Source organism: Callospermophilus lateralis, chromosome 11, assembly GCF_048772815.1.
Source record: "Callospermophilus lateralis isolate mCalLat2 chromosome 11, mCalLat2.hap1, whole genome shotgun sequence".
NCBI lineage: Eukaryota > Metazoa > Chordata > Mammalia > Rodentia > Sciuridae > Callospermophilus > Callospermophilus lateralis.
In genome coordinates, this window is record NC_135315.1 from 52303169 (window position 1) to 52431789 (window position 128621).

At 44.7% G+C, this 128621-nt stretch overlaps 1 protein-coding gene across 1 annotated transcript; it reads right to left on the reverse strand.

Annotated features, from left to right (window-relative positions):
- Nucleotides 1-16478: 16478 nt before the first annotated feature.
- Nucleotides 16479-89826, reverse strand: Pik3r5 (phosphoinositide-3-kinase regulatory subunit 5). The gene is made up of 19 exons (XM_076869860.1): nt 89748-89826; nt 42060-42175; nt 40019-40119; nt 39426-39494; nt 38548-38686; nt 26520-26589; nt 23552-23726; nt 22811-22964; nt 21980-22063; nt 21006-21726; nt 20730-20892; nt 20283-20408; nt 19743-19871; nt 19445-19538; nt 19232-19308; nt 18848-18941; nt 18687-18769; nt 17962-18074; nt 16479-17828 (listed from the first exon to the last, which is right to left on the reverse strand). Exons 2-19 carry the CDS (start codon nt 42160-42162, stop codon nt 17687-17689), a joined length of 2637 nt encoding a protein of 878 aa, XP_076725975.1. The 5' UTR covers nt 42163-42175; nt 89748-89826; the 3' UTR covers nt 16479-17686.
- Nucleotides 89827-128621: the final 38795 nt, after the last annotated feature.

Genomic DNA, 128621 nt, shown 5'->3' on the forward strand with positions numbered 1-128621 from the left:
CCTTAGTGTGACTTTCAAGACTCTTCTTGATGTAGTTTCTCCTTAACCTCCAATCTTGTGTTTTAGCCCCTGGCTTCAGCTCCTCCCAGAAGTACTGAAGTTTTCGACAATCCAGGCTGTGGGATTTTCTTCCCAACCCAACTCTTCTCCTGGCTCACCCTTGCCATCCTTCCCCATAGGAGAAGAGGATAAAGAAGTCAAAGGAGAAAGTGTTCAAAGGAGAGAATGGATCAAAGATTAGTGCTAGGCGAGGACAGTTGTGGGTAGCACATCAGCTCTAAGATGACATGTCAGTTTATCACATCGTTTCTCTGTTTTCTTTTTGTCATATTTTGAATTCAAGCATTATTTGGGGGGAGTCTCCAACACATTTATAGAACTTTGAAAAAGCCACAAACTCTTTGTCCTCATCCTATTTGGCCTAATGGCTTTGGAGAGAGACAGATTGATGGAAGCAAGATTTGAGTGCCTGGATTCAGCTATGCCTGAAACCCTGACACCTTATCTATCCGTGAAATGTTCAACTATGGACCCAATAAATTCATAATCTTTTTATTTTTTTATTTTGGGGAGATAACTGTAAATTGAACTGTAAATTAAGCCCAGGGGGTACTTAACCACTGAGTCATATTCCCAGCCCTTTTTATTTTAAGACAGGTTCTCCCTAAGTTGCTTAGGGCTCCATTCAGTTGCTGGTCTCTAACTTGTCCTCCTGCCTCAGCCTCCTAAGCCACTGGGATTATAGGCATGTGCCACCATGCCCAGCGCTTTTTATTTTTCTTTTTTATTGTTCCTAATCTTTTTTTGGATTAGGCCTCTTTGAGTGGCGTTTGTCTCTTGTAACCAAAGGTGCTCTGGGGCTATGAAATCCCTGATTTTTTTTTTCCTGCAAGGTCCTTACTAGGTTCTGTTGAGACTCTTCATTTTGCAGAGAAAACGATTTGAAAAATCATTTTCTCATGATTCTGCCTCCCGCTTATAACACTGTCTTTTCTGTTCCTGATTTTTTTTTTCCTGCAAGGTCCTTACTAGGTTCTGTTGAGACTCTTCATTTTGCAGAGAAAACGATTTGAAAAATCATTTTCTCATGATTCTGCCTCCCGCTTATAACACTGTCTTTTCTGTTCCTCTGGCTGGAATCACATTCCATCTCGCAGCTCTGTATTAGAGTTCTTGGGTCATATGCCTGCCTGTCCCTTGTCCCTCCCCATCCTGTCCCCTCCCCACATTAACTGTTTGGGAGAGCAGTGACCAGGTCTTACTCATTATTCTGTCCATCACAGGAGAAGAGAAAGAGAATGCATGGCTCATTAAATAAAGCAAACAGATGAATGAATGAATGTGGGAACGAACCAACCAAGGACGTGATCGAGGATCAAGAACTCAGCCCCTGCAGGCTGGAGACTTGGCCGCAGCCACACGGTGTGGCCGCCACGGGCAGCCCCCTGCGCTTATCAGCTTTGGCCTAACTGAATCGGAAATCACACGCTGAGGCTGGCTTCTTGTGGCTGCGCTGAGCTTCTTATCAAACGGTGGCTGACTCTGCAACTGCTTTGGGTGTGGTCGCCACGGGGGTGACAGCTGGTGACTGTAGACAGTCCCAGAGTTGTCCCTTGCAAAGAGGATCCGAGGCACCTTCATGGCTGAGGTCACACACTCGTGGTGGCCGGCCAGGAACAAGAGTCAGAGTGACATGCCCACTTTTAACCAACCCCGTGACTTTTCTTCTCTCCATTCTCTTTCCTTAGAGTTGGTTTTATCTGGGTTTTCCAGGCTGTGCGGTTACCAGGTTCCCTGTGTTTGTGCCTGTCTCCCGACAACCTCACCCCCAGGCCAACAAGGCCAAGACCAGGACTCGGCAATGATGGAGACAATGAAGCCTCCCTGCGTTTATTGCTCTAGATCCCAGATTACCTGGTCCACTCATGGAAACGAAGCCATCCTGGGGTGATCAATGCCCAAGATATGGAAGCAGGTGGGCTCATCATTATCACCACGCCTCTGCCTCCATCTGCACCCTCCTCACCAGGGAAGGGTCCCCCACTCCTGATGGCCCCACTGCACACAGCTGCTACACTTCTCAGGGTCCCCTGTCCTATGAGAAGCAAATACTTCTGTTCGGTCCTTATTCCTCTTTCCAGGAGAACTGTTCCTTCTAGGCAAAAACCAACAACGAAACACCCTCTAAGTCCTTTTCCTATCCATTTCAAAGCACTCAGGAGCTTTGAATAAAAATGAAGTCCTCTTGCAATTGTGAGCAACGCCCCCGTGGAAGAACAGATACTGGCGCCTGGCATTGTTGATCAGGGTGGAGTCTGGTGAGAATTATTTGCTTTGGACAGGGAAACTCAGGATCACTGTACCCTTGCTTTCAGTTCTGCCTCCTGTGGGATGTGTCTCTGGGACCATTTAGCCCTCACACCTGATTCTTCGTCTCAGTTTTCTAAGAAATCCACTTACACGAAACACTAAGAAGCAATGTAAAATTCCCTGAGGGTTGCATCTGGAGATGCAGGGAGAGTATATTGCATAACCATCAGCAAACTATTCAGAAATCCTCTGCGGATATTTCTTTTGTCCAGACACCCCTCCTCCATGCCACGGCATTAGGTAGCCTGGGATAGGGTAGGGGTTTTTATTTCTTCCTTTCGCTCTTCTCCAGGTGACTCCGCTCACTAGTTCCTGATTCCTCTCTCCTAGATTCCCCCCGACCCCAGACATATCCTGGTCCTCTTTGAAACGTTCTCAGGGGCTGGGGTTGTGGCTCAGTGGTAGAGCACTCGCCTAGCATGTGTGAAGCACCAGGTTTGATCCTTAGCCCCGTATAAAAAATAAATAAATGAAATAAAGTTATTGTGTCCATCTACAACTAAAAATTTTTTTTAAAAAAAGGCATTCAGAGCACTCTCTTTCCATTCTGTTCTCACCTTTTAGTTTTGCTACCCCAACTGATGAACCACCATTCAAAGCCCAGATGGCCCTCTGGTTGGTAGGACCCATTCTTAGAAAATGGTGAGAAGTCAATGAACCCGAAAACCATTCTAGAAACAACATTTTACTTCTGTTAAACAATAGGTACAGTTATGGAGGTGGAGATACTAGAGTTGAAAGACTCATATCCCTGGTGGAGGTGGGATTAGAACCCAGCTCCATCCAGGTCACTTGCCCCCCCCCCCCCAGCAGGCTGAGCCCGTCAGAATTCCAAATCTTTCCACCTCACTCCAGGAAGTCAAGGCAGTGGTACAGTAAAGACCCACCTGCTTCTCAGGCAATCCCCTCCAGTCCTCACACCCACCACCCGGGGAAGCAGGTGGAAGCAATGTCAAAATTCAAACCAGTGGTTTCCAAAGTGAGGTCCCTGGAGCTGCAGAATCAGCGTCACCTGGGAATCTGTTAGTGACTAGTACTGTCAGCTGGGGCCATGGAAATGGAGAAACAGGACAGTTTGGGAATTTTCTATCCTTCACTTCTGGTAGTATAATTCTGCAGGATGTGTGTGTGTGCGCAGAATTGGGACAAATTAAGGTGATAAGTTTATAGGAAGTAGGTTTATGCTTCATATCCAGCCACTCAGCTTTTCCATCATTCTTTTTTTAAGGGGGGTTTGGGGGGGAAGCTGAGAGGGGACGCAATTTGATTTTAAGCACCATTAATGTCCTCTTTAAAAAGTTTTGATATCTAAAATAATTATTTAAGTAATTCATAAATATGTGTTTATGGTAAAAATACTCAAACATTATAGGAGTATTCAGAGTGGAAAGAGAAATCCCTTTCTCTCTCTCTCTCTCTCTCTCTCTCTCTCTCTCTCTCTCTCACACACACACACACACACACACACACACATACACACATACACACACACTTCTGACTAACAAAATCTTAAAGGAGATGAAGGGGACCTATGTAAATGACAAGTTTGCCTTCTTTGTGCTTGGAAAGAAGGGACTGGGGCAGCTGGAGACTCACTTTCTCACCCTGACTTGGGTGTTCTCTGTGCCTCAGTTTCTCCATCACGTACACACGCACATGCCCTACCCAAAGATGGTGGTGGCACCCTCCCACTGCCCCACTGGCTGAAGAGCGGGGGATCCTGTGAAATTTATTCTGGTCTCTAGGATGTATCTACAAGAAGTCCAAGCCAGGTGAAAGTCACCCCGCTTTCTATTATTCCTATCTACTCACATTAGGGAAATCAAGAGGTTCTAGAAATTAAATACGTCCCTTTGTAATCTAGAGCATGTTACATTTTGGGAAACTGCATTTTGGTGCTTTCCCTAGTGCCTGTCCTCGGTAGGACTTCTTCTCCCCAAATCCCACAGTCTCTTTCAGTGAAGAGAGGTGGACACAGTCTGGGAGCCGTTTCCTACCCCCTGGACCATATTCTGATACAGGGGGGTTCCAGGGCGCATATTTTTTACATGGAGCAACAGAAGTATAAAACTCTTTTATGAATTACATAAAAATATTATAAAAATAGAAAAAAAAAGAGAGTCCCCCTTTCCCCCCCTCCCCAATTTCTTTTCTGTCCCCCTCAACACAAACTACTCTTCATAGCTCAGGGTCATTGACACCACGAGTTTGTACCCTACGGATTGTTCTTTGACTGGCTTTGTGTTTCTGGGAGATTATTTTATATCAGTACCTAAGGACCAAGCACATTCTTTTATTAAATTTACGTGAACATATTTTTGGGGACCAGTAACCTATGCACGTGGTTCAGAGTGACACAGAAAATCAGACCACTCCCTCTTTGAAAGCAGCCCATCATGTTGGTGAGGGAAACCTGTAACCCTCTCCCTCCCCAGATTTTAGCAGGTACAACTGTCTCCCAGCTCCTTGGCACCCTTCTTCCCTTGGGTGCAGAGAACTTGGGGTTGCTGTGAAAGATGCCCGGTCTCCTTTGACTTCCTTGTTCTCACGACATCCTTGAGTGGGAGACCCAGGGGACCCTCTTTCCCTGCCCCTCCCCCCACCCTTCATCTTTAATTGAGTTTCCCGCCACCTCACCCCACTGGTTTTTCTGGAGATGCTGAGCTGGGAAGCAGGCCTGAGAGCTTTCCAGGATGTGGAGGAGGTGCCGGGACCTTCTAGATGTGTATAAAATACATTATTCCTGTTTCCTTCTGGCAAAGGGATTCATACCAGGAAGAGAGCGGGACCAAGAAAGTTGGGGCTGGCCAGTGAGAAAACTCAGAGTCTAACCCCTTTTACCTGTGCAAATGGCCTAGTCTCTGCATATCTACACTGTGGTGCATGCCACATGAAAACACGCACATGCACACACGCACACCCTAGAAAGACAGGTGATCCGGCTGGGCTCTCCTCCTAGCCTCTAGCTGTGTGACTCCCCGCTCCTGGACCTCAGTTTCTTCACCTGTAACCCGAGGGGTTGGAAAGCACATTTCCAAAGCTTCCTAAAGCTTCTCAGTCCCCAGAGGATCCTGAGTTCTGGCCTTAGAGGCTCCAGGCTCCAGTTTTACCCGAAGAACGCCTCCCTGGTGATGGGAAGTCCCTTCCCTTGGAGGTGCAGGGGTGGGGTTGGGGAGGGGGCTGTTCTGCTTCTGAGGTCCTGGGGGACCACATTAGACCGGCTTTCCCGCCTTGAGCTATATTCAGGCTTCCTTTGGACAGCCCAGGCTTGCCTGGATCCTGGCCAAGCCACAGCTGCCCTCTCCTCCCTCCACCCCCACCCTGCCCACTTCTGCAGAGGAAGTGAGGAGTGTCGCTTCCTTTATGAAAAGTCAAAACTCCTTCTGAAGTCCTCTATAAGGAAGCCATCCTTCTCAGACATCGTGCGAACTTGGCTTTTCTGGACCTCAGTTTACCCACCACTCACCAGTCCTGAGAGTGGTTTGTGGGGGGGGGCATATAGCTTAGTGGTTAAGGGCAGGCGTTTTGGAATGCACTGTGTGGGCTTGAGTTCTGTCTTCTCCTTTTTACTGTCTGTGATCTTGGGTAAGTTACTCAACTTCTTTGCTGCTCAGTTTTGTGAGAAATAGAATGGTGGTTCATCTTCAGAATATAGTACTCAGCCTTCATTGGATCAAATTGTAGCCATTTTACTTTTTTTTTTTTTTTTTTTTTTTTGTGGTGGGAGGATGTATTGGGAATTGAACTCAGGGATACTCAACCACAGAGCCACATCCCCAGCCCTATTTTGTATTTTTATTTAGAGATAGGGTCTCACTGAGTTGCTTAGCGTCTCAACTTTTCTGAAGCTGGCTTTGAACTCACAATCCTCCTGTTTTGGCCTCCCAAACTGCTGGAATTGCAGGCATGCACTGCCGTGCCTGGCTTTCCCTCCCTAATTTTAAAATGAGCCAATTGCAGAGATTGTACCCCTGAGTCCTCCAATCAAAGCAATGGGCAGTGCTACCTTTGGGATAAAAACAGGTGGACTGCCAGCCCAGGCGCGCTGGCTAGGTTCTGTAGCATGCTCTTCTGGGAGAAGTGAAAGTTTGCCTTGACCACCTACTTTGGAGCATGCGTTTGATTTCTTGGCATTTTGGTTTTTCTAACAGCTCCCCTATTTAATAGTGCTGACCTCTGTAGGAGGGAGTCTGGGAGGCACAAGCCCATTAACATAAGCATGGCGATAATAAGCCTGGAAAAACCCTTGCTCCTGGCTCTGGGTGGACATTCTCTGGCAAGTCCCTGTCCAGGGTCCAGTAACTGAAAGGTTGGACCTTCCGGCTCTAAATTTCTGGAGATCCTGCAGGAGGTGCACACACATGGCGGCTATGTCCACAGCTACTTTACACAGGACACACACTCAGAGGTGCAGAGGCTCAGAGGCGCTGATCTGAGCCAAGACGCAAGTGTACCTGCAAAGGGGACAGAGGGAAATAATGAACATATGGGGCCACAGTCAGCCACCTGCTTGCTTTCCCCCAGAATGAAGCAGAAGGCACCTTATTCCAGGGACAGCAGCAGCGTCCTTTACCCCAACCTTTCAGGGAGGATTGGGGGAAAAGAGGGATTCAGAAAGATGGGGAAAGTGGGGGAAGTCTCTTCTCCCCCAGGGAAGAAGACCACCTCCCAGTGCTGGAGTGGGTGGTGACTGTGACAATAGGGGAGGGGAATCTGAAGCCCCCCCTCCCCAGCTGCTCCAGGCAGGCTGGGTCCAGACGCATCTCCTGTGTGTGACTGCAGGGACTGGAACCTTCTTTTCAGCCTGACTTGAAGCAGATGGAGGGGGCTGTCGGCTTTCCTGCCCCAGGGGCTGCGGAGGGCACTTTACCTGGGAGGCAGCAGGGACCCTAACTTGGATCTCTGCGGGAGATCCCAGGATGGTGATAGACCACTGCCTTGGGGCCCCTGCAGGAAGCACCAAGCAGCCAGAGGACAAACAAGTGGAGGAGCCATTGTTTTTAGAGAAGCCTCCTTTTCAGGAAGGTCCCTGCTCAGCTGGCCAAGGCCCTTTGACTTTCTGCTTCCAGGGATCTCCTGGGGCCAAGCCGTTTCCTGGATAACAGTCTAGAAAGCGCCATCCCCATTTACATAACTTCCTCTCCTAAAACCTACCGTCCCCTAAAAATAGACACTGCATCCCCTTCGCAGGTGAGGAAATGAAGCTTGGAGATGTGTGAGGTGGCCTGGGTTGCACAAAGCGGTGGCAGTTTCTGCTCCTGCCAGGCCTCCCTACCATCAGAGGGCTGGGGTGAGAGAGCACCTCTACTGGCCAAGGGAGCAGAGGGAGTGGAAGGCCGCAGGGATCCCTCCAGGTGCAGGAGGGAATCACGGAGGTGGAGTAGGGGAGGGGGAGGGACAACTCCCCTTTGACAGCCCCGGCCCCCCCGAGAACACTCAGCGCACAGCTGGATTTTGCTCCCATCACTAAAGCCCACCCAACCTTGTAGGAAGCAGAAACCTGGCAATGGGAGACTTCCCCATGTCCCCAAATCAGAGGATAAATGCCCCTGCTAGGGATGGCAAGGCTAGAAGGTTGTGGCCCTGGGACAGGAATAACTGCATGGAGCGGCGCGAGGTGAGAGTCTTCAAGGTCATTGCCAGTTCTCCGTAGTCCGTGGGTGAAGCAGCTATGTGGAGGAGGTCTAGCTTGGAAAACAAGGTGGGGAGGTCAGAGCACAATCCTCCTTCACCTGCCCACAGCAGGACACAACTAGGACTCCTGTCACAGACGCCCAAGGCCCCTGACCCTTTTCTTCAGTACTCAATGACTCAGGTTGACAAGAGTCATGGACTGGATGAGACATCTGGCTCCGACTCCCTTTAATCTGTGACACTTTGGTTCATGGATTGGTCATAGATCATGGTGACTATTCAGAGTGGGCGTCAGACCTACAGGTACCCATCTACAGGTTAGCCAGTGATTTATGTTGAAGCCTGGCCTAAGGAATCTGTCTTCCTAGTCGGGGTGATAATAACCAAAGTGTTGCTTCTCTGCCTTCGGCATCCATCAGAATTATCCGGGGGACTTTTAAACTATATGGGCACTCAGCCTCCATTTCCCAGAAATTTTGATTAATTTGGGTTGGGGTGCAGACATTGGTATTTTACAAACGATTCTTAAATAATCTTAATGTGCAGGGGCTGGGGTTGTGGCTCAGCGGTAGAACACTCACCTAGCACGTGCGAGGCCCTGGGTTCGATCCTCAGCACCACATGAAAATAAATAAATAAAGAGATTGTTACAACTAAATAAATATTTAAAAAAAATCTTAATGTGCAGTCATGTTTGGGAGCCACTAATGAAGCCAATCATTCTATTTTTTTTTTTTTTTACTTCATTATGTGTAACATAACAACAAAGTCTTTGATAATTCCAATACCTGGATCATTCCAATATCTTGTTTGGGGCCTTATGTTGATAATCTTTTTCTTTGAAAATATGCTACATTTCATTTGCATATTGAATGATTTTGAATTGCATTCTGGATGTTATGGTTTGGATGTGAGGTGTCCTCCAGTCCTGCTTGTGTGTGAGATAATTCAAAGTTTAGAGGAGAAATGATTGGGTTATGAGAGCCTTAACCCAATCAGTGAATTAACCTCCCAGATGGGATTAACTAAGTGGTAACTGAAGGCTAATAGGATGTGGCTGGAGGAGATGTGTCTTTGGGGTATATATTTTTTATCTGGGAGTGGAGTCTATCTCTGCTCTCTGATCGTCATGTGAACTGCTTCCCTCCACCATATCCTTCTGCCATGATATTCAGCCCCATCTCAAGCTGCACTATTCTATTTGTCTCATACCTTTTTTTGTGTGTGATTCTGTTCTTCTTTTACCATCTTCTTTTTGATAAATAATATTTTAGCATATTACTTTATTCCTTTATTGATTTTAACTTTTCACACACAAAATTTTGTCTTGACTTTTATAATGAGGCTTTTTCTACATCCTCACTCCAACATGCCCCAAAAAGATAATTAATTTTTTATTATTAAACTATCCTTATTTACCTGGGATAAATCTTATTGGGTTTTGATGTATATATATCCTGTTTACATATAGTTGCTGGATATGCCAACTTTTTTCCACATTTTTTTATTGGTGTATTATAGTTGTACACAACGATGGGATTTGTTGTTACGTATTCATAACATGCACACAATATAACAATGTAATTTGGCCAATTTCACTCTCCACTGGTATGTTAAAGATGTTGTTCGTTTTGTTTGCTTTTGGTTTTTTATTTGTTTTTTTTTAAGTTATTAAAGACTTTTGGATCTAAGTTTATGAGGGAACTTGATTCATAACCCAGAAACAAACTTATTGTGTTTTAATATGAAGGTTATGTTGGACTCAAAATGGAGTTGGAAAGAATACCATTTGCTGTTCTCTGAAAGATGTTATATGAGATTGGAGTCATTTTTTTCCTCTAAGTGTTTGAAAGAATTTACTGGAGAATCCATTTGGCCTGTGGTTATCTTTGTGAGTTTTTTTTTTTTAATTAAAAAAATAATAATGGCTTGACTTCGGGTTTCCATTCCTGCTTGTGACAGGTGAATAGTCAGCCATGAGCAGGTGCGTAGGGGAGGACAAGGAAGGGCAGTAACTTGCAGGGAGGACATCAGACATACACATCAAAGAGAGCCCATAAGTCACAGGATTGACTGGGGATGAAAAAAAAAATTTATCAAAGCAGATCAGCATCCAGGAAATGGGAACTGGTATGTCAGACCTCCCCCAACCATAGTTGCAACCACTTAAGGAAACTATCAGCACAAGACCATGTTGCAACTATCTCTTGTGACCAGGTCATCCCGACATCCCAACCCCCGCCTCACCCCATGACCAGGTCATCACTGAAACCATGTCATAGCCATCCTTTGTGACCAGGTCATCATGACCCTCGCAAAGAAAACTTGCCGAGGGCTAGCTAAGCCAAGGGTAATAGGCCACTTAAGGGGGTATGAGAAATCAAGGCAAGAACACAGAGACTCAAACCCAGGCTTCAAAAGGGACTTAGGAACCCAGACTCTGTAAGATTGACGCCATTCTCTCCAGAGATGGTCCACCCAGTGCCTATGCTGTATGTCCTTGTCCTCATTATTGCTAAAAAAAAAAAAAAAAAAACCCAAAAAACAAAAAAACAAAACCTCCTGCTGTCTTTGTAGCTGGCTGGAAATCCTTCCTGCCAGATCTCAAGAACTGGTTGCTGCAGACCCCTGGGGTCACTTCAGCTCAGTGGGAACAGCTTTATAGCACCCCTGAGGAGCTTGGTAGCTCTCATTTTCCCATCTTAACATTGTGGGAAAAAAAAGTTGATCAACTGAAAGTTGACAACTCTTCATTTTTTTTTAGGGCAGGGGGCGGGATACAGGGGATTGAACTCAAGGGCACTCAACCATCGAGTCACATCCCCAGCCCTATTTTATATTTTATTTAGAGACAGGGTCTCACTGAGTTGCGCAGCACATCACGGTTGGCTGAGGCTGGCTTTGAACTCCTGATCCTCCTGCCTCAGCCTCCTAAACCACTGGGATTACAGGCTGTCACAGGCATGGTGACAACTCTTCTTAAATTCAACAAAAAACTGAGGTCACAGGACAAACATTTGCTTCAAAAATTAAATACAAGCCGGGTGTGGTGGCACATTGAGGACCCGGCACATTTGTGAGCTTTACCTCTAGGGCCCTCCCAGGTTCTTCTAGTGAAGAACAGAAAAAATTCCCTTATGCTTCCAGCATTAGGAAGGGGAAGCAGCCATTTTGAAATATGGTGAGAGCATTCTCTACCTCTTCACAAAGCCTGCCCCTGTGAGAAACTTCTACCAGAGCCTAACTGACCTGGGGGAAGGGAAGTACTCAGATCCACTCCACTCTAGCCTTTTTGTAGGGTAATATCAACACTATCTTCCCTAATTGTCCTGTTTGTCCCAAGGGGAAGAAGCAGCAGAGGCATGGCCCCATCAAAGATGGAAACCTAATCACAGGACTATAGAACACTTCATCCACACTTACTACCACATGAGTGGGGCTCTTGTACAACAGGAGCCAAAAAACACAGCGTACAGAAGAAATTTTAACCCCTGACACCTATAGACACAGCAAACAGCAAACACAGCCTAACTCCTAGAGAGATTGACATAAAATCTGATGCTAAAGACCTATTTCCTTTTAATCAGTACATCACGTTGGCTTTCAACAACAACAAGAAAACCCACAAGGCATACTCAAAGACAGAAAAACAAAGCAAAATAAAACAAAAAAGTCTGAAGGGACAAAACGAGTATCAGAACCAGACTCAGAAATGGCAGGGTTCTTGGAATTATCTGACTGGGAACCTAAAACAATGAAATTAATTTGCGAAGGGCTTTCGTGGAAAAAGTGGGCAAGATGCAAAAACCATATGCAATAATATAAGCAGAGGTGGAAACTCCAAAAAGAATGCACAGGAAATGCTAGCAATCAAAAACGTGGTAACAGGGGGCTGGGGCTGAGGCTCAGTGGTAGAGCGCTTGCCTAGCACGTGTGAGGCACTGGATTCGATCCTCAGCACCACATAAAATAAATAAATAAATAAAATAAAGTTATATGTCCATCTACAACTACAAACATATGTTTTAAGAAAAACCATGGTAACAGAAATGAAGAACACCTTTGAAGGGCTAATCGGTTTGTACAACACCATGTAAAGAATCAGTGACCTTGAAGAAATGTCAATAAAAACTTCCCAGACTAAAATGCAAAAAGAAAAACAGAATGAAGCAGAATGGAGACAGTGTGATTCCCCCCAACCCACTCCCCACCAAAAGGGCAAATGCAATCCCCAGATCTAACTCATAGCCTGTCGGCCATTAAAATTATATTAGGAGATTCCCCCCCCCCTATTTTACAACCCTTAACTGTTACCCATTAAAAAGTATGATATAGTTTCTTGACTGTGCCCTCACTCTCACCAACAATCATATCAACCTCAAAAACCCCAGGTGCAGCTCTAAAATCAGGATGCCTTTGCCTTCACATCACCACTGAGGATAAACTAGAAAGGCGATGGAATTATCGGGAGATTACCACAAAAAGCTAAAGAAAAATTTCCCAAGCCCTAAACCTGTTCCTCGCGTGATTTGTGTTTTCTTTTGCTTCTGATCCCACTATGTGATCTTCTAGCAGCTGCAGCAATTCATCCTTATCCCAGGACAAAGATACTTATACAGATGTGGTGTCAGCAGGAGAGATGGACCGTTTGGCTCCAGACCCACTAGATGACCCCTCCCTCCGCGTGGAAGTGCTCACACCTCAACAAAAACCAAAACCACCTTTGAGTTGTACCTAAAGCCAGTTAAAATTCTTAAACCCCAGCCTACTCCTAAAACCCTTCCACCTGAATCAAAACTAGGTCTTTTCGTTGTGCACGGAGCCAGCCTGATCTCTCTCTCACTGTTCTCTCCCCTCTCCTTGAGGTTAACTTGCCCAATTAAAACTCCGACTGTGTGTTCCTGTCCCCTGACCTGGTTTTCATTTCTGTTGTCACGGGGCAGAAGTTGCCAGCTCCTGCATCAGAATGTCCAAGAAACTGTGAGATAATTACAAAAAGTATTTAAAAGAGAAGAAATATTTAAAATGATAATAACTAAGAATACCCCCCAATTATTGACGGATCCCCAAACCATTGAACCAGAAATCTTGGAGAACACCAAGTGGGATAAATAACAAAACAACACAGAGAAACAATAGCTGGGTGATGGTGCTGTTTTCCTAAAGTCCCAAGAAGGCTGAGAGGGAGGAGGAGTCCTTGAGCCCAGGAGTTCAAAGCCAGCCTGGACAATAGTAAGAACCCATCTCATGGGAGAGAAACAAAAAAAAAAATTCTATGTAGGCATATATCATATTGTCACTGTAGAAAATTAAAGACAAAGAGAAAACCCTGAAATAAAGCAAAGGGGGAAATGTCTTATTTATAGAGAAAAAAGGATAAGAATTACTCAGAATTTTCATTTCTTCTGTCAGATTGGAAAATTGTATTTTGATCCCTTTCTCCATTTTATACAATTGTCTAATTTAATTGTGTAATTGTTTGTTAAATTCTCTTCTCCTCTCTCTCTCTCTCTCTCTCTCTCTCTCTCTCTCTCTCTCTTTTCTAGTTCTGGGGACTGAACCTAGGTCCTTGATCACGCTCAGCAAGTTTACTGAGCTATAGGACACTCTGAACCTTTTTTCTCTTTAATATCTATAAGATTTGTAGAGATGTTGTCTTTTTTATTCATCATATTGGTAGTCTTTTTCTCTCTCTCTCTCATCAGTCTCTCTGGGTTTTATCAATTAGCATGTTAATTTCCTAATTCAATTATTTCTGCTGTTATACTTCTTTTCAGTTTCTTTAACATTGATCCACTTTTCGGGCACAGTGGCGCACATCTCTAATCCAAGTGGCTCTGGAGGCTGAGGTAGGAGGGTCATGAGTTCAAAGCCAGCCTCAGCAACAGTGAGATGCTAAGCAACTCAGTGAGACTCTGTCTCTAAATAAAAATAAATAAATAAATATTGATTCACTGTTCTTTTCCTAACTTTCTGAGATGTAAATAATTGATTTGTAGCCTTTACTATTCAATAAGATATACTGCTATGGCAATAAATTTCCTTCTAAGCATTGCATGAGCAGTTCATTAATCTCAATATCATATCTTCATTATCAACCTGTTCAAAATATTTTCTAGTTTCTCTTTTTCTTGTTTGACCCATAAATTATTTAGAAATATAGTGCTAAGGTATTTGGGATTTTTTTGGTAATACTTTTATTATCGGTAGTTTGATTTCAGTGTAGTCATAATGTAATCTGTTTGATTTTAATCATTGGAAATTTGACATTCTACTTGTACTTGAAAACAATGCGACTTCTATCGTCCGGCACAGAGTTCTATCTATTTCAATGTGGTCAGATTTGTTGTGTTGTCAGATCTTCTGTATCTCTGTTAATATTTTTGTCTATTTGTTTTATCAGCTATAAAAGTTGTTTTATTTTTGTCTATTTGTTTTATCAGTTATAAAAGTTCTTCACAATGGTTGTGAAGACTTTTAATATAGTCAATTTTTGCCTTATATAGTTTAAAGTTATGTTATTGGGTGGGTGCATACAAATTTATAATTCTGAAATCTTTTTGCTAGACTGACTTCTTGATCTTTTTTCCCTTTTTTTTTTAGGTGGGGGGGTGTATCATGGATTGAGCCACTGAACCATATCCCCAGCCCATTTTATTCATTTTTTATTTAGAGACAGGGTCTTGCTAAGTTGTTCAGGGCCTTGCTAAGTTGCTGAGTCTGGCTTTGAACTTGTGATACTCCTGCCCCAGAGTCCTGAGCTGCTTAGATTGCAGGTGTGCACCACCATGCCCAGCTGACTTCTTGATCTTTATGCAGTGCCCCTCTTAACCTTTTTTTTTTTTAATGCTTCTTGCCTTAGGTATTTGTATGATATTAGTGTAACAATACTAGCTCTATCGGTCAGATTTTCAAGGTGTTATCCTGTCTGTTCTTTTGCTTTCAACCTTCCTGTGATTTTATATTTAAAGGCTACCTCTTGAGGGCAGTGTGTAATTTAAAAAGCAACTTTAAGACACTTTTGGGTTTAGAATTCTAGGTTGGCAGTTGTTTTCATCACTTTAGATGTTAATTCATTGTCATCTGGCTTCCATTGTTTCTGTTGAGAAAGGACCCCTTAGATTAGTGGTTGATACTTTATTCCTCTCTGGAAGTTTCTAAGATTTTCTCATTATTTTTTCCTTCCCCTTAGTTCAACAATGAAGAGCCTATGTGTGTTTGTGTTTCAAAAACTAAACTGTAGACTTCCTTGGGATTTTAGGATTTTCCCATTAATATCCTTCCCGTCTCAAGATCCAATCCAGGGTTCGATACTGCATTGGTTTTAAGATTTACACAGTTCCCTTGGATTTACTATTTTCTCAGCCTTTCTTTATTTTTCATGACACTGACATAGACCATCCTGTGGAATATCCCACCATCAAGGTTTGTCTGATATTTTTCTCGACTCAACTGAGATTATGCGGCTTGAAAAAGAATATCAGAGAAGTGCCCTTCTCATGTGATTTCATTTGGTCTTTTGTGAGATTTAATGAGCTTATCAAATCTGTGGGTTGATAAGCTTCATCAACTTTGGCCTCTTAAATACTGACAAAAGCGATGTGGCCCCAGACTTTGGAGCATCACATGTCTCTGCCTGCCCCTCTTGGTCTGGTGTGCTGATCCAAAGTGCCTGAGAGAACCAGAGAGCAGATCTGTACCCCAACTGCAGCTTGGAACCAAGTCACCCTAAACCCAATGCTCATGGTTTGAATCCACTGAATTGGAGGTGTGCTTCATTATGGTAATAGCCAACTGATGCAGACCGGAAGCATCTCACAGATCCTTCTCTCTCCATCCCAAGTAGTTGATTTGGGAATCTGGTGCTTACCTATCTTTCCCAAGTCATAAGTGTCCTCCACTATTCTAACACCTCCTCTTCTTTCCCTCCCCGTGGTCCAAGTCTAAAAGCATACCCAGATCTGGAGGGCCACTATTGAACTCTCTTGTTTCTCTCAATTAGTTGCATGGTGAGTCCATGGGTACCATCCATCAGCAAGGATCACCTTAGGCCCAGTCACTCCCTGAGGTTTGAGAGACAGGGAGCATCTGGATAGATGGGCTTATATTTCCCAAGTGAAGTGGCATAGGAAATGTTGAGCCTTTAGATATAGCAATTTTATTTGTTTTGTGCAGGTTTTTGTTGTTGTTGTTGTTTTGTGTGTCAAGGTGTATGATGAGGCCTAAATAGAACGGTGCCGGGGAAATTGTAACACAGATGTATTTTTTTTTTTACACAGTGAAAAAATTACAAAAAGATAATCAAAGCAATTCTCCAAGAATCTTACTTCTACGTATGAAATGATTTAGGTAAACTGTCTTAACTAGCAGTGAACTGTCATGTAGCAAAATAACAGTAGGTCGTTAAATATGAAACAAATTGAGTTTTATTTAACAATAATATTAAACACCATACATTAGTTCTTGACCTTGTCATTTTGCTGATTGCCTATGTATGAGTCTCAGGTCCCCCCCGAGTCAGGCTGTAAGCACATGATGCCAGTCTTCCATCTTCTACTCCTCTGAGATCTTGCCCACATTTCTAGTGAACTTGTGAGGATGCACAAAATGTGTATCAGTCCATGGAGCATGATGGAGTGGTGGTGGGGGGGAGCACTGGGATTACCTGATAGAGAAGGGGGTGAAGGGTACAGCACCTGAGAAGCCCTCCTCTGAAGCTGACAAAGGCAATTCCTTCTTTGGAAGGTACAACGGCTCACTCCTTACTCCCTCTCTGGGGCGGTAAGGAGTTCTGCCTCATCATGAACGGGGATGGATTGAATAAGGAGCATCCCAGAGGCAGCGTGAGCATGCCATGACCAAGGACAGGGGAATCAGCATTGAGATGGGAAGTCTCCAGTCCTTGCTGAGCACCTACCACAGCGAGGCACTGGGCTAGGTGGTTTGTGGACAACTCTTTTTTTTTTCTTTTCTTTTCTTTTCAAACCCTTTCCAGAAGTTTAATTTCCCCTCTCATTTGGTGCTAAGGAAATGAAACTCAAAAGAAGTTATTCACTTCCTTTGGTCCTTTAGCTAGAAGGTAACCGAACCACTACTCAATTTAAGCTTGTCTTGTCTCCCCAGGATCTCACATCCAGAAAGGGGTTCAAGAGAGCATCTGTCCTAGGTCCTGGAAGCAAACAGGTCAAATAGTAGTGCTGTTTTTCAGAGAGTCTGAGAAAAAAGTATGTGTGAATGTGCACATGTTTCTGGGGTGAGGGGTGAGGAGACAGGATTGAAGGTCAAGTCCAGAAAAGTCTCATCTATATTTCTCCCACCTGTGCTCCAGAGTAGAGAGGACTGGACTCCAGACACAGTACTCCCCACGTCTTTGACAAAGCAAGGATGGGCCCAGCCAAGGGTGAGGAGAGGAGCCCTAAATAGAGGCTCCTCTGGAGTGCTAGAGTATCAGATAACCCGTTGGAAGTCCACTCACCCATCCCTCTCCCTCTGCTGTGAGGAATCTGAGAAGCTAGGTGCCCAGGCTCCTTCCTGAGGCCCCAGAGACCTTCTACCACCACACCCTAGGCCCACTGCAGGTCCCTGGCACAGGACCACTCAGTTCTCTACAGGAGTAACTTCCGGGAAGAGGAGTCCATAGGGGTCGCCTCGGCTTTCTGTTCAGCCTGGTGCCACGGTCACGCTAGGGCAGAGCTCCGCTGAAAGTCATGATGGGCAGGCAGAGGAGGGAGCAGAGGTCGGGTGTGGGCTGGGCCAGCAGGTCAGGGGATTTCTGGGGCGGTAGGCCTCTCTTCTCTGGCTTGTAGCATGGTGACACCTCACACCTGGGGGGCAGGGCAGGGGTAAGTGCGGGTTGAGATCTCTCCAGGTCTTTCCAGGCCTCCTGGGTAGAAGAGAAACCAATCCCCTCTCTGGGACCCCGTTTTACTACCGCTGAACTTCTCCACCATTTCCTACCTGACCACACTCTGCAGGATCTTTCTCTCATCCTGGTCTAGACACACGGCAAAAGGGCAGCCATTGGAGCCAATGATCTGTACCTTGTCCACTTTAATCTGCGATGTGCTAATCTGGAAGGGAAGCAAGGGTCAGACCCTGGAGCCTTGGCCACCCAACACTGTCAGACCTCAGTAGTTCCTTCCCCCAGAATTGCCCATCAGGCCTGGAGGAGTAATGGACAGGAGTTGGGGTGGAAGTTCTCCAGAGCCAATGGTCAGGTTGCAGGGGGCGGGGCGGGGTGGTGGTCCTGAGGCCTCCATCAGCCCCTGCCTCCACTCTGGCCTCTTTCCTGAGTCTGGAAGAAGTGCTCTCTGGGGAGATGGCACTGCTCTCTATACTGTGAGAGCCCCAGTGTCCCCGGAACAGGGTACACTCTGCCCTGGACTCAGGGATCCCCGTACCACACAACCTTTCCACATACACATCCTCTGGCAGGGCACCCTTCTCTCCCAGACACCCATGACACTGCATACCTCTGCATACCCCAAGCCAAAGCTCTCACTTGCCTCTCCTTTCCCATCTACAGGCCCTGCCAGGGACACTCCTTCTTTCTCTCTCTCACTTACAGGTGTACATGTGTACATTCTCTCTCTCTCTCTCACACACACACACACACACACACACACACACACACCCCAATACGCAGGAACTCGGGCACACTGGAGGGAGAAGGAAGCTCTTACCTGGTTAAAACCCTTCTTGGATTTGGGGTTCTGCCTTTTCACCACTTCTGTTAGGGTTAGCGTCAGCGCCTCCATACTGGAGTCTGAAGGTCAAGGGTGGCTGAGGTCAGGCTCAAAATCCCTCCCTGCCATGCCACCCCCACCCCACCCACCGCACTCACCTAGCTCCTCCTGCTTCTGGCAGGCCTTGTTGAGGTTGACAGAGGTGCAGACCTTCTCCACGTTGCTCCAGCGGCTTCTTCCACTGATGGCTCCCTGGAAATGCAGCACAGCCAGACCCTCTCAGCCCACAGACCCCTGTGCCTGCTGCCTTGGGAGGCTCTAGAGGCCACCCGAGAGAGCTGTCTGCTCTCTCCTCTGGCCATCTTTTCTCAGCACCCAAGGGAGCTTGCTTCAGGAGTCTAAAGGTCAAGGGTGGCTCAGGTCAGGCTCAAAATCCTTCCCTGCCATGTCACCCCACCCGACCCAGCAACCAATAAGTCCTGCTCCGGGACCAAGCTCTGGTGGAGGATCAGCAGCAGATCCCCGGAGGGCATCGGTCTTACCTTGCTGTAAACAATCTGTAGTGTTAGAGGGACGGCCTCCCGGTCGCCATCGATGCCCAGCCGCTTGCTGCCAGGACCTGTGCCACACACAGTCTTCAAGGTCTCTTCTCCCAAGGCCCCGCCCCCACTGGGCCCCGCCTCCCAGGAGGCGGCCTCATTTTAGCCCCGCCCCCCTCCCCGCCTGCCTCCACACTGGGCTCCTGCAGTTCACACCTGAAGCCTTGATAGCTCGCGTGGTGGCAGAGTGACCAAGTTCCAGGGAGTGGATAAAGATCTCCGTCGTCTTCTCCCCAGTGTCGAAGGTCAGCTTGGAGTGGGCAGGAGCACAGGCATTAGTGTGGGCCTCTGCGCGGGGAGGTCCCACCCGGCTCCTCCAGTCTAGCTGATGGCAGCGGGTGGGAGTGGGTGGGGGCCTATAGGCCCAGCACGACATAGCCTGGGACTTGGCAATGCGGACCCTGGCTGCCAGGGAGTGTGGGTAAGGAGATGGAATGGGCAGGGCAGACCTTACCTCCGTCTGATAGACCTGCAGCAGTACCGGCCGGGCAGCGAAGCGGCAGTAGTAGAGCAGCATGTCAGCCAGGATGGGCAGCTGGGCAGGGGAGCCCTCCAGGGGCCGGGACTCAGCCTTCAGGGAGTGCTGTGGCCAGGGGAGGGGGAGCCAAGCCAGAGGCACAAAGAGACAGAAAGAGAGGTAGTGGGAGGAAGAGAGGAAAAGACACACACAGGCAGAGAGAGGAGAGATTCAGAGGCAGACGGAACCGGGGTCGGGGGGTGGCGGGTGGGAGAGAGAGGGTGAGAGAGAAGCTGGAGGGGCTGGCTGGGGAGCACCATGCAGCCTCACACCCTCCTCATCTGACACATAGGCCTCCAGGAAGGCCCCTGACCAACCAGGACAAGCCAGGAGTTGAGGAAGAAAGCTTCCTACTCTTTTTAAAGTAAGCCCCAGTTCTTCCTGGAAGCCTAAAGCAAACCCACAGCCTTCTAACTGAGGCTCAGTGACAATAGCCAGCAGGTTCCAACCCCAACCCCAACCCCAAGGGCCACTTACCTGGCACAGGACTTCAGGTGGCAGGTGCATGAGGCCCAGCACATTGCGCTCATACCAGGGGTCAAGCATGCCAAGGTAGTGGGAGATGTCATTTGTACTGTCCTCCCATGGGGGTGTGCCCAGCTCCTGAGGCAAGGGACAAGAGTCATTCCCAGCTACCCAGGAGGCCTGTCCATCTTTGCTGCAGGGGCCCCTGAACCACACCTGCAGCCCCCAGCTAAGATTTTCCTTGCTCTTGGAGAAGTATGACAACTTTTGGTCTTTGTCATACGGCAAAATGATGTACCCAAGTGCAGGCAGGAACCTGGGAGTGCCGGTCAGGCAGAAGGTAGAGCCCTGGAAACGCAACTGATTGCTTAGGCTGACTCCCAATCAGCTCCCTTTAGGGACCTGGAACCTGCTCACATCCACTTTCCCATCCTACTTGGCAGGGGACTGGGGACATACTGGTGGGTTTGGCTGCCTCGGGGAGTCTGTGGGGGGTGGAGACATCTGGCTCGGAGGGGCTGGGCAGGCACCCGAGCCAGTTGCATGGCTTCGCTTCACAGGCACGTAGAAGAACTGCAGCTTGAACAGCCGTGTGAGGAGCGGGCGATTGTTCTCCAACCTCCTGGTGAAAAGAAGATAGTGAGAAGTGAGTCCTCGGTCGCTCTTGGATACTCAACTTCTGGTTTCCACTAGAATAACACAGAGCAGAGCCATGTGCCCCATGATGGGTCTTACCGGAGGTTACTATATGCCCGAGCCACTTTCCCTGAAACCCTGTCGGAGCCAAAGACCACAACCCGAAGTGTGGACGCCTTGGGGTCCTCATCCCCACTCAGGAAGGGGCGGCGGCGCTGGTGGCATGGGGCAGGGGCCAGGAGCCAGCTGGGCAGCTGGGTGCTGAGCTTGGGCTGGGGCAGGGATCGTGAGCGCTGTGCCCGGGAGGGGGGCAGTGTTGGGCTGTCCAGTGGGCTGCAGAGGCTCCCCGCCCTTCGCAGGGGCAGGGCTGTGTCCGAGCCACTCTCTAGGCCCCGAGAGTTCCTCCGCAGTACCAGCTGGCTGGTGCTCTTGATGATTTTATAGATTTTGTTGAACTTTTGCCCAGGCCTGCGGTGGCTCCTGCATTCCTGGCTACCAAGCCTCTTGGGCCACTCGGAGGAGCTCTCCTCACTGTCCTCCACATAGCCACTGTCCATGCCATCGGAGAGGCCTGAGACAAAGGAGGTCAGCAGATGGCGGGAGAGCTCTGGCCCTGAGGCCTGAGAGGAGGCAAGAGATAGGGTGGAGTCATGGGACACCAAAGAGTTCGTGGAGAGCAGTGAGTCCCTCTCAGCACAGTGTCCATCCGTTTCCAAGTCCTCCTCCTCCTCCTCCTCCTCTTCTTCCTCTTCTTCGTCATCCCCTAGGATCCCTGGTTGCAGCAACTCCTGTTCCTTGAGTAGGATTTCCTGTAGGATATCTACAGGGAAGAAAGGGCAGTGTCTGGGTGGGTGGTCTTAGAATCACTTCTGAGGGAAAGGCTCTGGCAGGTTTAGGGAGAAGCAGGAAGGGGCGGGGGCTGGGCCAGCCTAGGACTCAGTGCTACCCCCTGCTCTGCTTAGGGACTTTGAGGGTCCATGGGAAGAGGGAGAAGGCAGCAGTACAGACCCAGGACCACAAAGAGCTCATACAGTGTGGTGGGCAGGTGTCCCAGGGTCCAGCCAGATCCTTACCAAAGCTATCCTGGTTCCAGCTGTAGGTATAGCACCTGGCGACAGGGATGGGGATGGTGTGGAGCTTCCCGGGTTTTGCGGTGTCTGTAAGAGGAGTGAGGGCAGGAGAAGAGGACTGAGAAGGGGTCTTGGAGAATATCCAGCCCAGACCCTTTGACTTAGAGAAAAGACCAGAGTTGGGGTAGGACTGGCACAGAGCCATACACCTGGACAGAGTAAGGCCAAGTTAGAGCCAGCATGCCTGGCTCCCAGCCAGAGGGCTCTTCTTTGAAGTACACTGTATAAAGCCATGCACTTGATTAGTTGGGTGGATATGGCCACCTCACAGTCCCTGAGCCTCCTTTTACCATGTCCCAATGGGAAAAGAATAGAACCATCTTCAAAGGTTTGTATGAGAAATATTGTCATGGAAACTGCTAAGTGTTCCCTCAAATCTGTGCTCCCTTATTGGAAGAATTGTAGAGAGGGCATTTCCCAGGCTCCTTGGGGGCACAGTGTGGCCATGTTACACAGGTGGGTAAAGGGGTACATGTGGAAGTGATGCATGCAGCTTCTACAATACCGTCAACAAAACAACCAAGCCCCAGGACCCCAGCAGGCACCATCTTTTCTTTTTCCTACAAGCTGCCAACATGATAGATAGCAAGCCAACCCTGCACCTGCAGACAGATCCGTGCCCTAAGGGATGGTGGAGCAATAAAAAACTGACAAACCTGGATCCCTGAATGGTTGGGTAGAGCAGAGCCATCAGCCCATTGACCTACACCCCCCTGGGAGCTAGAACAGGTGATAGGGGAAGATAACAAAGCCCCCCTGAACCCAGAACCTCACCCAAGACGTCAGAAAAGCCAGCTTTCTCTCCCACAGCCTGGAGCTTCGTCCTGAGCCACTTCCGAGCCTCGGTTGCATTCCCAGCTTCAGATGCCTGCTCCTGTGCCTCAGCAACCTCTGTGAAGATGTCCTCAAGCTCTGCCAGGGTCTTGGACTGAAAGTCCAGGAGAGATGAGGTTTGCTCCTGTCCAGTCGCCGGGATATCTGCTTTTTTTTTTTTTTTTTTTTTTTTCTCTGTTCCTAGGGTCTTGACCAAGGCAGCCACCACCAGTCTGCACTCTGGTCTGACTTCCCACGTCTACTATGGCTGGCCAGGGAGCTGGGCCTCCCCCCGCCTCCTCTCTACTCTCAGGAAATGGTCAGGAGAGAGAGGCCCAGAGGCAGGATACTGCAGAGCAGGAAGGACTTTAGACTGCTCACTGTACCCAGAGAGGAGAAGGGGCTATCCAGGATGGCACAGCTGCCTGATCACAGAGCCAGAACTAAAAGCCTGGTCTCAGTCAAAAGCCCATTCCCATTCCTGGTGCCTTCTTCTGAGGCACCAGGCATCAGCACCCAGCCCCATTACCCAGGATGCCACCTAACTCTGGCCAGGATCTAGCCATTGTCTTGCAGTGTCACTCAGAGTAAGGGAGGCCAGGGTATACCAGAAGTCTGCAGCCGAGATGGAACAGAGAGGGAGCTGTGCCTCTCACGGGAAGTGCCAGAAGTCACCAGAGCCCCAGGGTCCCAGGCCCATACCTGCAGCCTGCAGTGCAGGCCAGGGAGGTCACAGTGGGCACCAAAGATGGCCTGGAAGGCATGCAGGAGCAGGGTGGTGTAGGTGCTGTGGGGTGAGTGTGCGGGTGCACTCAACTTGTCAGCCACGGCAAGGAACTCAGCCTGCACCTCCACTGGGTTCAGCAACAGCACAGTGCTGGAGACACGGAGGACGAGATGTGAGATCTGGGGTGTGCCACAGGCCAAGGCACAGCCACACACCTTGCCCTGCAGAGCTCGGAGCTCAGCTCTGCAGAGGCCTGGGCCTCCTCACAGTCCAGGATGGCTTGAGCAAGCAATAGCAGGAGGCCAGGAGAGAGTCCTGGAGGGCTCAAGGGTCCCATTTCCAAGAGGAAGGCTTGTGGTCTACTTTAGAGTATCTTTCAACTGGAGCTTTCAAAGACTTTCCAAACTGAACTTAATTTTTTAAAATGAATCTTATCTTTTTATATAAACATTTCCCCCCATGGGACATATAGGTGGATGCACATTATTCAAAAGAAGATGGTAGTTTTGGAGCCCATTGACCATTTTTGAGGGGGAGAGGGGAGTAAGGCAGCCACATGATTTCTGGCTGAGGCAGGTAGGGCCTGAAATTCCTCATGGAGTGGGGCAGCATCTGCCCATAGGAAGGGATGCCAGTGAGGGCTTCATCTGATTCCTTCTCTCATGGGGCATGTTTTCAAATTAGCCCAAAGCCATCATGCAGGCTCACATTGGGCTAAGGGGTGGGTATTGGCTCAGCCACCTCCACCTCCCTTCCCACTGGAAATCTGGGTTCCCTCTTGGTGCTAGTGTTTAAATTTCTTTATTATGGAGACTTTTAAACATACCCGAATGTTAGGGAGACTCATCAGATACTGATGGTCAACATGTGGCCTTCTCATTTCCCCCGTGCCAAGCCCTCCATGACTGCATGACCTTAGAGCAAATTTGAACCATGGTAATAGTCATATAATATAATCATAAGCTTCTTCTTATCCTCACAATTCCAAGTTATTAAAACTCAGAGCAAAGAAAAACTATGTAAGTAGGGTTCCCTGCAGGCTTTGTGGATGTCTGTCCCAGAGCTGAGTCCCAGGGTCAGGGCAGAGAAACAGAACAGAGTCCCCATCAACTAGACAGAAAGTTTTTGATTTCCCCATTTTTCAGAAAAAAGGAGGCAGGCTCTCATAAGTGGCATCTCCCTTGCTGAGTGCTTGATTTTTTCCTATGCACTCCCCGCCCCCACCACCACCCCGCCATGGGCATGTGCTAAGCCTCACTATGTGAAGGGCAAGACTGAGATCCTGCATTATTTCATTGTTCAAGAACTTTTCATCATTCTCAGTTTATAATTAACGAAGTGAGACCATCTTCCAACCCTAAGCTCTTCCCACTAACCTCTCTGTTCCCTTATCTGAAAAACACCTTTCTCACAGGATTAACATGAGATTAAATGGATTAACACATGTGAAGGTAGTGCTCAAAGCCCAGTAAGTACCTTAAAGGTATAGGAGATTATTCACCAGCCCACCTGCCTGTAGTCCACCCCACCCCCGCCATTATCTACAGTTTTGTTTACCTATAGTCAATCATGCTCTGAAAATATCAAATGAAAAATTCCAGGAGTAAGGGATTCATAAATTTTAAATTGCATACCATTCTGAGTAACATGTTGAAATCTTGAACAGTCCAGCTGCAGCCCACCTGGGACATAAATCATTCCTTTGTCCAGCACAGCATATACTATCTGCTCATTAGTCACTCAGTCGCTGTCTCAGTGATCACTTAGATTGTCATGGTGTCATGTGCTTGTGCTTAAGGAACCCTTATTTTACTTGATATTGGCCACAAAGCACAAGATTAGTGAGGCTGAAAATTCTGATATGCAAAACCCACCACAAAATGTTTCCTTTAAGTGAAAAGGTGAAAGTTCTCAGCACATATAGAGTTCAGTAACTATCTGCAGTTTCAAGCATTCATTGCATGCCTTAGAACGTATCGCTGGCAGATAAGAGGGGGCTACTCTAAGACATTTTTATGTCCTTTCTGTCTCAACATCTACCATAGACTTTTTTATTTGCTTGTTTTTACCCAGAAGTGTTTCAACCACCTCAAGAAGCATTTGCTCAATGTGAAGTGAACCCCTAGGTTGTTGGGTGGGAGGGATGGGGCGGCTAAAATGTCTGAGTTGGTGGAGGTCAGGGTCCCTGGGTTTGCAGCATGTCAAAGTGAGATGACGATGAGACAGAACCCACATAACTTTGAGATCTCCAGGGATCCTCAGAACGGGTACCTCCATTCTGATGCTTTTCAAACTGCAGGCCAGAACCCAAGAGTGGGTTAATGAAATGGGTTTGGGGTGTCACAACAGAACTTGTTATTTAAATAAAATCATGCCGAATAGGACAGAGCTCATCCTAGATAACGGGGGTAAGTTTCAGTTCATGAAAAATGTTTCAGCTCTCTCTCTGTGTGCCAGTCTATCATAGAAGAATGTATTTTTTAAATTGTATATCCTGGTCGAAAGAGTTTGGAAAACAACTGTTTTAGTAACAGGAGAAAGACACGGCAGAAAGAGCAAAGACCTTTGAGTAAGACTGAGGCTCAAATCCTGGTCACACACTCACTAGTTATATGACCTTGGGGAAGTTGTTTGGCTTCTCTGACTTCCAGTTTCCTCTCCTGAGAAGTAGGGATGCAAGAGGTAATGTGCACCCAATACCTGGCATGACGGATGCAGACCCCTTTCAAGAGTCTGCAAGAAGACCCTCTTCCCAGAAAAATGAAGTTATATACAAAACATCACCAGCATTCAGAGGGTTCTTGGTCCCCTTGAAGCCTGTTAACTGGTGACTAGGGTGGGAAAAGGTGCAATGTTGGAGAGGATGCCAGATGCCAGGGTAGAGAGGATGGGGAAAGGGAGGGAGGTCCTCTTCTGGTTTGCCCCTGCCCCAAGAAAACTCACACGGTGGAGCTTCGTTGACTCCTGATGGACAGACCCTGCTCGGACCGTACCAGTCTCTGGTAGGAGATTCCTGTGGGCCAAGAACAAAGAAAAAAGAGTTCATGGGCTGATCTCTTCCTTTAGCAATCATGTCCTCATGCCTTGCAACAAGCCAGGCACTGGTCAGTCAGGTCAGAAGTGCCTGTGGATGAGGCTCAGGAAACCCTGGGTCAGAGAGCTGCTATTTGGACCTTCCATGTGCCTGGCGTTTACCTCTGTGATTTTGGTCATTCTTCACAAGTGACTCCCTTATCCCACCTTTGTGACCTCAGCCTCCACCCCCCCCAAATCCATCCTGAGCCTCACCCATTTTGGGGGGCTTTCCACCCTGGTTGCCCCTCCATCCAAAGGGCTGCCCAGTCCCCTCTCAGCCAGTCTGCCCAGGCCCTGTCCCCAGGCAGGGGGCAGCCTGACAGAGGAAGAAAAGGATCCAGGGCTGGAACCCTGGTCGGAAGCTTGAATTCTATCCTGACTCTTCCATATGACGTTGGACAGGTCATTTTACCTGGGGGTCTCAGTTCCTCATGTGAGGGGGAGCTTAGATGGGTGGCCTCTGAGGCCCTAAACAGTCTATGCTTCCTAAGCCCCATCTGGAATCCACAAAAGTCTAGAACATTAGAGATTGTGAAGCAGAGTATCCTGAGAGGGAGAGCCTGGGCACAGAAGGCGGTGGAGTCACACACTATCTAGGTGTTCCTGGGTCCCCGGCACCAACCACCACAACCCACGGTCCTGGTGGGTGTGCGTCCCAGGCATCCCTCGGTCCCCCGGCTCAGCCTCAGTTCCAGCCAGGCAGCAACCGTCCAACATCCACACCTCTGCCTGGCTTCCTGCACCCCATGGGCAGCTGCTGCCTTGCCTAATGCTACTTTCTCTGAAGTCTGAGCCCCGCTCTCCTCCCAGCTTACATCCCTTCCTCTCCAGCCTCTTCCACCTCTCCCTCTCCTGAGACTTCAAACCCCCCTGGGAAGAAACCAACCAAACATTTTTTCCTGCCATGTGACTCAGTTGGACAGTATCTCTTTATTCAGTTCTGTGTCACCCGTGACGAGCTTCAACAACCCACTCTCCCACAGACCAAGGGAAACAGAGGCCGGGCTGGGGCTGTGGGGAGCAGGCTACCCTCTTATCAGAGGTTGGAGGTGGTCACAGGGAAGTCCCTGTGGGGAGCAGGCCACCTGGGTCTGGGGTTGAACTATGACGCCAGAGGGACATGTCCTCTGATACGCAAGCCAAGATCAGGGCTATAGAGACAGCTATAAACAGAAAGTCCATGATTTTTGATTAGTAAATGGCAGAAAATTGCCAAATCATGTTCTTCTACCTTGGGACTGAATGGCCTTGAGTGTCAGTCATTTAGATGATGTTGAATTGATGTAATTGGCACATGAGTCGAAGTTGATGTTCTATCTGTGCTGCTAAATCCCTGAGATCATGCTGTCACTCTCAGGATTTGGGACACCATCTGGTGGCTGCTCACATACATTACAGGAAAAAGCTCCGCTTGAACCTCCCCCGCCCCCACTAGAATACAGTGGAGACAAATGGATATCCCCCAGTCTCCCTGACTGCAAAACACACACACAAGATAAACCTCCTAACTTTGTTTCTCTTTTCTTTTACCATTTCTTTTTTTACCATTTTTTTTTCTTTTTCTTTTTTTCCAGTGCTAAGGATGGAACCCAGGGCCCAGGCCATGCTAGGTAAGCTCTCTACACTGAGCTCCATCCTCAGCCCTGTTTATTTACTTATTTTTAACACAAAGCCCACATCCCACTGACCTCTCACCTCCACCCCCAACTCTGCCTCTGTCGACCCAGGACATACAGTTGGTCACACTCTGGGGAGCAGCAGGCTGTGAAGTCACTCTCCTTCCACATCAGGTTTCCTTCAAAATGCTTCCGACCCCACTTGCCCTCCCAGAGCTTACCGGGATTACCCCTGTCCCCCAATACAACCGCTCAGTCTTAACCATCACTCTTCCTGGGATTCTGTCTATGAAGTGTCTACGGATTCTGTTCCTCTGTAGCTCCGTCATGAGAAATGTCCTTTAACCTCTTACATTCCTATCCCCACGTATCTTGGGACATCTTCCTAGCCTTATTTTAGGACGACAGTACAGTTAGAGCTGGGGTTGCTCCCTATTCCTTGCATGGACTCCCCGTAACGGCGTCTGGGTTTTTTTGGTTCATTCTTGGGGGGCTATGTGAAAGGGCACCTGCAGCACACCCTGACCCAGAGGAAGCCGTTTTCAGAGCTGGTTGGCCTGGCGAATACCCAAGACCTCAGCCGTCGCCAAGTGGAGCATACAATCATCAGACAAAACCCCCAACCCCACCCTGACCACCCCATCAAGTCCCCTCTCTTGGCCTCTCTTGGTAATGGTCTCAATGCGCATCATGGGGTGTGGAGTTTTGGGGGATGATTGGAGGAGCTGGAGTCAGACTGGGAACAAATTAGAACATCCTGTAATGGGAAGGAAGGCTTTGATCCCATTGACTTTTTTTTTTTTTTTTTTTTTGCAAACTGACTCTCTGAACTGGGTTTAGAAATTGTACTCCAACTCCCTATTTGTTGGGGAACGTTGTGAGGTTAGAAATGTCTCCCAACATCCTGCAAGCCAGATGGACCTTGCTTTCCATTTTGTTCCCTGGTGGCACCAGAAAGATCATCACTGCTAAGGCAGGTGGCAGTACCAGTACTAAGATCACCTTTAACCCCACACCCCATTCCCTCAACAGGAAGCTTGACCCATCCCTCAGGCTATCACTTGAATCATAAGAGTCCCCCAAAGCCCATTTGTTAACGCTTGCTCCAAGGTGGTGTTATTTATTGGGAAGTGATGGAAATTTTGGGAAGTAGGGCCTCCTGGACAGTAGTCCTTAGGTCATTGAGGGCTGCCCTCATGAGGTGCCACCTCACCACATGCCCAAAGCAATGGGGACCCACTTGATCATGGGCTGGCACTTTCCAGACTGTGAACCCAGATAAACCTTTTCTCTTTATAAATTAATTTTCTTGGCTACTTTGTTATAGTGATGGACATGGCCGATATCTTGTTATGGTGATGGAAAACTGAAAGACACATTTGGTCTCCTTAGCAGATGGGACCAAGTTTCTGAGGTTGCTCCTTAGACCCCAACTGCAGAGGTTGAACAGCCAAAAAACAAACAAACAAACAAAAAAAACCCAAAAAAACACGGCCTGGGTGGTGCTTATTTTCAGGTTCCTGCCATTAGGAAGCGGAGTGGAGCCAGCCCTTATGGACAGAAAATGGGTACTCACAGGGTGCCAGGTGGTCATGGTGAAGTTCCACCTCCTTGCCCAGGCATTCAGGACCCTTCACAGTTGAACCACATTTGCCCACTGAGGCTTCCGCCTCTTCTTAAGGTGGCAAATAGATGGCTCTCTACACAGGACAGCAGACTGTGAAGACCAAGGACATAGAAAAGGCACCGCTTCTGCCCTCAAACAAATACTAGCATAAGGTCAACCACACACCAGCGCACCTCACAGAGGCTGCTGGGAGTACCTGGCACAGGTGAGGCAGGCAGCAACAACAATTTGACTCAAGTCTCCTCTCACCAGGCCCAAAAGCAAGATTTCACAAAGTCCATGCACTAATGTCAAGCAGAGCCCAGCCTAACTGTGTTGCAATCCCAAAAGATGGTGTCGTTGAGTCCTCCAGTTTCTGTAATTAATGTCAGCTCATGGCTGACGGCTGAAAAGCCTGATCTATAGCAGACACTCCCAGCAACGAGGTTTCTCTTATACTTTCTCCCAATGGGGGTCCCATGAGTAACACCTTCTTGCTCCCCATCTTGAGATCCTGGATTCTAGAGGGGCTAGAGAAACCTGAGACTGGTGGCCACATAGCCTCAGCAGGCCCTGGGCAGGAAGAAACAGCACAGACTTCAAACAAAGCCAGGGGGAGGACATGGCCAGGAAGACCTGGGATCCCTGCCAGATGGGAGTCCGGGAGCAGAGAAGTGGAGGATGGGAAGAGATGCGGTTAGGAAAGGCAAGAGGAAAATACTAAGGGGAAGGAAACTGGTGCGCAGATCTCCGTGCTGCCAGAGTGGGTTTCAATTCTTGGAACCAACAGGACAATGATAACAAAAGACACATGCTGGTGTGAAGCCACAGAAATGCCTGTGGGGTGAGTTCCTCCAGCTTTGCAGAGCCTCAGGCCTGGGGGTAAGTGAGGCAAGACCTGTCATGACACCCCTCTCACCACCCTACCAAGAGTCACACCAATGGGCCCAATTTGGGTTTTCCGTACCACTTTTATAAGTAAATCTTAGGCAGCAGAAACTTCTAATCATCTATGAAATATCCATTTTTCTTTCTCACTAATGAGACACCAGGCTATGAAGTCACACTTCTCAACCACCCTTGCAGAAGATGTTGGCTGGATTCATTTTGGCAACCTCTCTCCCTTCCTCCTTTCTGTGAACTACAATGTGGATATGATGGCCAGAGCACCAGCAGCCATCTTATACCATGAAATGTTCTTGAGGATAATGCCTCCAACTAAGGATGGTAGAACAGAAAGGTGAGAGAAGGCCAGTCTAGGGTGTTTGTAGGGTCACTTACCAATGCTGGACTACCTTCTTCCAGATTTTTTTTGTTTCCTTTTGTAGTCGGGAAAAATAAATCGTTATGAATTTAAGCCACTGTTATTTGGGGCTTTCTGTTATATGCAGCCAGTTTAGTCTTAATTGATCACAACCTGGGTTTTCTTGGGACACCTGCCCTCTGCCCTTTTCCCTAAATCTCCCCCACCCACTAGTCAATGATGTTTGAAATTCATTCTTTCAAATGAACTAAACCCTTTATCCTATCGTCAGAGACCAAAAAAGAACAAAAATCAAATGTCTTAATGAGTAATATCTTAAGAGAATCTTATTACCATAGAAGACTATCTAGAATTCACCCGCTACCATTTGTTAGGCAAAACTGAATGAGCTGAGGTTGAGGTTTCTTCTACTTTGACAGGAAGTCAAAGGGCAGGAAAGCATTGGTGGTATCCAAAAGGGGAAAAAATAAAAGATATTCCCCAGAAAGGAAAGTTACACAAAAAGACAGCTGGAACAGCCCAGGGTCTTTGGTTCACACAGTCAGTCACCTGTTCTCTGCCTGCAGGTAGAGAGCATTATGCAAACAGGAGAATAGGTTATGGTTTCTGGAACCAAAGAGTCATCTAGGAGCTACATGACTGGGTACCAGCTAACTCAATGGCCCAGGCTTCTGCTTCATCATCTGAAAAATGGGTATCGATAGTCACTACCCAATAGGAGTTCTTTTTTTAGAACTTTATATTTACTTATTTATTTGCTTATTTATTTCTTAATGTGGTGCTGAGGATGGAACCCAATGCCTCACACGAGCTAAGCAAGCACTCTACCACTGAGCCACCACCCTAGCCCCCAACAGGCCTTTTAAGAGTACGTGCAACGGATGGTCGGCCGTGGTTAGCACACCATCAGCACACAGTCAGTGAAAGGATCTCATCTTTCACGTAGTTGTCATCAACATTGACTTAAGTTTTGCTTTTGACAGGGAAGCTCAGCAAGCCTATATAACTTGCCCAAGACCAACAACTAGTAAGTGACAAAGCACAGGTCTTTGTCATACCGAGATCCATATTCCTTCTCTTGCACCGGATATTTACATTTTGGACAAAGGGATGCTGAATCCTCTGAGTTTTCTTGTGTGTGAAATGGGACAATACGACTTTCTCTGTGTCTCTGACGTTGCAGGGCTGTGGTCTGGGACAGCGTTCCTTGAGGTTTTGTGTGCTTCGAAGACTGCTGAGTGACTTGCACGTAAGATGCCCACGGGTGCCACTCAGCATTACAGATCAATTCTTTGCAGGAGAGTATGTGGTCTGCACTGTCGTGTGGGTGTCGGGTAAATATTTAACAAACATGTGGGCTGAGCTCCAGAGGGCTGTGGGGTGGCAGGACCCAGGGGCGCTGACGTGAGGTTTCCTGCCACCCCCAGCAGACAGGCTGAAGGTGACCCCATTGGGGGTGGAGTCAGGAAGAAGGGGGAGGCCCCCAGCCTTGATAACCAGCCCGCTTCCTCTGCCACCCAGCCACAATCTCCATGGCAACCGGGACACTAAGGCTCCATGGGGTGGAGGGCCCAGCTCCCCAGGCCCCTTGTCACCTTCTCCCTGCCAACCTTGCCAGGACCCATCTCTTGAACTACCACCACCACCTTCTGACCACAGCAATGTGACATCAGTGTAGGCAGCATTAATCTTTACAAATGGCTCACTTGACAGATGAGGAAACTGAGGGTTATATAAGTTAAATGTCTCTCTGAAAGCCCTACAGATAGTGAGTAGCAGACCCAGGATCTGAAACCTTGGTCCGGTACCAAGCACAGGTAACAACTAAATTATCTGGCCTTTCTCCAAAGCCTCAGGTTCCTGGCCTCCATTCTTGCCTTCTGCCAATTCCTCCTGTTGAGAGCCACAGCTGAAGGGGCCCCAGCAAACTTCCAGCTGCCAGCTGATGATTGGCTCACAGCGGCCCTAGCAAACTTCTAGCTACCAACTGATTGGCTCCTCTGCGGTGATGCTCATTGGGCTCCCACCCCCCTTTCAGACCATGGAGCTGCTCATTGGGGAACTTTTTTTGGCTCCGCCCACACGACCCAGCCAATCAGCCTCAAGAGCAGGAGGAGTCGGGGAGCTTGAGAGGCTTCTGGGAAGCCAGTGGTGGCAGTTGGGCTCTGAGGGAATTCCTGAAGAGCTCATGTGGTATGGCGTGTGTTCTAAAAATAAAGTTCGTTTCTGCTTGACAAGTGGCTCGTGAATTGTGCCCAGCCAGACTGTGGCATCCTCCTATTACCTCCCTCAGCTGGGATTGCTGGGGAAAGAGGGAGGACTCAGGCACGAGTATCACCAAAAATCATACTGAAGGATTTTTCTAATAAACATACCTTCGGTTCAGGCAGAGGAAGGTCATTTTATTTAACCTACTGTTTGCTATTGATTAGGGCTCACGTTCTTTAAAACTGGAGATGAACTTGTAGAAGTGAGATCAGTAGCAAGTGATTGTTGTTGGGTAGAAAACAGAACCCAAGAAGTGCTGGTTTTCATTCCTCTTTACCATAGCAGCTAATTTTAGCACCCAAAGCTCCAATCTTACTCTAGTTTATATGAGACACTTGTATCAGTTTTTCATATCTTTCTTTAAACCATCTCTTGATGGTTCCCTCAGCAATGAGCTAACTTCATCTCTAACACAGGCTCACAATATATTTGTATGTGTGTTTTTTTTTTTTTTTTTGGCTTTAAGTATTTATGTATTATTTATTGCAATGATGAAACCTGAAAAGAGGGCATTTGAGTTGTGAATCTGATATTGTTAAGTGATGATTGCTCAGCCCTTCAATGTTATTTTCTATACTTTTTGTTATCCTTGAATAATCCATAAAAATATTACCATACTTGTGTAGGTTTGGTTCATATTTACAAAATTCTCATGAAAAAGCCTTTTATCATGCAATGTTTCCATCAGTTTATGCTTGTGTTGATTTGTATATCTAATTCATTTTATCATTTACATTTTTTAAATTTTATTTTATTGGTTTTTTTTAGTTAAACATGACAGTAGAATCCATTTTGACAAAATTATGCAAGCATGGGATATATCTTATTCTAATCAGGATCCCATTCTTGTGGGTGGGCACAATGGTGGGGTTTACTTAGGTGATTTCATATGTGTACATAGAAACATTATGTTAGATTTATTCTACTATCTTTCCTATTTCTATCCCCACTTCCTTTCATTCCCCTTTGTCTAATCTACTAAACTTCGCTTCTTCCCCTCCCCCACATATCAGTTTAGTTTCCATTTGGATTTTTGGAATTGGCTCTTTCACTTAGCATAATATTCTCCAGATCCATCCATTTACTGGCAAATGTCATAAAGTTATTCTTCTTTATGGCTGAGTAATATTCCATTGTGTGTATATACCACAATTTATTTACACATTCATCTGCTGATGGGCATCTAGGTTGCTTCCATAACTTAGCTATTGTGAACTGTGCTGCTATGAACACTGATGTGGCTGATCACTATAGTATGCTAATTTTAAACTTTTTGGATATATGCTGAGGAGCAGGATAACTGGAATAACTTGGTCAAATGGTGGTTCCATTTGTATGTGTTTTGTTGTTATTTTGGCTTGTTTGTTTGTTTATTTATTTATTTATTGGTACCAGGCACTTGACCAGTGAGCCACATCCCCAGCCCTCTTTTATATTTTAGAGACAGAGTCTCACTGAGTTGCTTAGTTGCCTTGCTTTTGCTGAGACTGGTTTTGAACTCTCAATCCTCCTGCTTCAGCCTCCTAGGCTTCTAGGATTACAGGCATGTGCCACTGCACCTGGCCATTTGTATGTGTTTTTTAACTGTTTGAAAATTATTCTCTGGTATGAGGTAGAGTAAATGGTTTCCTATTTCAGTTCTGCTTTCCCTGGATGAAGAGAAATTTCTAGTATTTCTAGGACAGCTTGACCTGAGTTTCCCTTTCTAGGCATCTGCCTTCTCCCTGGTCACCAGAATATCTGAAGTTTCATGTGATCCCAGGGGAAATGTCCCTCAGCACCTTGAGTGATGGTTCTCAGGGTCCTCCCTGCTCCAAGGCAAAAGACCCTCCTTCTCTTTCCATCTCCATCTCCAGTGTCTGCTCTGCAGTGGCTTTTGTGCCTCAGGCGTAGCATCCCCTCAGCACAGGGTCTGAGCCTTACCCCCACCCACCCCTCCTCCCCACATCTGCTTGCTGGGTTGCCCAGAACAGAGCTCCAGCCCGGCTGCCCACAAAAAATACCTCAAGGTATAGCACGCATTCCACAGAGGGGAGCCAGCTGGTATTATCTGAAATTGGGAAGCGGTCTCCCCACAGGTGACACCTCTCCCTCACCCCAACATCTCTATTGCCCATTTCAAAATAAGAAAGAGTCATAGATCTTTGGTATCAGCCAAAGACCCTGCCAAGGCATATACATTTTGAATTCTTTCTCTCCAAATTACAGAAGGGAAGAAACACTTGGCTTCCTGGTAAGAGAACTCCAGTCACTAGCAAGAGGCCCAAAGAGGTCCAGATCTGTTTGTTTTGAGGAGAAGTGGGAGGAGACAATGAAAGAGAGAGACTTTCAAGTGGTTTGTTGATTTAGGGTATCTCAGAAAGTTATGTTGGCAGACTATTTATAATTTGCCTGAGTGCCTCTCCAAGGCCTCTTTGAGGCCGTTCCGATTTCTTATAACATATACAAGTATCTACAATGAAGTGAGGCCCATCTTATGGGTAGATTTTGGGGTTGGCCAACCCTAGCTGGTATCTGCTCTGCTCAATTGTGACAGTCAGCTGACTGGTTGTGGGGAGATAGACCAATGAGGTTTGGGGGAAAAGAGAGACCAGCTGATTGGTTGGGAGAGAGATCAGCTGATTGGTTGGGAGGCAGACAGATCAGCTGATTGGTTGGGAGGCAGACAGATCAGCTGACTGGTTGGGAGGCACACAGATCAGCTGATTGGCCAGGGTAAGACAGACCAGCCGATTGATTGGAAAAAGAAGTCATGAACCCTTCCAAAAGAATTTATGAAAAAAACTTCAGTTTTGAGCTTTTTAGGGTCCATGAGTTGGGGGATAAGACTTGATACTTCAATCCTGAGTGTGTTTAATGCAATTAAATGCTGCCAGGGCTAAATGCTCTGATCAATTGTGGAAGTCAGCTGACTGGGATTTATTTTTATGTGGTTCTGAGGATCGAACCCAGTGCCTCACATGTGCTAGACAAGCACTCTGCCACTAAGCCACAACCTCAGTCCTCTTTATCACTTTTGCGTTGGGGATGTGTTTGATAACTCTTCTCCAGTCCAGGGTGATGTAATTTATTTTCTTCTACTGCTTTCCTGACTTTGTTTTCCACACTTAAACCTTTCATCTATCTGCAAGTTGTTTTATTTGAGATGGGAATCCATTTGGGTATTTTTTGGTGTGTCTTTTTTTTTTTTTTTGAGATTAATTATCCTGATACCACTTATTAAATGTCTGAACTCTTTCATCACTGATTGGCAGATGCTGTTTTGTCATATAATAAATTTTTAATATTATGTTTCTAGATATTATATTTTGTTCCATTAATCAATCTATTCTTGTACCAATAGGTGCTAATTTAATTACCATAGCTCTATACTACTTTCAAAGACCTAGTAAGGGAAATATCTCATTTTTTTAAATATATATATTTTTAGTTGTAGATGGATACAATACCTTTATTTTATGTGCTGCTGAGGATCAAACCCAGTGCCTCACATGTGCTAGGCAAGCACACTACCATTGAGCCACATTTTTATTCTCTTTTTAAAAAAATATTTATTTTTTAGTTGCAGTTGGACACAATACCCTTATTTTATTTATTTATTTTATGCAGTGCTGAGGATCAAACCCAGGGTCTTGGGCATGCTAGGCAAGTGCTCCACCACTGAGCTACAACCCCAGCCCCCATTTTTATTCTCTTTTAAAAGAATATATATATATATATATATATATATATATATATATATATATATAGTAACTTATATATATATATATATATATATATAGTAACTTATATATATATATATAGTAATATATATATATATATATATATATATATATATATATATATAGTAACTGCATGGTAACTGCACAAATAAATGCTATTTCTTTCAAATAGACTTAATATGTTAAATTTTAAAAAGATCTGGTTGGGTATTTTGATTAGAATTGCATTTATTTTTCTAACACTTGTTATTAAAATATTGATTCAACCCAGCAATATGTCTTTTCAATTATTTATCTTCAGTATAGTTTGTTTTATCTATGTAGCTTACTCATATTTGTTATTTCTTTCATGTTTTTAATTGTTATTCTGTTTTTCTCTCATTATGTATCCTTGTCTGTTGATATCAGTATATGGGAAAACACTTAAGCTACCCGTTTTCTAGTTCTGACAATTATTCATTCTGGTGATTCTCTTAGACTCCTCTTGTTTGAACTCTAAATCATTAAAATGTTATCTTCTCTTGATGAGGAAATATCTTTATTTCTGTCTTTTTTGCATAGGCAAAATAACTATAAGCAAAAAGAGAGACAACTGAGTTTAAAGGAAGTGCCTCTGGTACTGAACCTTGGGCTGTTGCCATATTTAAAATACTTCCATGGAAATAGTTTCCATATAATGAGAGGTTTTGAATATCTGGACTGCATGTTGAATTCTACCAAATGTTTCAGAGACATCTGTTGAGATGTTATGCGACTCTGTTCCTTGGAATATCACTGTGATGAATTATAATATAGGGCTACCCTATCATATTTGATTATGTTTTCTCTTGCTCTATCATAGTTTTCTTAGACTTCATTTGTATGTCTATAATAGTATTTTCGATTTCTGAAGAATCCATCCTTTTCAGACTCCATATGTAAAAACCTGGACAGTACCAAGTCCTCATCCACACTTGCATAGTGACCATCAGCCTGTCCTTTCCCATCACCAACCGTCCTCCCCTGTTAACTGTTAATCCACACTGTTAACCCACGTATGCCAATTTGCTCCTGGGGTAAAGAGAACAAGTCAGGATCTCTAGTCAATATTCTGGGGGCTTCTCTGGCTGACCTGAGCAAACCTGGAGATCCCTTTGCTACCTGGAGCAGAGGCACAGGTGAAGTGCTGGGGTCTTCTTGTCCTGAACACTTGCTCCAGCTTCCCCTAAAGATTTCTCCTTGGGTTTCCTTCCACACTTACTGCTTTAGCTTGTGCAGACTCAGGCACCTGATGTTGTGTTTACCATGAAGGTTTTGACCAGGGCATGGGCAGAGGTGAGCTGAAGATTAAAAGGTGAGGAGGGTCATAACCAAAGAACATTTCAGAAGAGCTAGAAGCTTCCTGACCACAGAGGCCCTGCTCCTTGTGCTCAACACTCACCTGGGGCCTTGAGTTCAGCATCGATGAAGGTAAGCAGCTCCTGGCAGATGCTGCAGTAAGGAACAGGCCAGGTCAGGAACCGGTGGTAGGTCCGGGCTGCCTTCAGAAGGAGATCTGAGTCTGGTGGGAAGTGTGGTGTCTAGGACAGAGAAGGGGCAGCAAGAGAGATTCAGGTGAGAAACAAAACTCACTGATATTCCGGGACAGCTTCTTCTCCCTTTCTGGAATGTTCTACAAAAGATGATCAGAAAAAGATTAGGAAGAACGAGAAATGAGTTTCAGGGAGTGAGTCACAGATGGGCAAGATGGCACCCGGGGCCTGGTTTTGACCAGACACAGTTTACCCAAACTTGAGAGAGCCTCTCTGCAAAGTTCTCACCTCAAGGTCATTTTACCCTGTGCATGGTTGCCACTTATTTGGGAGAAGGCTCTTCCAGCCTGTAGTTAAACATCCTCACTACAGGCAAGTGTTTATGCTTTGGGTAGAACGAATCCATGTACACGGTCATTTCGGTCACCAGATCATGAGAGATGATCACACTGGGTGAAAGTGACCACTGGGGTCAAAATTGAGGTGAGCACAAAATCTCTCCATGGAATCTCTCTTGTGGTTGATGAATACACTGTCACAGCAGCTCCTCTTTGGAAGCCCAGAGATGCCAGGTACAATGGCAGCCACGAGGAATTACCAGAGGCCCCTCAAGATGGTAGCTCTCAAGACATCAGAGGGTCAAAAACGATCTCAAGATAAAAAACCTAGAGTCTCCTCTCTCTGTTGATCCTCAGAGGAGGGAGCACAGTGTCCCTGACAGAAGTTACTCGTAGTTCTCCTCCCCTCTCCCCTCCTCCCTCTCCTGCTTGGGCCCATGTGAACTTACACAGAGGACAGTGGAATAGAAGAGTAGAGCCAGTGGGGTGAGGAGGTCATAGGTACCCTTCTCTTGGACCTGTGGAGAGGATGGAGAGGTCAAATGCAGCATTCTCATGGCCCATTCTGGAACTCAGAGGGGATGGAGGCACAGTAAACTCGCCCAACTCTCTCTTCTGTGCTGGATGAAATTTAGACTTTTCCTTCTCTTTACTCTGGATAGATGATGCACCTGCCACAACTCCTATTCAATCCCTTCTACCAAACTCTCCCCTGTTCCTACAGGAGTGTTGGTCCTCTTTATTTAGGTTTATAAGTCAAGCACTTCAGAAGCCGTTTAGTGCTTACACTGGCTTGCTTAGGATCACAGTATAAAAAGCACCAGGTAATGGTAATGCCAGAAAGGTAATCTTAGATGTCTTGATAAACGAAGACTTTCTTTTTATAGAGGGAGCCAACTGAAGAAAAATCATGTTTTCCAAACTCAATCATTCACTAAAAAAAAAAAAAAAAAAAATTAAAAAAAAGAGAATTCTTTAAAAAAGAGCCAGAATACTCCTTTGGGATTCACAGGTGTTCTGGAAGTCTAGGGAATACCCTCACCTCTCGGGTTTTCTGCAGGATCTGCTCCAGGAGGATGAGGAAGTGGCCCGGGTCCCTGCTGACCAGCTCCTGTAGGCTCCAGCAATTCAGACACAGCCCCGCTAGAAAGGGAGTAAAAAGAGGCAAGTGATCAGCTCAGGTCTCTTCTGGCCACCCTCACTCAGGAGCTATAGAGAGGCAGGATCTATACTGGGACATTCTGCTCTTGGGGATGGCACTGAAACATTCCTTTCTAAAATAAGATAGCCTTAGTGAGCACGCTGAACCAATGTGCTCCCCTACCCCATTGAGACATGATGACCCATTTCCTATTCCTGCACAAGAGGCTCAAGAGCACAGATTGGAGACATGGGCTGGGATCCCCTTAGAGGCCAATGGACTTGAGGTCACTCTGCCCCTGCACCTCTGGGGAGCACTGGTGCTCCCATCTCCCCTGCTTTCCTGCAATGTGTGCTGGTGCCTATGAGACCCAAGGAAGTTAGATCAGAGCTAAGAAACTGTGGAATAAATAGAGTAGCAGCAGCCAGCTCCACCCTAAGACCCAAGAAGGTATCTGTGACAATCATGGAGTTTCCCTGAACTGCCTGGTAATGGAACCCAGGAAGGGGAAGCTAAATTCATTTATAGCTCAAAAGCTATAATGAGCACTTTGTTGCTATAACTTCCTCAGACTTTCTTAGTTTGTCTCTGTTTCCCTGAAGTCAACAAGGGTAAACCCCTAAAAATGAAAAGGTGTGGTCACATGAATTAAGAGAGGTTATATGTCAGGGGTTGGGGAAAAGGAGATTAGGAAGGGTGGATGTGAATTGACAGTATATTTCATGGAATTTAAACTCCATGTCTCCTTATGTGCATGGACTCCTTCCAAAGGCCAGGAGATCCCTAAACACAGGTTTTTGTAGAACTTTCCAAAGTCAGATCTTTTCACATTCTTTGACTTAACAATGCTCCTCAACTCTGCAAGCTTAGGCCTCATCAAAACTTGGGTAGTAGGCAAGAAGGGAAATTTTTATTTTATTGACCACCTACTATGTGCCAATATATTGCTACTTTGCCTTTGCATATATTGTCTCCTTTGAATGTTCCAAGCTCCCTTCAGAAATGTGAGTCCTGTTATCATCATTCCCATTTTACAGACAAGATAAGTGGAGTCCTGAAAGGATAGGTAGCTTGCACAAGGATGTACAGCCAATTAAAGACAGTTTTAATGCAGATTTGTCTAATTCTGAAGGCCAGGGATAGCTCCATGGAGGTGACATTTGAGTTGAGACCTGCATGAGAAGGAGCCAGCTACGTCTGAGGGAAGAATTCCAGGCAGCAGGTGCAAAGGTCCTGAAGTGGGAAGAAACCAGGTATGTTTAAGAACCAGCAGGCATCTAACTCATAGAGTAGGTAGAGAGGCAAGCAGACACAGAGGTGAAAAAAATCTTCACTAGAATAAGGAATTCTTATAACTAGGCACCAGCCGCAGAGACACACGTGCCCCAGCCTGCAGATTCCCCAGTTCTCAGTCCTGAGAATCAGGGAGCATAGAGGCTCCTAATCCTTGAAGCTCTGCTGAGTTTCTCCCTGGTTCTGCAGGCTGGAGGAGGGTAGGGCTATGGAAGGAACTAGAAACAAGTGAGCAGGAGAATCTGGGGGAGAACTGCCTGTGAAGAATTCCTGGCTGCTCTTTTGGAATCAGTAGCTGGGGTGTTTCTAAGCGATTCCAAACCTGTGCTTCTAGCACATGCTGAGGAAGCGAGATAGCCACCTGCGTAGGATGAGGAAGCATCAAGGGAGAGAGGAGACACAGCTGCGTGCTGTGGATTTGTGCTTGATCAGGCTCCTGCCCAGGTGAAGTCTAGGGATTTGCTCAAGTCACACACACAGGATCTGAACAGAATCCGAGGCAGCTCAGTGGAAGAGCGCTTGCCCAGCCCAGGTGAGGCTCTGAGCGTGAACCAGAATCTGCCAGCTTCCATGCTTGGCCCAGGGCCCAACACCGCCTCTGAGGCCCCCTTGGGTCCTCAGAACACCTCCCCAGCTCCCTCAGCCCTACCTGACCAGGAAGTGGTGCTGCGGCCCAGGCTGAGTCCATGCAGGCAGCGCTCCAGGGCATGCTGGATGCGGTCCTCCGTGCACGTCGTGGCCCCTGGCTGCATCCTGAGTCATTGCCTGTGTGGGGAAACAGATGCCAGGTCAGCCTGTTGAGCCCCCCTCTCAGAGAATACGAGGCTGGTCCCTGAGTCCAGCAGGGCAGCACCCGGCCCAGGAGGGCACTCCAAGTCCAGTGCGATCAGCCCACTGTAGCTCGGGTACTGTGGGCACAGCTCTAGAGGCCTTAGTGCGGCCTCCAGGGTAGAAACAGTGCCATCAAAACTTGGGTAGTAGGCAAGAAGGGAAAATTTTATTTTATTGACCACCTACTATGTGCCAATACGATGCAACTTTGCCTTTGCATATATTATCTCCTTTGAAGGTCCCAAGCTGCTTTCAGAAATGTGTGAGTCCTGTTCTCATCATTCCCATTTTAACAGACAAGATAAGTGGAGTCCTGAAAGGATCGGCCACATCTGAGCAGCAGGAGCAGCCACCCTGTGACTGAACAGCACAGAGGCATAGGAAGTGAAGGGCCAAGTACCCAGGGAATGCCCGCACCATGGCCAGATCCTAGAGGTCGGGGGTGCAGACTCTAGGGCAGGAAGATCTCAACAAGAAAATCCAAATCGCTTGGGGGGAGATTTTCTGAATTTCCAGGCCTGAATCCTCCCAGGCCTACAGGGATGGGGGTGGTCATAGGATCTCCTTCCACATGTGGGGTGTCAGGGCGGGGAGTGTCCTCACACAAACCTCCATTCCCATCCTGCCAACCTCGGCATGGGTCACGGACACTGGGTCCTCTCTGCTCTCACCCTGTGTTTAAACATTTTTTCTTTCCTTTCTCTGAGGCTTCGCGATGTCACCCCAAAGTCCTTGCCTAGTCCACCTTCCCTATTCTCCTGGGAATACTTTGGTAGAAGGCAGCAGAGGAGGGGACTTCAGGGGCTTTAGTATCGTATGGGGAACGCAGGGCCTCCAGCAGGGTCAGCCCAGCGTCTCGGATTCGGGTGGGGGTTCCCCAAATCCCTCAGAGGACATGGCATGCATTTTGACACCGTGATTAATTTGGGCTCTGGTATCCGACAGGCCTGGACTCCAATCTGGACCCTGATGTTGGCTGGTCGTGAGATTTGGGGCAAATTCTTTAACGCTTTCCAAACCTCAGTTTGCTTATCTATCAAATGGGGATGATGATGATGATGATGATGGTGCCAATCTCTCGGGGCTGTTGGGAAACTAAATGTCACCGTGGATGTCATAAGTTCCCACTGCATCAGGCTCTCATGCTATAGTTCTTTGCAGGGGTTGTCCCAGTGCCTGGGAATTTCATTGCATTCAGCTCTTTGGGGTAGATTTTGTCACTGGCCGGTCAGGCCAGTTCGTGGGGAAGCAGAGGAAGTGGCAGGCCTGTTCTGTGGATCTGGGGACTGACCAGGAAACCAGAAGAGGAAGCTTAGAGCCCAGAGCTGAGCCATGCAAATGACATGCAAAGAGATGCAAGCTCCTAATTCAGGTCTCGCTGCAGGACCGCAGCGTTCCCATCATGGAGTCACCTCGTAGGCAAATCTTTCTACTTCTCTAGCCCTGGTGGGAACCACATGCCCAGGAAACAAATAAGCCCTATTGTGAGGTGTCGAGCATCACTTCCTTGATGTCCCCAGGGGGCTATGCATTATGAAATGTGGATGGTACAGGGATGGACACATAGAGCCATTCTGTCATTGATTTCTTGACCAACTACTATATGCCAGGGATACAGCAGTGAATAGAGAGGCCTAGACATTCTGTTTTGACATAGACATTCACAGTTAAACAAAGCAAGAGGAGACCCCATAGCACAGTGAAACAGGCTCTGAAGAAAAGATAATTCTGGAAGGAGGCCAGAGGAGAAGGCCACTACTGGTTCTTGTGGGTCTCGGAAGAGGGACACATTTGCTTCTGGGGAAAATGAGATGAAGAGTATTCCAGAAAGAGGAGATAGCATATGTCAAGATCTGGGTGCAGGGATCAGCGTGCCAAGGACCTAGACCCAGGAGCAAAGAGGCTGGGGTGCTGGGGCTGGCCTCTGACACAGCCTGAACCTCCAGGTCTCTGAAATTTCAAGTCCCTGAACTTCCAGGTGCTATACCTCTGCTGACAGCCAGAGTGGGAAGGGGTTCCTTCAAGGCCAAGGTATCAGCTGGACTTCTGTCTTCCCAAATTGTGGCTGAGATCCCACTCCAAGGACATAGGTGCTACCTGCCCAACATTCCAAAGTCCTCAGAGGCACAGTGGACTGCGGAGATGGGGGCCGTAATCACCCTAGTGGGCTTGAAGGGGGGTGTTAGTCCAGAATCAACAAAGAGACACCTGCATCCTGTCATTATGAGATTAGGAAGATTAAAAACAGTGTTGTCCACCACCTTGTAAGACCCTCCTTTATCCCCCCAGAGCCAAGAGCCAGGGAGTGGGGACTTTAAGAGAATCCCTTACACAGATTGGGCTGCCCGCCACCCGAGGGCATGGCTCTTCAGATCAATACCTACTTAGCAAATTTGCTCACCAGCTCCTATGCTACCTGGAGAATGGGCAACTTGTATATCCACTGTAGGGCAAGTCAAAGATGTGAATTCTTCATCATGGTGCAGGAGTGAGTACCAGGGGCAAAAAAGGTGCGTTTGAACAGTCAGAGGCTGAAGCTGGATCCCCTTTGTGGGGTGCTGGTGGGGCAAAAGGAACAGATGAGCAATTAGTAGCATAGAGAAGTTAAACAACTTGCTTGAGGTCACACAAACAGGAGGTGGACAAAGCCAAGACCCAAACCCAGGGAGTCTGGGTTCTTCCAGTACATGGTAACGCTGTGTTGCAACCATCACGGTCCATGGTCCCTCAGCGCAGTCAGATACAGTTATTAGAAAAACAAAAGCAATTCCCAAATTGTCCCAAGACAGCCTCAGGCCCTTTTGCACCCCAACTCAATGACCATGAGTTTGCTTTAAGAGGTTTAGAATCGCAGGATGCAGTGGTGCTCACCTGTAATCCCAGTTACCCTGCAGGCTGGGGTAGGAGGATCACAAGTTCAAGGCCAGCCTCAGCAATTTTAGCAAGGCCCTAAGCAATTTAGTGAGACCCTGTCTCAAAATAAAAACTAAAAATAAAAAGGACTGGGAATAGAGCTCAGGGGTCAAGTGCCACTGGGTTCCACCACCAGTATCCCCCCTCCCCTCCTCCAAAAAAGAAAAAGAGGTTTAGAATCTGCCAGGCGTGGCGGCACAAGCCTGTAATCTCAACTACACAGGAGGCTGAAGCAGGAGGATGGCAAGTTCAAGGCCAGCCGGTGCAAGTTAGCAATACCCATCTCAAAATAGAAAGGGCTACAGAGTAGCTCAGTGGTAGGGCATCCCTGGGTTCAAGCCTCAGTAAAATAAAATAAAATAATAAAAAATAATTAAAATGCAGACTCTCAGTTGCTGGGATCAGGAAACCCACAGTGTCTGTCTGTACCAGCTGCTGAACTCAGCTCCTGAGAGAGACCCAGAGCTCACAAGTATAAGCCAGAGAGCAAACACCCAGCAGACCGTGGTGGCATGAAGGGGCCTGGTGTCTCTATCCTGGAGCATGGGGCTGAACTGTGGGAGCTGGGTGTCAAGTCATCCTCCACCCAGCCCCTCACGTGATGGACATGCTACGAGGCAGGCATGAGTCACCTGTGTGTCCTACATTGTCATGATGCAAATGTGAGACACATCTGCATACTTCTGCCACACCCCTGTCCTTAAGGGCGCCAGAACACACTGTCCTAGAGCTGCTGCTAGCACCAGTCCTAGAGGACAACAGCTACCCCACCCCCCGACCCCGGGGCCCTCTCTGACACCTGCTGGCCCAGCCTCCCTCCTGTCCCACGTAATGGGGAAAAAAAATCAAGGCCTCCTCCGTAGAAGGGTACTCCCCGGGCGTCTTGGAGCCATCAAGAGCTTGACCAAAGCGCGCAGGGGTCAGGACTTGCTGGGGCTCTGAGCTTGGGGAGCCCAGTTGAGGGACCTCTCGGCTGAGCTGTGGCCTGGCCCTTGGCACACTCATTTCCTCCTGGTGAGTCAGTCGGTCATCACTCCTTCCTTGTGACCGGTCCCCTCTGGCTTTGGAGAGGAAGTGACAAGGGAGGACTGACGGTGGGATCCCCCTCTCTTCAGGATGAAGCCTCTTTTCTAAAGTTTTGACAAGCAAGGCCTGGCCTGGCCCTGGCATCCCACTCCCACCCCCACCCACCTCTTTAAGAGGAGCCCCCCTTCTCCCATTGTGAAATTCCAGCTGCTGCCGGGAATGGCCCCCCCCCCCACCACCTCCAGGGGCAGTGTTGAGACATTTAACAACGGGGCCTGCCCCACCTTCAAGTTCCTCTTCTGAGCCAGCACAAAGAGTCCTCCTTACTGGGGACCCTGAATAGGGCAGATAGACTTGGCATTGAGGGTGGGTTTGTGGGGGTCCCAGTGGACACAGGGGAGGCAGCTCTGCTTCTCCCGCCCCTTCACGTGTTGACACAACTCCAGGAGGTAGGCCCAAGGCTGGTCAGAGGGGGTGGGCTCTGGGTCTACTTCCTGTGGCAGCCCCCATGAGGCAAAGAGGAGAGCTTCTCTTTTTTTGGGGGGTGGGGTGTCTTCTCAAAGTGCTAAAGAGGAGAAATTGGGTCGTCGACATCTCATAGGGAAGGAGGAATTCCTGGCTAGTACCTCCCACTGCTTTCCTGGTATTCTGGAACATTCCAGGTTCATGTTTTATAGCTCTGGTCCCACAGGGAGCAGGGGACCAAAACGGATATATCTATAGATGAAAAAATTAATGATATCGTGAATGATGTATGTGATCACATTGGAAGAGACAGGGAAGAAAATGACTAACCTAAGTAACCTCAGTGTGGTTAGGGTTTGGAGATGCGGTGATCCCCAAAGCGCCTGTTCATGCAGGAATAGTCAGGGGGAAAATGATTAGATTGTGAGAGCTAAAAATAATGGGTCCTAGTTTGAAAGGACACCTACAGGTCCTGGCTGGGTCCCTGGGGACATACCCTGGAGGGGTGCATCTTCCTGTGGCCCCTTTCTCTTCTCTTCGGACTAGACCTCTGAGCCCCATGAACCAAAATAAATCTCCTCCTCCTCTAAGTTGTTCTCGTCATTATTTTGGTCCCAGTGGCACAAAAACTGACTAAATCAGGTTTACATATGTTGACTGAGTGAAGACAAAAAGAACTACAGACAAGAATTATTTCCTGACAGTCAAAGCTATACGTCTGGGTATCCTCAAAGAAGCGCACTCCGGCCTGTGTCCCCTGCTTTCCCCTGCCACCTGCCTCCTATCGTTACAAAATCTCTTTAGTCTCTGCTGTGTCCTTCCTGGGTTGGAAGTCAGAATCATTTCTACTCGGGTCGCAGAGGAGACTCCACCTGAAGCAGAGAAGTCGTGTGTTGGAGAGGGATCGGAAGGGGTGCACGAGGAGGGACCCCGCACCAAAGCAGCTGGTGTTGCTTGGGCTGCCTGTCTTGGCGCATTTGTGTCTGTCACCATGTTGGTATCACTTAAAAGGACAGGAAAGGCAAAGAGTGTACCTGAGGTTTGCAAGAGCTCGGGGTAAAGCACAAGTTAATATATGGGAAGTTGTTAGAATAATGTGTGGCACGTTGTAAGCATTCAATAAATTTGATAAATATTAACATGATCAGGGAATTTTCTTAACATAAATTTATTTCTGCTGCCCAGCTCCAGGTGTCTTTTGGATTGGGTTAAGAAATAAAATACTCCTTGGATGATTCTAGTACACAGATTAGACCTGCAAGGTAATATTTTCTGTTTGCTATAGTTTGAATGCTCTTGAGGGCATGTATACCTGTGCATGTGTGTGGTGCTTGGGATTGAACACAGGGCCTTGCACATGCTAATCAAGTACTTTACCACTGTGTTATATCCTCAGGCCCTATAATTTGGAATCTTGACCATTCCCCAAAGGCCCATGTACCAAAGGCTTGTCTCCCAGCTTGTGGTACTATGGGGAGGTTGTAGAGCACAGGTGTGTCTGTGTGCATGTAAAATAGTGTCAGTCAGTATGCTGTTACTGTGATAAAATACCTGAGATAAACTATTTATAAGGAAGAAAGGTTTGTCTTGGCTTACAGTTCTGGAGTTTTCAATCCATGGTTGAATGGGTCTTTGCTTTTGGGTCTGTGGCAAAGCAGTTCATCATGGAGAGAATACATGATACTGTCTACCTCATGGCAATCAGAAAGCAAAGAGAGGGTCCCAATATCTCCTTCAAACACAGTCTCCCAATGACCTAACTTCCTCCCACTGGACTCCACTTCCTGAGGTTTCCACAAAAAAATTTAAAAGCTAAAGATGTGTTGGGAAAAAGGTTTCCACTTACAATAGTATCAAGAGGAATAAAATTTAAAAATAAACCTTAAAAATATGCAAGATTTTTATGAAGAAAACTTTTGAGAGACACAAAAGAAAGCAAAAGCAATTGGAAATGCATATCCTGTCATCACATAGGAAGATCTAATATCATAGAGAATTAGTTCAAAAACAGTAAAGATCAAAATATAAAAACCTAAAACCATAAAGCTCTTGGATATGGGAGAGAACTTCATCACATTGAATTTGTCAATGATGTTGTGAATACGACAGCAAAAGCACATGCAGAAAAGAAAAAATGGACAAATTGGACATCAGAATCTGAAACTCTGTGCTTTAAAGGTTTTAATCAACAGAGTGAAAGGCAAGCTACAGACTGGAACAAAATATTGGCAAATCATTTATCTGATAAACATCCATAATATATAAAGAACTTCTACAACTCAACAACAAAATCAAAGACAAAGAAAAAAACAAAACAAAACTTGATTCCAAAATGGGCAAAGGACTTAGATATTTCTCCAGAGAAGATATACAAGTGGCCAATATGCCCACGAAAAGATGCTTTTCATCACTAATCATCAAGGAAATACAAATCAAAACTATAATTAGATACTGTCTTACACCCACTAAAATGGCTATTATTAAAACACAGAAAGTAAAGTGTCAGGATGTGGAGATATTATAAATCTTGTGCCCTGCTATTGGCACTTTGAAATAGTGTAGCGGGTATAGAAAACAGTAGTTCCTTAAAAAAATGAAAAATAGAATCAGTATATGACCCAACAATTCCATTTCTGGATATATATACCCTCAAAGAACTTAACAGGTAGTTACACTTCTCTGTTCATAGAAGCATTCTTTACGATAGCCAAAATATAAACAACCCAAGTTTGCATCCGAGCTTACTGATCAACAAAATGTGGTATATACCTATAATGCAATATTGTTCAGCCTTTAAAAGGAAAAAGAAATTCTGACATGTGCTATAACATGGATGAACCTTAAGCAATTTATGCTAAATTAAATAAGCCAGTCCAATAGATAAATGTCAGATTCCATTTATATGAGCTCCCTAGAGTTGCCAAATTCATAGAGACAGCAAGTAGATCGGTGGCTGCCAGGGGCTGAGGGGAAGAGAAAATTGGGAGGTTTTTTTTTTTTAGTGGGCCCAGGGTTTTAATTTTGCATGATGAAGAGTTTTGGAGAGTGGGTTGCACTACAATGTGAATGTACTTAACTCTACTTAACAGTACACTTAAAAGTAGTTCAGGGGCTAGGGGTATAGCTCAGTTGGTAGAGGGCTTGCCTCACATGCACTAAGGCCCTGGGTTCAATCCCCAGCACCACCAAAAACAAAAGGTGGTTCAGTTAGTAAATTTTATAGTATGTTTATTTAAAAGAGTTTTAAAAAAGTAAATAATTGGTATATTTGTGATATTACATAAAAGTATCAATTCTCTATAGGAAGGAAAAAAGGTGGGAAGAAAAGAAGGCAGGCAGGCTGGCTATTTCTTTTTCTTCTTTCTTTCTTTATTTTTTAGTTGTACACAATACCTTTATTTTTATGAAGTGCTGAGGATCGAACCCAGAGCCTCCCACGTGGTAGGAGAGTGCTCTACTGCTGAGCCACAATCCCAGCCCCCAGGCTGGCTCTTTCTGAGTGGCTCTTCTATGTCAGGTACTATGCTGGGCATTTTCACTTGATTACCCAGTTTAATTATCATAATCACCCCGAGGCATGATCATAGTTGTCCCCTATTCCTGCTGTTGAGGGAAGATACATTACTAACTTGTCCAAATTCCTGTGGTCCTAATTCCTATGGCCTAAGCTGGAAGAGCATCTAAAGATGGCCTGACTCCCAAAGTCCATAGCCTTTCCTACACGCTATTTATAGGAAATCATTTCTGTCCTTCTCCAGACACTCAAAGGGCTGACTCTGCTGTTTCGTCTGTGTGCTACAATTTGAAGCTTTCAGGAAGATGTCTTGCACGAAAATGGCCTGAATTTCCATTGCTAGTGATTCATTCTCCATGGGTTTGCGCTGCTCACTTCCCCTGTCCTGGTTTGCTTTTTTTAAGATATAAGATTCTTGGAGAGACATTTAGTCACCAGATGAATCTATTACAGCAGGAACAATGAATAGCCACTGGTCAATGGGTGGGCTCCAGGACCAGGAGGGGGAGGAGATGTGAACGGGTGGGTGGTGATGGTGTGGGCTCGGTGAGTTCTAGGGTTGTTCCGAATGAGTGACATCATGTGGTTCAAGCCCTGAGCGCTGTATGTGGCCCCGGGCCGGTACTGTGTGTGTTAGTGTGTTTCTTCTTTCCCTCCTGTGGCCACAGCCCATTGTTCTTGGCCTTGACCACAACTTTGGTCTCCCTGGGCCTTCCTGCTGTTGGCACTTTGAAATAGTGTCGCAGGTATAGAAAACAGTAGTTCCTTAAAAAATAAAAAATAGAATCAGTATATGACCCAGCAATTCCATTTCTGGATATATATATATATATACCCTCAAAGAACTGAACAGGTAGTTGTACTTCTCTGTTCATAGAAACATGAACCCTGGGCCCTTCATTGGAAAAGAAGGAGAGTCGAGAAGTGGGCAAAGACTTGTCCCTGCTCCCTCGCGGGTCTCCCTTTCTGTACCCCTCCTCTTCATCCCCTCCCTCCCCACACTCCAGAGCCCTGTGACTTCCAGATACTTTACCATCAGAATAATTTGGGGTCTGATCCGCTATCTCTTCCCTTATTCAGCTTTTCTCCAACCTAGAGTGATCAACCATTCCCCTCATTCATCTGACAGCAATAACTGCTCTCCAACTTTGACAAATCCATCTTCTTTAGTCTCCATTTTTCACTCTCTTTAAACTCTTGCCCAATTATATTAGAAAAAAATCTCCCACCTTCTTCTCCATTCCATTCATGAACAGGGCTTATTTGTGTAAGCAAAACCACCCTAACAAGAAAAGAAACCATCCAGACTCGTGAACAAAACTGAAATCAGATACTCCTCATGATACCAGGCCAGGTGTGTTTTTTTACAACTTTTTAATGAAGCAGACACTGATTTCAAGAGTCCCAGTCAGCCCGGTCTAGAACTTTCCGAAACTCTTCAGGAAGATCATTTACTATGACATTAGGGCATCAAGCACGGATGCCATCTCTCCCAGGATTCTCTCTAAATATGTTCTATATGTGGGGAGAGAGGAAAAATAAACATTTGTGTTGATATGAAAAAGGTACACAGGTGCACATGATCCAAATTGAAAAACCAACACTGGGAGCCAAGTGTGGTGGCACCTGCCTGCAATCCCAGCAACTCGGAAGGCTGAGGCAGGAGGATCGCAAGTTCCAGGCCAGCCTCAGAACCCGTCACAAAATTAAAAAAATAAAATAAAGGCTGGGGATGTAGCTCAGTGACCTTAGGTTCAATTCCCAGTATCCTCAAAATAATAAAGAAAAAATAATAATAATAAAATAAAGGAAGAACGAAAAAGAAAACTAACATTGACAGGCCAGAATCAAAGAGCGACATTATGTCTGAATCAGGTGGAAATGGACTGAGGAAGACCCAGGCTTCCATTCAGGACAGACTCTATAGAAGTTGGGCTGGGTAAAGTTTGGCCCCCCAAGTGGGCGTCTACACTTATTGAATAGTTGATCTGCTTTTGTTCTTCTTTAGTAAAGACTGATGGGTTCTACCTGCTGAGATGAAAAACTCTGGGGAAAGGACAATTTGGGAGGTGAAAACATTAGTTCTGTTTCATCTACATTGCACCCCCTCTGACCCCAGTGGGGATGTCAGGGCGACAGCTCTCCATTTGGGGATTCCTAGGATATGGTGGTCAGTGAGATGATGAGTCAGCCCCAGGGCATGCCATGTTCAGAGGTGGCACATGGAGAATCAACCAAAGGGCACGGAGAAGATGAGGCTTGTGAAACAGGAGGAGAGTGTGAGGTCACAGAACTCAAAGCAAGAATGATTCAAGGAGGGAGTGTGTGGGGTGCCCATGCAAGATCTCCAACACCAGGCGGAGAAGTGGCCACTGGATCAGGTGACATGGGGGACCAGAGGATCCGATGGCGTAGGCTGAGGGCCATTGCAAGGGGCAATTCCTTTGGGAGTTTTGCTTGAGCAGGGGGTCAGGGGGTTGGGCTTTATGAGTCGCCCCAGTATCCTTCTGTTAAAGTCATTTTTGTTTTTCTTTACCTCGTTCAAGTTCATTTCTGGAAATCAGGACCAAAAGAACTGTAAGCTGTTTCCAGTTCTTTTTTACATCTTAAAAAATAAAAAAACAAAACTACCTTGTGTGGTTACATGGCCAAGTATCGGCATGATACTTTGAATTCCAAGAGGCGACATTTTATATAATTTTTTTCTATAAATATTTTTACAATAATACACATTCTATAGCTTATTTTTTTTAATCACACAAGTATTATGTTAATTATAGAAAAATTAGAAAATGATTCTGGGAAATTGGACTAGGTATACTCTTCCCTATTCTTTCTTTAGAGTACAACTACAAACCCTGGACATTGTATATAAAAACAGACCCAAGAGGCTCTGAGAGGTAGAGAAAGCAGACAAGCTAGGACCTTGGGAATAAGGAAGGTTCTCTTTCTACCTCATATATTCCAAATTGGAGGGGAAAAGCTAGCAACCTGGACAAACCAATGGATACAGAGAGAAAAATCTGACTCCCTGTAACTAAAGAATGAGGAAGGGGGCAGCAGAACAAGAGAGAGAACTTTCAAACAATCACTGCTGTGTTCCAGCCAAATTCCCCAGAGAAGACTGTGGTGTCAGTAAAGGTCCAGAGGAAAACTAGACTTCCGCTCCGCCAGCCTGTGATGAGGCTCCCCAAGTTCCCGTTGTGGGTAACTGTCTAAGAGCCAAGTAGGGGTCAAGCCTTTTGTCCCCACTGGTGGTAATGTGCCCCCTCCCACCCTATGGTGTCAATAGACACCAGATCTGGACTTCCAGTGAGGAGCCTGGAATTCCACCCCCCAGACAGTAGTTGCCCTTCCCCGGTGAGCTGGTATCATCAGATGAAGCCTGATGGACATTCAGGACTTTCACTACTGCCCAGACATAATGAGATCACCCACTCTCACCACAACCATGGTTGTATTGGAACAGTAATGGCGCACTCCTAACCCTTCTAGCTGGAGAGGTATCAGTGGGGACCTAACAGGAAGTTGAAACTCCCACTCCACCCAGTCGTAAGGAGGATCCCGCCCCAATGTCAGTGGAAGTTGAACATGGAACTGGAACTTGTACCCCCACCTGGCAGGAATGAGGCAATACCCTCCACTTCCCCTGTCTAAGAAGCATTAGAGGAAACCAGGTAAAGAAAGCGTAAGGTTTAAGTAAGATTCAGATCCTCATAATTCTCACAATACCCCAAATGCCCACGTTCCCATTAAAAATAACATGTCCCATCAAGAACAAGGATGCTCTCAGTCTGAATGAAGACACTCTATAGATGCCAACACCCAGATGACAGATGTTGACGTTTTTAAAGCAGCTGTCTAAAAAAAAAACTGCAAGGAGCAATTATAAAACTCTCTGAGCACAAAGGAAAAAACAAGAAAATCTCAGCCAAGAAGGAAATTATACAACTGAGAAATAAAATAACTGAAGTGAAAATGTAATGGAGGTCAAGAGCAGAAGGTAGAGGGCAGAGGGGAAAAAAATCAATGAACTTGAATGTTCTCTAATCTGAACAATAGAGAAAATAGACTGAAGAAAAACAGAGCTTCAGGTACCTGTAGGACTATGACAGAAAAGGTCTAATAGCCACGTCATTGGAGTTCTAGTAGGAAAAGAGAAAGAGGGCAGGACTGGAAATGCACTCAAAGAAATAATTGGTGAAAACCTGGTAAAACTGGCAAAATACATACACCAACAGATGTAAGAAGCTGTGTGAACTACAAATAAAAAATGCAGGTGAAACACTCACCAAGACATCTTAGATATACTTAGGAAAGTTAAAGGCAAAGAGAAAAAAAAACTGAAAAAGCAGCAAGAGAGAGACGACACCATACCATAGAAGAGAAACCCTCTGAACACAAGTCGGATTTTCATCAGAAATCACAAAGGCTAAAAGGAAGTAGGATAACATTATAACATTTTTCAAGCGTTGAAAGAAAGAAAAAAAAAACAAAAACAAAAAAACACCCGTCAACCCAGAAGCCCAGAACCAGCAAAAATATCCTTTGGGAATGAAAGAGAAATCAAGACATTTCCAGATAAAGGAGATCTAAGATAATGTGTTATCAACACACCTACCCTAAGAGAACAGCTAAGGGAGATTCTCTAAACAGAATTGGGATGATCTTAGAAAAAGAAAGCTTGGCACTTGAGGAAGAATACAGGTAGGTCAAAAATCTAGATAACATTTGAGTCTTCTAAATGATGGTGGATGGTTAAATAAAACAATTTGACGCTGTCTGATGTGGTTCTAAATGTATGCAGAGTACAGACAATTATATTATAAATGGGGGAGAGTACGGGGAAATAGAGGAGAGTAAGGTTTTTATATTTCACTAGAACTAACATCAATAGACTGTCTTAAGTCATGTGTGTACATGGTAATACCTAGAGGAACTGCTCCAAAACTATACAGAGAAGAAATATAGCAAAATGTTATAGATAAAATAAAAATAAATTTTTAAAAAGTCCAGGTAATACATAGGCAGAAAAAGAAAACAGAAACAAACAGGGACTAAAAACCTAGAAAGCCAATAATCAAATAGCGGACTTGAGCCCCAGCCTATCGATAATGACGCATGTCAAAGTGTTGGAGATATTAATTAAATGACAGAGATTGGTAGTGAATGACGAAACATGAGCCAACCTTGTGCTGACAAGAAAATCACTTCAAATGTCATGATACAGGTGAGTTGGAAGCAAAAGGAAGGGAAAATGGATCCTGCAAACACTGGTCAAAATAAAGCAGGCATGACTATGTCGCAAATGCAGTAGACTTCCGAGTAAAGAAAACTACCAGAAACAGAGATGGGCACTATAGAATAAAACAAAAGGGTCAATTCCCCAAAGACAGAGCTATCTCAAATGCATTCACACCACCCACAGCAGCAAAATATGTAAAGGAAAAACTGACCATACGGTCAGCCACAGGGGTGCAGGCTTGTAACTCCAGCTACTCAGGAGGCTGAGGGAGGAGGATCAGGAGTTCAAAACAGTCTGGGCAAGTTAGCAGGACCCTGTCTCAAATTGAAATTTTTAAAAAGGAGGAAAGGGACTAGGAGTGTAGCTCAGTGATAAAGGATTTGCCTAGCATGCATGAGGCCCTGGATTCCATCCCTAGTACCAAGACAAAAGGAGAGGAAGGGGAGGGGGGTGGACCTGAGAGTATGAAAAGGAGAAATAAACAAATCCTTGATTCATATTTGGAGACATCAACAATCCTCTGTCAACAATTGATTAGAAGAACTATAAAGAAAATGAACATTGATGCAACTCGCCACCCAACAACAGCAGAGTACACATTCTTTCCAAGTGCTCCAAGATAGACCATCTCCTGGGCCTTAAAATGGTAGGATAATTGAAATCATACAGAGTGCATTTTATGACCACCATGCGATCCAATTAGAAATCAATAACAGAAAGATAGAAAAGTTTCCAAGTATTTGGAAACTAAACTCACATGTAAATAATCCACGGGTCACAGAGGAAATCTCCAGGGAAACCCAAAAATTCATTGAAGGAATGATAATACAATGTATTAAAATTTGTGGGATACAGCAGTTACACTCCTGGGAATTATCACAGAAAAATAAAAACTTATGTCCACACAAAAACCACACAAATTGGAAAGTATCCAGATGTCTTTCAATGGGTGACAGATTCAACAAACAATGACAAAATTATAGAAACGGAGAGGATATTGGTTGCCATGGATTAAGGAGATGATAAGGGCAAAAGGGAAGTGGGTGTGGCTATAAAAGGGCAATATGAGGGATCCTCATTGTGACAGAAATTCTGTATCTGCCTATATCAAGGTCAAGGTCAACATCTTGGTTGTGATGTACTACAGCTTGTCAAGATGCTACCGTTGAAGTAAATGGGGTAACGAGTTCATGAGACCTCTACTCTTTCTTACGGCTACATATGAACCTGTGACTCTCTCAAAATTTTTAAAATCAAATTAAAAAACAAAAATTAGGACTGGGGGTGTCGCTCAGTGGTAGAGAACTTGCCTACTTGCCTGTAAATTACACGGTGCACACTTGTCATCCCAGTGGCTCAGGAGGCTGAGGCAGGAGGATCGCAAGTTCAAAGCCAGGCTCAGCAACTTAGAGAGGCATTTAGCAACTCAGGGAGACCCTGTCTCTAAGTAAAAATACTTTTTTAAAAGAGCTGGGGATATAGCTCAGTGGTTAAGCACCCTTGGGTTCAATCCCCAGTACCAAAAAAAAAAAAAAAAAAATCATACAAATCACACTTAAATATATTTATCTTATTAAAAAGGCCACATTCAAGAGTCTGTCTGGAAGGAGTATTTTCCCCACCAGAGGGGAAGGAGTAATTGGCATTGGACGAGGTCTCTGTCCATAAATAACTATAAGACTGGTCAAACTTGTGAAGTGACTGTTTAAGGACATTGGCCAGCAGGCAGCACAGGAATCCTACCTCTGAGGGAAGGGAAATACACAAGGAGAGTGTGCCTCTTGACTTCCCTGATTTTCTGTTTCAAGTTATTTCCCAGAGCATGGAGCACAGGGACAGAACCCAAGTTCAGTACAAAGGTCTTTCTGAGCTGAGGAGATAGAAACCAGAGTTCCAAGCTCCTGCAATGGCTAGAATCTGTGGGTCCAGGAACTAGAAAATATGAAAAGAAGAGTTCCAGAAATCTGCAGAGGGGGTTCTCTGGAGACTTCAGCTGAATCCTAAACTGCATGTACAGGACAAGACCTTATGAAGACTGGGAAAACCTGCTCCTGGGAAATCTTGAGTTAAAACAGAGATTCTAGAAATTGCATGGCATCGGGAGCCATTGGATTTCCAATCCGTCAGAGTTCAGGAACATCGCTGGATACCTCAGGCATTTAACTGAGACTCTAGAGCAACTCCAGCTCTTGAGTAAGGGCAACTCTGCACACATCCTAAGTAAGCTTTAAGAAATACCTAAAGGGATCACAGATTCCACCTATAAATTAACTACCCGCCAGAGTAGAAAATTAACATTCTTTAATGGAGAACAATAAAATCCAGACTCTCACCAACATGGCGACCACGATGCCCAGAATGTGATTTAAAAAATGAATAGACAGATGAAGATGAGAAATGTAACTCATTTCTCAGAAAACAATTCAATAGAAATAAACCCAAGAATGGAAGATGTATTGGAATTAGGAGACAAAGACTTAAAACAGCTATTACAGATAAAAAGATTTTGAGGAAAACATACATCATGAGTTCATGAGAAATCTCAGAAGAGAATCAGGAAGAATGAGAATCTTTTAAAAGGAAGTCTAGAACGGAGATCATATGGGAAAAGAAAAATTCATTGGATGGATCAAACAAAGATTGTGTATTGCAAAAATAAGATTAGTGAACTTAATATACAGCCACTCAAAGATTAAAAACTAAAAAGATATATTAAAATATATGAATGGAGCCTAAAATGACTTCTGGGCACAACCAAAAAGCCCAATGGGTATGTGATTGGTATCTCAAAGAGGGGACAAAGGGAATTCAACACCCGTTTATAAAAACTCCAGTAAGATAGAAATACAAGAGAACTTCCTAAAAGTTCAATAAAGGTCATCTATGAAAAAAACTATAGTTAACATCATACTGAAAGGTGAAAAGTGAGTACTTTTCCTCTAGTATCAGGAACAACATCTTCTCTCATCATTTCTATTTGACATTATACTAGAGATCATAGCCTTTGGATTGAGGCAATGAAAAAATTAAAACCCCACAAATTAGAAAGTTGATTCTCAGATGAAATGACTATATACACAGAATATCCTGAAAAGTCTATTAAATCTATTAAAAACGATCATAAGTAAGTTTATCAAGTTACAGGAAGCAAAGTCAATATAAAAAGTTCCATTGTATTTCCAAATATTAGTGATTACCAATTAGAAAATGAAACTTTAAAAATATATCATTCACAATAGCATCCCCCAAATTAACTTCTTGTGAATAAATTTAAGAAAAAAAAAAAAAACAAGCAAAACTTCTACATTTAAATCTACAAGCCAGGCTGGTGGTTCATACCTGTAATCTTAGCAATTCTGGAAGCTGAGGCAGGAGGATCACAAGTTTCAGGCCAGCCTTGGCCACTTAGCAAGACCCTCAGCAACTTAGTAAGATCCTGCCTCAAAATAAAAAATAAAAGGGGCGGGGGATGTAGCTGAGTGGTAGAATACCCCTAGCTTCAATAACTAGTTCTGAAAACAAACAATAAAATCTACAAAGCATTGGAAAGATAAATCAAATAAAAAATGGCAAGAGATACAATGTTCATGGGTCAGAAGACTCAATATTCTATTTCCCCCAATTGATCTACAGATTGAATGTGATCCCAGTCAATATCTCAAGAGATAAAGAAGGAAGGAAGGGAGGGAGGGAGGGAGGGAGGGAGGAGCTGATTCTAAGATGTACATGGAAATGCCAAATATTTAGAACAGTTAACCATTTTAGAAAAGAAGGACAAAGTTGGATGATTTTGTGCTACTTCACTCCAAGATTTGCTCTAAATCTACATTAATGAAGACAATATGGTATTAGCAATATAAAGACAAATAGATCCACATATCAGCCCAAAAGTTCAGAAAGGATGAAAACCAAAAACAAACCACTATTGACTTGGCTCACTGATTTTCAACAAAGACACCAAGGCAATCTAAACAGGAAAGGAAAATCTTTTATCAAATGGTATTGGAACAACTGGACATCCATCTGGAAGATATTGAACTTAACCCATGTACCACACCATACAAATTGTCAATTTGACATGGATTAGAGTTCTGGATGTTAAAAAGCTAAAACTAAGGCTGGGGATATAGCTCAGGAGGTAGAGTACTTGCCTCGAAAGCACAAGGCCCTGGGTTCGATCCCCAGCACCACACACACACACACACACACACACACACACACACAATGAAGTTCCTAGAAGAAACACAAGAAAATATCCTCATGCTCTTGCACAAGGCAAACATTTCTTAGGACACAAAAAGGATGAAACATAAAAAGGAAAAAGAACTCATGAATTGGGCTTCATCAAAATTTAAACTTCGGCTCCTTAAAAGACACCATAAAGGGAATAAAAAAGCAAACCACAAGGTAGGATACCACATTCACAATGCATACATGGGACAAGTGATCTCTATCCCAGCACTAACAGACATTTCATCAAAGAGATGAAATGGCCAATGAACACATGAAAATAGGCTAATTCTCATTTGTCATTAGAAAAATGCAGATTTAAAACCATGAGATGTCCCATCACTAAAGTGTATCAAATTTAAAAGATGGACAATTCCAAGTTCATAAGGATAATGGAGCCACTGTATATTACTGGTGGAATCATGAAATGGGACAGCATTGAAAATCGGTTTCACAAAATTGAACAACCACCTACTGCTTCAACCCAATAACTCCACTCCTTTACCCACCAACCCCCCCAAAAAGAAACCATATGCTGAGGAAATAATGTTCACAGCAGCTTCATAATAGCCTCATTAAAGAACCAACCTGATTCATGAATAGAACAATTAAAAGTATTAGATATATTTATATAATGGATTACTACTTAAGATAAAACCAAAAACATGGCGTATGAATAAAGAGGAATATAAAAAGATTGCTGGATGCAGTGGTGCAGGCCTGTGATCCCAGCAGCTTGGGAGGCTAAGGGAGGAGGATTGAAAGTTCAAGGCCAATCTCAGCAATTTAGTGAGGCCCCAAGCAATTTAGTGAAACCTTATCTCAAAATAAAAAAAAAAAAAATTGAAAAAAAGGGCTGGGGATGTGGCTCAGTGGTTAAGGCCCCTGGATTCAATCCCTGGTACAAAAAAAAAAAAAAAAAAAAAAAAAAACAATAAAAAAGGACATTCTCTGGTTCCATTTACAATAAGCTCCAGAATGCATAGCCTGCTAAACTAATCTACAGTGAAATAGACCAATGTGGTGATCACTTCTGGACAGTACAGAGAGAAATACCAAGAAATGGGCATGAGGGAACTTCTAGGGATGATAGAATATTCTGTATGTTTGTAGGAGTATGAGTTACATAGGTGTGTGTTTTTTTCATATCTCATCAAACTGTATAATTGTGTACTTCATCAGATATAAATCATTCCTCAATAAAAAAAAAAAATGTTTTCCAAAGAGTCTTTTTACAGTATACATAGGTGCATAGAAAAAAAAACTTGGAAGTTTTTCTTAGCCTGACCATTTATCTTCATGTTTTTCCATTTTCAAACACACACACACACACACACACACACACACACACACACACATATCTTCCTTCCTTACTTTATGGCCCCCCTCCCTTTTTTTTTTTTCCTTTTTGCAGGGTTGGGGATCAAACCCAGAACCTCATGCATGCTAAACAAGTGCTCTGCCACTGAGCTATATTCTCCAGCCCACTTCTGATCCTTTTTAAAGTCTGTGTATAAGCATACATACTTGTATGGGTGTTTTTTTTATGTCATTAGGATCACAACAAACACACTCTTCAATTGTTTCTAAAAAAGCATGTACGATTACACTCAGCCCTCTGCGGGTTCCACATCCACAGGATTCCACCAACCAGGGATCAAAACTATTCAGAAAAAAAAGAAAAAGAAAAGAGCCTCTGGGGCTGGGGATGTAGCACAATGGCAGTAGCCTTTGCTTAGTATGCTCAAGGTCCTGGGTTCAATCCTCAGCTTTGCTAAAGAAAACAAAAAAACAAAAAGAAAAATATCGCATCTGTACTGAACACTACCGATCTTTTTCCTTGTCATTATTCTCTAAACAATAAAGTATCACTTCTGTTTACATAGCATTTACATGGTAGGAGATATTATTAGTAATCTGGAGATGACTTAAATATATGGGGAGAAGGTGGGGGTTGTGGCTCAGGGGTAGAGCACTTGCCTAGCATGTGTGAAGCACTGGGTTCAATCCCCAGCACCACATAAAAATAAAACAAATAAAAATAAAGGTATTGTGTCCATCTACAACTAAAGAAATATTTTTTTAAAAAAAAATGTATGTGGGTTATATGCAAATACTGTGCCATTTTATATAAGGAATTTAAGCATCTGGGATTTGGACCATAGGAGAATCCTGGAAACATCCCCCAGAGACACCCAGGGAGGATTGAAATCACTCCCCCTGACCCTCTTAAACCTTCCAGTGTTTTTTCATTGTCTTAGGACAAAGTTCAGCCCCTAACCCAGCTTGCAGGACCTGGCGAGGTCCAGGCCTTCTTCCCTGACCAACGTCACACCCTCCCTTTCCATAATGGACTTCTTCCTTTGCCAGAAACAATGCCCGCCACCTTCCCCTGCTTCTGACTTGGACCCCAGGATGCATTCTTCCACCTTCTGATTACAGGTTGCTTCTTCAGGGAAGGCCTCTGACCCCCCCGGCTGGGCCGGGTGTCCACTCACGCTCTCCCAGGACCCGTAGCCCCTCGCCTTCCCCAGTGCCTGCACTGTGACTGCCCACTTCCTCTGCTGGGCTTCCAGCTCTGATGACAGGGCCCCACTATCATGCTTAGAATCTCCCCCTGGAGCCTGGCATGGGGCATGGGCAGAGTGTCCCTGGAGAGCCTCATGAGTATGCCAACCAAAGCCCCACCCAAATATGTGCCCAGGATGCTCTGACCACATGAGCAATAGGGGGCATTCCTTGGGCCTCGAGGGGAAATCACAATCTATTGTAATGTCCCAGTGAGTCAGTCTTCAGAGGTGTTGATCAAGTCGGGTTTTGGCCACCCACAGTGTGGGCAGGTTGCCTGGGAGACCAGCTTCTTCCTGTATTTCTTCTGCCAGGGGCCAACGAAAGGGCTCAGGTCAGAACCTAAGCTTCCTGGGAGCTGTTCCTAAGACCATGGAGATGAATCCAGAACAGTTCATGGTGCTATGAATTCCTTTCTTTCTTCCATTAATCCCTTCCCATGCTAAGAAGACAACAGTCCTTGGGAAGGTTTATGGGGAATAACACTGAGTTCCTAGAAGCTCCTGGCAAGATGGGGCTCAGAGGTGGATTTCAGTTGACATAAGAAGATAAACGGTTATTTCTTTTTCTTTTTTTATAGGCCTTAATTATTTTTTTAAACTTTATTTCGTTATGTTATATGTGGTGCTGAGGATCGAACCCAGTGCCTCAGATGTGCTAGGCAAGGGCTCTGCCACAGAGCCACAACCTCAGCTTGAGGCCTTAATTCTTCAAGCAGTTTTAGTTTTACAGAAATATTGAACAGAAAGTGCACTTCTTATAGACCCATTCTCCCACAGCTGCCCACAATTTCCCCTATTATTAAGAGTTCCCATTAGTGTAGTGCATTTGTTACACTTGGTAGACGGGTGTTGATACATTTGTATTAACTCAAGTCCACAGTTTGCATCGGGGTTCACTCTTGGTGCTGTAGGAAAGCATAACGTTATGTGCCCACACAGAACATTCTCACTGCCCCAAAAGTCCTCTCGGCTGCATCTCTCTCTCTCTCCAACCTCTGGCAGCCACTGTACATTTTAGTCTCCATAGTTTCATGTCTTCTAGAATGTCATACAGCTGGACTGACACGGTACGGAGTCTCTGCAGAATGGCTTCTTTCACTTCTCAATATGCATTTAAAGTTTTTCCATGTCTTTTCATGATTTCACAGTTAATGTCACTGAATGAGATTCCATTGTCTAAACATATCAGTTTGTCTACACATTTGCCTATTCAAATGACATCTGGGTTGCTTCCAGTTTGGGACAATTATGAATAAAATGCTATAAATGTTTTGTATGTAGGTTCTGCATGGATGTAAGTTTTCAATTCATTTGGGTAAATACCTAGAAGTAGGACTGTTGGATTGTATGGTAAGAGGATGTCAATTTTGTAAGAAATGGCCAAACCGTCTTCCAGAGTGGTGGTGCCATTTTACATTCCCACCAGTAATAAAGGAGAGTAGCAGTTGTTCCACATCCTCGCCAACATTTGATGTTGTCAGTGTTTGGGATTTGGGCCATTCTAATAGGTGCAGAGTGGTTTCTTATTGCTGTTTTAATTTGCAATTCCTGCTCTTGTTTTCCATTTTTATTTCTTCTTTGGTGAGGTGGCTCTTCAACTCTTTCACCTTTCAACTGGGTGGTTTATTTTACTATTATTAATTTTTAGAGTTCTTTGTTTATTTTGGTTGCTTGGTTACCCAGAGTCACATGACTTGGACTTTTTTTTTTTTTAATTGTTGCTATTGTTTTGTTTTTCTTTGTGGTGTTGGAAATGGAATCTAGGGCCACATGCATGACAGGCAAGTCCTCTAACACTGAACCACACACCCAGCCCTCTCGGTGTATTTTGGACCAAATCCTTCATCAGGTATATGGTGTGTAGATACCCAGTCGGTGACTTCACATATCAATCTCCTGTCAGTGTCTTTCCCAAGAGTAGAAGTTTTAAATTTTAATCAAGTCCAGCTTACTAGGTTTTTATTTTGTGGATTATGTTTTTAGTGATGCATCTAAAAATTCACTTTCAAAAATCTAGATGAGCCAAGGTTATCCAGATTTTCTCCCATATTATCTTCCAGAAATTTTGTCTGCATTCTACTACTTATAGGTCCTACAATCCATTGTGAGTGATCGTTTTTGTGTACAGTATGAGGCTTGTGTCTGGATTCACTTTTTGTCACGTGGCTGTCCACTTATTCTGGCACCATTTGTTGAAAAGGATCTCCATTCTTCATTGGACTGTTTTTGTTCCTTTGTCAAAGACCAGTTGGTTTTATATCTTTATGAATCTATTTCAGTGCTCTCTACTCTATCCCACTGATCAATTTGTCTGTTTACACCAATATCCCATATCTTGATCACTGTGGCTCTATAGTCATTATAGCTTTTAGTTCTGAAGTCAACAGTGTCAATCCTCTGATTTTATTCTTCAATATTTTAGGTCATTTTTCTCCTTTCCATTTCCACTTTAGAATAAATTTGTTAATAGCTACAAAGTAACTTGATGGGATTTTGGTTGGGATTGCACTGAATCTGTAGATCAAGTCTGGGAAGAACTAGCATCTTAACAATAATGAATCTTCCTACCCATGAATGCAGAATACCTCTCCATTGATTTAGATTTTCTTAGATGTTCTTCATCAATTTCAGGTTTTTGCATATAATTCTTGATATATTTTGTTAGATTATATCTAAGGTTTTTTTTAATTTTTAGCAGTAATGTAAATGGTATTGCATTTTTAATTTCAAATTCCAATTGTTCATTGCCAGTACACAGGAAAGCAATTTACTTTTGTATGTTAGTCTTGTATCCTGCAACCTTGCAATAATTGCTTAGTAGTTCCAGGAATTGTTATTTTTTGTTGTCGTCTATTCTTTGGGATTTCATACATAGACAATCATGTCCCTTATGAACAAAAACAGCCTTATGTCTTCTTTCCCACTCTATACATCTTGGATTTGCTTTTCTTGTCTTTTTGCATTAGTAAGGCCCTCCACTATGATAGGAAAAGCATCCAGTTGCCCACCATTAAGTATGATGTTAACTATCGGGTTTTTATAGACATTCTTTATCAAGTTGTGGAAGGTCCTTTCTATTCCCATTTTACAAAAGAGGTAGTGTATTTTGTCAATTTTTTGTTTCTATTGATATGCTCATATTGTATCATGAGTTTTCTTCTTTAACCTGTTAATGTAGCAAAACTATCTTAGTTGACTCTCAAATGTTGAACCATTCTTGAATAAATAGCATAAATCCCTCTGGTTATAGTGTTGAGTTCTTTTTAATGCATTGTTGTATTTAACTTGCCATTATTTTGTTGAGGATTTTTACATCTATGTGTATGAGAAATATTGATCTGTACTTTTTCTTCCTTGTAATAGCTTTGTCTGGTTTTGATATCAGGGTGATGCTAGTCTATAAAATGAGTGAAGAAGCAGTTCTTTGTCTTCTACTTTCTGGAATAGATTGTAGTGAGCTAGTATCATTTCTCTACTTGATATTCAGTAGAATTCATCAGTGAAATCATCTGGGTCTGGAGCTTTCTGCTTTAGAAGATTATTGATTACTAATTTGCTTTCTTTAACAATTATAGGCCGATTCAGATGATTTATTTCTCTTTGAATATTAGTAAAAATAAGAACTTGGTCCATTTCATCAAAATTGTCAAATGTGTGGACATAGAACTCTATTCTTTTATTATTATTATTATTATTATTATTATTGGTACAGGGGATTGAACTCAGGGGCACTCGACAACTGAGCCACATCCCCAACCTTATTTTGTGTTTTATTTAAAGACAGGGTCTCACTGAATTTCTTAGTGCCTCATTTTTGCTGAAGCTGGCTTTGAACTTGTGAGCCTCCGGAGCCACTGAGATTACAGGTGTGCACTACCACACCAGCTTCTTTTATTATTTTTTTAGTATTCATAGGATGTGTATCTGTTTCTTTTTATTGAGATAATAACTCATTTAACATAAAATTCAACAATTTAATGTATACACTTCAGTGACTTTTAGTATATTCAACATGTTGTGTATCTATCACCACTTTCTAATTCCAGAATATCTCCAACACTCCAAAAAGAAACTCTGTACCTATTAGCAGTCATTCCTCACTCTCCCTATTCCCTATCCTCTGGCAACCATCAATTTACTTTCTGTCTCTAAGGAATGGCTGATTCTGGACAGTCCATATAAACAGAATTATACAATATGTAGTCTTTCACATCTGGATTTTTTTTTCACTTAGCATAAGTTCCATGTTGTCACATGGAATGGTACTTATTCCTTTTTATAATTGAGTAGTATTCCACCCTGAGGAAATACCAAGTCTTTCCTAAATGAGTGAATTCAAGGACCAGGATTCATACAGGACACCTGGGTGAAAACTTCTTCTAACCCAGGCAAAAGAAAAAGATAGAAATCACAATGACTCAAGTGTACCCTTCTACATGAGCGACATTAAGAAATGAACCTAGCCTAGAGTTCCCTTTCTAATAGAAAAAGATCCTGCTTGAGTTTTTTTTTTTTAATACTTATTTTTTTAGTTGTAGTTGGACACAGTACCTTTATTTTATTTATTTTTATGTGGTGTTGAGGATCGAACCCAGGGCCTCACACGTGCTAGGTGAGCGCTCTACCGCGGAGCCACAATCCCAGCCCTCCTGCCTGAATTTCTTAGGCTTAAATAGACTACAGCTACTGTCACTAGCTACATTCATGACGGGCTGCCAGGTGCTGAACAGCAGGCACCTGCACGTGGGACGATCCTTCAAGGTGAACAGTCTTCATCTCCATTTTACACATCATGAAGCTCTGAGAGATAAAGTCACTCTCTGAGGATCCGTAGCCAGTGGGAGCAAAGATGCTAACTCAGGCCTGACTAACACCAAATCCCTTTTCAGGGGTCAGGTCACACCATGAATTCTTCATCGCTCTAGTAGCAGGCCTTAGTGACCTTTGCTGTGCCATGGGCCCATTTGAAATTCTAGAGAAGTCTATAGATACGTCTTCCAGAATAATATTTTAAATGCATGAAATAAAATACACAAGATTGCCGAGGAGAGGAATCACACTGAGATACAGTCATCAAACTTTTAAAATAATCAGATGTATGAAGTAGGGAGACGTGTGCCTCGGATGAACACATAAAATTAAGCAGAGACCACTTTGCTTCTAGTGGAACTCTGATCAAGGGGTGAGGGGTGAAGATGGGGCTGGGATGAGGAGACAGGAGGGAGGTGTTGGGAAGTCAGACTCCATGGAAACACTCACCCAAGGTAACCCACATCACCTTGTTTCCACGGTTCCCTGACTCTGACTGGGTTGGAGGGCAGCAGAAGCCAAGAGGGAGAGAAGAATAAAAACCAGCAGCGAGCCTAATGAGTCTCATCACTCTTAAGTATTAAAAAGCACAAATGAGGGGCTGGGGTTGTGGCTCAGGGGTAGAGCACTTGCCTTGCATGAGTGAGGGAGACCCTGGGTCCAATTCTCAGCACCACATAAAAATAAATAAAATAATAATAAAGGTCCGTCAACTACTAATAAAAGTATTTTTAAAAAAAGCACAAATGACACTTGAGGTACCTACAACCACTGTAAAGTGATCTGAGCACATCTGGATTTCGGTTGGTGACAGAGACAACAGAGACAGAGGTGCTACAGATATGACTGTGGTTAGTTGCCTAGGTTCACCATGGAAGGAAATTCTAAACTTCAGTTAGAAGTGACAATAATGATGTCACATGTGCCCCAGCCAGGTTCATAGGCCCCTGGGTGAGAACCTCTGCTCCCCCAAAGTGGTGCAACCCAGAGGAATGGACATGAGGGCAGGAGAAGAGGGAGGCCCCTCCTCTCTCCAGCGCCTGTTGTTACCTGTAGATGCTCAGGGCATCCAGGAGTCCTGGTGTGAGAGGAGAGTCACGGTCCTGGTCCTTATCGTTCCCTCATCCAAAGTTCCAAGCTCCTTGAATATGAGTATGTTTCCACTTTCACGCTGGTCCCTCATCTCAACTTAGCCTTACACATCATTCTCTCTCTCTCTCTCTCTCTCTCTCTCTCTCTCTCTCTCTCGACAGTTTAATTCCTTTTCAAAACCACACCCCCAGAGAGATGTGGGGAGTTCCTACTCTCTCATATCAGACTTCTTGAATGACTTCAGAAGGGCATCCCCTAAGCCTGGTTCCCCTGGGAGAAGGGGCTAGGCTGAAGGGGTGGAGCAAAGCCCCCAGCCATCAATGAAAACCCAGGAGTGGCCCAGGGCAGGAAGTGGGGGCTTCAGGGCAAGCACCTTGGGCAGAAGGACCTGGAAACCACGGCCCTTCTCACCTCCCCGGCCCTGGCTTCAGGAGCAAAGGCCGGGTTAACCTCCCTGCACCTCAGTTCTTCACCCATAAGATGGGAAGATGGGCTTCTCCACAATGTCACGTTATGAGGTAGGGAGCTGCAGCCATCCCCGGAGCTCAGCCCTGGCCACATCACACCCAGAAAATGCCATGAGCACCTCCATGAAGCAGCAGCTCTTTCTAGAACTTTCTTAAAGATCCAGTGTATGACGGCCTCGGGTCCCGTCTCCTGCTGGCTGCATTTTGGAGACATGGCCAGGGAGAAGGCAGGACCAGTGTTTGGACTTCTTCTGCTTTCTATTCCTCCCCTTTATTCAGGGACCTTGGAGAGTCTTCCTCCTCTCTCAGCCTCTGTGTCCCCATGGCCAGGGGACATCCAAGGGCTCCTCCAGCTCCTGCCTAACCGAGCAGAGATGAAGGACTTGCATCACCCCACTTGGGTCAGAGGCAGGATAGTGGGAGCCACTCCAGCTGTCCCATCAGGTCCCCGTGACCACTTTGCTTCTAGTTTAACTCTGATCAAGGGGGGAGGGGCGAAGAAGGGGCTGGGGGAGGGGCTGGGAGTCAACTCCATGGAAACACCCACCCAAGATAACGCACATCACCTCATTTCCACAGTTCCCTGACTATGGTTGGGGGAGGAGGCGGCAGAAGCCAAGAGGGAGAGAAGAGAGAAGATGCACAGACAGAGAAGGAGGGACAGACAGCAGGAGGCTTGAAGATCAAGGTGGAGCAGAAATACCCTTCAGACATCCTGAGACCGATAGAGATGAAAGGAGCTCAAAAACAAAAACAAAAAAGCAAAAATGTACACCAGCAGCCCCAATGTTTCCTGTTTTTCTAACAAATCACCGATGATTTCCAAGAAAAGCAAGCTGTTCTGCGCTTGGCCCCGGGCACAGCCACAGAATTTGCACATCTGGCCTGTGCTTCGAGAGCAGCCCGCACAGCACCAGGGCACAGGATGTGGCAGAGCAACCCAAGGGTCTGTAGCTCGAGGATCTCTAAAGAGGCATAGCCAGGAACTCTCCAGGGAACCAGCAGCTGTAGCCATTCTTGCTGCCTACAGCCTAGAGGCAGTAGCTTATATTATCTGCCAGCCAGTTCATCCTGCAGCCTCCTTAAATCCATCCTCCTGCATTGATGCAAGTGTCAATAGGCAAGCAGTAAGACAGAGAAAATACAAAGATCCCCCTATCTTTAGAGAACCCCTTGGGAAGGTTTAGGTGCATGGGCTTCCCCCAGGCTTTTCTGAATTCTTTGAGAATTTCCAGTCAGAAGGGCACTGGCAGCAGGACTCCAGGGAGATACAGTGGGACCAGGTTTCCTTGGAACAGGGAGCTGACAGCTCAAGTGGAGGTCACCCTGCAGGCAGGCTCTCCAGAAGGGACCCCTTCCCACTCTGTCTGTGGCTTCTCTCCCTATTGTGGCAGAGAGTCTCACAGAGACCTGGGCTCTTTCAAAAGCCCCTGGAGGGCTAGGCAGGGGCTGAAGATTTAGTCTAATGAGCTCAGGACCTCCAGCCTCCCCAGGAAACCTTACCCCACCTGGGCCTGCCTAATCCCATCCAGAAATAACACAGTTGACCCTTGGACATCCCTCCCTGTCCCCATCCTGTCTTCTGCCCACATAGAGTCTCCAGTGCCATAGATCCTAGGAAAACATGTCACCTTTCAGACCTGGGAGCTTCACTTCTTCCCCTCGCAAATAATCACGTGTTGCTTCACAACAGGACACAGTCTTGGAAAGGTGTCCTTGGGCGGTTTGGTCCTGGCACAAATACCACAAAGTGCACATGGCTGGCATCACATGCTACTGTCTCACAGGAAACTTTCTTTCTTATAAGAAGAAGGTATACGCTCCAAAATAATGACAAAGAGTTTAGTAAATTAGTCATTCATTGTCATCATCAAGTATGATGCTATGTCACTACAATGTCACCAGACCATAAGGATATTTCAGTTCTTGTATAATCTTAAGGGACCACGGTCATGTTTGTGTTCTGTCACTGACTGAAGTGTTGTTACGCCGTTCATGTCTGTATTAGATTGGATCATTTTAACCATGACAAGATACTGGAGAAGTCACCTGGTTCAATCGAATACTTTATCACACATCTCTTAAATCCAAGGACATTTCCTCAACCTGTCCATGTATATGGTTATGACATGGAGCAAATTAATAATAACTCCACAATGTTTTTCTGTTATGTCCCAGGGAACACATTCCTGCTGACACCTGGTCTGTGCCTGACTACACACCAGCCCCAGTCCTCAGGGACCTCACCTGGAAAGAGGGGCACACTGGATTCACTTATGAATAAAATTCCTTCCGACACTAACATTGCATGACTTTATTCTGGAATGATGAAGTGGCACTTTTCCTTCCCCTGGGGAATTGGGGGTAGAAGCATGGTCTCTATTTGACGTGGGAACATGAGAGCACTCTTGAGCCCAACCCTACTCCCCATACCTGTCTCCAGGTGTCAAAGGCACCAGGCCAGGGCAGGAACATGGGTGATCCTAAGAGAAGTACCAGGATGGTTACTCAGTGTTATGCTTTACGTATGGAGTGTCTCCCCAAAGCTCCTATGTTAATGCAGGAATTTCTAGAGGTGAAATGATTGAACTGTGAGAGCTACAACATAATTAGTTCATCCTAGTTCAAATGGACTAACTGGATGGTAACTGTAGGCAGGTGGGGCATGGCTAGAGGAGGTGGGTACCTGAGAACATGCTCTGGAAAGGTTCCTCTTCCCTCTGATCCCTTCCCTTTTCTCCCTCTGCTTCTTGGCCACCATGAGCTGAGTAGTTTTCCTGCACTGTGCCCTTTGGCCATGATGCTTGTGGCCCCACCTCGGGCCCTGAGCAATGGAGTCTGCCACCATGGGCTAAACCTCTGAAACTGTGAGCCCCAGATAAACTTTTCTTCTTCTCTGTTGCTTTTGTCATGTGTTTTGATCACAGCAACAAAAAGTTGACTAACACATTCAGACTCCTCAAACACAACATTGGAGCATCTGACTGGACACCAGTTCCACAGGATTCTACCCCAACACACCAACACGTCTCTCCCACCCCACACTGACACCCCTCAATGAATGAGAAACTGACACTAGAGGTACACTCCCTCCACCTGACTCCTTAACTGCTGCTCCCTCATACAGGTGGCTCCATGGCTGACCTGGAAAGCCTGAGATCACCGTTGGGAACAGTGGGAAGAAGGCCAGTCATCCCCCCCAAACATGTCACCCTGTTTGCACTGGACAGAATACAAATCAAACATGTGGAAATCCACCAGGGCCCAGTGACGGCATGAAATGAGAATTCCTCCCCAGGAAGACAGAAGGCACATTATAAGACTGTGATTCCCAAAGATGGTCCTGCCACTCCACATCTCCTTCTATAATACAGCATTACCACTCCTCAAGGAGTGAAATCAAATTCCTCTTCCCTTAACCCTGGGTAGGCCCAGGACTGCTTCAACCAACAGATTACAGTGGAAGTGACACCATGTGGCTTCCAAGGATGGGTTAGGAAAGGCGACACAGTACATGACTCTCGGGGTTTTGAGTCATGGAGGCTGCCATGATGTGAGGAAGCCCAAACCATGTGCATGTAGGCTGCCATGATGTGAGGAAGCCCAAACCATGTGAAGAGGCCACATGTCTGGTTTACAACTATAGTCCCCAATTGTGTGCATCTTGTCAACAGAGGCCCCAGGCATCAATGAACACACACACGTCATCCCCATTGTGCCCAGCCCAAATCCCTTATTCATAGAATCCATGAGCATAATAAATGCTTCATTCCACTACATCATATGAAAGTTTGTTTCACAGTAATAGTATCTGGGTCAAATACAGCTAAGGTAGGCCCCACCCTGACAGAGACTAAACCACATCTCCAAAAGTCATTGGACCTATGTGTTCAGAAAAATCCAGAAAGAAAAGCTAGAAAGAGAGTGCCAGGCATGCACCAGGCATCTAAGATAATCACTGCAATTCAGAGGTGGAAGGCTCCCTGAGAGGCTGTCCAACCTGTTTTTATTTACTCAAATAAAAACCTTTCTTATCGAGTGAATATGACCACAAGAAACTTTGCTGGATGCTGTGGTAGAAACACAGATGATTAATGCATTGTCCTTCATTTCAAGTACTGAGCTTCCTGAGGCCGGCATGGAAATCACCACATTCTGAGGACTAGAATGAGCACACCGGCCACCCTCCTCTCCCTGGACCTCTGCGCTCTTTTCCCAGATGTCTGCTCGGTTCACTCCCAATCCTCCTTCCAGTCTCTACATTATGTTCTTAACAAGGACTGGCAAATCCTATCTCCGGCACAGTCTTCTTTTTTCTGCATCTTCGCTCCCAACTGACATGCTAGACATTTCACTTTTTTACTGTATTTCCTGTCTGTCTCTCACCAGCAGCCCCCTTAGAGCGTAAGCTCTATGAGGGCTTACAAGAGTGCCTGGCACATATTTGCTGAATAAATTAAGGAATGAGTAAATGCTAAGAGGCTTCCAAGGAAGATAAAAGAAAAGAGAAGCACATGGGAACTGAGGTTTGGATGCTGCTTTTCTCACATGGGTCATAAAGTTTGACCTTGAGCCACCGTCTAGGGTAGGCAGAGGCTTTACCTGGAGTGCAGTTGAGAGGTTCGTGAAGGTAAGCCCAGGCCCTTAGACTAATCCTTGTCCCCTAATCCTCACATATTTCGGAGAGTCATAGAGAATTATGCAAACGACTCTTCTAACTTCTATCTTTAATTCTGACCAATTAGAATAAAGGTTGGTAAAAACAGAATCACGGAGAAAAGGACCACATTCACCTCAAAGTGTAGGCATCATGGAGGAAAGTGCTAGACGTGGTCAGACACAAGTCATCGATTTCAAGGAAGCAGGTTTCTAAGAAGCCAGGGATCAGAGAGGTTGGCTTACCAGGAAAAGAAAACTGAAAATTAAAATCTCAAGGTGCAGTCATGGAGTGTCTCAGGAAAGAAAGAGGGGAAGCTTAGAGGGGCCAGTGTGACTTCCTAGCATGCATGTAAAAATGGAAGTGAGGCCCCCAAATAAGAATGGATATTAATGGATATTAGGGCCGGGTGTGCACATGTGTGTAATCCCAGCATTTTGGAAGGTTGAGACAGGAGGATCCCAAGTTTATAGGTAGCCACTCAGCAAGGCCCTGAGCGACTTAGTGAGACCCTGTTTCTAAAGGAAACATTTAAAAGGGCTAGGGATGTGGCTCAGTGGTTGAGCACTCCTGGGTTCAATCCCCAGTACAAAAAAAAAATAGATATAAAAGTTGGATATGGTGGTACACCCCTGTAATCCCACAGTTTGGGAGATTGAGGTAGGAGGATTGTAGGTTTGAGGGGAGCCTCAGCAACTTAGCAAGACTTTGTCTCAAAATTAAAAAAAAAAAATAACAATAAGGGGATGAATCTCAGTGGTAAGTGCCCCTGGGTTCAATCCCCAGTAACCAAACCAAACCAAACAATAAAAGGAAGCTAAAGAGTGAAAATGAACACATCGCAAATGTCACAAAAGCAAGACTTGAGAAACACAGGAAGACATCCAAAAGGTCTTGAAGTTATTTTCAGAGCCCAAATCAGGAGTATGCATTCCCCTCATATCTATTCCCTGGCTCTAATTTGTTTCTTGTTTCATCTGAAAACTTTTCATAGTGTTTGATGATCTTCTTCCTCCAGGTACTTTTATTCTTCAGCCATTAAAATGAAACCACACTTTGGGATATGATGGTCACATGAGAGAAGAGGACTTGATTTCTTTCTACCAGTGGGTAGAGATGGTAATTTACAAGATTTGGAGAGTGCTTTTGCAATTATCTTTTATCATAAAACCCAGGTTTGATAAACCGAATGTTTTCCTTGGTGCACATTTTATCAGATAAGAGGCTTCCTTCTGTTTCTGCTGTGATGATTTCTGTTTATTCAGATCAGTAGGGAGATAGAGTATTTGCTCTGTAGAAACACGGAAGCCCACCTTAGCACGAAATTCACTCACAGAGGTATGGTCATGAATCAGAGTATGTGGTTCCAGGCGCCTGAGAGAAAGCAGGGTTCTCTTCCCATTATCCTTGATCATTTTTCTCTCGAAGAATCATCACCCCACTGAAAAGTAGGGATCCAAGATGGCTTATTCAGTCAACAGAAAATACGTGTTGAAGGTCTACAATTCTAGGGACTTTACCAGGCCATGAGATTCCTGGACCCCATTGTCAGGGGAAGATGGCACCCAGAACAGTCACCATACAATGCCTCAGTAGCAAGAGCCACAAATTTTCCTTTTAAAGATAGACAGTCCCAATAGCCAAATGTACAAAAGATCTGAACAGACACCTTGAGAAAGAGATTTTGATAAATGGCCACTAGAAATATGAAGAGGAGCTCAATTTCATGAGTCATAAGGGAAATGCAAATTTAAACCACGATGTGATACCATTACACACCTACTAGAACGGCTACGGTAAAGAAGATGGAAAACACAGAGTGTTTGTGAGGATCTGAGGCAATGAGAACACTCACTCTGGCTGCTGGGAGCACAAGTGGGTACGACCACTTTTGGAATGGAAAAACCATTCAACAGTCCCTACTAAAGCTCACCTGTGCTGGCCCCGTGATGCAGCAATTCTACGCACAGGTATATGCCCAGAAAGCTCACTGTGCCAGAAGGAGCCAAGGAGCAGCATTCAAAATAACATTTGGGAAGGGCGCGGTGGTGCACGCCTGTAATCCCAGAGGCTCGGGAGGCTGACACAGGAGGATCGCAAGTTCAAAGCCAGCCTCAGCAATGTTGAGGCGCTAAGCAACTCAGTGAGACCTTGACTCTAATAAAATACAATATAGGGGGCCAGCATTGTGGCTCACTGATAGAGCACTTGCCGAGCATGCGTGAGGCACTGGATTCGATCCTGGCACCGCATAAAAATAAACAAAATAAAGGTATTGTGTCCATCTACAACTAAATATATATATATATATATATATATATATATATATATATATATATATATATATATATATATATATATATTAGTATATATATATACACAAAATAGGGCTGAAAGTGTGGCTCAGTGGTTGAGTGTCCCTGAGTTCAGTCCCTGGTACCAAAAATAAAAAATAAAAATTACATTTGGGCTAGAAATGATACAACCGGTGAGGTGTCCCATGGAGGTTGGTACAAGTCAGTGCAAAAGGAACGCAAAGGAGGGAGAATGTAAATTGGAAAAGATTCTTCCTCAGGATAACTCCTGAGAAAATCTTCAGGAACGAGGAGACGCCCTGAGTGAGATCCAAGCATGGTGGTAGAAACTATGGAGGCAGGCAGGAGGTAGGGCAGGTCCGTTAGTGGAAGGGCCAACAGTTCAGCCCCCTGAAGCATAAAGTATACTGTGGGGCATGCTGGGAAAGGAAGCTACATGGCCGGGGTGGCAGACTGTCAATGGCCTTCTAGGCCAAGCTAAGTGCTGGTGGGTATGCTCAAAGGCCATGTGCAATGAGCTGGTGCATGACATTGGCCTTGAGATTTAGAGAATCAGAGCAGGCATGGGGTCAGAGGTAGACTGGGAGAGAAGGGTCTGATACAACAGGATCTGAAGTCCAACAGAGCCTCGTACGTGCTAGGCAAGTGCTCTACCCTTGAGCTACACCCCCCAGCCTTGGTTGCCTCATTTGAGTTTTGGATTACGGATGAGGATAAATGCATCTCAGAGTCATAAAGAAACTTGGGGTGATGAAAGGGAACTGCCACTGTTAACCTTTATAGAATTGGAGAAAGCAAAATATGCGTAGCAGAAAGAGACAGAGACAAATTAGAAAAGGTTGTCCTCGAGAGGTGGGGGAACAGAAAGAGGGTAGAATCCTGGAAATTCTCTCACTGCGTGCACTAGTCCCCTGGTAATGAACTCTGCGCACCATTATGAGGCAGTTTATGAGCACTAAGGAAGGGAGCCAGGGACTGCCAGTGGCTAGAAGGGATTATGGAGTCAAAAATCCCTTTCCCCTTTCCTCTTCTTGCTAGCTGGAAGGCAAATGTGATGGTAACTGCTAGAGCAGCTCTCATGGACCATGAGATCCACTTACTGAGGAAGGCAGAGCAATACAACAGAAGGAACCTTGATTCCTCACCTGTGAGGTTGTCATGTAAAGTCTAGATCACTTAGACTGTTAAAGGACAAAGAAATAAAAAATTCAATCTTGTTTAAGACACTAGTATTTTGAGTCGCTCCAATACAACAGAAAAATCAAAATGCTAATTAATATTTCAGTCAGTGCTGATTAACCAAGAAAGTGAGATTCTATGGTTGCTGTCACTTAGATACAGCCGTTGGATTCCCCCACCCCAAATGTGTACAGTGTGTTTTATGGTCTGACTTTAAATAGGGACTCCTGGTCTACCCCAAATTCCCTCATAAAAGCTGCAGTCAACCTCCAGAGAGGCAGCATACATTTTCTACATGGTTTGTTCCTCTCTCCATATCCTATCCTAGAGGGAGCAGCAGCCGAGGTTGGGTTATTTGAAGACCAGACATTGTTTGGAGCTTGCCGGGTTAGCTAAGGTTGAAGCAACTCAAGGCCAAGGGAGTGAGGTTCTACCTAAAGAATTAGAGATGGTCTCTGACTGGTCACTCAGAAGGTACCAGGAGAATAAACGATGGGCATTACGAAACTTTCCCACCTGAAACAAGATCCAGTGGTTTTGTGGAAATAAGGTTCCCACCTTCATCTACAGAGTAGGCCTTAGGAGTAGGACAGCCAATGAGAAGCAATTTCCCCATCTTTGAAAATGCAAGATGGGTGTGGGGAGGAGAGAAGATGGGATCCTGAGGGGACTGAGCTCTGGACCTAAAGTGGAACTGGTAGCCATTATCACAGGATGCTCACGCTCCCAACTCAAGCCCTTCAACGTCCCCTAGAGAGGAGCCTTGATGGGAAGCTCATAAGGCTGAGCCTTGGCCTACACAGAGTGTTCTCCACCATCGCGGTGGAAAACGCTGGACTGTGATAACATGGTGCTCTGTGCCAACAGGGAGGGATAAAGGGATGGGAAGTTCTGGGTACCTCTTTCCTTATCCAGTGCCTCGGCACATGGTCCAGAATTGAGGGCTTGCTTCCATCAGTTTCCACAAGTCTCCACCACCTCCTTCTTCTGACTCAGGTACATTCTAGAACATTCTCTAACCCAACCCCCAACCACCTCACATGCCTTGGGCCTGCGCTTAGCCTCACAAGTTCAGAAATGTGTATTCTTGACGCCTACAGAAGGCGAGGCCTTGTTGAACTCCACCTCTCATCTCCCAGGGGTTTTTATTATCAATTTCTTTAAACTGCCACGTCCTTACCAGTAATTTTTTTTTTCTTTCTTGACACTTTGTGGCAAACCTCCTTACACAAACCACTATTTTCACAGAATGGCCAATGTGTCACTGTCACAGAGGCCTCTGCACCCCGGCTGTGTGGCTGGGCAGCTCCCCATTCTTTCTCTAAGGGGCTCAAGAAAGACTGTACCACAGAAATCAACCTCAGAGCTTCTAAAGTTCACAGTGTGGGGTGGGCCCTATGTTTCGATTACCCATTTACTAAATAAAGGGGGAACATGGAGAATATTTCTCTCCCATGTCCAAGAGACCCCAAGGCACCTGCCAAGAAGTACCTGCTAAGACCTCTTCAGACATTTGCACCAGAGCTCTGGACACGAGATGGTGTTCTTGTGAGTGACATGGTGATGGTTCCAGGCTGACAGGTGGGTGCCTCAGAGCTGCCACAGCCCTTTGAGGAGGCAGAGAGGCCAGAATCCATCTCCTCCGCCCATTTATCAGGTGTGCATGGAGAGGGGTGTCTCTCTACCTAGGGGAACTCTAAATCAGCATGGAAGGTTCTCAGTTTCTAAGAGTCCTCTCCCTGCTCACTCCTGCCCCCAGAAAGCCCTCTTCCCTTTTCAAAGCATAACTCCTCTTCAAATCCAGGAAAAAGAAAGAGAAAGAAAAGGAGGAAAATAAAGAATCGTCTATTGCTTGCTCTAACACATGGCCCCCTGCTTGGAGTGAGAGAATTTCGTCTTTTCTTTCTTTCTTTGTTCTAAAGAGTTCCACATTAAACTGAAGGGCCACATCTGTGAAAAATGTTTCGCCCTTTTTACAAGAGGTAAAGGAAAGTATGCAAATTAATAATAATTATTAGTAATACTTGACCTGCTTTTAATTTAAAAATCTGTATTCTACCTCTCCCTTGACCTCCTCCAGAGTCAGGCAGGCTAGCCACTATACCACCCCCTGCCCCTAAGTGATGTTCAAAAAATCCCAAGAAATCCCCTCCTCAACTATTTCTTTGCCCCACTCCTCATGAAAACACAACTCCTGATTGCTCCACAGCCTGCCGGGTAGGCGGGACAGGAAGCTCCTTGGCCTTGTAAACACTGTGTTGCAATGACACTTCCCCAGGCTCCTGGCTAGAAGATGTCACCAGACAGGGGAGTGGCTTGTCAGGGGGAGGTTCCCCAGGGCTTCCCCTGCTCTCAGACTTAGAGAACTGCTTGTCTTAACACTGAGTAAATCGAAGAGTGGTTTAAGAAAAAAAAAAAAAAAGGATCCCCATAGAGAGGCGGGGTCTCAACATCTGGGGTTTGGCAGGGGTTCATGGGTTCCAAAGCAGCCAGAGGAGGCTGTCCAACATATTCTTACTAGAAAGCAAAGAGATAGGTGTCTGAGTTCCTTCAGATGCCCACAGAAGGCCAGCAACCTACCTGGAGGATGCACTGGACCTCACAAAGATCTCAGATGGAGGGCAGCCCAGTCTGCCAGATCACTAATCACCCAAGGCACAGGCTCAGGTGTCCTCCATATTGGTTGTTCCATCAAGTGGACATTCATTCAACAAACACTGACTGCATAAGTCCAGGGGGCTGTCCTTCACTAAGCACTGGGAAGTCCACTCTGAACAAAATATTTGGGAAGGTTTCCTCAACAGAAAGCATCTCATTGGTCTTGGGGAAACTGGGTCAGGCCGTTTGCTGGAGGAGAGGATGAAGATTCTCAGAATGGAGTGGGACTCGAGCCCTGAACACAAGACCAAGGACTCTGGACTTCCCCTGGTGTGCTGAGATGTGCTGGAAGAGTCTTCTGAACATGGTAACAAAGTTTCCTTATAGAATCTCCTCGCGGAGCAAGGAAGAACCTCGTGCCCCCAAGGCCCCCCTGCAGGTGTAAAGAGAGCTGCATTGGATGGCAGAGAGAACAATGAGGAAGTGAGAGAGGCCAGAACCATGGGGCCCGTAGGAAGCACCATCGCAACTGGCCAGAGAGTGGAGAACAAGGGAGATGCAGGGCACACGAGGAGATGAGGCTGAGCCTTCAGGACTGGAGCCCTAAAAACAGCAGGGAGAAATGGGGAAGTCTACGGAGGAAGCCCGCCTTGTAGACAGACTCAGGCCTCAGTCCTAGGCATGCACAGAAATGGGGCATCCAGGTGAAAATAACCAGCCTGTCCTTGGAGACAAGGGTCTGGGGGAGGGGGAGAAGCAAATCCAGGGATGGTGAGGAGAGCAAGCAGCAGAGGAATGGCTGGGGGTGTGCGACAGTCAGAGAGAAAGCTCCCTCCAGGTGAGAGCGGTGGGTGGGCATCAAATGCAGGCTGGGAAGGGCCAATGGAATATGCCAGCAAAGAGCCACAGTGACTTAGGGAAGCCATCCAATAGAGGACCGTGGGCTGAAGAGAGGGACTGCTGCCAGTTGGGTCTGAACAGGGTCTCATAGTCATGGGGAGTCCCGTCATGGAGGAGGGGGTCACCAGAAGGGAAAGAGCAAGATCCTTCTCTGCTCAGTCCTCAGAGCAGCTCCCACAAGGCTGCTTCCAGACAGCAGGCTTTGGAAACTTCCTGGAGGCCAGAATCATAGAATTTGTTTGGTCCTGGGGGTAACCGGGCTCCGAGACATGAGGAGGTAAATCAGGGACAAGGATTAGAGAGATCACATCTCCTGTTCCCCTCCGGAGCCTGCACATCCCACCACAACCCTCTTTGTTCTCTCCAGCACAGTAACAGGCCAACAAAAGAGCTTCTGAGCTTCTAGTTTTCTCAAAATGAAACTCCCAAGATGTCAATACAGAAGTGAATGCAAAATACAAAGGCTTATGAAACATGGGCTTAAAAGCCCCGTGAACAAGAGGCCATTCATTCCCAGATCAACCTGGAGGTTGGGTAGTTGGATCCTGAGAGTTTTACCTGGGACACCTGCAAAAGAAGGAAATTCTGAAGTAGGGCTCAACTAGTTTATTTCACCAGGTTTTCAGAAAGAACCAAGAACAAGAGACCAAGAAAAGCCCAGGCTCCTAGCCTACGAGGTGGGTGAGAATCTGGGGACCAGTGGGGGTCTCCAGGATCCCTCACCATGTATGGTTATGATTTTTTTTGTTTTTTGTTTTTTAACAGCCAAAGGGCTTCTGCTCTGGGGCAACACATTATGAAGCACGACTGTGGGATTTTTTGAGGGAACTCCCCAGCTTTGGGATTTCGTTGTTCAGGGCCAAAATTTAAATTAATAATTTAAATTCTTAAATTTAAATCATGTTTTCAGAACAATCAGCTATTACACAATTGGTCAGTCTCAGAGCGATGAGCTAGAGAAGGAGAGTTATTTCAGTCTCCGTTCTCACAGCTATCATTTCCACACCATCTGACATGTATTTTTCCTGAATATTTTCCCCCATGGGGAACTCACTACCATGATGAGATCTGCCCTGAATTGTTCTAGAATCTTCCTCACACTGAGCCTAAGTCTATTTCCTTTCCATTTCCCTTCATGGATCTCTTTTCCATCCTGGAGAATAACCTTTATCTTTCCCTAAGAATGCTGCCCTTCAAACATTGAAGACAGATGTTACTTTTCCCCTTAGAGAAAAAAAACATTTCCACTATTTTAATCATTTCATATCATATCTTCAGCATCTCGGTTGCCTTTCTCTGGGGAAAAAGGGATGTGTATGATTGGCATCCCCGCTGTGGCAGCACCTGGGACTGAGCCAGACTCCAAAGGGATCCACCCAACTCAGCATGGAGATGGGCCTTCCCATAAGCTCAATGGCATATAAAGTAAGGACTCACAGGACTCAGTAGCTGACTGTTGAAAAGCCAAGAATCAAAGATGATTCAGGCCGAGCATAATGGTGCATAACTATAATCCCAGCAGCTCTGGAGGCTGAGGCAGGAGGATTGCGAGTTCAAAGCCAGCCTCAGCAAAAGCGAGGCACTAAGCAACTCAATGAGACTCTGTCTCTAAATAAAATACAAAATAGGACTGGGGATGTGGCTCAGTGGCTGAGTGTGCCCAAGTTCAATCCCTGGTACCCCACACACATGCACACACACACACACACACACACACACACACAAAGATGATTCAAATGACAGCTTGGAAGCACTAAGAGAATTGAGAAAGAGAGAAGACAGTGTTGGGGGTTTGAAGACAAGAATCTGGCAGCAGAGGACCAAAATATCAGGGCCATTCTCCTACCATCCAAGGAACACATCATCCTCTGCTCTATTAAAGGGTACAGGTAAAGAAGAGTTGTGTTGGGCTGAGGATGTAGCTCAGTGGTAGAGCACTTGTGTAGCATGTGCAAGGCCCTGGGTTCAATCCCTAGTACCACCAAAAAAAAAAAAAAAAGAGTTGTGTCCAAAATCATTTTGCAAAGCTGCATGCACTGGTGATAGCCGCACAGAAAAAAGACGATAGCAACTCACTTAATAGCAACTCACTTATGAGTTGCTATAGTTTAAAAGTCCCCAAAGGCTCTTGTATTAAAGGATTAATCCCATGGAACTTGAAAAGGTGGAGTCTAAAGGGAGATTTTTAGGTCACAGGAAATATGCCCTCAAAGGGGAGAGTCTAACCCCAGATCTTTCTGTCTCTCTTTTGCTTCCCCAAAGAGGTGAGCAGTTTTGTTTTGCCATGTTTCCACTGTGATGGACCAAAAGTGATGGGGGCAATCAGTCATAGATTGAAACCGCCAAAACTGTGAGCCAAAATAAACCTTTTTTCTTTATAAATGGATTATTTCAGGTATTTGTTATAGGGATGGGAAGCTGACTAACACATGCGTACAGATGCAAAAATCCTAAAGAAGATCACAGCAAATCATACCTAGCACGTGTGAATAAAATGCCTGGACCAAACTGAATTCATTCTAGAAACGCAAGGAGGGTTCAGTTGATGGAGATCATGATATGATGTGTCACATGCATCTAATAGATTCCTAATAGATTCTTTAAAAGTATTTGAAAAGTTTATCATCATCCATGCCTTTTTTGGGGGGGCTGGTAGAGGGTTTCAAAAACCCAGGGGTTTTTAACCGCAGAGCCATATCCCCAGCCCTCTTTATTTTTTATTTGGATGCAGGGTCTCACTAAGGTGCTTAGGGCCTCACTAAATTGTTGAGGCTGTCCTTGAACTTGCAATCCTCCTGCCTCAGCCTCCTGAGCTGCTGGGATTCCAGGCATGGGTCACCATGCCCAGCCCATTCATGCTTTTCAAGTTCCTTAGAAATGAGAAATTGAAGAAAACTTCCTTCGGACATGACTTCACTTCCAACGAATTGTGACAACATCAGAGAAACAAAGCCCCAAGCTTTCAGTCTCTGGGAACATGGGAAGTTGTATAGATGTGTGGTAAAGAAAGAGCAGGGGCCACCTCACTGATTCCTAGACTGTTTCTATTCATGCAAATACCTACAAACACATTTTCTCAGTCTTAGCCATAAGTCTAGTTCCCTAATTAGGGGATAGAACAGAGGGGTTCCTGGTTAGGACCCCACTAGCAAAAGTTGTGATCATTAATCACCTTGCAAATGGGTGAATTCAAAGTTTGATGAGAAATCCAGAAAATGTGCACGTGGTGATAGCTGGGTGTACAATCATAGAGCTCAGTCCCCTTACTACACCACCTCAAATTCTCACCAGTGAGTCACTGGGGATGTCCCTAACACAGTTTTCATTATCCATCATCACCCTAGCTGCCTCTCACAACAGCTTCCTCTCCTGTGAAGTTGTGCTGGGGGTTATCCAAAGAAATCAGCATAGAGAACATCATATTTTCTACAACATAGCTTATTAAGCCAGGTTCCTTGGTGGAGTGCTGAGATCTGCAAGATTCTGGAATCTTATGCAAAACTTTGAAAGAGAAAGGGAGGGAGGGAGGGAGGGAGGGAGGGAGGGAGAGAGAGAGAGAGAGAGAGAGAGAGAGAGAGAGAGAGAGAGAGAAACGCACGTATGTACCCATGTGCTTAGTGATATATCAATTCCATCAGTTTTTCAAAGGGGCCCACTATCTAGAGAGAGCTTGAGACTCCTCTGGAAGACCTGTAGGTGCAAATGTGATCTAACTAATGCAAAAAATAAATAAATAAATAAATAAACACCTTGGTCAGGTTGGGTGGAAGTGGTTGTATGAAGATTTGTCTGACAAGAGCCCAGACCACTGAATCACGTGAGAACAAATGCTCAGACCAAACACCTAATGATGTTTCTGCCCAGATGTCATGATTCTGGAAAACAGGTTTGGATAAAGAAGAAGGATGTGGGAGACAGAAAGATGACTTCTCAGATGATACAAGGACTCAAGAGCTGGGATTTTTTTTTGTTTGTTTGTTTGTTTGTTTGTTTGTTTGTTTTGTACCAGGGATTGAACCCAGGGGCACTTAACCACTGAGCCACATTCCCAGCCCTTTTTTGGTATTGTATTTAGAGACAGGGTCTTGCTGAGTTGCTCAGGGCCTCACTAAGTTGCTGAGGTTGGTTTTGAACTCGGGATCCTCCTGTCTCAGCCTCCCGAGGTGCTGGGATTACAGGGGGGGGTGCACCACAATGCCCTGCAAGAGCTGAGTTTCTGAGCCCTAAGAAACAGCAGGTCTTAAGAGGGACAGAATGAAAACATGGTCCATCCTCAGGTGGAATTTTCCATGAATGGGAACTCCCTTAGCTGTTGATGGAGATACAAAAATGCACAGAATCCTAAGTGGGTGGGGAGATGAACATCACAAAGGAAAGAGGAGCCCCCCTATAATGGTATTTAACTTTGATGTTCATAAGCTGGACCTTGGAGTGTGCAGAGATAGGGGGGCAGGGAATGAGTCCCTGGCCCATGCTGGACAGAGACCTAGGTGATAACCAGCACAAACATCATCTGATTCCCATAGGAGAGGAAGCCCACATACCGGGAAAAGTTGTTGAACAAAAAACACGCGAGCGTGCACCCAAAGAGCCTTAAATAAGAGTCTGCTACACAGTAATCCCAGCAACTTAGGAGGCTGAGGCAGGAGGATCGAAAATTCAAGGCCAGCCTTGGGAACTTAGCAAGACCCTGAACAACTTCATGAGATCCTGTCTCAAAATAAAATATAAAAAAAAAATTAAAAAAGGGCTGATGACTACTGTCATTATTACTTTATTCTATACAAGACTGCCAAGCAAAGGATTTGAACACGAGATGTTAGGCAGGGGCCGCAGAAAGCACCGAGGGCCACACTTCCATTGTATAGAGGAGGAAACGGGCACCCGAAGGGGCACAGACTTCGCTGTGGTCCCCTGGCTAGGAGTGGAGGACTGAGGCAGAAGCAGGGCCCCCTGACTTCATGTGAGGCAGAAGCCTAGAAGCCACCTTCAGCCCTCACACCCAGCCCTGCCCCCTACGAGGAAACCACACAAGTTCATTTGCCTAGGTCAACAACAGCAACAATAAGACTCTGGAGGACATGAAAATGAAAAGCACACCACTCCCTGGTGACCCCACCCCGCTGTCCCCCACACCGTTCTGCATCCAGGCGTCTTCCGCTGTGAGTGTGCACGGATGGAGATCCTGGGGAGACTTGGCAGTGAGACCTGCTTGATGACAACGTGAGCATCAGGTGCCTAGGGTGGGCAGGCCAAATCGTGCCAAGTCACTGGTCAGTCCTTGTCGGACAGGACAATCAGTGCTACTGTGGGGGGAGCCATAGAAGCTTTAGTGTCAGGAGGTGAGATGAGGAGGGGGTTGAAGGTGCCACTTGAGCTGGGCATCAGAGAGGGGAAGCAGCAGCTCCTTGGGCAGATGGGATAATGGAAAAGGAAACTAGGGAGGTGGAATAGCACATGCAAAGACGGACAGGACCGGGCTGGGATCGTGGCTCAGCGGTAGAGCGCTCCCCTAGTACGGGGGGGACTCAGGTCTGATCCTCAGCACCACATACAAATAAAGGCATTGTGTTGTGTCCATCTACACCTAAAAAAATAAATATTAAAAAAAAAAAAGATCAAAAGGACCATAAAGGACCAATCTGTTCTGTGCCACCAAAGTCAACTTTTTCCCACTCATACCTTACTATAGCTAGGCCTTGCTTATTCAAAAGTCACTTGACAGGTAACCTTAGTTACCCAGAACCTAGAAGCAAAGAGACAAACAAAAACCACCTGTGGATGGCCACAGTTTGTGCCCCACAAAGTGCAAGGCGTGTACTTGATAACCACAGGCAGACACAGGGCTGCCACACTACAGCTTGCTCATCTCTGGAGAAGGACAGATGCCAGAGACAGCCCAGCTCTGGCACTCTCTGGCTGAGTGACTCGACCCTCAGTGTTCTCATCTATAAATTGGGAACTATAGCTAGAGCTATCTTCGAGTGAGGCTGTGAAGATTGAAGGACATGAAGTGCTTAGCATGGTGCCCCACACCATAAAAATCATAGGTCCAAAGGGCGGAAGGACACAAAGAAGGATAAAAGAGAAAGGGCAGAAGATGTGTCCTCAGCAGACACAGGGAACAAAAGAGAACGGCAGGTGAGAACCATTTGATCAAATTGTCAAGAAATAATGAAATCAGTCCCAATGTGCTATCTTCATAAAGGCAGGGAGCACTTTGTACAGAGATTTCCTTTCAAACTGGATACAGTGAAATTTTTTTAAAAAATGGATATAATGAAAATGTGGGTGCCTAGGAGATAGAGCTACTAGAAAAAAATAATACATTCAAAATATGAGATTGGCATAATTCTGCATGCATCTGTGTACATCTAAAACATACTCCTGAATCTGCAAAATTGCATATTGTACTTAACAGAATCTAAGACACGATCAGTTTTTGTTTTTTTTTTTTAGTTCTTGGCGGGCACAACATCTTTGTTTGTATGTGGTGCCGAGGATCGAACCCTGGCCGCACGCATGCCAGGCAAGTGCGCTACCGCTTGAGGCACATCCCCAGCCCCAGACATGATCAGTTTTAAGATTCATCATTATTTTGTGTGCCATTAAGGAAGAAATAGTGCTATTATAATTGTAAGATGCCATCTCTGGTAAGATGCACCTGGATTTCGGTATGGCTAAAATGTGAAAACATGTACATCTTCAAATTCGTGAAATATCCTAATATTTAGTGTGTTTCTTATGGGACTGTATCATCTTCTCCTTGGGAAGAAGCCAGATGGAGTCTTTCCTCTGTCTCTCCATCTAGGCCAGAAGCTCAAAAATCAAACTAACCACCTCTCCCTTGACCTGCTGGTGATCACTCTATTATGTCCCATTAGAAGTTTCCTCTCTTAAAAAAACGGATTCAGGGCTGGAGTTGTGGCTCAGTGGTAGAGCATTCGCCTAGCATGCACAAGGCACTGGGTTCAATCCTCAGCACCACATAAATGTAAAATAAAGATATTGTGTCCAGGGCTGAGGCTGGAGCTCAGTGGTAGAGCACTTGCCTTGCACTTGTGAGGCACTGGGTTTGAACCTCAGCACCACATAAAAATAAATAAAGATTTTAAAAAAGATATTGTGTCCATCTCTCTTAAACTTGTGTTTAAAAAAAAAAAAAAAGAAAAGAAAAGAAAAAGTGATTCAGAGGACCTAGCAGGGTGCAGTGGCGCACACTTGTAATCCCAGTGGCTCGGGAGGCTGAGGCAGGAGGATCATGAGTTCAAAGCCAGCCTCAGTAAAAGTGAGGCACTAAACAACACAGTGAGACTGTGTCTCGAAATAAAATACAAAATAGGGATGGAGATGTGGCTCAGTGATCAAGTGCCCCTGAGTTCAATCCCTGGTACCAAAAACAAACAAACAAACAAAAACTGATTCATAGGGCTGTCTGGGGCTATCACTCACTGGTAGAGCTCTTGCCTATCATGTATGAAGTCCTGGGATAGATGCTCAGCACAAAAAGATAAAGGAAGAGAGAAAATGATTTAGGCTTTCAGTCCACCAGCTGAAATCCAAAAGTTCTTCTGGATCACTGTGGTCCCATAGGTCTGACCAGCTCAGCCCCTGGCAGTGAGTGTCTCTGAACCCAGGCCAAGTCAGCACAGCTTGAGTGCTCACCTAAATCCAGGCTGGAGCTCCCAAACTCTAAGCTGCACAGGTGAAAAGGCCCTTCCCCGCCCCCCCAACTTCCCTACTTGGCCACAGCAGGCTCCCTCATCAATGACTAGCCCAGGACCCTGCAGCAGCCTCTGACAGCCAGCCTCCTCCACAGGCTCAAACTCTACCTTCTCATCTCACACTACCATCAGCCCCCCAGTGTGCTCAGTGCCCAGTACCCCAGTTAGCATCCACCCTGTTATTCCTGATAGAAACAAAAAGCAGTGCTTTGCAGGAGGGAGGAAAGGGAAGCAGGCAGTAAAGGTGGTCTGCTTCCACGACAGCTCCGAGGGAGGAGATGACAAATCATCCCCCACTAAGCTGAACAAGATGAGGGGAAAGGGGTCTTTAAAACCCCAACAAGGACAAGCAAGTAAAGACCCAGAGCCTTCTTGCCCTGCTGTCCTGACTAGCTATGCTTCAAAACTCAGGGGGCAAGGGGGCATCCTGAAACAGAAAGAGAGCCTGAGCACCCTGTCTTCTTTGTCCTATGGACTCCTAAGTGAAGACGCATACCAAGCGCATGCTGCCCACTCTTGTTCTATGAGCACCCGTGGAGCCTTTCCCAGGTGCATCTATTATCAACACACCTGTCTCCTTTAACTTTCCACACAGTTCTCTACATCAATATTAGAGCCTGTCTGACAGATAAAGGAGACTGAGGCCAGCAGAGGGGTAAGTAGTCCCTATCCCTCCTTGGATGCTGCAGTCCACACAGATGGGCCTGGTTAGGACTCAGATCTTTTTTTTTTTTTTTTCCATACCACACATGGTTCCCAAGCAGTGGGTCCAACCTCATCACCTAAGGGGCTTATTATTACAATTTTTTCAGGTGGTCCACCTCTGAAAAGCCCGGCTGGACCTGAAGCCTGGAGAATCTCCAGGAGGCACCTCAGCTCTGGGAACCTGAGCCTTACCAGGTTAGGTGGTGCAGAACACAGGAGAAAAGAAAGCCTGGATGAGATGACCCAGAAGTCCATGGAAGAGAGGAAGAGAATGGATCCAGAAAAGACCTCCGAGGCTGACTTGGCCTACTTTGGGCCCTCATTTTGCCCAAACCCACCCCGCCTCTCTGCAGGAGGCTTAACTCTCTCTATACCACATCCTGCTGCTTTCATCTCGCCTTCCTTTTCCCTCTGAATAATCTTCTTCCTCCTCCTCCTGTCCTGAACTTCTTGCGCTTTTACCCCTGCCTGGGATGGGCCAGGGCGCGCGCGCGCACACACACACACACACACACACACACACACACACACACACACAGTGTGTGTGTAAACATGGACCCTCTGACAGCGCAAAGCATGCAATTCTCTAGAACAGCAGCCGCTGTTTGGAGGCTGGTGCTCACTAGCAGGGGGAAGCCTGAGGCTCGACGCAGACGCCACAGGCAGGCACTTCCAAGACTCCCGGGTCCTGAAGAAAAAGGACTTCTGATGCCCACATTACGCAGAGAGTTCCCGGACGGAGCGGGGCAGGCTCCTTGACCCCCTGGACACAGGGATTTCTGTGACCCAGGCAGGAGCTGCGGACACACTTAGTCGCACCGAGGCGTCCAACATTAGCTACTTAGATTATGGTGAAAGGTCCCGGGATGCCACTTGTGTCTCCGGGGTTATCTGCAACATGGGTTTGCGACCCAGTGACCCCGCCGTGCGTGGACTTATCCGCGGAAGTTCACAAGAGCAATCTCTGTACAGGTTCCCCGCGGCAGCACCGGCTCTCAAGAGCCCACTGCTCCCTAGTGGTCCCCAATCTACTCCGGCTCTGCCTCGAGCTGCCACCCGTGCCCTCGACGCCCGCCCCCGGCTGCCCAGCCACACACCTGCAGTCCCCGCCGGGCGCCGAGCCCCTCTCCAGCGGCGACTCCCTGCGATTTGGGGAACGATCCGGTCCTCCACGCCGCGCGGCTGGAGCCGGGCGGCAAGTCCCAGCATCTGCCAAGTCTCTGCAACTCGGGAGGGTGGGTGAAGGGCGGGGACGGGTGGGCGGGACTTGTTGGAGGGCGGGGCCAGGACCTCACTAGCTGCCTCGCCAGCCTCTCCCGCCACCTGGTGGCGGGGCAGTGTCAGCCCATTGCCGGTTTGGCTTGGGCATCTGAGGACCAGGAGCCCGCAGAGCATCTGCAAAGCAACTGCGGCACAAGCCCTCCTGCTCCACCAGTGGAGAAACCCCGGCCCGTGTGCGGCTGCACGAACCCCCAGGAGTAAGGCGAGGTTCGGCCCGGCGGGTGGAAGCACGTTTCGTGCCTCGCAGGAGGGATGGGCGGAGCAGGGGAAGGCTTGGGGTCGGGGCTTCGGGGAAGGAGGAGAAAGAGGAAGCTCCGACGAGCTGCTTCCTTCTCTCACGGCGCCCCACTTCCTCCTCCTACTTCTATTTTCTTTGGGTGCTCTTAACCCTTACAGTGCCTGCACCCCTGCTGTGTGGTGGGGCACTTTAATCCCCGCCCTTCCGCAGGAACCGCCCTAGAAAACGCCAACCCATCCAGACTTGAGGCCCTGCTCCTTCAGCTACTAGTTTGGCTTCTCGCCTTCCCTCCCCAGCGCCGGGGGTCCGCTGTCACTTCAGCTGGATCCTGCTTCCTGGGGGTAGGGGTCGGGGGGAGTTCCTACATGCAAGGTCAAGACCCTCTTCTTGTCTTCCTTATTCCCCGCAGGTAACATGGTAGATTGTTGTACCAAAAGTTGGAAGGACTCACAGAGAACCCCAGAAGTCACTGCACCTCCCAGTACCTCAGTTTCCTCATGTACAAAATGGGGATAAGAAATTTGACTGCTGCAGGACACAGTGATGCACACCTGGAATCTCAGCTACTCTGGAAGCTGAATCTGGAGGATCTGAAGTTTGAAGCCAGCCTGGGCAACTTAGCTAGACTCTGTCTCAAAATAGAAAATAAAAAGGTTTAGGGACAGAGGTTGTTGGGTTCACTCCCTAATACTGTCGAGGCAGCGCTTGCAATGGAAAAAACAAAACAAAACAAAACAAAAAAAACAGGTGTGGGGTCTCCAACCTGTAATCCCAGTGACTCCAGAGGCTGAGGCAGGAGGATTGCAAATTCAAGGTCAGCCTCAGCAATTTAGCCAGGCCCTGTCTTAACATAAAAAATACAAGGGCTGGGGGATGTGGCTCAGTGGTTAAGCACCCCTGGGTTCAATCTTGTACCAAAAAAAAAAAAAAAAAAAAAAAAAAAAAAGGAGAAGAAGAAGAAGAAAGAAAGAAAGAAAGAAAAAGAAAGAAAATAACCATTTTATTTTAGTATAGAGAAAGGACCAGTCTGAAATCTCCACCTTCACTATTGAACAGGACTCTGTGTCACAATAACTGTTAGAAGCATCCAAAAACAGCCACAAGGTCATCCGTTATTGTTGGTCAAAAGCCACAGCCCTACCTGAGGCTTTGAGAGATGTGAACACCAATAACTTTTCTTTTCCTGACTCCCCAAATACCAAGAAAAGCAACTTCCTCAAATGGTCAGAAATAGAAAGTCACCATGGGTAGTCACAGAAGACAGGTTCCAGCGTGGAGTGAGAGATGGGCAGGGGCTCAATGCCCATCAAGTGCCTCTCATCCACAGTCCTCACCCACACCCTCTCTTACAGATACTGAACCAAGTTGGGTAGGGATTGTGAAGGGGCACTCCTAAGGCCATACAGCTCCATAAGGATGGGCAAGGTCTTCTGTCTCCTCAGTCCCTACTTTGTCCGCCACAAAAAATAATGGTGGTATTTGGAGGAAAAGGAGAAGAAAGGTAGAAACAGCCAGGAGGTGGCTAGGGTCGGGAGAAGGGATAGAACTGCTCTGGAATAAGGAATCAAGTAGCAAGAATGACACAGTGTGTGTCAGATGGGAAAGTTGGATTAGGAGAGCACTTTGAAAGGTAAAGAAAACGCCTGGAGAATTTATGGGGCGTTTGACTTTTTCCATATGCAGAGTGTTCTTAAAACTAAAACTGGAAGAAGGCTGAAACAGAATCTCTCACCGGAGCTGGAGCCTGAGAAATTGGAGCATCCCACAAAGACTACTTGGTCCCATCCTGCATCCCCTCAGAGATGGGCACTCTTTTCCACCAGCAGCTGTGACTCAGATGTTGACCTGGCATGCTTTCACCCCTCCAACACGGAGTTCTGCCTGTGTCCCTGTTCCCACAGAGCTGACACAGCTCTTAAGAGCATCTGGCATCTATTGGACAGAACTCAGAATGAGAGCCACCCAGAAACTTTCCCAAGTTGCTGGAAGACCCCCCCAAAGGGTGCCTCTTCACTCCTGATTGCATACCACTTTATACAGTTCTTCTGTGGCTTCATTTAAAAATATGCCTATTTGTAATGGCTCTCTTTCCTTTCCCTGCTCAGTGTTTTCAGAGCATAGTCTACGTGGTCTCTACTTCCTCATCTTACATTTATTCCTCAGTGCCCTCAAAGAAGGTCACCAGGAAAACCCCAAGTTCAATGTTCAATGTTCAATGTTCTTGAAAACCCCAAGTTCAATGTTCTTGTTTTCTTACCTCACTCCCGCGTTTGATGTTACCTTTCCTTGAAAATCCCCCCCTCCCCACCTCTGAGTCTCCTCCATCTCTAACCACTGTTGAGCAACTCTGAAACTCTCATGTATTTACTAAGATTGGACTAAATAAATAAATACATTGTAAATAATGAGAGTCAGGTTTCTCAGTGTTGGTGAAAGAAGTTAGAAATAAGGGAAGGTGGTTAGAATGAATCTTATGATGTTACACTGCAATCAGAGGTATTAAGTATATACTCCAGGCCATTAAGAGATAAAAAGATACATAGATATTTAGATACCTAGAAGGGCAATGGTATAAGACACGTGTATCTCCTAGCTCTGCCTACTAAATACCATCAACAGTGAGCATCTTTAGCTCCTCAATCTTGGTTTCTAAACATCATTCTCCAATAAAAGGAACCAGGAGTCCTTGGAGAAATGGCTAATTGAAGAGTCAGGATGAGGGAAGAACAAGATGAATCTAAAACATCTTATAGTACTAAAAAGTAATGAAAACTCAACACAAAACACCAAAAAAATGACTAAGGCTTGTCAAAAGAACTCAGGAACCAAATTGAAGGGACTCCCAATGACCAAATCCAAAACAACTTGACTAACACACTAGATAGTGATCATTATAGATTAGAGCTTGTAAAATGAAATAAATATTCGTGAGTTCACACTGACAACGAAAAAATGAAAAAGTAAATTAAGGAGGGAAAAGAGACAACCTTTCCATATAGTACCGTTCCACTGACTAAGTGGAGAAGAAATAATGGATGTAGAAAATCGCCATTTGGTAAACATCTCAATAATAATGTTTGCAGGCAAGATCAGCAGTGGATACTAAGTATAGTAGGCCACAGTAGGATAAACAGTGTTATAGTTTGAATGTTTGTGTCCCCTCTCCCCAAATTAATACAGTGAAACCTAACCCCCACCGTGATGGTATTAGGAGATGAGGCCTGGGGTTATGATTTGGTCATGAGGCTCCCTCTATCATGATTGAAATGAATGCCCTTATAAAAGAGGCCCAAGGGAACTCAGTCACCCTTCACCATGTGAGAACACATCTATGAGGGACATGCCCTCACCAGACACCAAATCTGCCAGCACTTATACTTTCCTGCTCTGGAATTATGAGAAATAAATATCTGTTATTGATAAGCACTCTATTTATGGTATTTTTGTTATAGCAGCCTGAATGGACTGATACAAATGGGATATTTGTATAGTCAAGTAGCTCCCCATATGATACTTAGTAATTTTAAAGGGAAAACAGAAACTTTACAGTGGAGAAACTGGGCAGGCACACCCGAAACCAAATGAACAAAGTTAAGATGGTCATAAGAAGATTTAGCAACATCATTTGTGGGCACTGAGAAAGGCACTTAATTTCTGTGGTATTCTTGCTGAAAGTGTCTTACCATAATCTAATCCTACCATAATCTAATCCTGAGAAAAATCAGACTAACCCAAACTGAAGGTTATTCTACAAAATCTTCAATAGTGTCAAGGTCAGATTGTCACTCACAAAACTGAAAAGTATGAGAGATTTCTAGATTGGATCCTAGACCAGAAGAAGGATATTTAGTGGTTATAGTTGGCAAAATTGTAATAAAGTCTGTAGATTAATTAATGGTGGTATATCCATATTAACTTCATAATTTCAATAGTCATACTATATTATGTATGACACTAATATTTGGGGAGCTGGGTAGCAGCCTTATGGAGACTGTTTACATTTTTTTTGTAAATTAAAGATAATTTCAAAATATATATTTGATATGAATACAAACAACAATAAGTGTTGGTGAGGATGTGGGGGGAAAAGGTACACTCATACACTGCTGGTGGGGCTGTAAATTGGTGCAGCCAATATGGAAAGCAGTATGGAGATTTCTTGGAAAATTGGGAATGGAGCCACCTCTCTCCTCGGTCTATACCCAAAGGACTTAAAAACAGCATACTGCAGGGACACAGCCACATCAATGTTTATAGCAGCACAATTCACAATAGCTAACCTGTAGAACCAACCTAGATGCCCTTCAATAGATGAATGGATTAAAAAATGTGGCATATATACAAAATGGAATATTATTCTGCAATAAAAGAATATTATTCGGCATAAATAAATGGCATTTGCAGGTAAATGGATGTAGTTAGAGAAGATAATGCTAAGTGAAGTTGGCCAGTCCCAAAAAACCAAATCCTGAATGTTTTCTCTAATGTGAGGAGGCCGATTCATAGTGGGGTAGGGAGGGTGAGTGTGGGAAGAATAGATGAACTCTAATTAGAGCAAAGGGGTAGGATGAGAAGGGAAGGGGCATGGGGTTAGAAATGATGGTGGAATGTGATGGGTATTATTATCCAAAGTACTGTATGAAGATACAAGTTGGGGTGAATATACTTTGTATACAGCCAGTGATATGAAAAATTGTGCTCTATATGTGTAATAAGAATTGTAACGCATTCCACTGTCATATATATATATATATATTTGAAGTAAAAAATAAAAGTTTCAAGATGGGCATATATATATATATATATATATTTGAAGTAAAAAATAAAAGTTTCAAGCTGGGCATAGTGGCACAGGCCTATAATCCCAGTGGCTTGGGAGGCTGAGGCAGAAGAATAGAGAGTTCAAAGCCAGCCTCAGCAATAGCAAGGTGCTAAGCAGCTCAGTAAGACCCTGTCTCTAAATAAAATACAAAATAGGGCAGAAGATATGGCTCAGTGATTGAGTGCCCCTGAGTTCAATCACCAATACCAAAAAAAAAAAAAAAAAAAAAATACTAGGCTGGCATTGTGAAGTGGTGATAGAGTGCTTGCCTAGCACTTGTGAGGCACTGGGTTCAATTCTCAGCACCACATTAAATAAATAAATAAATAAATAAATAAATAAATAAATAAAGACATGTCCACCAACAACTAAAAATATTTTTTTTAAAGTTTCAAATCTTACGAACTTTTGAAACTCTTCCCATTTGTTTTAACCCAATACTAAGACTTCACAAGAAAACTATGGATGAATGCTTTATGCTACAGATGTAAAATCTGAAATCAAATAAGTGCAAGTTGTCTCCATCCTTTAATTAAAATAGTAATGCGTTGTGACAAAGCAGAGTTTGTTTAAGGAATGCTGACATTCTGGATGGGCCTAAAGAGGTCCAGACGCACCTGATGTCTCAACTGGACTGGTCACCCACAGGCAGATACTGAATGCATTATCTGGTTAAAAGTCCAGGGCCTGTGGGAAGAGATTTATGGATGAGCCCCAGAATGACAGATAAAGAATTGTAGAAGCTCCAGAATGTCAGCAGAGGAGTGGCTTAGGGTCCAACTGATGCATTGCCATTTTAAAATTTTAAATTGGGCGTTAGCTGCTGGAGATGGGGCCAACATGACCCCATCCCTCCCCGGCCACTCTGTTGGTGTTGCTTCCGATGAGGGTTTGACCTCGGTCTCAGGTCAGCCTCACACATTGGCATCTGAACCTTATGTGGCAAGAGCTTCAGGGAGAAGCAAAAAGACCTGTTCCCATTAGGGTTGTTGAAAGGCGGGCACAGCAGCAGAGCAGTCTCATGAGAGAGTAGGAAGGAACACACCCAGCTCTGGCCCCAGGGAACCAGAAAATCATTGCTTTGAAAGCACAAAGCCCTGCACCCTGGGATATGCAGGGGGACAGACCCTAGCACTGGCACTGCCTTGAGACTGCCCTGGGGACTCCCAGAAATAACAGAGGCAGCTTTGAAAGACCTGGCACAGACATCAGAAACTCAAACATCCCCAAATGCCAGGCAGGTCAAACACAGGCTCAGAACTGATGAGGTGAAATTCCTTTACTATATGATGACATTTCATAAAAGCATTGTTTATACTCTGTGCCTCCCGAAACAAACCCTGTTGAGATTTCAGTCCTTTTTTTTTGTTTCCTCCAGATCAAAAAAGTTTTCTTTCCCCCTTCCCCCACTCTTCCTTATTCTTCTATTTCTTTTCTGGGAGCCTCTTATGTCTGATTCTTCCAACAGACACACTTTGTCTATTAAACCTATAGGAATATTCTTCACTTCCACCAAGAACCATGCCTGCCCCATTTCTCTTGAAACTCATAGCCCTCTTGGCCTCTTTTATTTTATTTAGGTTTTTTTTTTCTTACACTTTCTAGAGATTTAATTATAAGAAATATTTCACTTTCACTTAATTCTGTTATAAGAAAAGCAATTACACAAATACAAAAACTGGCAATAACCCTTAATCCTGATGTCTGTCTGGGAGAAAATAGGATATGGAGATAATAAGGTATGGAGAAGATGCTAATGAGGAGATCCCTAAGGGGGCCCCTGGGGCTCAGCCCCAGCCCTCCTCGGGAAATGTGGAAATGAAGGTTTGGTGTGGCTAGATCTTAGAATTTTTCTAGAGAAACTAGAAATTAGAATATGGATCTGAACTAATTTTTAAACGCTGGCAACTAATTCCAAACAGTATTTTAAGACTGCTTGCAAGCCAAACTAGACATGATCTCTGGCTTTCATTTTGTGACATCTCTGTATTATGCAGGTGGGAGTATGTGCCAGTGAAACCCTAGTGATTTCTGTCCACGTGGGCTAATTTGTTCCCACCGGATGGGAGACAATTAGCTTATAAAAGAGGAATCAATGTAAATGTTTATTAACGTTGTTCATCACATGAATAGGACACAGGAGGAAAATGGGACAATTACCCCCCCCCCAATGAGATGTCCCCTGATGAGGACTCTTGGTGACTAGGAATACAAGGTGACTCTATCTCAATCAAACGATCTGATACCTAAGGATGACCTGGAATGAAGAACAGACACAGTCTTTCATAACAAAGGCATTCCATTGAAAAAGGAAAGTAAAACACGGGTGCATATAACTGCGGATGATTTGTACAGTATTCTGAATTCTAAGGGAAATAATAAGGAGCATAAATTTGGGAAGCAAAAATCAAGCTCATCATTACTTGCCAATGATATATATGATTAGGTTTCTGAGGAACCATAGCCAAGGGACTGAAAAATGTTTAGAATTAATAAGAGAGCTTGGTAAGTAGCTAGACACAAAATCAATATGTAGAATTCAATGAAGTTCCAAATACCACCAATGACTAAACAGAAAATATAATGGCAAACAGAGTTTATTCACCTCAGCAACAAAAGTACCTAGGAATTAAAAAAAAAAAATAAAATAAAAGCAGCCTGAATAGGGAGGACTCACGTTTCTTCTTTTTTTTTAATTTAATTAATTTTTTTTTATTAGCTACACATGACATTACAATGATCTTGGCCATTCATACATTTGAATCATTGGGGTATAATTTCTCATTTTTCTAATTGTACAGATTGCAGAATCACACTGGTCATATTTCTTGATTTTAATACTTACCAGAAAGCTACAGTAAATCAAGAGGATGAGGTCCTGACACAGGGTGAACGTGTAGGTAAGTAGAATAAAATTGAGAATCTAATATAAATCCTCACATTTCTAATCAATTAATTTTTGACGATGGTGCCAAGACAATTCAAAGCGGGGGTGGGGGATTGTCTTTTCCACAAATGGTGCTGAGACAGCTGGGAATCCAAAAGCAAAATCTTAAACTGGGTCCCTGTCACATTTCCAATGTAAAAATTAACTCAAAAGTGAGTCAGAGACCTAACTTTGAAAGCGAAATTTACATAAACCATAGAAGAATACATAACTGTAAGTCTTTGTGACCTTTTAATTGGCTATGACTTCTTAGAAATGACTGAAAGCACAGGCAACCAGAGAAAAATAGATAGCATGAAAAGCAAAACCTTTTTATCTCAAAGAAACTGAAAAGAAAGCTTGGTGTCGTGGCACCTGCAATCCCAGTGACTCAGGAGGCTGAGGCAGGAGGATTTCGAGTTCAAGGCCAACCTCAGCAACTTAGCAAGACCTCAGCAATTTAACAAGAATCTGTCTCAAGATAAAATATGTTTTTTTTTAAAAAAGACCGAGGAGGAAATTCAGTGGTAAGATACCCCTGGGTTCAATCCCCAGTACCCAAACAAAACAAAACAAAAACAAACCAACAACAACAACAAAAAAAAAAAAAAACAGAAAAGAATCCCTCAGAATTAGAGAAATGTTTTACAAATCATATTATAGTAAAGAATTTGAATCTTGGATATATCAAGAACTACAACTAACGAATAAACAACCAATTTTAAAAATGGGCAAAGGATCGGAATAGACATTTCTCCAAAGAAAATATACAATATTTCACATGCCAACAAGCATGTGAAAAAAAAGTGTTCAACATCATCAGAGAAATGCAAGTCAAAACCACAGTGAGCCACGTTGGCTCACACCTGTAACCCATGGACTTGGGAGGCTGAGGCAGGCGATCGAAAGTTCAAAACCAACTTGGGTGACTTAGTGAGATCCTATCTCAATGTAAAAAAAATAAAAATAAAAAGGGCTGGGGATGGAACTCAGTGGTAGAGTGCCCCTAGGTTCAATTTCCAGTATGGAAAAAAAATGTAGAAACAAGCCAAAATTTATCAATAATCATAATGTATGTAAGTTCAATAAGTGACCCATTAAGAACCAAAGATTGTTTGAATGATCAACACATACAAAATCCAATTAGGCTGGATGCAGTGGCACACACCTGTAGTCCCAGTGGCTCAGGAGGCTGAGATAGGAAGATCAAAAGTTCAAAGCCAGCCTCAGCAAAAGCGAAGAGCTAAGCAACTCAGTGAGACCCTGTCTCTAAATAAAATACAAAATAGGGCTGGGGATGTGGCTCAGTGGCTGAGTGCCCCTGAGTTCAATCTCCAGTACCCCCCCAACAAAAAAAAAAAGACAATTAGTTGCTATTTATAAGAGATACATCTCAGATATGAATATACTAAAGGGCTGAAAGTAAAAGAATGGCAAAAGAAATATCAAAATAAAATAAAAGCGATTAGTTGAGTCAATTTTAGATTAAAATAGACAAGTATTATTAGACATAGAGATACTGACTGAGATACCATGTGCCTATAGTCATAGCTACTCAAGAGGCTGAGACAGGAAGATTGTTTGAACCCAGGAGTTCAAGACCAGCCTAGGCAACAGGTCAAGATCCCATCTTTAAAAAAAAAAAAAAAAAAAAAAGAAGGACAAGGAGGAGGAGGAGAAGAAGAAAACAAAGTAGACATACTGTATAGCAGTACCAGCATAATTCACCAACAGGCAAAACAAATCTAAATTTGTGCACAACTAATTTCAAAAATATAAAACATAGAAAGCAATGATTAATAGTATTACAAAATTAAGAAATTAATCATCATTGTGGGAGATTTAAAAAACATATCTTGAATGATATATACTTTAAAAAGTAAAAGATTGTCAAATGCAGCAGAGTATGCCTGTAATCCCTAAGACTCAGAAAGCTGAGACAGGAGGATCGCAAGTTCAAGACCAGCCTCAGAAAATTAGCAAGGCCCTAAGCAACTTAGTGAGAACCTGTCTAAAAATATAAAATAAAAAGGGCTAGGGAAGTGGCTCAGTGGTTAAGAGCCCCATTGTTTAATTCCCAGTACCAATAAATAAAATAAATGTAGTAAAGCTATAGATTTGATCAACAACAAACCCTGCACCCAATTATAGAAAAAAAAAAACTTTCTTACCAAGCACACTTGGAACAATGACTGAAATGAATCATGTGCAAGTCCACAAAACAGGTCTTAGGTCTCAAAGAATTGATGTCACACATACAACATTTTCTGACGACAGATCCATTAAATTAGATGTCAGAAACAGAAAGATTCAAATAATCAGAAAACTGGACACTTCTAAATAGCCCTTGGGGCAAAGGGAAAAAACCCACAATGGGAAAAATTTTTTTAAATACTTAGAACTGAGGGATCATGAAAATATGACATAGTCAAAACTGCAGTAAAAGTGGTCAAGTCCTCACTCCCCCACAAAGGAGATAATAGGACTGTGGTGTACTCAAGGGTTAAACATGAGCTCAGCGTGTGCAAGACCCTGGTTCAATCCCCAGTAAGCCACACTAAAGAAAGGGAGGAGCAGATAATAAAAACAGGAGTCAAAATCATAGCTGATATTTAACCGAAAGAACCAAATAGTACCAAAAGGCAGCTACTTGAAAACACAACATCTGGCCAGATAGAAAAACAGAAAGCACAAGTAAATAATATTAGGGATGAAAAAGGAAACATGCTACAGATGAAGTGGATATTATAAAAATAATAATATGTAACTGTGAACAACTTTATGGTGTTGGATTTTTAAGCTTCAATGAAGTGAGGATTCCCTTCCCATAGGAATAAAAATAACTTAATAAAACCAGCTCAAGAAGAAATAGAATGCCTACAGAAGTTAATTTTTTTAATGGAAACAATATTTTAAAATCCTTTTTACAGGCTGGGCTATAGCTGTAATCCCAGCTACTCAGGAGGTTAAAGCAGGAGGATTGCAAGTTCAAGGCCAGCCTCAATAATTTAGCTAGACTCTGTTTCAAAATTAAAAATAAAAAGGGCCAGGTATGGTGTCACTAGCTTATAATCCCAGTAACTCTGGAGGCTGAGGCAAGAAGATCTCATGTTTCAAATCAGCCTGAGCAACTTATTGAGACCCTGTCTCAAAATAAAAAATAAAGAGGGCTGGAGATGCAGCTCAGTGGTAAAGTGGTACCCTGGGTTCACTCCCTAGTTTCAAAAAAAAAAAAAAAATTAACAAAGAAAATGCCAGACCTTACAGATAAATTTTACCAAATTCCCAAGAAACAGAGAGATCCTTTCAATCATAAACAAAGCCTTCAAACCTTTTCAGATGATTGAAGAAGAAGGAATAGTCCTCAACTCATTTTATGAGAGAATTATACTCTTTATATGCAAACTAAGTAAAGATAATAGAAGAAAGAAAAAAATCCAGGCTAATCTTTTTTGTGAACCTAGTTGCAAAGATATTAGGAAACCAAAAATGACCACTCGGGTTTATCCCAGAAATGCAAGGGTAATTTGACAGTAGAAAATTCCATGATGTCATCATCATATCAACAGTGTAAAGGGGAAATACCCGTGTAATTATCTGATTAGATGCTGAGAAGACATTGGATAAAATTATCTATTTGGCAGTGGGGGGAAGGACATCTTAGACAACTAAGAATAATATACACTTAACCTGAAATAGGGTATCTAAAAAATATTCATGATAAATCATTTTGACAACAAGAATATTTGAAGCATCTTCTTTAAAATCAGGCCTAAGCTACAATATAGATGCACCTTGAAAATGTTATTCTAAGTGAAAGTGAGAAGCCACGTACAAAGGGCCACATGTTGATTAATTCCATATACATTAAATTTTCAGAATATAAAAATCCATAATAACAGAAAGTCAATGGGTTGTTTAAGGGTGGGAGGGAAGTGAGAAGGTATTGCTAATGGGTGTGGGATTTCTTTTGGAGTGATAAAAATGTTGATTGTAGTGATGGTTGAACAACTCTGAATACACTGAAAACTGTTGAATTGTCTGGGATGGGAATTTTATATCAAAACTATTTTTGAAAAATCAGGTAAAAAAATGTAGCATGTCACCAAGAGCAGTAAATATAGAAAGTTGATTTTTTTGAAAATCAGGCACAAGACAAGAATGTACACTAGTACCACTTCTATTCACCATTTTATTGGACATTCCAGCCAGAGCATTAAGACACCGACAATGATATACAATCTATTGTAAAGGAAGAAAAAAAAATGGTCATTTTTTATTATTATATGAATCTGCAGAGGAAACTAAAAGAAAAAGGCAAATAAAATATTAGAAATTAGAATAGAAGTTAATAAGATGGCTGGATTTAGGATGGATCATTATAAAGGAAAGTTGCTATGTACCAGCAACTAATAAAAGACATTAAAAAAAAAAAAAACTACAACAGGGGCTGGGGTTGTGGCTCGGAGGTAGAGCACTCACTCGCCTAGCACATGCAAGGCCCTGGGTTTGATCCTCAGCACCACATAAAAATAAAAAAAATAAAGATATCGTGTCCAACTAAAAAATAAACACTAAAAAAAAAACTACAACAGCAACATAAGATATAAGGGAAAAAATAGAAAAAAATGTGGAAGACAAAACACAGGATATTGTAAAACTTGACATCTAAAAATGATAAATGATTAGCATGATATCTAATTCTTCATGAATAAAAAGCATAAAAAGCCAACTCTTTCCAACTGCTCTGTAAGACTCAATGCAATCCTGGAGAAATACTTCAAAATTGCAATGACCTAAAAAATATTATTCATGAAAGCAATGAGCACATGGGGGAGGGAGGTTCAAAATCAAGTTTTTCCTAACGCTAAAATCCAAAACCAAACACTTGAAATAATCAGAGAAGCGTTTATTTGTACTCTCAGGATAACAAATTTTGTGGCATTTTGAATGTCCCACGTTCCCATTTCTCCCTCCCCAAATCCATCATCAAATAGACTCAAAAAGCAGCAGCTAGTGAAAAGCATCAACCCTGTAGATACTAGAGGAGGCAGATGGATTTGGCAAACCCCCAAAGCCCCATCCCTATAGAATTGTCACTATTTGACCTATCCAGCAGCTCTCTGGAAAAGCCCCATTTATAGGTCTTGTTTTCATTTGACCTGACTCAGAGTTTGCTCTGAGGAAAGTCCTACTTTCAGGGATTTTTTTTGAAAGTCATCAATGGCAATTGTCTAACAGTGCAGCTGCCAGCAGCAGTAATACCAACTAGGGCAGATAAGAGGCTAGCAAAAACCTTCAAAGGAAAACCTGGGTAATGATCTATTCAGAGGGCTTTGAAAAGCTCTGACATAGTCTTACAGACCTAGAAGGCGATGCACACGTGCAGGACTGTGTTCATGCCTAAGAAAGACTTGATGAGGTCCTAATTTTTCACCTGCTACGGACTTTAAGGTTCTATGCAAGCAGGAAACAAAAATTAATTAAAGCAGAGTTGCAAGCTACTAGAGCGCTGAGAGAGTTGCTCAATAAGCATGCATAGGTTCCTGCAGAGGCTGGGAGTCTGTTAGCTTAAGGCATTTAAGAGAAGCTCTATTTAATCATTAGCTGACCACTAAGCTAACTGAGCAGACTTTCCTGGCCACCCACAACAATTAATGCAGACCTTATAAAATTAGTTCAGTCAAGTCACCAAACAAGCAACATCAACCATAAAGAGCAACCAATACTGGGAGGAAAGTGTGAGTCTAATTTCCAGATTTAAAATGTTCTGGTTTCAACTAAAAATTATGAGATGCTTAGAGAAACAGGATACGTTCCATACACAGGATATAAAACCATCAGTAGAAATTGTCCTTGAGGAAGCCCAGATGTTGGACTTACTAGACAAAGACTTTAAAGCAGCTGGGGCTTTGGTTCAGTGGTAGAACACTTGCAGAGCACACAAGAAACCCTGTTTTGTTCCCCAGCAAAACAAGAACAAAAATTAAATCAGCTATTACAAATATGTTCAAAGAATTAGAGAAAAACATACTTCATAGGAAAGTATGAAAATGAGGTCTCATTTAATTTGATAAAGACTTAATGCAGTCCCAAGAAAAATCCCAACACAATTATGAACGTTAAGGTGTTTCTAACTTGTATGTGAAAAGTGAGGGACTGAAAATATCCATGACACTCCTTGGGAAGAAAAATACGTGGGTAGGTAGAGGTGGTGTAGGTTTCTTTACCAGAGATTGAAATCTATTTTAAAGCTAGGAATGTTTGATCTTGGTGCAGGTATAGACAGGTGAGAGAAAAATAGAATCTACACCTACCTATGTGGAAATGTGATTTAGGACAGAGATGGCTTTACAGTGTGGGAAACAGAAACTCATTCATTGAGTGGTGCTGGCCCAATTGACTGCATACATAAAAATTTTAAAAAAAGAATCCTTTCCACCTAATACATACAAAAAAATTAAAAATTCATTCTATAATGATTATAGTTTATTGGATTAAGAAAAATTTTAAATTTTCTCAGAATTTTTATTCTAAGTGTTGAATTTCATCAAAAAAAATTTTCTGTAGCTACTGGGATGATCATATACCTTTTAAAATCTTGTTTCCTTTGTTTTGTTAGTACGAATTACACTGATTTTTTTTTTTTTAAATATTAAGCCAAGTTTCATCCTGGAAAACACTTAGTCATGATACATTGTCACATTTGTCTATTGCTAAGTTAAATGTGGTATTATTCTGTTTAGGACTTTTGCATCTGTATTCATGGCAGAAATTTTTCTGTAATTCTCTTTTCTTAAACTGTCTTTGGCAGATTTTAGTATCAGTGTGCAACTGGCCTCATGAAAAGTTAGTGTTTCTTATTCCTCTATACTGTAAAAGAATTCACATAAAATTAGGATGAGTTTTTCCTTAATATTTTTATGAGTGTGTGTGTGTGTGTGTGTGTGCGCGCACACACACACACGCACATGTGAGATGTGGGTTTGAACCCTGGACCTCACATAGGCAAGGCAAATACTCTACCACTAAGCTACATTCTCAGCCCTTTTAATTTTTTTATTTTGAAACAAGAGTCTCACTAAGTTGTTCAGGCTAACTTCAAACTCACCATCCTCCTGCCTCAGCTTCTGGAGTGACTGGAGTTATAGCTGTGCCCCACAACATCCAGCTTCTTCCTTAAATTTTTAAAAGAATCTATCAGTAATTTGGGGACCAGAGTTCTCAATTTTTTAATCCATTCTAATGTATGTGTAGATGTATCTAATTGTGGATTCAGTTTTCTATGGTTTTATTGAGGCATAATTTGACATACAATAAAGTACACATTTGTGAACAGTGCAATGTGAGAAGGTTTTTCCATATGTACAGACCCATGGAAACACATTATCACAACCAGGATAAAGAACATATCTATCATTCCCAGAGTTTTCTTTGCCCCTTATTCGTCCCTTCCTCCCATCCATCCCCTGCCTGCAGGCAGCCACTGATCTGCGTTCTGTCTCTATGGATTAGTTTTCATTTTCAAGAATGTCAAATAAATGGAACCATATAGTGTGTTCTAATTTTTGTCTGGATTATTTCATTCCACCATGATTCCTTTGAGCCTCATCCACATATCAGGTGCATGATTCCAAAGTCTACTTTTTATTGCTAAATAATATTCTATAACATAGATTTATCATTGTCTATGCATTCATCCTTGGGTGGATGTTTTGAAGGTTTTCCCGCAGTGTTTGGTTATTACAAATAAATCTGCTGTGAACATTCACGTACAAGTTTTTGCCAAGACATACACCATATACTTTCCACCTCTTTGAGGACAACCTCTAGAAGTGGAATGGCTGGATCACATGGTAGATGTATGTTTAATGTCGTAAGAAACTCCCCAACTGCTTTCCAAAATGGCTGTGTTATTTTACATTCCCAATAACAGGTCTGAGTTCCAAATGCTCCACACCCTCATTAACACTTGAGATTATCTTTAAAACGCTTTTTTCCCCCTCTATCCATTCTAATGTGTGTATAGTGGTATCTAATTATGGGCTTACTTTGCATTTCCCCTCTGACTAATGGTATTGATCTCTTTTCACATACTTATTTTCCATTTGTATATCTTATTTGATGAAAGACCTGTTCAAGAGTGTGTGTGTGTGTGTGTAATCATAGTATTCAGGTGTTTAATTTTGTTTTGTTTGCAATACTGAGATGGAATCCACAGGTGTTCTACCACTGAGCTATATCCCCAGCCCTTTTATTTTTTACTTAGTGACAGGGTCTCACTAAATTACTGAGACTGGCTTTGAACTTGCAATCTTCCTGCCTCAGCCTCCTAAATAAGTGGGATTACTGGTGTGCATTACCACACCTGGCTCATATTATTGAGTTCTGAGGGTTCTTACAGCTCATCTAGATAAAATTCCTTTACCAACAATATGATACATTTTCTAATTTGATATAGTTTTTAGTTTCCCATTATCAGTAGTTTTTGAAATGCAGAAGTTCTTAATTTTGATGAAGTCAATTTTTTTTTTATTTTATAGGATTGTACATCTGGGTCATATTTAAGAAATCTTTGCTTGACCTAAGATCATAAGGTTTTTCTCCTTTCTTTTCTTCTAGAGGTTTTATTGTTTTGATTTTAAATTTAAGCTTAGGTTTACAGTTAAATTTAGTAGTACAATTGATTTTTGCACATTAACCTTGTATCATGAAACATTGCTTAGCTCACTTATTAGTTCTAGTAGATTTTTGTAGATTCTTCTATGTAGACAACTGTGTTGTCCGTGACCAAAAAAAAAAAAAAAAAACCTTATTAACTTCTTTTCTCATATTTATGCCTTCTGTGTTATAGCTTATATATTTTCTGTTAAATCTGTGTTTGAGTTTAGCAGTCTTGCCTTCTGCTGTGAACCCCATGAGTTCTTAACTTCAGGGATAATTTGTAGTTCTAGAACATTCCTTTGATTATTTTTCAGATCCAGTTCTCTACCGAAATTCTCCATCTTTTTATCCATTTTGTTTCATTTAACATACTTACAATAGTTATTTTAAACTCCTTGTCTACATACTCCAGATCTGAATCACCTGCAAGTCAGTCACTGTTGTCTGTTTTTTCTTCTTGATCTTGATTATTGGTCCCATTTTTCTGTCTCTATGCATGTCATATTATTTTTTTCATACTGCTTTTTAGTTGTTGATGGACCTTTATTTAATTTATGTATTTGTACGTGCTACTGAGAATCAAACCCGGTACCTCACACATACCAGGCAAGTGTTCTACCACGGAGCCACAACCCAGCCCATTATGTTATTTTTTTTATGATATGCCAGATAATGTTTATGAAAGAACCACGGAGACTGAAGTCAATGCTATTTTTTCCTGGCAAGGGTCTGCCTTTCCCCTGTTACGCTTTTAGAATGAGAGGTTGATCACCTCAATCTGCTTGAGAATAAGGTAGCTCTTGGGATGGACTGAAGTTTTAGTTACACTGGGTCCATCTCTGCTTTCAAATGTGTCCATGGTGATTGGCTGAGGAGGTAGCTCAGTGGTAGAGTGCTGTTTTAGCATGTGTACAAGGTCCTTAGAGCCTCACATTGCAAAAATTAACTTTAAAAAAGGTCTGGGGATTGTAGCTCAGCAGTAGAGCACTTGCCTAGCATTTGTGAAACTCTGGATTCAATCCCCAGCATCACACACACACACACACACACACACACACACACAGTATGTATGTGTGTGTGTGTATAATTTCTACATTATAATTTATTATACTTATGTATTATAATTTATCATATAATTTATCCAGTTGTTTCTAGTTGTTGCTGCAGAAATTTGCCACTACTTTACTACAAATATAAGAGAATATCTTGGTAATCATGAGTTAGGAGGGATTTTTTTTTAAACAAAACACAAAAATGTTCATCACAAAATAGGAGTCATTTATTTAGATCACCTGAAAACTAATCATTTCTATCTGGGCACAGTGGTGCATGCCTGTTATCTCAGCGACTGAGGCAAGAAGTTCACAAGTTCAGGGACAGCCTCAGCAACTTACTGAAACCCTGTCTCAAAACTTAAAATTTAAAAGAAACTGGGGATGGAGCCCAGTGGTAAAGCACCGTGGGTTGAGTTCCCAGATGAATAAACACATGCATACATACACACAGGCATCTGTCTTCTTCATGTCAACCAGAGCAGTGTTATGTGCGTCTTTGACCTGGAGACTGTTTTCTCTCCTTGTGATCCTGTCTGGTTCCGTTTCACACGATCCTGTCTCAATCTATTGTCTTACCTTTTTTTCTCAAAAGGCAACCTCTTGTCAGCATTTGTTGGCACCTGGGAGAAGTCCCACTGCCACCCTTGTGCACCATCACCAGCAGAATTTGGGGATTCCAACTATTGAAGTCTTCATTCAAACCCACTGTATCATGGATACATCAGTCTAAAGCAAAACATTATGCTCCTTCCCACTCTCCTTGATCCTGCCTGTCCTGAACCCACATCCACAGTTCTACCTCCTGAGCGAAAGAAGATCTGATTAAAACAGTTCTTTCTTAAGCAGGGTCCTTAACCATTTTTATGTAATGAATGCTTCAGCAGCCAAATGAAACCTATGGACCTCCTTTCATAATAATATTTTAAATGAGTAAAATAGAAACCATAGGGCCAAAAGGAAATGAACTATACTGAATTGCAAAAACTTTCTACTTCATAATATTATAGCTTTAGCATAAATAAAAAACCAAACTGGAAACTCAATAACATACACATGCTTCTTTGTTGATGCTTCTGATAACAGGATCTAGTTACATACAGACAAATAGGCACCACATTTTCCAAGGAGTGGTCAATGTAAATGACATTTTACATGATCTCCAACTGTAATTCGATGTAAAAATATTTGTTCATTTATTGGTGGCACCGTCACAGGTACTGTTTGTTGACACTACTGTGATTTGCCACCTGCATTCATCATTCAAGGAAATGCTTAATTTCCTTTGGAGGTGAGAGAAAAGTCCAGTTCAGGGACTCTCGGTGAAGAACCCTGCGGTGGGAGTGGAGACTGACCTCCACTAGGGGGCGCTGTCATTTTAGAAAGAGGAGCTCCCTCCTCCAGCTGAGGGAGAGACTCCAGCCCTCCTCTTGGGCAGCCTTAGACCTCACCGCCCCAAAGCATCTCCTCCTCCCATCCACCCTGCTCCAAGCCATCCCAGGGATCAGCTTTGAGAGGGGCAGTCCTTCCAGGATCAAAATGTCCCCAAATGTCCCACATCCCAGAGCATTAAGAATACAGGAAATAAACCATGCCTGCTGTAACCGCAGCTACTCCACGGAGATGGAGGAGTAGCTTTCTGAACAATACCCAGAGTACCAGAGAATTGAGGCCCAGAGAATTGCAAGTTCAAGGCCAGCCTCAGCAGCTTAGCAAGAGCCTGTCTCAAAAAATAAAATACAATAGAACCAGAGATATGAAAAATTGTGCTCTATATGTGTAACATGAATTGTAATGCATTCTGCTATCATATATAACAAATGAGAATAAATTTTTTTAAAAAAATACAAAAAGGACTGGGGACATAGCTCAGTGGTAGAGCACTGGCCTGGCATGCTAGGGCCCTGGGTTCAAAAAAAAATGTCGGTGGGGAGGGCTGCAGTCTCTTTACACATCTGACACATGCATTGGCTACCATGACTGCATGACTTTTTATCTTCACGGGAGGGTCTCTGAAATCAGCGTTACAGATGCAATCTCTGGAGTCAGACTACCTGGGCCCAAATATTGGCTCGGTCGCTTTGTAGCTGTGGGACTTCAGGACAATTACTTAACCTCTCTGGGCCCCAGTTTCCTCATTAGGAAAATTAGGTTGATTACAGATGATTTCATAGCACGGTGCGCATTAGAAGAACTATACCTGTAAAGCTATTAGAACAGGCTGGGCACTTATCATATCAAGTGATCAATAATTGTCAATTGTTATTATGATTTCTTGACCAAACCACAATGCCTTCTGACTCAGGGCCTTTACCTGTGCTGTTCCTGCCATTGGGAAAGCTCTTCCTACTTCAGCATGCTAACATCTATCTTCTCATGCCTCAGGTTTCATTTAAATGTTACTTTCTAGCCGGGCACAGTGGTGCATTCCTATCATCCTAGCAACGTGGGAGGCTGAGGCAGGAGGATCCCGAGTTCAAAGCCAGCCCCAGAAACTTAGCAAGGCCCTAAGAAACTTAGTGAGTCCCTGTCCCTAAATAAAATTTAAAAAAGGCTTGGGGTGTGGCTCCCCTGAGTTCATTCCAGTACCAAAAATTAAAATTAAATTAAAAAATAAATGTCACTTTCTTAACAATGCCAGAGTCCCATCCCCCAGCCCACCCTAGCCCTATACTCTCTCACTCTGCTTCTCTACTTCCTGGTATGACTCATCTTAGTTGCAATTACACAACTCTTTGTTTATTGGACATCTTTCCCGCTAGGCTGTATGCCCTCTGAACTCAGGGACTGAGCCTGCCCAGCTCCCCCAGTGCCCATCATCAAGCCTGGCATATCACAGGTGATCAATAAATGTCTGTGCACTAAATAAACCACACAGGCTTACAGCTGCAGGTGCGTAGATGCTTGGGCCAGAAGCCATCTGGATCAATGGCTGACTGGCAGCAGTACACAGAGCCACAGGTTTCAGATCCTTGCATTGGATGATGGGCTGTGGGCCCTTGGGTGGCCCTTTTTAGATCAGAGAGTCTCAGAGAGAATTCTTGAGGCATCAAACTCCTTGCAGTGGGTGACCAGCTGACCCAGAGACATCCAGGGGCAGGCAGAAGGGATGGAGTGTGTGTGAGAACTATGCAGCTGCCCTGCCCAGGAGGGACTCCAGTCTGGGTTTGCTAAAACACTTAAATTCCAGGAATACCAGCAAAGGGGTCGGGTCATGTCATACCTGCCTCGCAAGGCAATCAGGCTGCAAGTTGAGAGGGGCAGAGAGGTGTCATAACTGCTGAGAGAGAGAAAGAAAGGAAGAGCCAGATGTACACCCACACCGGAAAAAAGCCCCGTAGCAGGTGACGGGGACATAATTAATGGAGGCTGGTGAGCAAGCCTGTACATGCCAACGGGTCAGATCCTTGTCCCAAGGAGCTGGGGTCTCACTGGCCTCATCCCTGAGAAAGCAGAGCAACAGTAGCTTGAGACTGACATGCCAAGCCAACATGCAACAGGAAATTCCCCTGGGCCAGGGGGTTTGGTCAGAGGCCCTGGCCCCTGTGGCTAAAATCAGGATTATGTCTTTGCTGATTTGTTTCCCCAGCTGGGCTTCAAGGAAAGCCTCCACAAGATTACCGGATTGTGCTCAAGATTGGCAGGTGAGGGCAGCCTCCCCTGTGTTCCCGCAAACCCTTTTCTTTTCTTTAATATTTATTTATTTATGTATTAGTTGTGGTTGGACACAATTTCTTCCTTCCTTCCTTCCTTCCTTCCTTCCTTCCTTCCTTCCTTCCTTCCTTCCTTCCTTTCTTTTTATGTGGTGCTGAGAATCGAACCCAGGGCCCCGCACTTGCTAGGTGAGCGCTCTACCCCTGAGCCAAAACCCCAGCCCTCCCCCACCAACCCCTGTTCTGGACAAAGGGTTAACAGGAAAGGAGATGCTTACAAGGAACGTTCCCCTGCTTTCTGGAACCCCCTTTGAGTTACAGCTGTCATCCAAGACAAATGTATTTGTTTGGGCTAGAAAAAAAAAAAATCCAATGCAAATACCAGCTTTGCTAGAAATGCCCAAAGATATTTTGATCCTGGGCTGGTGGCTCTCAATGGAGATGCTATTATTCAACAGGGAAATTTATGGGAAAGTGGTTTGGGCAGCCACGGTGACTGGGGGTCACCACTACTATTTTTTAGCCAGGGACTTGAAGTGCCAGGCGTCCACAGCGCCTGTCCGGACAGTCATGCACAACAAGGGGTTGCCCCTCTGCCTCTGCAGCTTTTAAATGTCCCACAGGACACGCATGGAGATGAAGACCCCTCAGTGGTGTTCAGAGCCTAGCTTTATTTTGTCTGTGGACACAAAGGTTTCATGTGGCTGTCACCATGTTAACATACAGTGACATCTCCAGGAAGGCACCTTTATCCAGAACTGTTAACCACTTTGGAAAAATCACATCGCCTGGGGCAACTCCTGGTGCCCCAGGACTCATCACTGGGGCAACTCCTGGTGCAGGACTCACCACTACAATATGCCTCTCTCAGACCTCATCTGCTGCTCCGCCTTCCTGGTGATTCCTCACATAGATGCAAAAAACTGTCTAATTCATTATGTCACCTTAGGTTATTGTGCCCACGTCTTTACCTATCACATGTTATTTCACTGTGTGTGACTTTTTCCTCTTTATATGATTAGTAAAACCTCATGTTGATACAGGGGAGGAAGCTATGGTTGTTGGAAGATCATTTCATCCATAAATTTCATTTTGGGTGTTATAAAATGGAGCAAGTGGCAGGTTTGGTAGTGCTTTGCCTTGTAATCCCAGAAGCTTGGGAGGATCACAAGTTCCAGGCCAGCCTTGGTTATTTAACAAGAGCCTCTCTCAAAAAAACCAAAACCCAAGGAAGGACTGGGGCTATAGTTCAGTGGTAAAGCACCCCTGGGTTCAGTCTCCAGGAAAAAATTTTAAAAATGAAAGAAAGAAAAAATGAAGATGGCATTGTGGAAACCCAAGGCTCCACCTGGTTAGATGAGAGTACATAAATTGGGATGGAGCTGACATTTTACCCAGACTATGCCCTTGATGTTCTCTGGATTCAAGAACACTTTTTATACTGAGTGACACTGATTAGAAAAATAAATCTGCATTATAGGTGATATTGCTCTATGTAACTCTTATGGAACCACAACCATGGAACTAGCAATCCGGACGCATCATTTATCAAGGTTCAGCTGAGCAAGAGCCCTGTGGGCCATTTTGGTTGTTCGAAGTGATGTGCTTGCGCCACCTAATGGACTATGGAAAAATAGCAAATCTGTGAGATGAGTTGATGCACCTTCTTTTGCAGAGAGTAACAATAACATGAATGATATCAGCTACCACATGCCATCATTTTACATATAGGAATCCACGAATACGAAATCCTTGTGACATAATACTGTTATTCCCATTTTGTACATGGGGAAACTGAGGCACTGAGAAGCGAAGTGGCTTGACGATGTTCAAGTAGCTAGAGAGAGGTAGGATTGAATTTAAAGCCTGGTGGTCTGGCTTCAAAATTGCTGCCCTTAGCTGGGCATGCTGGTGCATGGCCTGTAATCCCAGTGGCTCAGGAGGCTGAGGCAGGAGGATCACAAGTTCAAAGTCAGCCTCAGCAACTTAGCAAGGCTCTAAGCAAATTAGTGAGGCCCTAAGCAACTTAGTGAAATCCTCTTTCAAAATTAAAAAAAAAAGAAAAATTAAACAAAAAAGGGCTGGGGATGTGGCTCAGTAGTTAAGCACCCCTGGGTTCAATCCCCAGTACAAAATACTACTACTACTCCTACTACTCCTACCACTACTAATACTACTACTAGTACTAATAATAATAAAATCATCATCATCATCATCATCATCATCATCATCATCTCCCATTCTGCTATGGGTTTGCAAGCAGCTACTCTTTTGGGAGATGTTATTCTGAGGTTCAAGAACTTCTGAGTTTTTAGGGTGCATTCATCATTTATTTCAGGACAGTAACATTGCAAACATTGCAAAGAGAGAGAAAGAACAGAAAGTTAATATTTAGGTATTACAATATGATAAAAGCCAAAAAGACCATGGAAATCTTTGTGCTAAAGTATGAGGAGGCTGTTTCCTTCTTTTGGCAGATCATGGGGTCCTAGAATGACACCCGCCTCCCATTATGCTGTAAGATTCATAAGGGCAAAATTCACATTCCTGTTCTTCACTTCTGTGTAGCCAGTACTTACCCCAGAACCTTATGGACTGAATAGAATAAGCTCCCCCACCCTCACCTTTGGTATTGGGGACTGAATCCAGGGGCACTTTACCACTGAGCTACACCCTCACTCCTTTTTAATTTTTATTTTGCAATGGGGTCTCGCTAAGTTGCTAAGGGTCTCACTAAGTTGATGAGATTCTCCTTGAATTGTGATCCTCCTGCCTCGGCTTCCTGAGCTGTTGGAATTACAGGTGCATGCCATCATGGTCAGCTGGGATACATTTTTAAAACACATCTATATTGATACATAATTCATATACCATCCAACTCATCCATTTAATAAATATAATTGATCTGGAAATGGTGGCCCATGCTTGCAATCCTAGGGAAGCCTGACATAGGGGGATCATAAGTTCAAGTCTAGCCTCAACAATTTAATGAGACCTGTCTCAAAATTAAAAAGTGAAAAAGGGCCAGGTGCTGTGGCACATATCTGTAATTCCAGCAGATCAAGAGGCTGAGACAGGAGGATCACAAGTTCAGCCTCAGTAACTCATGGAGGCACTAAGCAATTTACAACACTCTGTCTCAAAATAAAAATTAAAAAAATAAAGGGCTGGGGATGTTCCTCAGTGGTTAAGCACCCCTAGGTTCAATCTTTAGTATCAATAAATAAATAGAAAATTTTAAAGGGATAGAGTAGAGCAAGTCCTGGATTCAATCCTCAGCACTGCAAAAGTAAACAACAACAACAACAAAAACGCCAAAAACTAAGTATACAATTCAATGATTTTTAGTATATTCACAGAATTGTGCAACCATCAAAACAATAGGCTTTTCTCACTCCAAAACAATCAATCCCCATATCTTCCTGCCCACTCACTTTCCCAGTCCTGGGCAACAAATTAATTTACTTCTCTTTAGATTTGCCTATTCTGGGTTGGGGTTGTGGCTCAGAGGTAGAGCGCTCACCTAGCATGTGTGAGGCACTGGGTTTGATCCTCAGCACCATGTAAAATTAAAATAAAGGTATTGTGTCCACCTATAACTAAAAGATAAATACTTTTTAAAAAAGATTTGCCTGTTCAGGAAATTTCATTATAAATGGAACTATACAATAGATATTGCTTTATGACTGACTTTTTTCACTTAGCATAACAGGTTCAAGGTTCATTCATGTTGCAACACATATCAATACTTTATTTTTTTTAATGACTGACCTAACATTCATTTATGTAGATTTACCACACTTGGTTTATGCAACCATTAATTGATAGACAAACATTGTTTGAATTGTGTCCAATTTTTGGCTTTATGAATAATGCTGATATAAACATCTGTGTATAAGTTTTTGTGTGGATATATGGTTTCATTTCTCTTGGGTATATACCAAAGAGTGGAATTGCTGGATCATTTGTTAATTCTATGTTTAACATTTTAAGGAACTGTGTTCCAATGGCTGTACTAGTTTATGTTTCTAGCACCAATATATGAAGGTTTCAGTTTTTTCACATCTTACTCTTTTGTTTTTAAATTATAGCCATTCGAATCATGGTGATTTTTTTTTAAATTGTGGTAGGTGATTTTGTTGCGTATTATAAGTGAATAGACTCCCAGACTATTGGTACAGGGTAGGACCACAGCAATCATGTGGCCTCATATGTTTATTTTATAAAGAAGTAGTGAAGGTGAAGAGAGAATAAAGGACTAGCCCAAGGTCAAAATTAGTAATGGAGGCAGTGACAGATATATTATATGTGTATATGTATATTTGAAATGTATGTGTGTGTTTAAGTAAGTAAACTAGGGGGCTGCTATAGCTCAGCAGTAGAGTGCTTGCTTAGCATATTACCAGTCCTGGGTGTAATCCCCAGCACCAAAGAAAAAAGGAAAGAATAAAAAGAGAAAAAGTGGGGGGGTGGGTGGAAGAATGATGATGGTGGTGGTGGTGATATGGGCTGAATCTAAAACCTGAGAGAAATTTTCACAACTATAAAACCAACAGACAGTGAAACAATAACTAATAACAGATAATCATAAATTGTTACATCCATGGGCCCTCTACTGTCTTAGCCACAGAGTAAAGTAAGCAGTTTACATTTGTTTTCCTGTTTAATGCTAGCAACAGTCCCTATGTTCTAAGTTGAAATAAAGGGTTGTGACCCTAGATTCCTACATCGAATCAGCTTTTATATATTAGTTAACAGAGAGCCATTCTAACACATGGAAATATTTTTAAAATCCAGCATCCAAACACCCTTACTTCAAGGGTTACCCAAAGTAGCATTTCAGTGGTGTGAGAAGTTCATCAAAATAAGGAAGATATTTAGGCAAAATAAATGGCAATAAACAATGAAAACAGGAAAAAAAAAAAAGCAAGTTCAGGGCAGTTTGAAATCCCCACCCCTCTCTCTCTCTCTCTCTCTCTCTCTCTCTCTCTCTCTATATATATATATATATATATATATATATATATATATACACATAATTTTTTAAATGTCAAAAATATTCTTGAAAGCGATGCAAAATTATTTTAATAATGTCCTGAAGCTGGAATCCTAATTTACACCTACAAGCCTGTGCGCTGCCACAGCCTTGAGCTCTGCGGAGTGTCCCCAGGTGCCAATCTCGCGTGTGAACTGGCACACTACCCAGAGTTCGGAGGAGGCACTCGCCTGCGAGAGTGGTGCGCTTCCCTGCCTAACGTGGAATTCCTCCAGCCTTCCCTGGGGTCCTCTTAAACTCCTCTGTTTCAGGGGTGTGAATAACACGTTTCCCTAGTGTGAAGTGGCAACCGGTCTCTTTCTATTTTATCTCTTCAGTCATTTTAATGGTAATTGAGGGAGGCGTATCAGCTGGCCATCTTGGCTCAAGGGTGGAGGGATCAGTTAGACTAGACTTGAAGCTTGTCCTTGGACAAGACTTTTCAATGCTCTGCTCTCTCACCCCATCCCAAGCACCTGATCCAATAATAATAATAATAATAATAATAATAAATTTTAAAAAATTGATTCTTTCAACAGGGAGGCCAACAAAAGCTAGGGTGGATGGGATGGTGGGATGGGTGGCTTTTTCTTGGGTACCCTTGTGTCCCAAACTCTATCACCCTGTTCTTCCCCTCCCTCCAACTTTACTGGAGCCGGAGCGGCAGGGCTCACGGGTGGGAGCAAAAGTCTGGGGTTCCTACAGCAGGCAGCCTGGGTGGCTGCAGAACTGAGGATTCTCGAGGGCCAGGCTTGCTTGACACCACCTGGCGGAGTCCTGGGGAAGAGTCTTAAAGGCGCGCGATCCTTTGCGCTCCGGAGCACTCCAGCGAGAGCCTCCGAGAGCTCGCTTCCCTCTGTTACCCGGCTTCTCGGGGAGGTAAGTGCCATCCGCGGACCCCGAGTTGCAGCGGGTAGAGACAGCCGGCGTTTGCCTGGCGCTGGGGAAGCTCTGGCTGGAGCTGCGGTCCTAGAGCGTCGCCCAAGTTTTTGTAAGGCCTCGGGGCGGGGGTGGGGTGGGGGGGGAACATCTGGAGCGTCTCAGAGCTTGCTCGGGGATGGCAGGGGTGGCATCCGGCTGGGGTCGCCTGGGGGCGGCCACCCCGAGCGGTGCATCCAAGAGAGGCACCAGCGGCGCGTGGGTCCCACGCTGGAGCCTCAGCCCAGCGTCCTGCACACTTGGCGCGCTCTGGCTCGCGATCTCAGCGAGCCCCAGCCTGGTTGGGGCCGCAACTCCAGCTCCAGGCCTTCCTCCTTGAGCGGGTCCCTTGCAACCCGCTCGCCCGCCGTCGCGCACGGTCGCGCCAGCAGGTCGCGCTCGGCGGCCGGCCAAACCCGCCCGGGTCCCGCCGCACCCGCGCCCCGGGCCACCCCGCCCAGCGCTCTTTCCGCGCTGCGCCCCTCGCCTTCTCCATCTCCAGCCGCTCGCTATTTTCACACCTCCCAGTGCCCCGGCCCCGGCGCCTGATTCAGTGCTTAGTAATTAATTTGGCGTTTCAGAATGGTCAGCGGGCTGGATAATGGGCGCATTCATCCCCCGGGCTAATCTGAACAGAGGTGGGAAGAAAGGCTTTCACAGACAGAAAATGCCATTCGCCGAGCGCTCAAAGAGGCTGTCACTCCCAGAATAAATCGCCGCCGCGCCCGCCGGCTCCTCTGGCCATTTCCATACAGCCTCGGCCTGCGCCGCGGACCCGCCGGCCTCCGCCTGCGTGTCCCGGAATCACTCACTCCAGTGCCTTCGACGGGAAAGTCGAGCGAGAGCGAGACCCAGGAGGGGGCCCAGGCAAATCGGGAAACAGGAAGCTCGGGTGAAGGCCAGCGGGGGGGGGGCGGGGGGCGGGGGGGACAAAGAGATTGATTAAAAAATCAAATGCTGACCTAGAAGGAGGCTTAGCTAATTTAAGACGCCAGTGTTGGAGCTGGGTTCAGGGAGCTTTCGTGCAAAACTTCGCAGTTGGCTAACCAGGAGAACCCCAAAGTCCAGATTCTTCTGTAGCATGCGGGAGATCCCCCAGAGAGTTTCTGGGTCTCACAAACTGTGAATAATGGAACATGGAGCACAAGTGTAGGTTGTAGAAACAGGGCCTGGCTGGTGCAATCCTAACCAGCACCAGTCTTAATTTTCTGGGTTCTTTGCTCTTGGGGCCTGGGAAGTGACATGATCCCTTTCCTGCTTTTCACCGCCGGGACCTTAGGGCCCATGGGGAGGACATCAGTTGAACAGGTGACAGCGGCTTCATCCTCTCACTTCTTCTGGATCGCCCTGAGAATTAGGCACAAATGGCCTATGGGGTCTGAATGCTGGAGCCTCCCCCTGATGGTGCCCCCTGCCCTCTGGTGGGCTGGAGAGTGCTCTCCGGCTGCAGCCCTAACCCTGTGGACCTGCTAGGACAAGAGCCTCCAGGTGGGATAAGCCTGGATGGCTTGGCTCTGCAGAGTGAAAGTCCTGGAAATTAGAATTTCAGTGTATGTCCACTTGGCAGGGCAGATTTGACTCTGGTCCTTCCACCCCGGTGTGACCCTCCTCTCTGTGGAGGAAGAGAAAGAAGTGTGGCTCTGAGGTCAGGCCTTGCTGGAATGGCAAGGAAAGCCACTGGGAGGAAGGAGGCATTTCTGGAAAGAACGGATTGGTGTTCCAGGGCATGTAGGGGAGATGGAATCTCATGCCACTCATCAACTTCTGAGTGGAAGTTACTCCCTTCTCAGGCTCAGGTTCTTCATTTGCAAAACAAGGATAAAATGAGATCATATTTGGACTCAAGGGCCAGAGGCCCTCAGTAGAAGGATACCACACACCTCCAACCACCAATGGTGCTGGCACACTCCCCTGGCATCTCTCCAAGTCTTCACCAACACCTCTCCTTGGAGTGCTAGTGACCCCACAGTTTTTCTCAGGATGCCTCCACCCACCCCTTGCTGAGTCTGTATTCCTGTATCCAGCTCTTCTTGCAGATGCTTTCTAAGAGCTGGAAGCTGCCTTTCAAAGATTCTAGAGCCATTATACAGATGGTTTACTAAGATTCTAGAGGACATACAAGGGACAATACTGAGATTCTAGAACCAATGCACAAATGGTGATGCTGAGATTTTAGAGACATTGAACGGATGGTAATACTGAGACTTTAAATGATTTTCTGGTGTCACCATCTAGTTAGATGACTTGGACTGGAGCAGATTTTATGGCCAAGTAGTGAATCTCATACTCTGAGCATCAGTTGCCCCTGACCCCATTCCCAGAGAGTACTTTCCTAGGTATGGGGATGGACCTAGAACACTGTATTTTAAATAAAATTCTCAAAGCATGTTGATTCAAGTGATAAAGCTTTTTTCCAGTAGCCCCCCTCTCTTCCATGCCCATGGGCCCTGCCTGTTCTCCATGGCTTATAATGATCTGCAAGAGTCTTTTCTGTTACCTTCAGGCTGGTGGTCATAGTGGGTGGGGGTCTACTTCTAGGAGAGACCTAGAGTGTATATCCTCAATACCTAGGATCCCCCAGAATGTGTAGCCAATGAGGGAGAGGCAGTGGGTGAGCTGAGCGCCCAGCCAGATGAGGAATGGCCTAAGTGAGCTACAGGCTGCCTGGACATTGAGCCTAGGAGCCTCCTCTTACCAATACACTTTCACAGCTGAGCCTAACACTGCATACCAAAGGCCTCACACACAGGACAAATATGCTCAGAGACCCCCTTGGCAAGGTGAACTTGTCCAGGGACTAAGCAATTAGCCATGGGGGACCTGTGCCAGCTCTAACCCAAGCATGGGCTGTGGCCCAGGATACCCCCTGCACCTGCCCCTTCACCACACTGGAGCTCAGAGGACAGAAGGTGGGAGGGCTTGGGAAAGGGCAGAAAAAGGGCCTGGAAGAGTGGAAGAAAGCAGGCAGGGGGAGGAGTTACCATGGGGAACAGAGAGGGGGCAGGGGAGGGATGAGTCCCTATTTATGTAAGCCATTTGTAGCTGTGGATTGTAAAACTGGGCAGGATCCTCTGGAGTAATTCATAGTGTTTGGACAAGACAAACATTGTTCTGCTTTAAACAAACCTCCAGAAAGGTCAGCTTGGTTCGTCCTTTTGCTGCAAGTTGCTGAGACTATCCAGATGATGAGAAAATCAGATCTTAGCTGAGGGGGCCCAGGCAGGAGGCAATGGTCTCCCAGGCCTTGGGATGCTGAATGAGGTACCCAGTGCCAGCAGAGTCCTTGGCTCCCATTGAAAAGGTCTGGTTCCCACTGTGGAACCAGGTTTTCACAGCATAGATTCTGAGATTTTTAATGATGCCAAGGATCATCCAAGTTCTAGGGCAAAGCCAACGTGACCTGCAATGGGAGTCTTCTTTATGCAGGTGAAGCATTTATGAGAAGCAAAAATTCATGAAAGATAAACCAAATTAGACCCACCAAACTCAAGCTCTCCACTGAGCTACATCCCTAGCCCTTTTTATTTTTGGAGACACACGCAGTCTTGCTATGTTGCTGAGGCTAGTCTCAAACTTGTGATCTTCCTGCCTCAGCCTCCCAAGTCTCTGGGATAACAGATGTGTGCTACCACACCGGCTCAATTCTTTATTGTTGCTCATTAATACCAAAACCCAGTATTTCTGTGGTGCCCATTATTATTGTCTTACACCTCATCCAGAACACCCAGTGCAGTTTATCATTCTCTCTAGCGGGTGGTGCCCTTGGTGATGGTGGTAGCAGTAGCACTGGGTGCGCTAGTTTTATACAACATTATAAAAAATGCTTAGGGCTTTGGACACTTCAGGGTCTTTTGCATAAGATTTTTTATTCATTACCTCTGCTATCCACAGAAGGAAGGAAGGAGGAAGACTACCATCCACATTTTTCAGAAGAGGGAGTTGAACCGGAAGTGGTGGCCTGTGCTTACGATCTCTGAGATTTGGGAGGCTGAGGCAGGAAGATCACAATTCAAGACCAGCTTCAGCAACTTAGGGAGGTCCTAAGCAACTTAGTGAGACCCTGTGGCTAAGTTGTTAAGTACTCCTGGGTTCAATCCTTGGTACAAAAAAAAAAAAAAAGAGTGAAGTGACTTTTTAGTGACTTCCCAACATCACAGGGACATTAATGTTGGGAAGTGCTTATGACTGGTGTACAATCTAAGCAGTCTTATGGGACCTGTAACATCCTGTTGACCACACAAAGAGCTCCCAGGGAGCCTAGGAAGTGGTTCCCTAGGCAGGATCATGTCCATCCAGGCTTATGTATATTCTCTGACATCATTCCGGGGACTGGCATGGTGGTACTTCACCCATTTCCATGGGTGAGGGAAAGGTTCCTCCTGTCCCCCAACTCCTAGTTTCTTTTGACACCTTATTATGGTTGAATAATCCATGCACTTCCCCAGTATGTTGGAAATCAATGATCCATGTCTGTTCTCATCTTGAACCACCTCTTGGAGTTAAGTCTCTACATTTTCTTCCTGTGTGACAAATTAACCACTAATACCTCATCCTACTGACATTTGGGGAAAATAAGTTGTTCCACAAAATTGATTTTTGCAGTTAACAGAAGCTTACCCCTTTAAGCACCAAAACCTCTTATGTAGTCATTTTTCTTGGAAAAATTTTTCCATCAAAATCATTTTTCTTTCCCCAACTAAGTTAGCAGAATGGAATATAGCAGGTGTTCCCTAAGTACAGTTGCCGGGGTAACCCACAACCCATTTCCATGACTCATAGCCATCTTTGGGAGCATCAGCTTCTGGGCAATTTGCCCATCCTCCCTGGCCTCAGTTTCCTCACTTGTAATCTGGGGAGTACGAGATGAGGCACCCTCTCAGGGCTGTCCCTGTGATCTAGCTCTGCTGGTCTCTTACACAGTAATGCCCTTGGAAATTCTTGTGGTTACAAGCTCTGTACTGCATCCTTGGGATGGGTTGGGGTAGATTCTACTGTTAACTGTCACCCTTCAATGTACCACCAATTCAACAGGTACCAGTTCCCCAAGGATCCTAATCTGGGATTCTCTGGTTCCCTGGAAGAATGGAAGATGCCTAACCTAAGTTTATAAATAATTTTTCTTTTTTCTCTCTCTCTCTTTTTTTTTTTTTTTTTTTAAGTACCAGGGACTGAACCTGGTATCCCATTGAGCTACATCTCATTCCTTTTCAAAAAAATATTTTTATTTTGAAACAGGGTCTTGTGAAGTTGCCAAGGCTGGCCTGCAACTTTTGATTCTCTGCCTCAGTCTCCTGAGTTGCTGAGAGTACAGGTATGTGCCCTAGCAACCAGTTTACAGACTTCTGAGTGAAGAACTCTAGTGGGGTCCCTGTGGACTGGAGGACCCTGATATTGTGACTATCGTTTTCTCCCAAGCCCAAGAGAACCTTCACTTACTTCTGGACTGTGTTTTGCATCATGAAGGGTACTGTAACCTAGACTCTAGAGGAGGGGCTTGCAATTCTTTGATATATTGCCTAGACTGTCTGAACTCTGTGTTGTGGGGAAGTCAAGAACAGTAAGATATGGTCACTACCTGTAAGAAGAGAAGGTAAAGGAGGACTTGAGGAATTTTTCTTTTTCTTTTTCTTTTTTTTTCAGTACAGGGGATGGAACTCAGGGGCACTCTACCACTGAATTATATCCCCCAGCCCTTTTTATTTTTTGAGACAGGATCTTACTAAGTTGCCTAAGCTGGCCTTGAACTTTTGATCCTCCTGCCTCAGTCTCTGGAGTTTCTGGGATAACAGGTGTACACCACCATGCCTGGCTTGAGGAATGTCTTAAGATCAGATATAGAGGTTCTTCAGATATAGAGGTTCTTCTTTTATTCCTTTCATTTACCCCAAACTTGCCTTTCCGATGTGAAGAGAGCCCTCTTAATTTTATCATTTCTGGATTTGCTGTTATATTAGGTTCCTGTGTGCTGTGGTTTGGATCTTGAATATCTCCCAAAGATTCACAAATTAAAGACTTGGCCCCCAGGGTGGCAATACCAGGAGGTGGTAGAACCTTGAAGAGGTGGGTCCCAGTGGGAGGTCTTTAGATCATTGGAAGTGTGCCCTCAAAGGAGACTGTGGGACCCCCAGCTCCTTTCTTTCTTTTTTGCTTCCTGATGATGGGCTGAGTGGTTTTGCTTCACCACCTGCTCGCACTCTAGTGTGCTGCTTCACCACAGGCCCAAAGCATAGCAATTGATCATGGACTGGAATATCCCAAATAAATCTTTCTTTTTATAAATTTTTCATCTCAGGTATTTTATTATAGCATCAGAAAGCTAACGAACACACGGTGGCTGTTGTAACAAATTCTCCCAAATATGGTAGCTTTAAAACAACAGAAATTCATTCAGTAGTTTAAAATCAGTTTCACCAGGTTGGACATGAGCTATATATACCTCCTTCAGAGGCTGTCCCCTGCCTCTTTCAACTTCTGGCTACTGCAGGCATTTTTTGGCTTGTGAGGATATTGCTGTAATCTCTGCCTCTCTTTTCACGTGGCCTTCTCTTCTTTTATCAGATCTCCCTCTGCCTCCGTTTCAGGACACTTGTGATTGCATTTAGAATCTACCCTGATAAGCCAAGATGATTGCTCCATCTCAAGACCCTTAGTTTAATCTCATCAGCAAAGACTCATTTTTGCCATATGAAGCAGCATTCACTGATCCCAGTGATTGCTGGGATTAAGACATGGATATCTTTTTAGGGACCATTTTTCAGCCTATCACAGATGTTCACCACCTTCAGTTGTCCTAACTCCGTGACCTTTAATTGATTAATTTGTAATGCACTCCTGGCTTGGGCCAGGCAGTCTGTTTCATACTGGGGATCCAGAGAGCATAGTTCCTTCTCAGGAAACTTTTATATTAATCAGAAACAATATCATATTAAGAGTTATAGGGAAAGCAGTCGATCAAGGCCTAAGAAGTACCCAGGCTAGATTTCCACAGTCCCTGGGAACTGGAGATTGAAACTAGAGGCACTTTACCACTGAGCTGCATCCCCAGCCCTTTTTTATTTATTTTTGAAAATCTTGAGACCAGGGTCTCACTAAGTTGCCTAGGCTAGCCCCAAACTTGTAATCCTCCTGCTTCAGCCCCCTGAGTAGCTGAGATCAGAGGTGCATGCCTCCTCACATAACCCAGGATGGATCTTGACAAGTTCAGACTCCTTATCAAAGTCTGTGAGGGCCTGTCTGTCTTAACTCCTACCTATATTTCTGACTTAACTTGTACCATTCCCCATCTTGCTCGTCAAGTTCCCACCAAGTGGTCTCCTTCCTGTCCCTTACACTAGTCACGCTTCTGCTCAGGATCTTTGCACTCTGCCTGAAGCACCTTCAGCTCAAACCACATCCCCACAGCTCCTCCCCCTGTTCATTCATTCTGCTCTACGGGCCCCTTCTTAGAGAGCTCCTTCTGAGTACCTTGTTTAAAATTCACACCCCCCTCCTGGTACTCTTTCCTCCCCTGCTTTATGTGTTCCCAGCACACCACAATGGAGTGGCTCTTGTTTGGATCATCTCCGCCGGCACAAGCATTCTGAGATGTGAAGACTAGAACTTCTCAGAAGATCCTGATGCGTCCTGTTTTATTTCCAATTCTCTGTATTTCAAAATATTTCTGTTCAATCCTGCTAACTCTGGGACCATTTTTAGGGACCATTTTAGGGACCATTTTTCCCTGGCCATCCACACTATCTCTTGGGATCCTCCAATGAATCCTCTTGCTCCTGCCTTCACTCCATTGTAAACCTGGAATCTTACCACTGAGGGGACTCTCTCCTTCAGATTCTGTCAATGTTAAATGAGCTGAGACCCAACTCTGGGCTCAAAGACACCCCCCTCCACTATTTTCTCCACCTAGAGATCATCCTTTATTTCCTTCCTTGGGGCTGGTCTTCCATTCATGACAAAGACTCCCCCCACTGTAACATTTTCTTTATTTTAATAGCATTTATTGGGACCTTGTTGGAAACTTTTAGTAAATGAGAATAAATTACATCTTGTGGTTCCTCTTATCCAAAGGCATTTTTCACCCCTTCAAAGAGCCCCAGTAGATGAAAGGACTGGGCAGAGAATGGGCTTGCATGGATTTCTATGCCTTACCTGGAGAATCCTCAGCCAGGTGCCTGCACAAGGGGAGACCTGACCTGAGATGCAGCTAAATAGCACTGAAGAAAAAAAACTAAATTCCCAGGAACCCTACACGCTGTGTAGGCTGCTCCCCATGTTCTAAACCCCTTTTCCAGAACAGTTGCATCTCTTGAAATCCTGTCCAGGGAACTTTGAGTACCCTTCCATGTGGCCAAACAGGTGAGCTGGGCTCTAGAAGCCTTAAAATGAAAGCATGTCCCTAATTCTCCCAGGTTGAGGGATCTAGCTGGGTGCAGTGACACAGGCCTGTAATCCTAGAGGCTCTAGAGACGGAGGCAGGAGAATGCCAAGTTCAAAGCCAGCCTCAGCAACTTAGCGAGAGCCTTCTTAAAATAAAAATATAAAAAGGGCTGGGAATGTGGCTCAGTGGTTAAGTGCCCTTGGGTTCAATCTCTGCTATCAAAGGGAAGGTGGGTGGGAAGGGATCTAGTAGACAGATCTGAGGATTATAATTACCAAAAGGAAAAAAAAAAAAACAGTGGGGTGGGAGATATAGCTCAGTGGTAGAATGCTTGCCTGGCATATGGGATTCCCAGCACCACAAAAAGGAGAGGGAGAGGGGGAGGGGGAGGGGGAGGGGGAGGGAGAGGGAGAGGGAGAGGGAGAGGGAGAGGGAGAGGGAGAGGGAGAGGGAGAGGGAGAGGGAGAGGGAGAAGTATCTATTCTGTGGCAGTTGTTTTCCTTCCATCTGCATCTTTTAAAATCTCCATAAGAAGCTTTTGAGTGGAAAGTGGTTACCCCCATTTCATAAATAAACTGATGGTTAGATGGGTAAAGCAATCAGCTCCAAATCAGTCCAGTATCAAGGGGTAAATTGGAATCATGGCTTGTCTAAGTCAACTTCTTTCTATTTCTGAAGGGAACAAAATCCAGGCAGAGACCATCCTTCTGGAGAGACCAGATGACTCCTGGTTATCTCTGGTTGCAATTTCCAGTCTATGCTGGGGTCCTGGAAACCAAGTCATCTAGTCCTCTTAACTGAGCCAGAGGTGCCCTGAAGCACAGTGGCCCCAGGCCACCACTTACACTTCTCATAGACCTGCTCTTCTCAGGGAGGACTAAGGCCCAGCCAATGCCTATCTTGCCCTAAGGTGCTAAGAGCTTCCAACTCAGTCACCATGAGTTCAAACCCCTGCTCAGTGATGTGATCTTCAGCAAATTACCTCCATGTCTTGGTTTCCTCCTGTAAGATGGAGGTAATGATATATCTACCTCATAAGGTTGTTAGGAAGATAACAAGTTAATGATTGTCAAAGTGCTCAGAAGAGGGCTTTGCACACAATAAGCATTACGTTCATTGTGTGTGTATGTGTATGTGTGTGTGTGTGTGTGTGTGTATGCATGTGTAAAGGATTGAATCCAAGGCCTTGTACATGCTAGGCAAGCCCTCTACCACTGAGCTACATCTCCAGCCTCCTATATACCTGTGTGATTTTAAAAGAAAAGTCCTTGGAGCTGGGCATGGTGGCACACACCTGTAATCCCAGCTACTTGGGAAACTGAGGATCACAAGTTCAATTCTATCTCAAAATAAAAATAAAAATGGCTGGGGATATGGTTCAGCAGTAGTGTGCTCCTATACTGCAAAAGAAAAAAAAAATCCCCAGTACTGAAAGAAAGAGAGGGAGAGAAGCTCTTGGGGCTGGGGGTATACAGCTCAGCGGTAGAGTGCTTACCTAGCATGCTTGAAGTGCTGGGTTCCATCCCCAGCACCATAAAAACAAACAAACAAACACATACTTTTGGAAAAGTCAACCTCTTTACTTCATCTTGATTCCCAAGATGAAGACCACACTAGTCATCTCCTTCCTCCTAAACCATTACTTTCTGACCTACTTCCTTGCAAACCATTAACTTGTACCATCCAGAATCCCCATCCCTGGGGTATCCCCTCCCTGTATCCTGTTCATGGATTGCTCTCCCCAAGGTCACGCTCACCCCACAGACTCACCCTCCCCGGGGGAACCCAGCTCACACTGCAGTCTCTTTAGTGAGGGTCTTCTTCTCCCACACCATACATACCCAATGCCCAGAAGGGGACAGCTATTGTCCTCCACCTTTCCCTAACATTCTTTCCATTTTTATTAAAAAACAAACAAACAAACAACCAAACCTGTTCCTTTAAGACCAGAACCACTTGGCTATGCCTCCTCTGGCATCTCATCCCGAGTTAGAGTCACTGCCACATCTATTTCACTCTTCTCTTGCTTTAGAGACACCAGCCTCTGGTTCAGCCTTCATCTGTGTCCCAAGCCCTAATGCTGATCACTCAGGTGACAGTCCACCAAGCACTTTGACCTCCTGTCTCCAATCACCTTCTCTGCGCCTTTACCACCGAATCTCCTCTCTTATCCTGGGAGGCCTTATCACCCCCCAGCGCTCCCCCACCTCTGGAATCACCAACCCAGGCCTCCTGTTTTTGGACCGCAGATTCCTCAGTAATCCCTTGTTCACATTTCTTCTATCTTATGAAGTTTTTGAGATCAGCTCTGTCTGACAGAACTTTCTGTGATGATAGGAACGGTCTTTCGGGGCGGGTGGGGGGGAGCTGTTCAAATCAGGGACAACTGAGCTTTATGTGTTATTCATTTGAATTAATTCAAGCTGAAACCAAAATCACTACAGGTGGCATCCAGAGACCCGATGGAACAGCATGGCTCCAGAATCCTGATTTCTCTATCTCCTCTCCTATTCTTGTTTTATCTTCACTTCTTTAACTTGTGTCTCCCACCCTCTTGTCCTTCTGTCCCATCCTCAAATCTAGATTAATCCAACTTTCTCTCTCTCAAAGCCGACGCAGAGACTGGTGGCCTGTTGGAGGTGGTTTATGTGTTTGTGTGCTGCTTTTCTTTCTTCTACATGGTCACCAGCCTTGGTAGGTCCTTTGATTCTTCCTAGCAAGCATTGTCCTTAAGGACGGTATCAACCTTTTCCCCATCCCCAAATCTCCAGTGCTCCGGCCCCTCCCCATGCTCAGCAGATATATCTCTTCCTATTTCATTGAAACAAGAGAAACTTTCAGACCACCTGGCTGCCGATTTTACACAGTTAGTTTTATCTGTCTTCAACCTCTCCCCTCCTGGCTCCTTCCTATCAACATGGAAGCGTGTTCAAATAGCCTTATCTTATAAACAAGAATAAAAAAGCCCCTGCCTTCCCTGCATCCCATGTCACCTTCCTACCAGGCCC

Coding starts and splice junctions, on each gene's coding strand:
- Pik3r5 (XM_076869860.1), bottom strand. CDS start 42,162: ATGCAGCCAGGGGCCACGACGTGCACGGAGGACCGCATCCAGCATGCC. Junction 40,120..42,059: donor CAGCACCACTTCCTGGTCAG/GTAGGGCTGAGG, acceptor CTCCCTTTCTAG/CGGGGCTGTGTCTGAATTGC. Junction 21,727..21,979: donor CTGGAACCAGGATAGCTTTG/GTAAGGATCTGG, acceptor TCTTCCCTGTAG/ATATCCTACAGGAAATCCTA.